General features: G+C 38.4%; 1 protein-coding gene and 1 non-coding gene across 11 annotated transcripts; both read left to right on the forward strand.

Annotated features, from left to right (window-relative positions):
• Positions 1–10,090: 10,090 nt before the first annotated feature.
• WDR19 (WD repeat domain 19) lies at positions 10,091–120,614 on the forward strand. Of its 10 annotated transcripts, none has more exons than XM_076001182.1 (38): positions 10,091–10,169; positions 12,572–12,663; positions 12,947–13,012; positions 14,363–14,476; positions 16,165–16,290; positions 20,554–20,669; positions 24,378–24,493; positions 29,780–29,860; positions 30,986–31,098; positions 31,388–31,561; positions 42,192–42,262; positions 43,006–43,178; positions 43,270–43,384; positions 44,473–44,579; positions 45,309–45,431; positions 59,243–59,392; positions 61,753–61,900; positions 62,029–62,233; positions 64,753–64,912; positions 65,113–65,223; positions 67,223–67,332; positions 70,626–70,683; positions 72,697–72,837; positions 72,918–73,000; positions 73,477–73,560; positions 74,781–74,927; positions 75,252–75,376; positions 78,386–78,498; positions 79,840–79,908; positions 84,506–84,583; positions 89,580–89,676; positions 91,470–91,594; positions 92,939–93,020; positions 95,128–95,278; positions 97,649–97,772; positions 98,520–98,596; positions 98,993–99,079; positions 118,723–120,614. In XM_076001182.1, the coding sequence occupies exons 1-38, from the start codon at positions 10,164–10,166 to the stop codon at positions 118,937–118,939; spliced, it is 4,335 nt and encodes a 1,444-aa protein (XP_075857297.1). In that variant the 5' UTR covers positions 10,091–10,163; the 3' UTR covers positions 118,940–120,614. The 10 variants fall into 10 exon arrangements, 8 of the variants coding, with proteins under 8 accessions (XP_075857297.1, XP_075857301.1, XP_075857298.1 ...); XM_076001186.1 differs by having other exon boundaries at positions 98,955–99,079; positions 118,723–118,850; XM_076001183.1 differs by lacking the exon at positions 84,506–84,583.
• LOC142870235 (small nucleolar RNA U3) lies at positions 49,753–49,968 on the forward strand. The gene has a single exon (XR_012918675.1). It is a non-coding gene; the product is annotated as a small nucleolar RNA U3 (small nucleolar RNA).
• Positions 120,615–121,896: the final 1,282 nt, after the last annotated feature.

Here is a 121,896-nt window from a genome sequence, read left to right on the forward strand (position 1 = left end):
AAAAAACAATACTGACAATTTTCTAGAATTGTAGTATACACGAAAAAGCTTTCTCTATATTTATTTTTTAAATGTGAATTCTACTTAAATTTCCCAGTTCTGCACTTAGTATTAAATGTCATTATTCCCTCTCCAATTTTACATTGTCTTCCTTTCCCTTCAGCTTGGAAACCTTGGAAACTCTTCCTCCTTCCATCTCCAAACCCATTTTTTCTGATTTGCAGCAAACTGTTACTAGTTTTTTCAGTATCTTTCTGTTGAGCTTTGTGAAATATTTACCGGTTTACACAGTAGATTCTGACAAATACTATTTTCTTATAATGTCATCCTTTCCCAAATAGATGTGAGGTTTCTGAAAATTGCTATAAGCAGATATTTATTTATATTTAACTAATTATAATTTGTATAACTATTTTTTAAAAGGTCCTGGGGTCTCTAGAATAGCCACCTCCACACATACACAGGTTGTATAATGGCTTGACTGACACTTCAGTGAACATCTCCCAAACCAGTGGGTGCCACCTCCTCTCCTGGAGGGACAGGCTTCACATGTTCCTGCTTCTTAACTTTTAGAATGGGAATATAGATTTCCCTTCTTTCCCAAAAATTATAATTACAAAAGACTATTCAGGTAAAGATACAAGCATTTGCAAAGGGTACAAGAATTTTCAAAAGAACCTAGAAATAAAAATATTTTTACTAATTAAGTTTCAAATAAATTACTTCTCAAATTATTTAATAATAAGGGCTTTTTTTAATTTGGCAAAAGTCTGAAGATATTTTCTGCAGTTAAAAAGAAACACTGGGCCGGGCGCGGTGGCTCACGCCTGTAATCCTAGCACTCTGGGAGGCCGAGGCGGGCGGATTGCTCAAGGTCAGGAGTTCGAAACCAGCCTGAGCAAGAGCAAGACCCTGTCTCTACTATAAACAGAAAGAAATTAATTGGCCAACTAATATATATATAGAAAAAATTAGCCGGACATGGTGGCGCATGCCTGTAGTCCCAGCTACTCGGGAGGCTGAGGCAGGAGGATTGCTTGAGCCCAGGAGTTTGAGGTTGCTGTGAGCTAGGCTGACGCCACGGCACTCACGCTAGCTTGGGCAACAAGCGAGACTCTGTCTCAAAAAAAAAAAAAAAAAAAAGAAAGACTGTATACTTATTTGTTGGAGTAATCTAAAATATATACACCAACAAAGACATTTTACTCCAGTGGATCATTGGAAAATACTGACTTCTAATATCTTACTATAGAGAGAATGTGAGCAGGAAATGGGAAGAGATAATGCTAGACCCAGATTAATCCAATATTTAATTTAATTTCACACAGCTGGGGCCACATTTGCTGAAATAAGGTTTCTGTCCATTCTGTAGCCTCCTCCCATTTTCTTCTGCATGATAAAAAGTTAACATAAAAAAATAAAGCATTCTAGCAGTATGAATAGATCTTTGTGACCTCATCAATTTGCTCTTATACCATACAGTCCTTAAGAAACCTATATCATTTTATAATAAAAAACATTTAAAATATAAACCCATATTATGAGGCAATGCAAAAAAATAGAATTTTTAAAAAATCTAAACATGATGTTTTAACATGCACATTTAAAGAGTAAATGTGCAGTGACCATCACCTACCAGCTTTGTTTAGTCACTATTAATAGGTTATGGCAATCTTGAAAAAATTGTATTCACAAGCCTGAAAAATTTCTCAGCCAATTTCTTGAAAACATATTAAATTGACTATATTACTATGTAATTTTTATCAAACTTAAGGTAACAGTAAAAATGAAAAGCTAAAATAACAGTAGAATTGTATGAGACAATAATGTTCCACAAAATTGTGAAATAATAAAATGGTTGGTGCTTTAGGCCATTAAATTTTGCTGTTCTGTAACAAGAGATTTAAACAAAACACTATTACACGATTTCATGTTAGTTGGCCCCATTGAACACTACCACTGCGGGCTGAAAATTTGTTGTTCCAGTGTTCCACAAATATAAGCTTATAACTTGCTTTTTGTTTGTTTGTTTCTTGAGACTGGGTGTCTCCCTCCCCCTCTCCCTGTAGAGTGCAGTGGCATCATCATAGCTCACTTGTAACCTCAAACTCCTGAGCTCAAACGATCCTCCTGCCTCAGCCTTCCGAGTAGCTGGGACTACAAGCAAATGCCATGATGCCGGGCTAATTTTTCTATTTTTATTAGAGACAGTCTTGCTTTTGCTCAGGCTGGTCTCGAACTCCTAAGCTCAAGCAATCCTCCTGTCTTGGCCTCCCAGAGTGCTAAGATCACAGGCATGAGCCACAGCACCTGGCTTTTTAAATGTCTATTTTATTTCTTCTTATTTCACACATGCCACCTCAGACTACACTGCCACAGACTTCTTTTATAACAACTGATATGGATATGATGTTTTCATGACCTTGTGAAATGAAAACACATTCTTTTATATTTAAAAAAAATTATTTGTTATGTAAGCACTCAGTTTCCCCACTACAGAAGAAACCTTCCATTTTCATGCCTTCTCTGAACATATGTACTTTTTTGTGGCACATTGCTGGTACACTTACTAGTAAATTAATAAGATTTGACACATGGTAAGGATAAATTTGTCAAAACAAAATTGTTTTGACATTTTGAAACTGCTTGTCATGAATATTTTTATTTTTATTTTTTTTACTTTTTTTTTATTTCAGCATATTATGGGGGTACAAATTTTAAGGTTTCAAAAAATGCCCGTTCTCCCCCTCCTCCCACAAGTCTGAGTTTCCAGCGTGACCATCCCCCAGATGGTGCACATCTCACTCATTATGTATGTATATACCCGCCCTCCCTCCCCCTCCCACCCACCCATACCCTATTACTGTAGTACCTATGTGTCCACTTAGGTGCTGCTCAGTTAATACCAGTTTGCTGGTGGGTATATGTGGTGCTTGTTTCTCCATTGTCATGAATATTTTTAAAAGTCACATGACATTACCCAAAGCATCCTACAGATCAATGCAATCCCTATCAAGGTACCAATGTCATTTTTCACAGAAGTAGAAAAAATAATTCTAAAATTCATATGGAACCAAAAAGCCCAAATAACCAAAGCAATCCTAAGCAAAAAGAACAAAGCTGGAGGTATCATACTACCTGACTTCAAAATATATTACAAGGCAATAGTAACCAAAACAGTATAACACTGTTATACCAAAGACACAACATAGACACAAAGATCAGTGGAACAGAATAGAGAACCCAGAAATAAATCCATGTATTCACAGCCAACTGATCTTCAACAAAGCTGTCAAGAACACATCTTGGCCGGGCGCTGTGGCTCACGCCTGTAATCCTAGCTCTTGGGAGGCCGAGGCGGGCGGATTGCTCAAGGTCAGGAGTTCAAAACCAGCCTGAGCAAGAGCGAGACCCCGTCTCTACTATAAATAGAAAGAAATTAATTGGCCAACTGATATATATATAAAAAATTAGCCGGGCATGGTGGCACATGCCTGTAGTCCCAGCTACTCGGGAGGCTGAGGCAGAAGGATCACTCAAGCCCAGGAGTTTGAGGTTGCTGTGAGCTAGGCTGACGCCACGGCACTCACTCTAGCCTGGGCAACAAAGTGAGACTCTGTCTCAAAAAAAAAAAAAAAGACATCTTGGGGAGAGGATACTCTTGTCAATAAATGGTGCTGGGAAAGCTGGGTAATCATATGCAGGAGAATGAAACTAGACTGCTGTCTCTCACTATATACAAAAAATAAACTCCAGGTGGATTAAAGACTTAAATGTAAGACCTGAAACTATAAAACTACTAGAAGAAAACATAGGGAAAACTCTTCAGATCTAGGCAAAGAGTTTATGGCTAAGACCCCCAACACAAGGAAGCCCAGGAACATGGACTATCTCTCCATCACAGTTTTGTAGTTTTCTTTACACAGATCTTGTGTATATTTTGTTAGACTTATAGCTATATATTTTATTTGGGGGGTTCCAATGTAAATGGCATTGTGTTTTTAAATTCAAATTCCACTTGTTTGTTAATATATAGGAAAGCACCTGGCTTTTGTGCATTAACGTTGTAAGCACATGTATTCTATAATCACTTCTTAGATCCAGAAGGGGTTTTTTGTCCATTTTTTCAGCTTTTTTACAAGGACAATCACATCATTTACAAACACAGACAGGATTTTTTTCTTCCTTTCCAATTAGTACACCTTTATTTCCTTTCTGGTCTTATTGCATTAGCTAGATCTCTCAGTATGATGTTCAAAAGGAGTGCCAAGAAGGGACATCTTTGTCTTTTTCCTGATCTTAAGGAAAAACTTCAAGGTTTTCACCATTAAGTATGAGGGTAGCTGTAGGTTTTTGGTAGATATGCTTTTTTTTTTTTTTTTTTTGAGACAGTGTCTCGCTTTGTTGCCCAGGCTAGAGTGGGTGCCATGGCGTCAGCCTCGCTCACAGCAACCTCAAACTCCTGGACTCAAGTGATCCTGCTGCTTCAGCCTCCTGAGTAGCTGGGACTACAGGCATGCACCACCATGCCCAGCTAATTTTTTCTATATATATTAGTTGGCCAATTAATTTATTTCTATTTATAGTAGAGACAGGGTCTCACTCTTCCTCAGACTTGTTTCAAACTCCTGACCTTGAGCAATCCACCCGCCTCAGCCTCCCAGGGTGCTAGGATTACAGGCGTGAGCCACCACGCCCGGCCGATATGCTTTCTCAATTAAGGAAGTTCACTTCTATTCCTAGTTCATGAAGAGTTTTTATCATAAATGGATGTTGGATTTTGTTGAATGCTTTTTATGCATCTATTGGTATAATGTAATTTTTCTTCCTTAACCTGTTGATGTGATGGATTACATTAATTGTTTTTCAAATGGGGACTCAGCTTTGTATACCTGAGATGAATCCCACTTAGTCATAGTGTATAATTCTTTTTAGATGATGTTGGATTTGATTTGCTAGCATTTTGTTCAGAATTTTTGTATCTATGTTCATGAGATATATTAGTCTGTAGTTTTATTTTCTTGTAATGTCTTTCTCTGGGTTTGATATTAGTATAAAGCTGTCCCGATAGATTGAGTTAGGAAGTATTCCCTCAGGTCCTATTTTCTGAAAAAGTCTATAGAGAATTGGTATAATTTCTCCCTTAAATGTTTGGTAGAATTCACCAGTGAACCCATCAGGGCCTGGTATTTTTATAACTGGGGCCAGCTCAAGCTGATTAACCATGGCTTGAGTTATTATAGATGGTGCAGAGCCGAAATTATAAGTCACGTATCCCAGGCATGCACAATGGGGAAAAGTGTTACCCTCCTAATTGTTTCCACCACCATCCTGGCAGACTGTTTGTACTGGAATCACCTGAGACTAGTTAGAAATGTCATAAAAGCTTGACCCACCTTCCCAGCTTGGAGAGACAGATTTGAATGTTGCCTCCAGTTTTCTTGTCAGTTCACTTGCAATAAAGCTTTTTCTTTTCTCAAATGCTTGTGCCAAAGTATTGGCCTGTATGTACATGGAGATGCAAGCCCATTGCTCAGTGACATTTTTTTGTTTCTAAAGTTATTAATAATGATTTAATTTCTTTCACATATATAGGCTATTCAGATTGCTAATATTAGTAATTTGTGCTTCTCTCTTTTTTCTTAATTAGCCTGGCCAGAGGCTTATCAATTTTATCAATACTTTCAAAGAAGCAGCTTCTGGTCTTATTGATTTTTCTCTATTAATTTCCCATTTTCAATTTTATTCACTTGTGCCCTAATTTTTATTATATCTTCTACTTACTCTCAATTTAAATTGCTTAAAGCTTCCTAAAGTGGATCTTAAATTATTGATTTTAGAGCTTGCTTTCTTTTCTTTTTTTTTTTTGAGACAGAGTCTCACTCTGTCACCCAGGCTGGAGTGTAGTAGCATCATCATAGCTTACTGCAGATTCCAATTCTTGGGCTCAAGTGATCCTCCTGCCTCAGCCTCCTGAGCAGCTGGGACTATAGAAGCATGCCACAACGCCCAGTTAATTTTTAAAATTTTTTGTAGAGATGGGCTCTCACTTTTGCCCATACTGGTCTTGAACTCCTGGCTTCAAGCAATCTTCCTGCCTTGGCCCCCGAAAGTGCTGGGATTCCATGCATGAGACACCATGCCTGGCCTCTTCTTCATTTTTGAAGGATGGTTTCACAGGGCATGGAATACCAGGTTGGTGTGTGGTTTTTCTGTTTGTTCTGTTTTTGTTTTTAAATCTCAACATTTTAAATATTTTACTCCACTCTCTTCTATTTTTTATGGTTTCTGAGAAGAATTCAATGTAATTCTTGTCTTAGCTCTTCTATATGTAAGTTTCCCATCCACTCCTACCTGGCTTCTTTCAAGATATTTTTATCTTTGATTTTTCTGAAGCTTAAATATGATATGCCCAGGTATAGTTTCTTGGGCATTTATCCTGTTTGGTGTTCTTAGCTTTGTGTCTTGGTGGGTTGTTTTCTAACATTAATTTGAGGGAATTCTCAGTCATTATTGCTTGAAATACTGCCTCTAGTCCTGTTGTTCTCACTTGCGCACCCCCATTGTGTGCATGCCGCACCTTTAGTGTAATAGTTGTCCCACAGTTCTTACATATTCTGTTTTTTGTGTTTTTCCTCTGCTTTTCACTTTTGGAAGTTTCCATTGTCATATCCTTAAGCTTAGACTCTTTCCTCAGTCATAGTCAGTCTACTAATGAACCCATCATAGGCATTCTTCATTTGTTAGTGTTTTTTTATCTTTATTATTTTTTGACTCTTACAATTTTCATCCCTCTGCTTACATTACCCACCTGTTCTTGCATGTTCTCTACTTTTTCCATTAAAGCCATTAGCCTTAATTAACCAGGTGTGTAACATCTTAGTTTTAAAACATTCCTGGTCTGATAATTCCAATCCTCCTGCCATATATGACTAGTTCTGAGGCTTGTTCAGTCTCTCCAAACTGTTTTTTTTTAACCTTTTAGTATGCCTTGTCATGTTTTTGTGAAAATCTAGATGCTATAGTTTGAATGTCTCCTCCCAAACTCATGTTGAAATTTAATCCCAATGTGACAATATTAAGAGGTGGCTTTTAAGAGGTGAATGGATTCTGCAGGCTCTCTGCCCTCATCAATAGATTAATCCTTTCATGGAGTCATGGCTTAAAGGGGCTAATGGATTAATGGGTTATCATGGGAGTGGAACCAGTAGCTAGTTCTAAGAAGAGGAAGACAGACCTGAGCTAGCACATTAGCATGCTCAGCCCCCTCACCACTTGTCAGAGAGTCCCCACTAGCAAAAAGGATCTTGTCAGATGCTTGACCTTGGACTCAGTCTCCATAACTGTAAAATATAAGTTCCTTTTCTTTCTAAATTGCAGAGTTTCAGGTAGTCTGTTACTAGCAGAAAATGAACTAAGATGCCAGACATGATGTATTATATAAAAGGGATGCTGGTAAGTGGGCTTTTAGTGGTGTGTAGCAAGGTGTGCAGGTAGGTCAAGCGTTATGTAGTCTTATAGTTAGGTCTCAGTCCTTTGAGCCTGGGTTCCTAGCTGGTGAACTTCATCAGTACTTCTCAGTCTCCCATGATAAAGTGGGCCAGGATGGTTAAGAGAAGGCTGGAGTTGGCTATTTTCCTTTCCCCAGGTTAGGCTCTGATAAAATCCCAGCAGACTAGGCTTTGGTAAAATACTTTCTCCTGAGGGCAGGCCTTGTTAAGAACTGAATGCTCTGGCACATTTCAAAATGGTTACTTTTCCAGCAGATGAATCTTTCAGTAAAAATTTAAGGAATTAACATAACTGAAAATCCAGTGCAAATGAATAGCACCCTATCTAAGAATCTGCAAACGTCCATCATTAGTTATTTAAAATCATTATTTTTCTCTAAGCCCATCACCAGATGTGGAGGATGAGGGGGAGAAAAGTGAAAGGTGGATTATCCAATACTTTCAGACACGTGGGCAAAAGATGCATTTTCTTTCTTTTTTTTTTTTACTTTTTATTTATTTTTTTAATTTTTATTTATTTATTTTTTATTTCAGCATATTATGGGGATACAAATGTTGAGGTTACGTATATTGCTCATGCCTCCCCTCCCACCCACCCAACACCCGATAAATTTTATTCCTGTATGTCCACTTAAGTGTTGATCTGTTAATACTAATTTGCTGGTGAGTACATGTGGTGCTTGTTTTTCCATTCTTGAGACACTTCACTTAGTAAAATGAATTCCAGCTGTATCCAGGAAAATATAAGAGGTGCTATATCACCATTGTTTCTTAAAGCTGAATAGTACTCCATGGTACACATATACCACATTTTATTAATCCACTCATGTATTGATGGGCACCTGGGTTGTTTCTACACCTTTGCGATTGTGAACTGTGCTGCTATAAACATTCGAGTGCAGGTGTCCCATTTGTAGAGTGTCATTTGATCTTTTGGGTAGATGCCCAGTAGAGGATTTGCTGGATAAAATGGTAGATCTACTTGTATCGCTTTGAGGTATCTCCATATTGCTTTCCACAGAGGCTGAACCAGTTTGCAGTCCCACCAACAGTGTAGGAGTGTTCCTGTCTCTCCGCATCCACGCCAACATTTATTGTTTGGGGACTTTTTGATAAAGGCCATTCTTACTGGAGATAAGTGATATCTCATTGCAGTTTTGTTTTGTTTTGTTTTTTTGAGACAGAGTCTCGCTTTGTTGCCCAGGCTAGAGTGAGTGCCATGGCGTCAGCCTAGCTCACAGCAACCTCAAATTCCTGGGCTCAAGCAATCCTACTGCCTCAGCCTCCCGAGTAGCTGGGACTACAGGCATGTGCCACCATGCCTGACTAATTTTTTTAATATATATCTTAGTTGGCCAATTAATTCTAGTTATAGTAGAGACGGGGGTCTCGCTCTTGCTCAGGCTGGTTTTGAACTCCTGACCTTGAGCAATCCACCCTCCTCGGCCTCCCAGAGTGCTAGGATTACAGGCGTGAGCCACCACACCTGGCCTCATTGCAGTTTTGATTGCATTTCCCTGATGATGAGATGTTGAGCATTTTTTCATGTTTGTTGGCCATTATTCTGTCTTCTTTTGAAAAATTTCTGTTCATGTCCTTTGCCCCCTTTTTGATAGGGTTGTTTGATTTTTTTCTTGCTGATTTTCCTGAGTTCTAAATAGATTCTACTCATCAGCCCATTATCGTATGTGTAGCTTGCGAAAATTTTCTCCCATTCTGTGGGTTGTCTGTTTGCTCTCTTGACAGTTTCTTTGGCTGTGCAGAAGCTTTTTAATTTGATCAGGTCCCATTTATTTTTTGTTGCTGCTGTGATTGCCTTTGGGGTCGTCTTCATAAATTCTTTGCCTAGGCCAATGTTTAGAAGAGTATTTCCAACATTTTGGAATTGATCTAGGATTCTAATAGTTTCACACCTAAGGATTCTAGAATTCACATCTAGGATTCTAATAGTTTCACACCTAAGGTTCAAGTCTGTTACCCAGCGTGAGTTGATTTTTGTGAGAGGCATTTTCATACTGTAAATAATAAAGAACAAAAACTAAATCGCAGGGCATAATACTAGGGGAAAAGTTACCAGGTTCAAACACTAAAGGGAAGCTATTAGGGCTCATTTCTCCTGCCCACAGTAGCTGGCCCTTTTTGTTAAAATTATCCCTTCTAGCCCAGAAATCTGGAGGAAAAAGTGATGTCACATGAGCTCATGCACGCTCTGTGTGATCTGTGTAGCAGCACCGGGCGCATGAGCCAATTCCTGCCTCTTTTTATCCAGCACGCTGCGACTTTTTGCCCCAGAACTTCTCAGCATCCCCTTTAGCCACCAAGACCTGCGGACCAAAATTTACGCATGCGCCTTTCAGGGCTTGCAGAGCCCACCTCTCCCTGACAAGTCTCCGCGTCTCACCCAATCAGAGGAAGCCAAGGCTCTCCAAGACTTCGTGACACCCGACTTCCCGTAGTTTATCACCGCCAGCGTCACGTGCTCCCACCACACTCTTCCCACCCTCCCTCGCCGAGGCACCACCCTTCAGCTGGCGCTCGCTGATTGGCCACCACTCGCGCGGTCTCCTGGGTGACGGGAACGCCGTAGCCTTCGTGGAGGAGACCGGGTGCGCCTGCGCATTTCCTAGATCGCACGGCTGCTCGCGCCTTGAGATGAAGGTAAATAACTTACAAATCCCCGGGGGCGGGAAGGTACGACCACTGTCCCTTCCCCCAGCCCGCGGAGGGTGGCTTTGAAAAGAGGGTCTGTGCCCCTCTCCTTCCTCCCGAGCGCGTGAGGGGCTGGCCAGAGAGCGGCCGAGCTGGAGAGCCGGGCGGAGCCGAGGGACACGGCGGAAGAAGACAGGAGAGGGCGGAGAGGCAGGCCTCAGGTTTCTGGGGCCGCCGGCGGGGGAAGAGGCGCCCCGCCACGGCCTCAAGGCACCGAACTTCGCACGCGCAAGGAACGGGTCGTGTGGCCCCTTTTCTTGGGTCGTGGTTAAGCTGACTGGGTCGGTGTCACGAGCTGCCTCCCGTCTCTGGGCTCCACCCTCGGCAAGCCGTGCACCTTGCCCACCGTCCTAAAAAGAATGAAAGACATCCGAAAGAACCATTTCAGATTGTATTGCCCGTGACTGGTCCAATTTACAGGTCACTGGTAGCGAGTGTACGTTATTCAGGGAGAAACCTGCACACGCAGGGGCGCCCACGCGCGTCCTGTGCGCGCTCGGTTTCTGGGCGCGGGCGTCTCCTGAGCCGCGCCGCCCCCTTGCGCGCCGCCGGCCGGGGATTCGAGGGCTCACTCCTACAGTTATTTTAGACGCACTAGTGCTTCTTTGTGGCTGTAAGTGTGAAAATTCGAATTGACAGACCGCTAGTCATAACTCACATTTGTAAAGCTCTTCACAATTTTTGAAGTATTAGAAGTGAGGAGATATTATTCTTGATTTACACTTGAGAATTTTATGCTTGGTGCAATTTAGGTGACTTAAAGCCCTACAAGTAATAAGCAGCAAACAAAATTTAAATCCTTGTAGGAGGGGATGGCTGGCTGTCTTCCTGCCTGGGTTGGATACTTTTTTTATAAAATAAAAATTTTAAAAGTTTAAATCTTGGTTTTATGGTTGTGACGCTAGCACTTTTTCCTCTGCACTGTATATATGTGAAGCATTTGTAGAGCTCTATTGAAGAAGAATATGTAAGATCGTGCCATAAAGGTAATGAAATTCAAGTTTAAGGACTTTTCATTTGCATGAAGTGGTTCCAGAGTGATGTGGTCGGAAAATTGCAAAAGTAAAATACTTTTAAATATTCATTCTTCTTGATGAGTGTCTTCATGCTCTACAAATCTGAATGCACCCATGATTATAGCATACACCTGTTTTCAGTAGAGATGACTTTCTTCCTTCGCATATGAAATGCTCATTGATTGGTGGTTAATTTTGAGCATTGGGAGAGTTTTGTGTTGCCACTCAGACCGTCAAGTCTCTTGTAATAGTATCTAAACTTCATACGTAGGTATTGGCATCATTGTTTAAAATTTAGCCTAATGTTAAAAACTAAATTTTTTTCTCAGAAGCTCATGTTCCTAGACGTTCTAGATCACCACTGTCTGATATAAATATGTGAGCCAATTTCCAATTTTTAGTAGCTATTAAAAATTTTTAAGAAACAGGTAAATTGATCTTAACATATTTTACCCAGTATGCCAAAAATGTTATTTCAACATGTAATCAACACAAAAATTATCAGTGAATTAGTTTAACTTTATTTTTTTCAATCTTTGAAATATAATGTGTATTTTATATTTACAGCACAACTGAATTGGGATTACTCATGTTTTAAGTCTTCATTAGCTACATGTAGTTTGTGGCTTCCATATTGGATACCACAGTTCTTGATTGTCTAAATGAAAAAGATGTTTCAGATGTTACACAGTTCACACAATAGCGAAGTTAAACCCTTAATGATGAAGTAAATGTAACTAATGGTTTAGTAAAAGAAGAAAATAATTTTGAAGGAAGTAAAGATATTTTATATTTTTATCGTGGTTAAGATAGCGATTTTGTTAAATTTAATCCCCCCAAATCCATGCTGCAGATAATTAACTAAATTTAAATTTAAGTTACTTTAATCTTTAGCATCTATAAAACACTAAAATTATACATCCTTATAAAATGAACATTCAGAGACATTCAAAAGCCATAAAGTTTTATAATAAAGGCTCTTGAATATCTTGAAGTCCGTATGTTACCAACCAGTTGTGTGTGTTTGGTTGATTTTTTTTTTTTTTCTTTTTGTAGTGACAGGGTTTCACTATGTTGCCCAGGCTGGTCTCAAACTCGTGGCTTCAAGCTATCCTCCCACCTTGGCCTTCCAAAGTACTGAGATTACAGGCATGAGCCACTATACCTGGCTGGTTCATTTTGTTTTGTTAATTGTTAACGTCTTTTGGATAAATTCTAACATAAGCCCTTCACCCTCTTGAATCCTCTTGTTTTCATGATCATGTTTAGATATCTTTTCTGACCAACCCTTGATAGTATGTTTTGAAAATATAAAAAATTGTGTTTATTTTTTAGCGTGTTTTCTCAGTGCTTGAAAAGACTTGGCTTGGCACACCAATACAGTTTACCTGGCAAAAAACATCAGGAAACTACCTTGCAATAACAGGGTAAGAAACCAGTGAATATTTTAAGTAATGGTTGTATGTCCATATAACCACACCATCTATTCAACAGAAGTTCTTGGATAATAGTTGCATGGTAGGAAAAGGAATGTATTCATCTCCATTAATATCAAAGTTTATATAGAACCTTTTCCCTGGTAATAAATTTTCAGATACAAATTATGAAACTATCAGGAGAGAATACTAAATTACTTGAGTGGTAGCTTTATATACGTAGATAAATAAAAGACACATTTAAATCATATCTTTATATTCTAATTGCTTTTAGAGCTGATTATATTGTGAAAATCTTTGATCGCCATGGTCAAAAAAGAAGTGAAATTAGCTTACCTGGGTAAGTAAAGTAGATCAAAAACTTTTCAAATTTTGTTGCTTAAAAGATAAAATAAAGTACTATCTTAAATTATAATCAAATAGAATTTTGTAACTTACATATAACACATATCTCCTCTTTTGCTTCTTATAATTTCAAAGGGATTTGTTTTATTATGCCACAAATAGTTATGAAATATGTAGATATATACCATATGAATTAGTTTATATCTATAAATACCCATATATTCACAGGGAAACTTTAAGGCAGAATTATAAATGAGTCCATATGAAAGAATTCTTATTTAATTATAAACAAGCCTTAGTGTACAGGCAGATAAGGAAAGCCTATATATATCTACTTTACTATTTCCTCTCTAATAACTTGTTGGAAAATACTTTCTACATCCTTCTTAAAGGATAAAGAGTTTATTTTTTTCCATTTTCATGAACTCATTCTAGATAACACGAAGCATAATTTAAACATTTTTTTTTTTTTTTTTTTGAGACAGTCTCACTTTGTTGCCCAGGCTAGAGTGAGTGCCATGGCGTCAGCCTAGCTCACAGCAACCTCAAACTCCTGGGCTCAAGCAATCCTGCTGCCTCAGCCTCCCGAGTAGCTGGGATTACAGGCATGCGCCACCGTGCCCGGCTAATTTTTTTTTTCTATATATATTAGTTGGCCAATTAACTTCTTTCTATTTATAGTAGAGATGGAGTCTCGCTCTTGATCAGGCTGGTTTTGAACTCCTGACCTCGAGCAATCCACCCTCTTCGGCCTCCCAGAGTGCTAGGATTACAGGCGTGAGCCACCGCGCCCGGCTGATTTAAACATTTTTAATAATTCAATATCATTACCTGTATTAGTTATTCTACTGATAGTCTTGGTGGTTATTATTAATAAGATGTGTAGACTCTGTCATCTAAATGGCCTTATGCTGCTGTGTATTTTAAATTCATGTTTGTTTTCTGTACTTCGTTGATCATTCTTGCAAATCAAGTTGTTTTACTTTCAGTCTCTAACAGCCTTTCCCAGCTCCATTAGGTGTACCACCCACCTAATGTCATGATTTTCCATTTTCTGTAGATCTTAATTGTTGCTTCTGGTTTCTATATTCTCAGAAACAGAAGTCAAAATAATTATACGTAAAATAAAACAAAAAGTTATTCAGTAAAAAACTTATTTGAGTAAATTGCACACACTTTATTGCATGATCTCTATGACATCTACTTCAGTTATGTAATGGCCTCATTTCTTCTGAATTCTTTTGCTATATTTACAATAGTTGAATTTTGACTGACAAAATGCTGTTATGTATTCAGTCTCTAATTGGCAGATGGTTGTGTTGTTTTGTTTTATTTTATGAGATAGGGTCTCTGTCACCTGGCTGGAGTGCAGTGATGCGATCATAGCTGGCTGCATACTCAAACTCCTGGGCTCAAGCAGTCCTTTGGCCTCAGGCCTCCCAAGTAGCTGGGACTACAGGTGCGGGCCATCTGACTAATTTTTCTTATGTTTTTGTAGAGATGGGGTCTAACTATGTTGCCCAGACTCATATCAAACTCCTGGCCTTAAGCGATTCTCCCAACTCCCAAAGTGCTAGGATTATAGGTATGAGCCATCACGCCTGGCCTGTAACTGGCAGATGATTTCATCAACAATTTGAAAGCTTCTCTCTTCTATACCCAAATCTCTGAGATCACATAACACATTGTAACAGTTTGAAAAATAAAATAATTGAGACTAACTCCTAATTATCTTAAGTGTAAGTCAAAGTATGGGTTGGCCAATACTCAAGAAGAAAGAGTCTCAAAATGAAAAATAGCATCACGAAGAAAAGTTCAATCTTTTAAGGATTTAAGAAATTTTAAAGTTTTTATAATAAACATTTTGGAATAAGGTTAAATAGTAAGAACCATGTTAAATAGAGCATTTCCTATTTATAGCTATGTTGTTACTTTAATTGACCACCCTTGTTCCATCAAAATATAAAATGAAAATAACATTGTTGGTTGGTTGGTTTGTTTTTTGAGACAAAGTCTCACTTTCTGGCCCTGGCTAGAGTACATTGGCATCATCATAACTCACAGCAACCTCAAACTTCTGGGCTCAAGCAATCCTGCCTCAGCCTCCCAAGTAGCTGGGACTACAGGTGTGCGCCACTGCACCCAGCTAATTTTTGTATTTTTTTTTTTTTAGTAGAGACAGGTCTCACTCTTGCTCAAGCTGGTCTTGAACTCCTAAGCTCAAGCTGTCCTGCTGCGGCCTCCCACGGTGCTAGAATTACAGGTGTGAGTTACCGCACCTGGCCAAAAATAACATTTTTTATTTACCAGTTTAGTATTCAGTCTTTCCATTGTTTTCTATCCTACATCTACCCAGCCTTCATCAGGTTTTTGTTTTGTTTTGTTCTGTTTTTTGAGACAGAGTCTTGTCTCCCTGGCTGGAGTGCAGTGGCATCATCATAGCTCACTGCAACCTCAAACTCCTGGACACAATCAATCCTCCTGCCTAGCCTCCCAAGTAGCTGGAACTACAGATGGGCACCACCAAGCTCAGCTAATTTTTCACTTTTTTGTAGAGACAAGATCTGGATATTGCCTAGGCTGGTCTCGAACTACTGGCCTCAAGTGATCCTCTCACCTGGGCCTCCCAAAGTGGTAGGATTATAGGCATGAACTATGTAGCCAGCCTTGTAATCAGTTTTTATAGTCAGTATAGTCAAAGATATCTAGCTATAATTTTGTTTCTTATGAGTACCTTCTTTTCCTCTCTGTAAGTCTGAAATAACCTTTCAAAACTTGATTGCACCAGTTACCTCTTGATTGTAGTTGTGATTTGGTTGTAGATGTTCTTGATGGGTTTGTTTTATCAAAAAGCTAGGTTCTTTATAGGATTCAAGAAAATATGCTAACAAGTATATATTTAATATAGCATATGAAAATGGTATTAAAAATAGAATTTAAAATTTCACCATCACCTCAACAACAAAAAATTGAAGTTAGTATTACCCAAGGGTGAATAGTGAATTGTATTTCTCATTTTGAGAGTTAATTATCCAAAATAGATTGAATAGTCTTGTTATATACAAAAACCACAAAGAGATGAATATTTAAGTTTCTCTCCTATTTTTAAAAACTGGTATAATGATGTTTTGCTCTCTTTTTAAAAAGTAACTGTGTTGCCATGGATTGGGATAAACATGGAGATATCCTAGCAGTGATTGCTGAGAAATCCAGTTGCGTTTATCTGTGGGATGCCAACACAAATAAAACCAGCCAGTTAGACAGTGGTATGAGGTAAGCATAACTTTGTTTTTTAGAACTTCACTTAGAAACATTATTTGTAGGTTAGATGCTAACAGTTCTTATACTACTTTCATTTTAAAGATATATCAATGAGTTATTATATATAAAAGAAAGTTTATTATACATAATCCTAATCTCTCATTAAAATGAAGTTGTTATAATTGTGAAATATCAATAGCTTCAAAAAGTTGCTTTCAATGGAACAGACTAAGAAGTTCAGTGATGAGACAATATACATGGGAAAATCTGGAAATGGGATTGATTGTAGGGCATGGCTGGATCTAAGAGTTCTAATGATACAATCAAGACTGTCTCCATCTCTTGACTCTTCTTTTCTCTGTATTGACTTCATTTTAAGACTCTCACCATGGCTACTGGCAGCTATTGGCTTATATCATTGTTCACAGCAAGTCATGCCTGAGGAAAGAACATGACCTTTTATATCATCAGTGCCCATTCAGTTCCTTAAAAAGTCTCCAAGTGGAGTATGTAGGACCATGGGATTGTTAGTCCCCGGTGAAGGGTGGAGCACTTCCCAAGTAGAAAAAAACATGGGCAGACAGAATAAATTACAGACCTCTGCTCAGATAGAAACCATTTTGCCTTATGGAAAAGAAAACCTTGTCAGTATTTACAACTAAAACATTGTCACTTTGACCTTAGACAAGTTGCTTAACTTTTCTTTAAGCCTCAATTTCTTCATCTATATGAAATGAATATAATAATGTCTGCATCATGGCTTCATGTGGCCTGCAGGTGGGCAGGAAGAGATCTCCTGCCCATAAGATCTCCTACACCATAAGATTATTTGCTAAGGCATAACTGAACCCAGATGTAGCAAGGTGGCCATGCAGACATAACCTAGTGCACTGTCGTTGACCCTCTAAAGTGACTCTCAGGCCACATAGCTGCAGAAGAAACTGCCCAACATAAAGTCTTCCTAGATATAAGAACCTTCATTTCTTGCTAGATCCTTTTACACTTTGGGTTTATGTCACTAGGCAGGAAGACTTTACACACTCTGTGCTTCCATTCAAGGCAGTATTTATAAATGTCAAATACTGATTCTTGAACCAAATTCAGCATCAGTGAGACCACATTCTCACTGAAAAAAAAAAAATGCATAGTTAATCCCCAGGTGTTTCTAACTGGTAATCTCTGCTTCCAGCTGTCTATCTTCCCACAGAGTCCATTTTCCCACATCATGTTAGGATTGTTGTGATGTTTAAATGCATGTCATGGTCAGTCATGAAATGTAACACTTGAGTAAATGATAGATGATGTTGTAATTGTCATTAAGATAAAATTAGTGATATTTTATTGATATTAATAATTAATGGCTAAAGGACAATTATGTATACAAAGGCATGCATACCTGCTACTGTTTAAGGGTCAATGTATTATGCTAAGATAGTTAATAAAACTTTGAATATCCGTTTTTTAAAAATATTTTTATTTTGCAAACTAAAATGCTCTTAAACAATTTAGATTTCATTTATAAATTTATCCTGAATTGATTGTTGAGCACTTCTAATACCTTAAATAGTGCACAAAAATCTAAATATGATTATTACAAAACTTACAATGGTGCCACTTAAATAAAAATATTAACTTAGTGAGTTTACTTCCTTTCTTCATTTTTACTGTAGGTTTTTCTACCATTTTTGGTTTATAGCAGTATTTGTTCTGATCCTGCCTATGATCACAGGAGTGATCATTTAGTTATGTAACTGGAAATCAGCAGTCTTTCCAGGGAACACCACATATATAACATCTGGTTCCTCAATCAGGTCATTCTTGGTTGAATCACAAGACATGGTTGCTTCTCCCAAGGCAATTCAGACCTGAGTATTAGTCATACTACTCAGCCTCTTTTTAAATTGACCTTCAGTTGTAGTATTAGACTCTTCTAAGCCCATGCCTTTCACATAGGTTGCAATTTTTTGTAGCCTGTACATCTCCCTAGAATGATGTATTCTGTACGTTTTGGTTGGCCAAAGATACATGTGATTATTTATTATACATTGGCCTGATCTGTTAGCTTTTTTGGAAACTTATGTATGCTTTAGTATCTTATTGTAATTTGTAGGGTCTTCTAGAGGCCTTATCTCCTAAGAGGGATGGAGTCTGTTGAGTTAGCTCTTCTTTTGAGGACATTTGGTTACTTGATCTTCTTGGAATGTACTGTTAACCCTCTTTCTGTTGGTTGGTGTGTGACTGTTAGTGATGATAAACTACTGAATGCTCTAATGCTACTCTTATTATATATGACCACTGTTGCTGGTCAGACATTGTTCTTGTTGTACAGTTCCTCTTTTCTTTGGTACTATTTAGCTCATGCACAATTCTTTTTATTGATATTTTCTGAGAAGCAGACTCCAAGAAAGGATTAAATGTATAAGAGATTTATTACCGGAAATGCCTGTGAAGGAAAACAGAAGGGGGAAGGAGAAGAGATTGGAAGAGCTGTCGGATCCCAGAGTGTATCTGTCCCTTAGGAAAGAGAGAAAGAAAGAGGAAAGATTGGGTAGAAACATCTTAAACCATAGCACAGTTCTAATTAAGATAGTTCAGCTAGGCCTGTGCGGAGGCTGTTAGCCAAAGTTACCTGTGTTCTGCCCAGGAATGGGCCTTCACAGTATCCTTGCCTTCCTCAGCCATTGGGAGTAGTCCCTGGAAGGGCCTGGCCCAGCTCATTGAGGTGATGGATTCTGATGCTTATCAGCTGGGCCTCTTGGTCAGTTACACTCTGTACAGATCTGAGAGGCACGTTATCATGGCTGCTACACCTACTTAAACAAGTAAAAAAGAAAACAATGCATATTTATCCTTTGTAAAATATGTACTTAATAGAAGAACCTAGAAGCCTGGTATGTTAATACTCCTTTACTAAAATTTTTAACTAAACATTTTATTATATTCACCTATTATTACAACTAAGCTTTCATATACTTTAAATTTCTCTTCCAATATCATCATGGTTTTACTGCCTTTCACAAACTTGTGTCAATTAAGTGTTATATTCGAGATTCACACGGCCACAGGACAGAGAGACAGAGTCACCGAGGCTGTAATTATCAAAAGGAGTTTTATTGTCTATCTTGAGCTAGGTTCCAAGCCCCCAGAGTGCCAGCGCAGTGGCCTCTTCTCTGGGCAGGGACCCTCCTATGTGTGTTAGTCCCCTTTTTATAACTTAGTTGTTTACACGCTGGTCATGCATCCGCCCCCACAGTGATTCTTACTTCAGCCTGCCCCTGATCGGCCCTAACCTGTTCCGGGTCCTAGCCCAGAGACTCAGAGGGTTTCCGCTCTCTTTGTCTTTTTCCTCTGCATCCCATAATATACTCATAATGCCTTGTGGTTAGCAAACAAGCAGTAAACAGAAGTTGGAAGGTGTCCATTGTCCTTATAGCCCAGTATCTTACAAAGTATGTAATTTTTAATCCTCAAATTCTTCTAATTTAAAGAGGAGGGCTCTTTAAGCTTACTCTTTTGTCCTTTTATTACTGCCCTCAACATTTTTGGAAGCAGTCTTTCTGAAAATAGTAGTATGGTCTGTCAGTGGTGCTCAAAGTTTAGCTGCATCACAACCACCTGGAGGGCTTATTATAACAAAGATAGCTGAGTGCCATCCCCAGAGTTTACTATCAGGTGGCTCACACCTGTAATCCCAGTGCTTTGGGAGGCTTAGGTGGGAGGTTGAGATTGCTCAAGATTGCTTGAGGCCAGGAGTTTGAGACCAGTCTGGGCAACATAGTGAGAACTCATCTGTAAAAAAAAAAAAACAATTAACTGGGTATGGTAGGTTGCCTGTAGTCCTAGCTACTCAGGAGGATCACTTGCATTCAGGAATTTGAGGCTGCAGTAAACTATGATCATACCACTCCATTCCAGCATGGGAGACAGAGTTAGACCCTGTCTCTGAGGGAGGAAAAGAAAAAAAAAACTATCATTAATAGACAAATTAATAAAGATCTCATAATCTCATGAGTCATCTCATGAAATTTGAGGTTTTATCATAAATGAATCGAAGTCTATATCCATTATACATTTGTATTTTGAGTCTAACTGGCCCTAAGATCATCTTATAGCATCTCTAAATGTCTTTAGCACTCAGTCTTTGTAGCATTAAGTTGTAATTTTGTGCTTCACCTTCCAAGTAGATGTTAAAGTTATTCATGAAGTACTTTTTTAAAGGACTATTTTGAGGTTATGATTGTAAATTGTTGAGTAATTTATATCTTAATGTTACAGGGATCAAATGTCTTTCCTTCTTTGGTCAAAAATTGGAAGTTTCCTGGCTGTTGGAACTATTAAAGGAAATTTGCTTATATATAATCGTCAGACATCTCGAAAGATTCCTGTCCTTGGTAGGTGATAGCTGGAAACACTGCTAAATATTTAAGATGCTTTACCTAAATGTAAATTCTGCTGTCTTGGATTTTCCTGATATTACAAGGGAACTTTTGTAGTATTACCACACCCCAACTGCCCCAAGTCTAACATCTAGCTAAACAAGAAGATCCCTCTTCATTGTTTGCTAAAAATTTACCAGGATAGGTAGAATAGATTGAGTTAAGGTAAGCCTATGCCTTTGGGCATCAGGACATTAATAGCATGGCTTCCATTTGTCCCTTTCTCACCCAGATTGTATTTCTGGAATAGCTCATTGATAATATGTGTTAATTTTACTTATTTTAGTTAATTTAGTTAATTTTAGTTTTAGTCTACGTAGTAGGTAGATCAAAATATTTGGTGACTGCTTGGATAGTATATATGCATATTCTTAATTTTAACCCCTCAGTCTTTTCAAACACTTGTTGAATCTAGATGTGGACTGTGAATTCTATTTGCCTAGGTATGCAGCTAGAGGGTGTATTGTTCCTTATGTAACTGTTTCAGCTCTTAGATTCCCTCAACCTCTGGTCAGTGGGCATCTGCCCTCTGAATACCCAAGAAGAAACATCAGTTCTTTTCAATCATTGCAACGTCATGCTTATGAATAGTGGAACTAGTGGGCTTAATTACATCCAGGTGGCCAGAAAAAATATAATTTACTGCTAATTAAACTCTCGAGATTGTGGCACCCACAGAATACTTGAGAAAGTGTCCTTCCATTAAGGACTTGTAAAAAATTGCAGATTATTTTTTACATATGTATATTTAATGTTAATTTTTATTGCTACAGCTAAACAGTGATGTCATTGAACTATTAATACTTGAAAAATTAGACTAAAATTTTTTAAATCTCAAAAATCAACTTCCCCCATATAAATTAGTTTGTCTGTTTGACTTCAGTAGGCGTTTTCTGTTTCCCATTTCATCTCCAAGTATATCCTACCAGTTAATTTAAAAGCCCAGAAGTTTTGACACTTGAAGTATAAGAGAATAATTTGATATTTATAGTTAATATGACTATTGATTCTGTTCATATTCTTATTTATTAACTATGTAAAAGGGGCCTGAAAAGATTCAAATTAATTATATATCCTAGGTCCCTTAGCTAAATATATAGCCACCTGAGTTAGTTGTGACTTGTGGCTCTGCTTTTTTTCCTCTTAACTTAAAGTCAAGCCATTCACTTTTGATAGCAGCTCATATTTGCATGATCTATCAGCACTTCATAGTAACTAAATATCTATTACTTTGTTTCTTTCATGTTACACTGATTTGTTTCCTTGAACTAGACTAGATACAGGCAGTTCTTACTTTGCGTGGTTCTGATGTGCAAGAATTTCAGTTATAACAGTTCAATTAAATAATGCCAGTCTCCCAGTAACACAGTTCAAATTTCAGTTACCATAGTAAATTATTAACTGTGGGTTAATATTTAATGAGTCAATATGCATTAAGTGCCCAGAACACTATATGTAGGCACATCATAGGTGTTAACTGTTACTATTGCTGATTAGGCTAACATGATTTCTGAGCACTGGAAGCAAAAGGGCTTTGTAGTATATGAGAAAAAAGAAGAGATTTTCTTCCTTTCTTGGGTAAGTTTGTCTTTGGCATCTTTCCACCTCTCTTGATAGTCTTTTTTCCCTTCCTAAAGTAGATTTCTTTGGACACCCAAATCCCTTAATCTATGATCAGCAAATCTCTATATTCCCAGTCTCTACTCTGAATATTCCTTTCACTTTTATACTTTTATAACTTTAATACTTACTCAACATCTTCAATGAGAGGTCTAATAAACACTTCAAATTTAATCTCTAAAACTCTCTTGACCAATAGCTTTCTCTTTTACCATTAATAACATCCCATACTTCCAAATCTTTAATGTCATACTTTAGTGTCATCCTTGACTCTTCTCTTTCTTATACTCTCCATATGTAGTTTGTCTGAAAATCATATACACTCTACCTCCAAATATCTCCAGAATCCAGCCTGTCTCATTACCTCAACTGCTACCACCATGGTGCATTCATTTTCACATTTTCCACTCGAATTTCTGCAGTCTCCTCTTAACTAGTCTCCCTGCTACAACTCTCATCCCACTATAGAATATTCTCAATCTACAGGCCAGAAAGAGCCCTCTGCTCAGAACTCTTCAATGACTTTCCATCTCACCAGAATCAACGCCAAAGGCCTTACAGTGGTCCACCAACCCTCCATGATCTGGCCTCTGTAACCTCTCTTATCCCTCCCCTCCCCCCCCTCCCCTCCCCTCCCTTCCCTTCCCTTCCCCTCCCACAGCCATACTGTCCTTGTTGAGCCTCTAACACCATGGAAACACTTGCCTCAAGGTCCACTCACATAACCATTTATTTAATACCTGCTTTCTGAATAGGTACTATATTAGGTTCTATAGATGGTACAAAGAATAAAATGAGCAAGAACAACTAAAATAGCTCACAGTTATATATCACTTCCTGTGTGTCTGGTACTCTTGTAAGTGTGTTCATTTATTTGATCCTCAACCCTATGAGATAGGTCCTACTATTATCCCTAGTTTATAGATGAAGTAAGGAATAGAAAGGTTAAGTAATTTACCCAAGGTTTGCTGTAAGTAGTAGAGCTAAGATTCAAAGTGAGGCGGTCTGGCTCTAGAATCTGTACACTTATCCATTCTTATTAATACAGATAACCTTGGGACTCTCAGATTTCTCTATCTCAATACCTTCACAAATGCCCAGTGTCAAGCATGTGATTTTCCCCCCAAAAATGTAGTTTTTGCACTAATTGGAATCCTCAGTGAAAAAGCTTTATGGCCATGTGTGGTGGTTCATACCTATAATCCCAGCACTTTGGGAGGCTGAGGCAGGAGGATCACTTGAGGCCAGGAGTTTGAGACCAGCATGGGCAACATAGCGACACCACATCTCTACAAAAAGTAGAAAAAATCACCTGGGCGTGGTGGTGTGCTCCTGTAGCCCCAGCTACTTGGGAGGCTGAGGCAGGAGGATTGCTTGAGCCTAGGAGTGCAAAATTGCAGTGAGCTATGATGACACCACTATACTATAGCCTGGGCAACAGAGCAAGACCCTGTCTCAAAAAAAAAAAGCTTCCTGATACTTAGTGGTTATCTAATATTACTCACTAAATTATTCAGTTCTTACCACAAGTCTCACTAGGGTACATTCATGCTTGCACATCAGTATTATCACAAATTATTATGTTTTTTATACATAAATAGTTGCGACTATGAATGTTAAATCTGCTATGTCAAAGGTCTGTCACACTGTGAAGCTGAATATAAATAAAGTTAACTTCATTGCTTTGGAATTTACTTCTCTTAAGACATTATGATTACAGATTTGGTTATAGTAAACAGACAAACCTTGTCAGAGAGCAGAACATCTTTTTATGTTAGGGCCTGTGCTTATATTCACATAAAAAATTGGAAAATAGTATTGCCCTTTTAAACCATTATCTTTATTGACAACTTGGTAATAAACTATTTTAAGTAAAGTTGTTTAGATGCTAACTGCTTTGATGAGATTCTCAATTAGTTATCTGTTTAATCCCATGATATGTTACCTAAACTTTCAGATTGGCATCACAAATTTTTTATTTTTATTTTTTAAAGAAATAAATTTTGAAATTTTGTGTCTGTGCAAAAATCATCTCTCTTTCAGGAAAACATACTAAGAGAATCACATGTGGATGTTGGAATGCAGAAAATCTGCTTGCTTTAGGTGGTGAAGATAAAATGATTACAGTTAGTAATCAAGAAGGTGACACGATAAGACAGGTAACATGGTAATATCTCTTTGGTCTGTTATATTCAAATTTTCCTCCAAAATAGTTTGTCTGTCAAACTAATCTATAAAATTTTAAAATCTCTATGTGAGATAAGTACACAATAACTTCATATTCCAAGCATCAGAAGCCTTTCTCTTTATGTATTAGAACATTTTTCTTTAATATGAAGACATTATCCATATACCCATCTTTGTATATATCTCTTTGGTATTAGCATGGATTATCAGCTCTATGATTATTTTTGGACAGTATATTTGTGAAATAACTCTTATATATGTATAACTTATTAACATATAGTTAATAATTTGTAAGTCCTGGACTCAGAGTCAGGTCTGCCTGATTCTAAAGCCCATACCTTTAACTGATTTGTTAAATTGGTTCCAAAATAATCCTAATTGGATGAATTTTAAGATTAAATTTTACTGATATTCAGATTGAATAGATTTTCAGAAGTTCCCTCCTGAAGGGAATTTGTTTTGCCATTAGCTGCATAAACTCACCAATGGGAAAATTTCACTTTGGATTACTGGTAATGATTTAGTATTGCTAGAGTAATATTGACTAACACATTCTTTGAGTACCTGCTGGGAACACAGCACTGTGCTATATACTGTAGGAGGAATATGAAATGTGGCTCTGTATTTGTCATCTATTGCTACATAACAAATTATCTCAAAATGTAGCAGCTTAAAATGACATTTACCATTTCATAGTTTTTGTGGATAAAGAATCCAGTTGCAGCTTATCTGAGTGCCTCTGCCTCAAGGTCTCTCTCAAGGCTGCAGTCATGTTGTTAGATAGGGCTGCAGTCTCATCTGAAGGCTTGACTGGGGGGAAATCTGCTTCTTCTAGGCTCAATCACATGGTTGTTGACAGGATTCAACTTCTTACAGGTTGTCAGACTTAGGGTTTTAGTTTCTCTGTAGGTATTCACCAGAAGCCTTCCTCATTTCCATGCCACATGGGTCTCTCCATAGAGTGCTTCACAACATACCATCTGGCAAGAGAATGAAAGCAGTCATTCAAGACTTAAGCCAAAGTCTCTTTATAACCTAAATTAGAATCCCTTTTGCCATATTTTGTCCTTTAGAAATGAGTTACTAGGTCCACCCCATACTCAGAGGGACAGAGAAGGAATTACACAGGCATAAAACCAGGTGGTAGGCTATCTTAGAGGCTACTGATCATAGGGCTCTACTCTTAAGAAGACATTACTGATCATTATAAAACACATGGCCTTATATGATTGGCAAATTTTGTGGTACAGCTTACAAATACTATAGCATAGGGAGATGGAGGATATCAGTGAAGGCTAAATTGTGAATCTTTAAAAGATAGAAGGCTGTCTGAATCAGTTGGTATAGGCTAAACTGTTGCAACAGAGAGACTCATAGGGGCTCTAAGAATACAATAGTTTGGGTGCCCCCGCTCCCCCCACCCCTGCTTTCTCTTGTAACAATAGTGAGGTAGACAGGTCATCAAGGTACCTCTGCTTCACAGAGTTGTACAGAGTCCTAGTTTCCTTCCATCTTACTACTCTGCCATTTCCTAGGGTATAGTGCTCTCACATCTGCATTTCAGCCCAGGAAAGGAAAAAAGAGAAGTGGAATGTAAGAAATTGGTAATGGTTGTGACTTGGAAGATGCATTTATTATTTCCATTCATATCATATGACTAGCATATAGTCATATGGTTACCCTAACTGCTGCAAATTTAGTCTACCTGGATGACCATGTGCTCTGCTAAAACTTATTTTAGTAGGTAATACAAAGCATTTAGCAGTCTCTGTCAGTCCAAGCAAAAGAGCATGAACAAAGATAAAAGGAAAAACTTATAGCTTGTTCATGGCTTGTTCAAGCCTGGCCTAATTGAAGGTATAGGCTTTGATCGAGAGTCTATAGAAAATAGTGCTGAAGAAGGAAGTTGGTTCCTGTATCTGGAAAGCTTTCAAAGTTAGGCAGAAGTAAGTCACTCTACCATTGTGAGCAGAACCCTAGCATGATTAAAGTGGTTCTTAAGGAAGATTAATCTGGCATCATAAAAAATTGTTGACTATGACAGTTTCTAGAAACCTTATACTTTCATGGGTTTTTTGGTTTGTTTTGGTTTTTTACCTAAGGAACTTGTAAAACATTAGAAATCCTATACTTTTAATCACTCTGTTTTCAATGTCTTTTAAAAATAGAATGATAGATATACAGTACAAATGGTATTACTCCCCACTCTTGTGTCTATATCAGATATCACCAATGATACTGAATTATTTCCCCCCCCCCCACTGAATCAAGATATGGCATTCGAATATTTTTTCCACATAGCATCCCAGAAAGTCACTACCAGTCTGCCATTTTTCACCTACAAAATAACTACCGTGTTTCCCCGAAAATAAAACCTACCCATAAAATAAGCCCTAGCAGGATTTCTAAGCATTTGCACAAGGTAAGCCCTACCCCTATAAGACCTAGTGATGGGCGTGGCTACGCAGGGCATCTGCACAACCCATGCATTTTGTTGCTGAGCGATAAAGAAGACGACCTTCTCATCTGCCCCATCGTGACAGCTACTACCCCAGAGGTGACTGGAAAGGTGCGGGCAGCCCCACCAACAAGGTTGGCTTCCCCTGTTAGGTCCCGGCCATTGTGCATGCTGCAAGCTGAGGCTTCCAGGAGAAAATAACATATCTCCTGAAAATAAGCCCTAGGGTGTCTGTCTTCTTAAGGAAAAATATAAGACCCTGTCTTATTTTCGGGAAAACACAGTATTAACATTTCCTATTTCTAATCCTTAAGAAGTCTGCTTCCAAAATTAGACATTCTACTTAAGTCTTCATGTAATAAGCAAAGTGTACATTATAAGCATTGCTTCATTTGCTATTTTCTCTCAGTTGTTTTAATTTTGGTATTCTACAGATCACTGCAATGTTACTTGTATGAATTTATTTTTATTTATCCTGCTCAGGATTTGTCTTGCTTCCTGAATCTGGAAATTGCTGCCTTCTGTCAATTCAGGAAAATTCTTAGTCATTATTATCTCTTTGAATATTACCTCTTGTCTTTTCTATTCTGTTTATCTAGAGTATCTATTAAATAAATGTTGGACCTTCTCATGTCTCCTTATCTCTCGGTCATAGATTCTATCTTTTGCCACTCTGCAACCTTTTGGATAATTTTCTCAGATTAGTTTATGTATACTATCTTCACATTTGTCTAATTGTCTGTCTTTCCTGTTGAGTTTTTAAATTTTTATTTTATTTTATTTTTTATTTATTTATTTTTGAGACAGATTCTCACTCTGTTGCCTAGGCTAGAGTGCCGTGGTGTCAGCCTAGCTCACAGCAACCTCAAACTCCTGGGCTCAAGCAATCCGTCTGCCTCAGCCTCCCAAGTAGCTGGGACTACAGGCATGTGCCACTATGCCCTGCTAATTTTTTTCTATTTTTTTTAGTAGAGACGGGTCTCGTTCTTGCTCAGCTGGTCTCGAACTCCTGAGCTCAAGCAGTCCTCCTGCCTCAGCCTCACAGAGTGCTAGGATTACAGGCATCAGCCACCGTACCCAACAATTTTTATTTTCATTTATTTATTTTTTAGAGATAGAGTCTTACTCTGTCACCCAGGCTGGAATGCAGTGGCACAAGCATAGCTCACTGCAGCCTTGAACTCCTAGGTTCAAGTGCTCCTACTGCCTCAACATCTTGAGTTAGCTGGGACTACAGGTACACTCCACTATGCCTGGCTTTTTTTTTTTTTTTTTTTGAGACAGGCTCTCACTATGGTTGCCCAGGCTTCTCTTAAATTCTTGGCCTCAAGCAGTCCTCCCACCTCAGCCTCCCAAAGTACTGGGAGAGTTTATTTTAATGACTCTATTTTTTATTTTTAGAAAGTACTTTGTAGTTCTTTTAAAAATCTACCTGAAATACTTGAATAGATAGATCTTACAAAAATATATAAAAATGGTGCTCATACATATGGGAAACAATATCAAACTTATTCATAATTAAGGAACTACAAATTAAAGCCACACTGAAGCACCATTTCTCACCTATCAGACTGGCAAAAATTATATACAATATGACAACATATTCTGCTGGTGAAACTAGGTAAAATTGACATGCCCCTTCTGGGGGGAAACTTGAAAGCAGCTAACCAAGCAATACTACTTTTTTAGGACTCTGCCCACCATATACACCTCTTACAATACAGCAGTACATATGCATTCAAAAAAATCTGCCTGGACTTTTTAAAAAAGTCTTTTCTCATATTTATGAATCATTTTATGTCTTTAGTCATTTTTAAAGTATTTATGTTATATTTCTCTTTTATATAATTCTCTTTAGATCTGCTGACTTCTGCTTTTAATGCATTATTTCTTTGTGAGTTTTGTATTTTGAATTCTAAGCCCACCTTGAGCAGGATTTATCTGTGGAAAATGTTTGCAACCTTGCTAGAAGCTCTGGATTTGTTTTTGCCAGATGCTGCAGAAATATTACAAGCCTGGATCTTTCTACGTTTTATGTTAATTCCTGACTTTGGGAGCTCCCAGACTATTCAAACATGTAAATTTGAACCTCATACCATATTGAGGATAGGAGGGAAGGTCTTTGATTAAATTCTTGAAATGAACTCTTTGTTTTTTTCTGACCTAGAGCTCAGGCTAAGACAAATGGGCTTCCTTATTGTCTCCCCTTACGAGCTACTCTGGATAGCTGTGTCATCAGTTACTGCACACACTGTGGTTTTAATTTTTATTTTTTTAGGGACAAGGTCTTGCTCTATCACCCAGGCTGGAATGCAGTGGCATCATCTTAGCTCACTGCAGCCTCAAACTCCTGGATTCAAGTGGTCCTCCTCCCTTAGCCTTCCAAGTGGCTAGGACTACAGGCACATGCCTGGCTAATTTTTCTTTTTATTTTATGTAGAGATGGGGTCTCACTATGTTGCCCAAGCTGGTCTCAATCTCCTGGCTTCAAGCAGTCCTACTGCCTTGGCCTTCCAAAGAGTTGGGATTACTGACATGAGCTACTACATCTGGCTTCACTCTATGTTTGATCTTTGCTGTGATAAACGCTGTAAATTTCCCTTTCCTTCTTTCAAGCTTTCTATTTCTTTAATAGGGTATGTGTTCTGTTTCATCCAGAATTGCTAGATATTTGTGGCAGGATTTTTTTGGTTTAGTCCAACATTAGTCAGAAATAAAAGCAAGTTACCTGTTTTATTAATATTTAGAATGAATTTGAATGTTGGTTTTGTTCACAGTGATGGTATTTTTACCCCCATAGATATCAGTGAGATCAGAGCCGAGTAACATGCAGTTTTCCATGATGAGGACAGAAGACCGAAGCTCTGCTGCTGAAAGCACAGTAAGAATTCTAAATCAAATCTGTGCCCAAATAATTTTGGTAATTTTGTAGAATATACTATTTCTTTTTCTCAGATGACTCAGGTAATGATAAATAAATTGTGTTTGTTGTTTATTAAACCAAGATAGGGCTCAGCCTTTTAGGCCTAAGATTTGTTTTCTTTGCTGCTGACTACTTGATACCACAGCAAATGAGAACAGCTTTCTGTTATAGTTGGTGTTGCTCTTTTTATTCTTGTGGGAGTAGAAAAAATTGGGGTACCTTTAAGAACAGAAGTATTGATTTCTATTATCATTTTTAAATTTTTACTGTATCAATGTGGTGAAAAGAGCTCTCTGGAAGTTGTAGTTTTTGTTTCTTTAATACTTAGATGCATTTTCCCTGCCACATTTTAACATCCTGAAATCCAGATGATTTTCACAATCAACGTGAATATATTTAATGAGGTAATATTTCTTTATCTCCTAAAAAGATATGATTAAATTAATAGTGATTTACAATTGATAGCATTTTAGAATCAAGGAAATATATCAAAGTATCACCCTTAACAATCCCAAATAAGTAATATACTCTTTTCTCTCCCCAACACAATTATACCCTATACTGAGAATTACATTTAAATATTGATTTGCACAATCAATAGGGATACTAATTTAGGCACACTGCAGGTGATGGAAACAGTGAGGGTATAAAAAACCAAGATAAATTATCTACAAGGGTATAACCCTATAATCCCAGATGGCTCAAAAGCAGAATGGCTTCTCAGAATGGAAGACTCTTTATGGTCTGAATAGAAATTCATTTGCAATGGAACTTTTGGATTTACAATCTCATATGTACAGTACTCTAATGAGAGGTATAGAGAGTTTAAAAGGTTATTCCACAAAGGAATTTTAGCATATTTCAAAGGATATATTGAAGATATGTAAAGCCAAGGACCCATACCAGAATATATATTAGTAAATGCATTTTTTAGTGAGTCACATTAGTATACTAATTATAGTATTTAGCATATCTAAACCAAACTTGTTTTCATAAATATGGTTCAGCTGTTGGAATTGCTTACTGGTCTTTTCATGAAGTACTATGTAATTCATTTCACAATCTCCTAATCTTTTCTGGCAGATAAGTATGGTGCTTGGCAAAAGAAATTTGTGTCTTTTTAATCTGTATGATCCAGATAAGCCAACTGACTTGGAATTTCAGCAGCACTATGGAAGCATTGTCTGCTATAGTTGGTATGTATAAAAAGCTCATTACAGAAAGACATCTGTGTGTTTTTACCTACTAATTAATATTTGTCTGTAACATTTAATTTTATATATAACATTTTCTGAATTAGTATATGAAATTGCTTAGCAGATTATCTGACACAGAGTAGGCCCTTGATAAATTATATTCTATCTTGAAAGAATATATTCTTTAATTTTAAAGTACCTATTTATTGATCTTATTGCCAATAATAGTTAAACTCCGTGTTCTTTTTTTTTCTTTTTTTTTACCATATTGTCACCTTTGTTGCTGTAGGTGTGGTGATGGCTACATCGCGATTGGTTTTTCACGTGGAATTTTTGTGGTCATTTCTACTCATGTTCCAGAGGTTGGTCATGAGGTACTTCAAGGTCGTAACCATAGAGATAATCTAACTGGTATTGCAGTTTCACACACTCTTAACAAAGTTGCTACATGTGGAGATAACAGGTAAGTTATAGTCACATATTTCTAGGAAAGTTTATATAAAGAACACTCAAGAGAATCAACCAAACTTTGGTGGCTAATATGAATCTGACATTCATACTTTCTTGTATCCTAGAACATATTTACAATTGAATTTTTTTTCTTTTTTCTTTTCTTTTTTTTTTTTTTTTTTTTTTTTTTAATGGGACAGGGTCTTGCTCTGTCATCTAGGCTGAAGTGCAATGGCATGATCATAGCTCACTACACCCTTAAACTCCTGAGCTCAAGCGATCCTCCTGCCTCAGCCTCCCATGTAACCAGGACTACAGGTGCATGCCACCACACCCACCTAATATTTAAATTTTTTGTAGAGGCAGCATCTCACTATACTGCCCAGGCTGGTCTCAAACTCCTGGCCTCAAGTGATCCTCTTGCCTTGACCTCCCAAAGTGCTGGCATTAACAGGTGTAAGCCACCACACCCTGCAATTGAAAATTTCTAAGACTCCTTTACCACTCAGGTTATTCCTTTAACACTCAGGGAAAAAATGGATTAATAAAATTGAATATGCTTGAAACTCAATCTTAAATATAAGCAGTTCCAGGTAACATGGAGTAAGCACACTCCACTCTGTGTCTCTCTCTGAATACAGCTATAAAACCTGGGCAGAATGCCTGGAGCAGCTAATTAAGGATTCTGAGAAGTAAACAGTAGCAGGAAGATTGGAGAAGACAGAATTCAAAGTGCCACCTAACTAGCAGGGATTCTCCCATTTGTACTCTGGTCTCAGCCAGGACTCAAGGCAGCCTGAAACCCAGAAGTAGGCACGAGAGCACAGAGGGAGCTCTAAGGGAAGCTCTCTAGTTCTTGCTCAAGTTGTGGGAAACAATTCCTGATGCTCAGAGGCAGTTGGGGAAATCCTCTCATTTTCTTCTTTTTTTGTCTTTGTTCTCTCATGCCCCAGCCACCAAGTAACCTGACCATGGCGGTGGCAGTAACAGCAGTGGTACCAGGGACCCACAGGCACCTAAAGCACTTAATGGATGGTAACCTTCTCTTAAATTAGAGGAGACGTGGTCCCAAGAAGGTTGGGCAAACCCGTTGCTTATTTTTCTCTGTCCCCCCACTGCTTGGCCATAGGTACTGGTGCAGTTAATGGAAATACAAAGTGGAACAGAGTAACTAGAGCCCCAGCATTCCTGGAGGACCAAAAAGAGGAGTCCTGAGGAAACAGAAAGTACCAGGTTGACAAAAGAAAGGAAGGAACTCAGGAAAGTGAGCCTGTAAAGATATTTATGAACTCCTGGATTCACCCATAAGCTCATTTGTATAGACTTACCCTAAACATGTACCAAAGACTTTGAGAACTGAACTAAAGATTAGATAACCTTAAGACCATAGTCCAGGTCTTATACTAGCCACTTAGTGGACCACACAGGGACACATCTGAATACCACCACAAAAGCTTTGAAAATGGAACTGACACTGAAACTGTAAGCCACAAAAGGCTGCTTGAAACTTGTGCCCTGAACCCAACTTGGTTGATTGCCTGTTGAAACAAAAATATTAACCTCTTTGGATTTAGATTAGACACAGTCTCATAACACAGTATCCAGAATATCACCCCAAATTACTTGACATATGAAGAATCAGGACCATTTTAACTCACTTAGGAAATGGCAATGAAATGGTCAAAAAACACCAACGCAAGATGATGCAAATAGTAGGTATTATAGAAATGCTCCAGGGGGAAAGGGCTTGAAACAAATGGAAAGATAAAAAGTCTCAGAAAAGAAACAGAACCAATAAAGAAGAACCAAATGAAATTTTAGAACTGAACAATGCAGTAACTACAGTGGATTTAATAGCAAAATGGAGATCACAGAGTAAAGAGTCAGTGAAGTTGAAGAAATCAATAGAAAATATCCAGTCTGAACACAGAGGAAAAAAAGATTGAAAAAAATTAAGTCTCAGAGACCTGTGGGGCAATAACAGTAAGTCTAACATTTGTGTCATCAGAATCCTAAAAATAATGGCTATAGAAACTTCTTTATGGCAAAAAATATAAACCTACATATTATGTAAGTTCAGCAAATCCCAAAAAGGATAAACCCAAAGAAATCTGTGCTCACACACATCACAATCAAACTGCTGAAAAACAAAGACAAGAAAACTTAAAAGCACCCAGAGAGCAACATTTGGAATGACAGTGGATTTCTCACCATAAGTATAGGGTAGAGGCCAGAAGGAAGTGTCATAACATTCTTGAAGTACAGAAATAAAAGCACTGTCAACTGAAATCCTATATCCAGTGAAAATATACATTCGTAATAAAGGTTAAATAAAAACATTCTCATACGAAGGAAAATTAAGAGAATTTCTTGCCAGCAGTCCTAGAATTGCTGAATGCAATTCTTCAGATAGAAGAGAACTAAGGACAGAAGGAAATTTGGGACATTAAGAATGAAGGAAGAGGAATAGAAATTCTAAATATGTGGCTATTTTTTCTTTTGATATCTCTAACATATATATGATGATTGAAAGCAAAAATTATATTGTCTGATAAGGTATTCAGTGCATGAAAATGCAATATACAAGACAACTGCAGTATGAAGGGGATAGGGTAAAAGGTTTTATATGTGATAAGACTTCTACATTCTACTCAAAATAGCAAAATATTCTAAGTAGACTGAAAAATATGTATATAGAGCAAACACTAAAAAACTATATAGGCCGGGCTCGTGGCTCACGCCTGTAATCCTAGCACTCTGGGAGGCTGAGGCGGGCGGATTGCTCAAGGTCAGGAGTTCGAAACCAGCCTGAGCAGGAGCGAGACCCTGTCTCTACTATAAATAGAAAGAAATTAATTGATCAACTAACATATATACAAAAAATTAGCCGGGCATGGTGGCGCATGCCTGTAGTCCCAGCTATTCGGGAGGCTGAGGTAGCAGGATTGCTTGAGCCAGGAATTTGAGGTTGCTGTGAGCTAGGCTGACGCCACAGCACTCACTCTAGCCTGGGCAACAAAGCGAGACTCTGTCTCAAACAAAACAAAACAAAACAACTATACAAAGTGATATATATAAAAGCCTGATAGGCCGGGGCGCGGTGGCTCACGCCTGTAATCCTAGCACTCTGGGAGGCCGAGGCGGGCGGATTGCTCGAGGTCAGGAGTTCAAAACCAGCCTGAGCAAGAGCGAGACCCCGTCTCTACTATAAATAGAAAGAAATTAATTGGCCAACTAATACATATATAGAAAAAATTAGTCAGGCATGGTGGCACATGCCTGTAGTCCCAGCTACTTGGGAGGCTGAGGCAGGAGGATTGCTTGAGCCCAGGAGTTTGAGGTTGCTGTGAGCTAGGCTGACGCCACAGCACTCACTCTATCTAGCCTGGGCAACAAAGTGAGACTCTGTCTCAAAAAAAAAAAAAAAAAGCCTAAAAAATTCCTTAAAATGGAATACTAAAAAAAATTCCTTAAAATGGAATACTAAAAAATGTTCAAATAATCCAAATGAAGAAAACAAAGGGAAAACAGACAAAGACAGGGAACAAATATAAACCAAATAATAAAACAGTAGACTTGGCTGGGCACGGTGGCTCACGCCTGTAATCCTAGCACTCTGGGAGTCCAAGGCAGGTGGATCGTTGGAGCTCAGGAGTTTGAGACCAGCCTGAGAAAGAGTGAAACCGTATCTCTACTAAAAAACATAGGAAGAAATTAGCTGGACAACTAAAAATATATAGAAAAAAATTAGCCAGGCATGGTGACATTAGCTGTAGTCCCAGCTACTTGGGAGGCTGAGGCAGGAGGATGGCTTGAGCCCAGGAGTTTGAGGTTGCTGTGAGCTAGGCCGATGCCACGGAACTCATTCTAGCCTTGGCAACAGAGTGAGACTCTGTCTCAAAAAAACAAAAACCAGTAGACTTAAATTCAAACATATCAATAACTACATTAAATATAAATGACAAAATTATCAGAAATAGACTGTTAGAATGGTTTTTTTTAAATGACCCTATTACATGCTGTCTGTAAGGAACTCACTTCAAATATGATGATATAACTTGGCCGGGTGCAGTGGCTTATGCCTGTAATACCAGCACTTGCTATTTCAAGTGGAATGTAGGCTGAGGAGGGGAAGATAATGAAGTCAGGAGTTCATGACCAGCCTGAGCAACATAGTGAGACCCCATGTCTACAAAAAAAGAAAAACAAATTACCCAGGCATGGTGGTGCACACCTGTAGTCCTTCCTAGCTACTTGGGAGGCTGAGGCAAGAGGATCACCTGAGCCCTGGGAGTTTGAGGACACAGTGGGCTATGATCACACCATTGCACTCCATCCTGAGCCACAGAGGAAACTGGCCCAGAAATTAAATAAATAAATAAAGATGTAACTAAAAGGATGGAAAAAGATAGACATACAAATGCTTATCAGAAGAAAGCTGGAGTGGCTTGATATCAGACAAAGTAGACTTCAGAGTAAAGAAAATTACCAAGGATAAAGAGGGATATTACATATTGACTAAAGGCTCAATTCACCAAGAAGATATACCAATTTTAAATGTGCACGCACCTAATGAGAGTCCCAAAATATACAGTAAAAACTGACAGAATTGAAAGGAGAAATAGACAATTTAATGTAAGTTGGAGACTTTGGCACCCTACTTTCCAATGCAGTTGGCCCTCTGCATCCATGGATTCAACCAACTGGTTCAGAAATATTTGGGGAAAAACCAATAAAGAATAACACAAGTTTAAAAATACAGTATAACCATTTATATAGCATTTGCCTTGTATTAGGTATTATAGGTAGAGATGACTTCATCTATACAGGAGGATGTGTATAGGTTATATGCAAATACTACGCCATTTTATATAAGGGATTTGAGCATCCATAGATTTTGGTATTTATGGGGGTGGGGAGAGTGCCCTGGAACCAACACCCTTCAGATACTTTGAGACAACTGTAATATATAGAACCAACTAGGCAGAAGATCAACAAGAATATAAAAGACTTGGATGATACTATAAACCAGGGGTCCTCAAACTTTTTAAACAGGGGGCCAGTTCACTGTCCCTCAGACTGTTGGAGGGCCGGACTATAGTTTTAAAAAAAAACTATGAACAAATTCCTATGCACACTGCACATATCTTATTTTGAATTAAAAAAAAACAAACAGGCAAAAACACCCACATGTGGCCCACGGGCCGTGGTTTGAGGACGTCTACTATAAACCAACTAAACCTACCAGACATCTATAGAACACTGCACCCAACAAAAACAAAACACATTTTTTAAGTGCCCATGGAAGATTCACCAAGATAGACTGTATCCTGGGCCATGAAAAACCTTTAACAATTTAAATTGAATCATACAAAATATGTTTTCTGACCATTATGTAATCAAACTAGATATCAATAACAGACAGGAGAATCTCTGAACACTTGAAAAGTAAACAATATATTTCTAAATAACTCATGTGTCGTAATCTCAAAGCAATTTTAAAACACATGGTACTAAATGAAAATGAAAATATATCAAAATGTGGAAGTCAGCTAAAGCAGTGCTGAGAAAATTTATAGCACTAAATGTTTACATTAGAAAAAAAGGCCTCAAATCAATTTAACTTCCTACCTCAAAAAACTAGAAAAAAGCAAAATAAACCCAAAGTAGAAGGAAGAAAATAATAAAAAGCAGAAATTGATGAAATTGAAATAAGAAAATAGAAAAATTTCAAACAAAAAACTGGTTTTTTGAAAAAAAAATAAAATTGATAAACCTCTAACAAGACTGACAAAAATAAAAAGGATATAAATCACCAATATCAGGAATGAGGCAGATGTATCACTATAGAATCGCATGTGTATCACTATTGATCTAGAAGCCATTAAGAGAATAAGGTAATACTACAAACAACCTTATACTCATAAATTTGACAACTTAGAAGAAATGAACAATTCTTTGAAAACCATAAACTATCAAAATTCAACCCAAATGATAGGTAATCTCAATTAGTGCAATTAACTCTATAACCATTAAAGAAATGGAATTAGTAATTTAAATGCTCCCCAAAATTAAATCTCCAGGCCCGTATGGTTTCATTGAAGAGTTCTATCAAACATTCAAACATTTAACAAATGATTAACACCAATTTTATAAAATCTGTTTCAGATTTTATAAATCTGAAAAAAAATAAAAGAGGGAATACTTCTCAACTTTTTTTTTATGGGTATGTCTATTACCTTGATTATAGTCTTAATTTATAAAGCTAGTATTATTCTTATACTGAAACCAAACAAGGACAGTATATAAAAGAAATATATAGATCAATCTCTCTCATGAACTTGGATACGAAAATTCCCAACAGAGTTTAGACAACTGATAAAGCAATATATGAATGTATATAATATATATATATCTAGCAATATATAAAAGGAATTACACCTCATGACCAAGTGTGATTTATTCCAGGTATGCAAGGTTAGTTTAACATTTAAAAATTAATGCAATTGATATCAAAAGCTAAAAAAGACAAACTGATCACATCAGTTGATATAGAAAAAGCATTTCACAAAATCCTTTATGATAAAAACTCAGCAAATTAGGAATAGGGGATAATTACCTCAACTTGATAAAGAACAACTACAAAAAACCTACAGCTCACATCATGCTTAACAGCGAAAGACTGAATACTTGCCCCCTAGTATCTGCTCTCACTAATCTTATTCAATCTAGTTTTAGAAGTTCTAGCTACCACAGTAAGGCAAGAAAAAGAAAAACATCACTCAGATTGGAAAGGAAGAATTAAAACTATCTCTATTTGCAGATGACATGATTTTTTATGTAGGAAATCCCAAGGAATCTTACAAAAAAACCTACCACTAATACTAATAAGTGAGTTGAGCATGGTTGCAAGAAATAAGATCAACACACAAAAATCACTCACATTATGCTAACAACAAACATGTGAAAACAAAGACAATCCCATTTCCAATCACTCCGAAGAAAATGAAATACTTAACTGTATGTCTAACAAAGTGTGTACAGAGTTTATGCTGAAAAATTATAAACTGCTAATGAAAAAGATCAAATTAGACCCAAATAAATGGACAAGCATGCTGTGTTCATAGATTGAAGGCTCAATACAGTAAACATGTCAGTTCCCCCAAGTTGTTCTATAGTTAAATGAAATTCATATCAAAATCCCAGCATGTTTTTTTGTAGACATAGATGAACTTATTTTAAAATATATGGATAGGTACAGATCCTAAAATAGCCAAAGCAATATTAAAAAGAATAAAATGGGAGGAATCATTCTACCCAATATTAAAGCTTATTATGTAGGTACAGTCATCAAGACCTATAGTATTGGCAGAGGGAGAGACATATAGTTCAATGGAACAGAATAGAGAAACCAGAAATAAACCCACATAAATATGCACAATTGGTTTTTGACAAAGGTGGAAAAGCAATTTAATGGTAGCAAGATAGCCTTTTAACAAATGGTGCTGGAGAAATTGGACATCCACAAGCAAAAAAAAAATGAACCTCAACACACACCTCACACCTTAATAAAAAATTAACTCAAAATGGATCAGGGACTTAAATGTAAAACATAAAACTGTAATTTTTTAGATAAAAACATAGGAGAAAGCCTTCTGGATGCAGAAGTAGGCAGAGTTCTTAGACTTAAAACCAAAAAATGTGAATTATAAAAAGAAAAATTGATAAATTAGATTTCATCAAAATTAAAAACGTTTGCTCTGTGAAAGACTCCATTAAAGAAGATGAAAAGCTACAAAATAAGAGAAGATATTTGCAAACCACATATCCAAAAAACAACCAGTATCTATAATAGAATATATAAAGAACTCTCAAAACCGAATAGTATGTTCAGACATTTTACTTCTATATGTTATCTGCTTAATACTATGTTGATTCAATGTTTAAATGTCAATTACCTATTTACATATCAGTTTAAGCAATACAACAATAATAAATTTATGCATAGTTAACCATTTTTTTCAAAAAAACCAATCGTAAAAAAAGCAAACCAATTAGAAAATGGGTGAAAGATATTTCACCAAGTAATATGTAAAGATGACAAATTACAAAAAGATGTTTAACATGAGTAGCCATCAGAGAAATGCAAATTAAAACCCCAATAAGATACCACTATAAATCTGTTAGAATGGCTAAAATGAAAAATAGTGATAACACCAAATACTGGTGAGAAGGAACTGGATTAGTATTAAATTGCTGGTAGGAATGTATTGTAGTACAGCTACCCTGGAAAACAGTTTGTCAGTTTCTTAAATATTAATTACCATATGACCCAACAGTTGTACTCTTGGCCATTTATCCCACAGAAATGAACACTTATGTTCACACAAAAACCTGTGTATGAATGTTTATAGCACCTTTATTTGTAATAGCCAAAAACTGGAAACAAATTCAGATGTCCTTCAAAGGATGAATGGTTTAAGCAAACTGAGATTAATCTATATCAGGGAATACTACTTAGCAATAAAAACTATTGATACATGCACAATTTTGAATTTCCAGAGGATGATTATGCTGAGGGAAAAAAAGCCAATCTCAAAATGGTGCATACTTTATGATTCCATTTATATAATCCTAAAATTATGACAAAATGACATAATGACAAAAATATAGAAACAATAGATTAGGAATTGCCAGGGGTTAGAGATGGGCCTAGGGTGGAGAGGAAGGAGGTGATTGTTTATACAGTAGGAGGCTGAAGCAGGAGGATCACTTGAGGCCAGGAGTTTGAGACCAGCCAGGCAACATAGCGAGACCACTATCTCTACAAAAAAAAAATTAGCGGGGTGTGGTGGTGTGCACCAGTAGTCCTAGCTACTCGGGAGGCTGAAACAGGATGATTGTTTGAGGCCAGGAGTTGAAGGTTACAATGAACTATGATCAGGCCACTGCACTCTAGCCTGGTCGACAGAGTGAGACCCTGTCTCTTAAAAAAAAAAAAAAAAGGCATCATGAGGGATCCTTGTGGTTATGAAACTGTGTGTTGTCTGCATCCTGACTGTGGTTGTAGGTCTAATGAATCTCATGTGTGAGAAAGTTTTGTAGATGGACACACTTGAAGCTCTGACTCAGTTGGGGCAAGGGCAATATACATAACCTAAACATTTATATCCGCGTAATATGCTAAAATAAAAAATTTTTAAAAAGTTGTGTAGAGTATCCCAAGAATGGAAAAACAAGCACCAGATATATTCTCCAGCAAACTGGTATTAACTGAGTAGCACCTAAGTGGACACATAGGTGCTACAGTAATAGGGTATTGGGCAGGTGGGAGGGGGGAGGGGGGCGGGTATATACATACATAATGAGTGAGATGTGCACCATCTGGGGGATGGTCATGATGGAGACTCAGACTTTTGGGGGGAGGGGGGAAATGGGCATTTATTGAAACCTTAAAATCTGTACCCCCATAATATGCCAAAAAAAAAAAAAAAAGTTGTGTAGAACTAAACATAAACACTGAGTACAAGTTAAACTGGGGACATCTGAATGAGGTTCATGGATCGTATCAATGTAATATCATACTAAAGTTTTTCAAGATGTTACCATTAGGGATAAAGAGTACACAGAGTCTCTCTGTATTGCTTCTTACAACTGCATGTGTATCTATAATTATCAGAAAGTTAAAAGTTTAATTCAGTGAAAACAGGGAAAAATGTAAGGGGAAAACACAAGGAGAGAATAAGAGGAGGGAGGCGACAAGGAGGGAGAAATGTTACAGCTGTCAGGTCCCGGCGTGTGCTGTACAGCTTTCATTTACACTAACTTACTCTTTCCAATAATCATATGAAGTAACAGTATGCCCCCATTTTTCAGAGCTTTCAACCTAGGCCTTCTGATTCTAATGCTCTTTCTGTATTATACCTTACTTCTTTTTAAGTGAAAGAACTCTGGGTAGGGGACAAGGGGAACACATAAAGAAAAACCTGCATCATACAATAATTAGTACTGCTCAGGAGAATATTTTCTGCTCAGACTTCTTCACAACAATTATTTATTTATTTATTTATTTTGAGACAGAGTCAGCCTGGCTCACAGCAACCTCAAACTCCTCGACTCAAGCGATCCTCCTGCCTCAGCCTCCTGAGTAGCTAGGACTACAGGCATGCACCACCATGTCCAGCTAATTTTTTCTATATATTTTAGTTGGCCAATTAATTTATTTCTGTTTTTAGTAGAGACTGGGTCTCGTTCTTGCTCAGGCTGGTTTCGAACTCTTGACCTTGAGCGATCCTCCTGCCTCGGCCTCCCAGAGTGCTAGGATTACAGGCGTGAGCCGCTGTGCCTGGCCATTCAGAACAATTTTAATCTCCTCATTCCCGAAGCTGTAGATCAAATAATTAAGCCAGGCATGACACTGTACTCTCCTGCAATCTGCACTGCACTAAAAAACCCAGGAAAATTTAAAAGATAAAATATAATCAAATATAGAAATTGTATTTTCTTACCATAACTCAGTGGATCATCCTTCATATCCTATTTTGGGAACCACTGACCTATTCCATAGTTTGTAATTTTTGTAAACTAAACCAATTTTATATAAACTTCACATATATTTAAAGGATATGTTTTTTATTTTTCAGCATTAAAATGTATGACTTGGCAGAATTAAAAGACGTATATGCTATAGTCAACCTGGATGATGAAAATAAAGGTATAGATTTTTCTGAAGCAGATTGACATTTTATCATTCCAGTTACAAAGAGTAATGTGTTTGTTATTATGTAATTTGCATTAATTGTAGGAGGAATAAAATTAACACCCTTCACTATAGTTCCCTAAATTAATCTCCTTATTTTTTAGTAATTATGTTAAGTCAGTCTACTTGACTAGAAGGTTGTAAGTCCACTTTGATCCAGAGGTTTATAGTGAATTTTATTCTAATTTAGTCGATGTTGGACTGCATATCAATAGTGATCCTGTGAGATTATACTATATTTTTACTGTACCTTTTCTACATTTTAATATGTTTAGGTACACAAATATATACATAATGCCTATAGTATTCAGTATAGTAACATGCTGTACAGGTCTGTAGTCTAGGAACAATAGGCTATACCATATAGCTTAGGTGTGTAGTAGGCTATACCATCTAGATTTGTGAAAGTACAACCATATGATGTTTGCACGATGAAATCTCCTAATGCCAGATTTCTCGTAACACATTCCCTTTATTGACAGATGACTACTTTCCCTTTGAGTTATATTCATTGGTCATATTCTTATGCCAGTCCATGTTGAGTTTCCTAGTTTAAATAAAAACTACTTAGACTATTAATAGTAAAGAAAATATTTAAAGATTTGTATGCCTGTGGTAGCTCAAGTGAAAATATTTGCTTGCTTGCCTCCAACAGTATATTGTTTTTAAACAGTCATTTATTTTGTGAATTATTTCAGGATTGGGTACCATGTCCTGGACAGATGATGGTCAGCTGCTGGCGTTGTCTACCCAAAGAGGCTCACTTCATGTTTTCCTGACCAAACTTCCCATTCTCGGGGACGCCTGCAGCACAAGGATTGCATATCTTACCTCCCTCCTTGAAGTTACTGTAGCCAACCCTGTTGAAGGAGTATGAAAATGGTGTTGTTGTTCTTTTATTTATTAATAAAATCAAAATAGGTTGGCAATTGATTCACTACTGTTACTTTTCTATTTTATAGGAGCAACCAATCACAGTTTCTGTTGATGTGGAACCCAGCTTTGTAGCAGTAGGTCTTTATCATCTGGCTGTAGGAATGAATAATCGAGCTTGGTTTTATGTTGTTGGAGAGAATGGCAAGTCTAAATTCAGTTGTTGTATTCTTATCTGTAATTTCTGTTATTATTTAGGAAGCCCTGGAAGTTTCTTTTAAGACCAAACCATTCACTCTTTTTTATTCAACCATATCTTTCTTAGCTTAAGTGGTTTTGTGACTCTTTTAAAAATCTGTATAATTTTTAGAAAGGTTATTCTTTACCTTGTAGTGAAGACAGTATAGTATAGTAGGTAGAGGGTGAGCTTCAGACAGCCTCTGGATTTAATTTCTCCTGCCTCTAAAAGCTAAGTGACTGTAGACAAATTATTTTACCCCTGTGAGCTTTACTGATCTGGCAAATGAGGATACTTTTAATGGGTCATGAGAGAGATTAAATGAAATATTAATAAAATGTGTGATCTCACTTTGCACAGTGGCTTTGTTCGGAACTCTGAAGCCTGGTAGGAACTTAATACATGTCAGTTCTGTTTCCCCTTTTTCCAATTCTAGGTCAGATAACCCTCAGAATAAAACTGAGAACTAACTTGTTTAACAGAAAACACCGACCCGGTGTGGTGGCTCATGCCTGTAATCCTAGCACTCTGGGAGGCCAAGGTGGGAGGATTGCTCGAGCTCAGGAGTTCAAGACCAGCCTGAGCAAGAGAAAGACCCCTTTTCTACTAAAAATATTAGCCAGGCATGCTGGCATGTACCTGTAGTCCCAGCTACTCAGGAGGCTGAGGCAGGAGGATCACCTGAGCCCAGGAGTTGGAGGTTGCAGTGAGTTTTGATTATGCCACTGCACTCTAGCCTGGGTGACAGAGCGAGACTCTGTCTCAAAAACAAAAACAAAAAAAAACAGAGAAAACACCGTTAAGCTTCTTGTCACTTAATTCTTAGTTGTTTTGCGTGTGATTTCATTTTCTATTACTTTGTTTCACACTAGCTATTCTGAAATGCCTGAAGGCAAATTTATTTGTCAACTAAGATTTTCCTTAGAATGGCTAAAATAAAATTTTAAGTTCAGAATATTTTTGCAAAGGCACAAATTTTAGAAATATTTGCAAATATTTATATGGGCTACTTTTACCTATATTTTAATGTGTTGGTTTTTAAAAATTGCTACAGCTGTGAAAAAATTAAAAGATACGGAGTATCTGGGAACAGTAGCCAGTATTTGCCTTCATTCTGACTATGCTGCTGCACTTTTTGAAGGCAAAGTCCAATTACATTTGGTAAGTATAATTTTGATGTCCTGGAAATCTGTTAAGTGATGATGATAAACAGTTTCATCTCTAATTATCAAGAACTTTGGTCAGGAAGCAAGTATGTACAGACTAGCTAGAAAGCCAAGTATGGGAAAAGGATTAACAAAACTCTTCCCTTTCTATATGAGAAGTTCAATTGACTTTCTAGCTCTGTTCTCTCAAAACCTGATAAATATTAACAGTGCTGCATACAACATTGTTTATAGTAAAAACAACCCTGTTGGTAAATCGCATCTAGAAGGAACTATAAATGAACTATAAAAACCTGATGGGAATGCCATACCTCTGGGATTCCTGGAGTGTATTGATTCATATTTGGGCATGTATTGTGTAGAGATCCTCAAAACTATGCCTGTTGAGTTGCTCAAGAGATTTTAGCACTTGTGAAAATGGGGCTTCTAAACTATGGCATCTCCCACATCTGTTTCTTGGCTCCTTGGATCTGGAAAGCCAAAGAGATTAGCAGCTAGACAGCTGCAGAGCCTCCAGTAAAGACTATTCACATTAAAGAGGGATATCTAATGCTGCCCTGCTGGCAAGCTGTGGTTACTTTCTGATATCTTTCTAACTAAACTGGCTCTGGTAGTCTTGTGAGTGTGAATGTTTAGTTGAACTTGAGAAAAAGACACCCTTCCCCAGATGTTGTATACCAAATTTACTCAAGTCTGTGAGCCATTATTATTCTTTACGTTTTAGATAGAAAGTGAAGTCTTGGATGCTCAAGAAGAACGTGAAACTCGACTTTTCCCAGCAATGGATGATAAGTGCCGTATTTTATGTCATGCCTTAACTAGTGATTTCCTCATCTATGGTACAGATGTACGTATTATCTTCTGCAATATAGAACATAGAGATTTTCTCATTTTTACTTTGTTATCTTGGTCTTATTCCTTTTCCTACCGGGTTTTTTTTTCTATATTGAATCCAATACAATTAATGAAGTTATCTGTGATTTTTTTATATACATTCATGTGTCACTTAACAACAGATGCATTCTGAGGAATGTGTTGTAAGGCAATTTTATCATTGTGTGAACATTATAGAGTATACCTATAGAAACCTGGACAGTCATAACCTGTACACCTACACTATGTGGTATAGCTTATTGCTCCTAATCTGCCAACCTGTACAGCATGTTATTGTACTGAATAACATAGGCAGTTGTAATACAATGAGAAGTATCTGTGTATCTAAACATAGAAAAGGCGCAGTAAAAATGCAATATAAAAGATAAAAAATGGTACACTTGTATAGGGCACTTACCATGAATGGAGTTTGTAGGACTAGAAATTGCTCTGTTGAGTCAGTGAGTGAATGGTAAGTGAATGTGAATTCCTGTCATGTTACTGCAGATTAAAAGGCTGTATACTGTACACTTAGGCTATACCGTGTACACTGTACACTTAGGCTACACTAAATTTGTAAAAAAATATTTTTCTTTCTTCCATAATAAATTACCCCCTGCTTCCTGGAACTTTTTTACTTTATAAACCTTTTGACTCTTTTTTAATGACACTTAAAACACAAACACATTGTACAGCCATACAAAAATATTTTCTTGGGGGGGAAATGGGCATTTATTGAAACCTTAAAATCTGTACCCCCATAATATGCCGAAATAAAAAATATATATATATATTTTCTTAAAAAATATTTTCTTCCTTTATACCCTTATTTTATAAGATTTTCTTTCTATTTTTAACTTTTAAAACTTTTTTGTTAGAAACTAAGACATAAACACCCACATTACCCTAGGCCTACTCAGGTCAGGATCACAATATCATTGTCTCCACCTCCACATTTTGTCCAACTGGGAAGATCTTTGGGGCAGCAACACACATGGAGATGTCATCTCCTTTGATAACAATGCTTTCTTCTAGAATACCTCCTGAAGGACCTGTCTGAGGGTGTTTTACAGTTAACTTTTTTTTTTAATGAATAGAAGGGAAACAATATCAAATAACAATAAAAAGTATAGTATAGTAAACAAACCAATAACCTAGTTATTTATTATCATCATGAAGTATTGTGCTGTATATGATTGTATATGCAGTACTTTTATATAGCTGGCAGCACAGTAGGTTTGTTTACACCAGCATCACCACAAACAACACAAGTAAGTATTGTGCTATGATGATATGACAGCTATGGTGTCGCTAGGCAATAGGAACTTTTCAGCTCCATTATAATCATATGACACCACCATCATACATGCTGTCTGTCATTGACTGAAATGTCATTACGTGGCAAATGACTGTAATTACATAGGATATATAGGTAGCACGATTTGCTAATATCAGCGCTTTTGTGATTTTAAACAATTTGATGGCATAGTGAAAAGGGCAGCCTTTGGAGTCTGGCAAATAGGGCTCAAATACCAGTTCTATTACTTGTTAGCTGCTGCTTACCCCTCCAAGCCTCACTTTCCTTATCCAGGTGCTTTAAGGATTTAATTTGATGATAAACAGATCTCCATTGCCTACATTTAGTAAGCATTCAGTAAATGTTAAAATTAATTGAATATTGGGAATCTCACTTCAATCTGTTGGTCCTTTGAACTATAAGTACCCTATATCTCCAAATATTGCATCAGCCACATGGACATAAAGCACGGTTATAGTAATAGCATCTTATATTTGTAAACAGTTTTCACAGATTTTTCAGAGCATATCATACCTGTTACTTTGTTTAATCTGTGAAAGAATTTGGTACAGTTGGTAGAAAAGGCATTGTTTTACACATTAAAAAAAGTTATTGGCTGGGCATGGTGGCTCATGCCTGTAATCCTAGCACTCTGGGAGGCCGAGGCAGGTGGATCACTCAAGATCAGAGTTCAAGGCCAGCCTGAGCAAGAGCAAGACCCCGTCTCTACTAAAAATAGAAAGAAATTAATTGGCCAACTAAAAATATATAGAAAAAATTAGCCGGGCATGGCAGCACTTGCCTGTAGTCCCAGCTACTCGGGAGGCTGAAGCAAAAGGATCGCTTGAGCCCAGGAGTTTGAGGTTGCTGTGACTGACCCTATGGCAGGCTATGCTAGGCTGACCCTATGGCACTCTAGCATAGGCAACAGAGTGAGACTGTGTCTCAAAAAAAAAAAACAAAAACAAAAAACAGTTATTTACTGTTTCAAAAGTTTCTACTTTTCTCAGATTATTTTTTAAAAGGGTATGTTTAAAAGCATGCTTATTGCCATGTAAGAGACTTTTTAAAACATAAGTTTGACCTAAAAAATTAGTCTTTGAAATAATATACATCAGTAGGGTTGGTCTCCTATATCAGGTAAATTGGTAAATAATATGGTAAAAAATAGGAAATACAGTGCATTGGTATGACACTAACAGTTTATGTAATCTGACCTCACCTATTTTATCTCATTATCTCTATAAATTAAGTAGAGATATTTTAGAGATGAGGACACTGAAGATTGAGAGGTTAGCAAGTTTGTAGCAGAGGTGGAACTTAAGCAAGATTTCCTGATGGAAAGCTCACTCTTTCTACTATGCCACAGGGCCTTTTTAAATAAGAAATAAGTATACACCTTTCACGATTTCATTGCTACTGGCTCTCCAGGCTTCTTCACTGCTGGCATGAACAAGCCACCGTTAAGATGGCAAAACTGTAGTGATAGGTTAGGTTAATTGTACTGCTTCTTGTTTGAGATATAATAAACTAAATGTTTGATTTTAAAAAAAAAAAGAAATAAGAATAGTAGTCTGCTAAAAAGTAACATCCCAATTTTTTTCTTGAGTGATTCTGAAAATATGTGTTTTTTAGCAGCTTTATTGAAGTACAATTGATATACAAGAAATTAAACTTTTTAAAGGTTATAAGTTGGTGTTTTTTGACATATGTATATACCCCATATATGTACATGGGTTTATATGTCATGAGTATATACATATATTATGGGAATATACATATGTATATATACCCATGAAACACCATCATTTCAGTGAAAATTGTGAACATATCCATCACCCCCAAAAGACTTCTCCTGCTCTTTTATGATTCCTCTCTCTCATCCTTCCTCACCCAATGATTTCTGTCACTATAAATGTAATAAATATTTGTATTTTCTAGAGTTTTATGTAAATGGAAACATAGTATGTACTGCTTTTTGTTTGGCTTCTTTTATTCGATAATTTTAAGATTCATTCATGTTGTTGTATATGTCAATAGTTGATTCCTTTTTATTGCTGAGTAGTAGTCTATATATGCATATATCATAATTTGCTTATCCAAGAACTTATGGATGAACATTTGGGTTATTTCTTGTTTGGGATATTTATGAATAAAGCTTATATGAACATTCATACTCAAGTCTTTGTATGGACATATGTTTTCTTTCCTCTTGGATAAATAATACCTAGAAGTGGAATTGCTACACCTGTGGTATATGTGTCTTTAACTTTTTGAGAAACTGGCAAACTGGTCTTTAAATTGGTTGTACCATTTTACATTCTCATCCACAGTGTATGAGTGCTCCAGTTCAGACTGACCAAGAAGACATGGTCAGTCTTGTTAATTTTAGCCACTCTAATGGGTGTGCAGTGATATCTCTTTGTTATTTTAATCTACATTCTTAACAGATGTGGATTGATGATGTGGAGTTTAGCATAAGCTTATTTCCTATCTGTATATCTTTGGTGAAATGTCTGTTCAAATTTTTTGACCATTTTATAATTGGGTGGTTTTATTGATTTTTTTAAGAGTTCTTTACATATTCTGATTCAACTCCTTTATCAGATACATTCTTTGCAAGTATTTTCTCCCAGTGTGTGGGTTGTTTCTTTATTCTTTTAACAGTGCCTTTCAAAGAGAATACCTTTTTAAATCTTCATGAAGTCCAGTTTATCAGTTTATTTTTTTATGGATTATGCTTTTGGTGTCATATCTAAGAAATCTTTCCCTAACCCAAGATCACAAAAATTTTCTCCTGTGTTTTTTTCTAGAAGTTTTATAGTTTTATGTTTAGGTCCATAATCCTTTTTGAGTTAATTTTTGATTATGCCATCAGGTATGTATCAAAGTTGATTTGTTTTTGCATATGATACCCAGTTGTTCCAATACCATTTGTTGAAAAGACTATCCTTCCTCTGTTGAATTACCTTTGTACTTTTGTTGAAAATCAGTTGTCAAGACTATACTTTCAGGGATCATTTCTATAATTTGTTACTAGAGAAGTTTCTCTGATCTTGTAGAGAACCATAAACCATGAGAAGGAAGCACAGGTTATTCTCCTGAGTGTAAAGCTGGCTCTTGGTGCTGCTTCACTGCAACTGTGATTTGTCCCTGATGATGTGTCTTCTCTTTCTTGAGGAGAGTAAGAGGGAGAAGACGCAGTGTGAGTGGTTCTTGTTTTAACATTGGTCTAAAAAAATCGGTTGTCTTTATATGTGTGAATCTTTTTCTAAACTCTGATCTGCTCTATTGATCTATTTGTCTAATATTTATACCAGTATTACATTGCTTTGATTATGTAGCTTTGTAAGTCTTGATGTCAGGTAGTGTTAGCTTTCCAACTTTGTGTTTCTTTTTCAAAGTTGCTTTGGCTTTGGTTATTTCTCAGCTCTTTTCATTCTCATTTGAATTTTACAGTAAGCTTGTCAGTTTTTATAAAAAGTAGTCTGGGATTTTTGTTGAAATCTTGTTGAATTTATAAATCAATTGCCATCGTAACAATAGTGAGTCTTCCCACCCATGAACAAGGTATATATCTCCACTTAGACTTGCTTTAATTTATCTTAGCAATGTTTTGGAGTTTTCTCTGTACAGGTCTTTCAAATCTTTTGCCAGATTTATATCAAAGTATTTTATATTTTTGATGGTATCGCTTTTTTATTTCAGTTTCTGATTGTTCATTTCTAACATGTAGAAATGCAACTGATTTTTGTATATTGATCTTGAATATTGCAACCTAGCTAAACTCACTTATTAGTTCTGGTAGCTATTTTGGTAGATTTCATTGGATTTTTTTTCTATGTAGGTGATCATGTCATTGGTGAATACAGATAGATCTATTTCTTTCTTTCCAGCCTAGAGGCCTTTTATTCTTTTCCATGCCTGATTGCACTGGCTAGAAGTTCCAGTTCAGTGTTAAATAGGTGTAGTGAAAGTGGATATCTTCATCTTGTTCTTGACAATTGTATGATGTTAGCTGTAGATTTCTTTTACAGATGCCTGTTGTCAGGTTAAGGAAGTTCCCTTCTAGTCCTCATTTTCCAAGAGTTTTCATGGATGTTGGATGTTATCAAATGCTTTTTATCCATCCATTGAAATGATCCCATGGTTTTTCTAGTTTGTTTATAAATTGTGAAATGCATTAAAATTTTTCAGATGTTAAACCAAACCTGCATTCCTTAGATAAACCCCCATTTGATCATGATGTATTTTCCTTTTTATATATTGTTAAGTTAATTGGCTAAAATTTTGATTAGAATTTTTACATCTATGTTTATAAGGGATACTGGTCTGTTTTCAACCCTCTATATCTGTGGGTTCCACATTTGCAGATTCAATTAACTGTGGATCAAAATATTTGGAAAAAAATAACAAATAAGAATACAACAATAAAAGATATAAATTTAGGGCCGGGCGCTGTGGCTCACGCCTGTAATCCTAGCTCTTGGGAGGCCGAGGCGGGCGGATTGCTCAAGGTCAGGAGTTCAAAACCAGCCTGAGCAAGAGCGAGACCCCGTCTCTACTATAAATAGAAAGAAATTAATTGGCCAACTGATATATATATAAAAAATTAGCCGGGCATGGTGGCGCATGCCTGTAGTCCCAGCTACCCGGGAGGCTGAGGCAGAAGGATCACTCGAGCCCAGGAGTTTGAGGTTGCTGTGAGCTAGGATGCCACGGCACTCACTCTAGCCTGGGCAACAAAGGGAGACTCTGTCTCAAAAAAAAAAAAAAAAAAAAAAAGATATAAATTTAAAAATACAGTGTAACAACTATTTACATAGCATTTAGATTTTATTAGGTATTAATCTAGAGATGATTTAAAGTATATGGGAGGAGATATGTAGGTTACATGGAAATACAGCCCCATTTACATAAGAAACTTGAATATCCTCAGATTTTGGTATGTGAGGGGAAGGAGGAGAAGGGAAATTCTGGAACCAGTCTCCCAAGGATATCAAGAGATAACCAGTTAATACCTATGTCTGGTTTTGGTATTTGGGTAATACTAGCCTCATAGAATGAGTTAGTCATTATCAATTTTCTGGGGAAATTGATTAGAATTAGTATTATTTTTTCCTTAAATATTTGTAGAATGCACCAGTGGAACCTGTGAAGTAGTCAAGCAATTCCTAAGCAGCCAGTACTGCAGCAGTGGTACTGCTAGGCTGACTTTGCTGCACTTCCCACAGATGCAGCCAGTAAGGAAACAACAAACCAATGTATATAGACAGCAAGAGCAAGATCAGCATTCTGTCAGCTCCCCACAACCCTGGCCCCACAGGATGACACTAATCTGGAGGGGCCAGATACCTCTTTGGCCAATAGATCACTCTCTCGTGGAGAACCCAGCTCTAAACTATGGCCAGGCTGTTTTTTTGTATTTTTTCTTTTCTTTTCTTTTTCTTTCTTTCTTTCTTTTGGGTTTTTTTTTTTTTTATGTTTTACAATTAATCTTTATTTCTTTTTATTTCAAAATACTAAGGGGTTACAAATGTTTTTGGTCACATGGATTGCTAAGTGTGCCAGTCACCCAAATAGTGTTCATTGTACCTGTTAGGTAGGTTTTTAGCCATTTTCTCCTCCTCACTCGCCCCTGCTTGATTTCCACTGAGTTTTACTTCCCTCTGTGCACATGTGTGCTCACCAGTTAGTTCAAATTTAATAGTGGAACATGTGGTGTTTTTCCATTCTTCAGATACTTCACTTAGAATAATGGTCTCTAGTTCCATCCAAATTGTTGCAAAAAGCATTAATTCATCGTTTTCTATGGCTGAGTACTACTCTGTGGCATATATACCACATTTTGTTAATCTGTTCATGAATTGATGGGCACTTTGGTTGATTCTACATCTTCGCAATTGTGAATTGTGCTGCAATAAACATTCTGATGCAGGTGTGTTTTTGATGAAATGACTTATTTTCCTTTGGGTGGATACCCAGTAGTGAGATGCTGGATTGAATGGTAGGTCTACTTTTTGTTCTTCGAGGAATCTCCATACTGTTTTCCATAGAGGTTGTACTAATTTGCAGTCCCACCAACAGTGTGTAAACATTTCTTTCCTTCTGCATCCATACCAGCATCTATTGTTTTTAGATGTTTTAATAAAAGCCATTCTAACAGGGGTAAGGTGATATCTCACTGTGGTTTTAATTTGCATTTCCCTGATGATTAGTGATGTTGAACATATTTTCATATGTTTATTTTCCATTTGTCTATCTTCTCTTGAAAAGCTTCTATTCATGTCTTTTGCCCACTTTTTAATGGAGGAGTTCAGTTTTTCTTGCTGATTTGTTTAAGTTCTTTGTAGATTCTGGATATCTGCCCTTAATCACATGAATAGTTTGCAAATATTTTCTCCCATTCTGTAGGTTGTGTATTTGTTCTGTTGATTATTTCTTTAGCTGTGCAGAAGCATTTTTAATTTAATCAAGTCCCATATATGTGCTTTTGTTGTTGTTATAATCACCATTGGGGTCTTAGTTATAAATTCTTTGCCTAGGCCAATATCTAGAAGAGTTTTTTTTCTACATTGTCTTCAAGAATTCTTGTAGTTTCATACCTTACACTTAAATCTTTTATCCGTCTGGAATTAATTTTTGTGAGTAATGAGAGAGATGGTTACAGTTACAAAATCAATGTACACAAATCAGTAACATTTCTACACACCAATGACAGTCAGTCTGAGAGTCAAATCAAAGCCTCAGTACCATTCACAATAGCTACAGTGAAAATAAATACTTAGGAATATACTTAACCAAGGAGGTAAAAGATCTCTGCAAAGAGAATTATGGGACACTGAGGAAAGAAATTGCCAACGACACAAACAAGTGGAAAAACATATCTTGCTCATGGATTGGTAGCATCAACATTGTTAACTGTCCATACTACCCAAAGTGATTTACAGATTCGATGCAATCCCCATCCAAATAACAACATCATATCTCACAGATCTAAAATATATAATTCTACACTTTGTTTGGATCCAGAAAAGAGCCTGAATAGCCAAAGCAATCTTAAGCAAAAAGAACAAATCTAAAGGTGTCACATTACCAGACTTCAAACCATACTATAAAGCTGTGGTAACCAAAATAGCATGGTATTGCCACGAAAATGGAGACATAGACCAGTGGAACAGAACAGAGAACCCAGATATAAAACCATCCACATAAAGCCAACTGATTTTTGCCAAAGCTGACAACAGTATACATTGAGAAAAAGAAGCCCTATTCAATAAATGGTGGTAGAAAAATTGGATAGCCACATGCAGAAGAATGAAACAAGATCCATCTTTCTCACCACTCACAACAATATTTTTTCTTTTTTAAACAACAAACATTTATTTCTGACAGTTCTGGAGGCTGGAAGTCTGAGATTGGGTGCCAGCATGGTCTGGTTCTGGTGAGAACTCTCTTCTGGCTTGCAGATGGCTAGCCAGGCAATTTTTACTCTGCAGCTGTACCCTAAAGAGGGCAAACTGGATAGTCCCATGCATTATTGGAAGCAGGGAAGCAAATGAGAAACTGTTTCTTGAAAGTGTCACATAAGATAGATGAATGAGAAATGACTTGTGACAGCTTTTTACAAGACAGCCTGTCTTGCCACATTCCTGCCAGGATGTGGGTCACACTATATTTGAACCTTGCCTCTGTGGCCTGTGTGGATATTGCAAGGAGCTCTTCCACCACAAAGCCATCTGAGCCTGGAGTTTTATTTATACAAAGATTTTAAACTCCAAATTAAATTTTTTAAATAGATATCAAGCTATTCAGGTTATCTGTTTCTTCATTAGTGAGCTGTGGCTATTTGTGTCTTTCAAGGAATTTATCCATTCATCTAAGTTATCAAATATATAGGCATAAAATTATTCATAATACTCTTTATTCTTTTAATATTTATAGAATCTGTAGTAATCTTACCTATCTCATTCCTTTTTTTTTTATTAATTTTTTCTTCTTTAATTTACCTTTTTTTTTTTTTCTTGTCGCTGTGACAGCATCCAGTTTGCAGTCCTATCTCATTCCTGATATTGGTGATTGTGTCGTTTTTTCCTGATTGGTCTGCCTAGAAATTTATCTATTTTGTTAATGTCTTCAAAGAGCCAGCTTTTTGTTTCATGTTTTTTCTCCATTGTTTTACTTTTTTTCTATTTCATTGATTTCTACTCTAATCATTATTTTCTTTTTCCTGCTTATTTTGGTTTTGAGTTCGTGCATAACTATATTTTCTTGACAGATTAACTCCTTTATCATTTTGAAACGACTTTTTAAAATCACTGGTAATACTTTTTGGTCTGAAATCTATTTTGTCTGATATTAATATAGCCATTCCAGTTTTCTACAATGTTATTTTGGTTTATCTTTTTCCATTCTTTTGTTTTTAACTTATGTCTTTATGTGCAAATGGTTTTTTTTTTGTAAGTAGCATAAACGTGGCTCTCACAATCTGATAATCTCTCTGCCTTTTAATGGGGGAGGTTATACCTTTAAATATAATTTAATTATCTGTATGTTTTAGGTTCAAGTATATCATCTTGCTATTTGTTTTTTCTATTTTTCTTATCTGTTGTTTGATACCTTTTTCTACTTCTTCGCCTTCTTTTGGACTGTGTATTTTTTGTTATTTGATTTTTATCTCATTTGTTGACTTATTAACTATAACTCTGTTATTTTAATGTTTTTTTAGGTTCAGCTTATCACAGTGTACCTTTAAGCGATAGTATACCACTTAATGTATAGTATAAGAACCTTAGAATAGTACATGTCCACTTCTCCCCTCACAATCTTAGTGCTATTGTCACACATTTTACTTTTACAGATTTATAAACTCCATAAAATTTATAAACCTCATAAAAATTAATTAGTTTTGTTTAATAATCAGTTATCTTTTGTTTGTTTTGTTTTTGAGACAGGGTCTCACTCTGTCGCCCAGTGCAATGGTGTCATTATAGCTCATTGCAACCTCAAACTCCTGGGCTCCAGTGATCCTCCTAAGTAGCTGGGACTACAGGCACAGGCCACCACACCCAACTACAACTTTGTTGTAGAAATAGGGGCTTACTCTTGCTCAGGCTGGTCTCAAACTCCTGGCCTCAAGCAATCCTCCAACTTCAGCCTCCCAGAGTACAAGGATTATAGACGTTAGCCACTATACCCAGCCATTTATCTCTTAATGAGACTTAAATAATAAGAAAAAATCTTATTAATGAATACTTATCTATGTATTTGCCATTTTTGGTACCCCTTCATTCTATTGTGTAGGTTCATATTTCCCTCTGATATCTTTTCCTTCTACCTAAAGGACGACCTTTATCATTATTTATAGTCTGGTCTGCTGGAAATGAATTCTTTTAGCTTTTGTGTCTGAAAATATCTTTATTTTACCTTCATTTTTGAAAGATATTTTTGCTAGGTATAGAATTTTAGGTTAACTATATTTTTCTTTCAGTACTTTAAAGATGTTGATCCACTGTCACCTTGCTTGCATTATTTCAAACAAGAAATCTGTCATCCTTATTCCTCTGTGTGTAATCTGTATTTTCCTCTGTCTGCTTTTAAGATTTCTTTATCACTGTTTTTGATCAATTTGATTCTAATTTGTCTTGATGTAGTTTTTCTACATTTCTTGGAGTTGAGCTATTTTGATCTGAGGTTTATCATTCTAATCAAATTTGGAACATTTTCAGCTATTATTTCTTCAATATTCTCCTTCCTTTCTCTCCTTAATTTCAGGGACTCCAATACACTGCGTAAAGCTATCACACAGCTGATGCTCCTTAAGTGTTTTATTCTTTTTTCTGTTTCATTTTGAATAGTTTCTACTGTTGTATTTTCAAACTCACTAGTCTTTTTTTCTATCATGTCTAATCTGCCATTAATCTTATCCAAGGTATTTTTATTTTAGATATGGTAGGTTTCATGTGTAGAAGATTTTTTTAAATATTTTCCATGTCTCCAGTGATCTTTTTAAACATATGAATATGGTTGTTATAACCTTTAATGATCTTATCTGCTAATTATAATATCTGGATCAATTCTGGGTCAGTTTTGATTGGATAATTATTCTCCTTATTATGGTCTTGTTTTCCTGCATGTCTGGTAGTTTTACCTTTTGGGGTGCTGGATATTTTTGTATTCCTAAAATATTTTTGAACTTTCTTCTGGGATGCAGTTAACTTATTTGGAAACAGTGTGACTCTTTGGAGTCTTTTATGAATTGTTTGGCAGGTATGAAATAGTGCTCAATTATAGCCATTTATTTCCCATTCCTGAGGCAAGACTTTCCTGAGTATTCTACTCAATGCCTTGTGAGTTATAAGTTTTTCCAGTCTGGCTCACCCTGTTTGTTTCCCAACAGAGAAACAATCAGTGTCCTTTGTTGCCTGATTCCAATATCATAAAAACTATTATTTCATGCATTTTGTCCATGATTTTTGGTTGTTTGGGGTAGGAAAGTAAATCTAGTGTCTTATTCCATCTTGACCTAAATAGAAATCCAAGATGTTATCATGTGTTTTATTTTAATCTTTTTATTTTGAGATCCTTGTAAATTCACATGCAGTTGTAAAAAAAAAAAAAAAAAAACACAATGCAAAGAGAAGTCCTATATACCCTTAATGTACTTTCCCCCCATGGTAACATTATAGTACATTATCACAACCAGGATATTGACATTGATAGGAATCAAAATACAGCACAATTGTATCACCACAAGGATCCCTCATGTTGCTGTTTTATAGCCATACCTACTTTGCTCCTGTCTCTTAATGGGTATTTTAATAACACATAATCTGTTTTCCATTTCTATAATTTTGCCATTTCAGTAATGGTATATAAATGGAATCATACAATATGCAACCTTTTGGGATGGTTTTTTTTCACTCAACACACCTCTCTGGAGACTCATCCAAGTTGTGTCTATCAATAGTTTGTTCCTTTTTATTGCTGAGTAGCATTCCATGGTATGGATGTAGCAAGTTAACAATTCACCCATTGAAGGGCATCTGGATTGACTGCTAGGTGGAGTTTTTTGAGGTGATGAAATGTATTAAAATTGTTTAAAATTGATTGTGATAAAGTGTTGCATACTCTATGAATATACTAAAAGCCATGAAGTTGTATAGTATGTAAATTATATCAATGAAGCTATTAATTAAAAATAAAAGTGCAGGCATCTTAAAAACAGGGAAAAAATCATTTGGGCATATCTGTGTCTATTTCTGGCTTCTCTGTTGCACCTGTGTGTCTGTCCCTCCACCAGTATCATAGCCTTGAGTACTTTGCTATAAAAAGAAACCCTTGAAATTGGGCAGACTAATTTCCCACTTTACTCTTTGTATTCAAAATTGTTTTGGCTCTTCTAGTTCCTTTACCATTCCATATAAATTTTAGAATAATCTAGGCCAGGCACGTTGGTTCACGCCTGTAATCCCAGCACTCTGGGAAGCCAAAGCAGGAAAATCACCTGAGGTCAGGAGTTCGGGATCAACCTGAGCAAGAGACAGACCCTGTCTCTGCTAAAACTAGAAAAATTAGCCAGATGTCATGGCACGTGCCTGTAGTCTCACCTACTCAGGAGACTGAGTCAGGAGGATCGCTTGAGCCCAGGAGTTTGAGGTTGCTGTGAGCTAGGCTGATGCCATGGCACTCTAGCCAGGGCAACAGAGTGAGACTCTGTATCAAAAAATAAAATAAAATTTAGAATAATCTTGTTTGTACCTATAAAAAAAATCTTTTTGAGATTTTTATTGAATTGTTAAACTTTTATATTATTTGGAAAGAATGTAACATGTTTACTATGTTTAGTCTACCAATCCATTAACACAGTATATACCTCTCCATTTATTTAAATCCTGGATTTAAAAGAAATTAGTGTTTTGTAGTTTTCAACATACAAATCCTGTGCATGTTTGGTTAAATTTATACCCAAGTATTTCATTTTGGAGTTGATTATAGATGGTATTGTATTTTTAATTTTGGTGTCTACATGTTCATTGCTAATGTATAGAAATACAAGTGATTGTATCAGGTGAGTTTTTTGTTCTTAAAATCAATTTTCTGATTCATCTATTTATTAACAGCAAAAAATATTTGAAGGTAGCACATTTGAAAGTTAATCCTTCTCAATAAAAAGAAAAAAAAGTTAATCTTAAAAAATAAGAGTATTCCCAGCAAGTAGAAAATATAAAAATAAATTATGCTTTAATAGCACTAAAAATATTAGAATTAATAGACTGTTTAATCCCATGTATATTCCCGTTTTACTTATTTTGTTGGGACTATATCTTTCAACATATATTAAATATTATTCTTAAACTCTTCATCAAAAATATGACATTTTTCTCTTAAAATTAGGAAGAATGTTTAACTTAAATGCTAAAAGTCAGTATTTTCTTGATGCTCATGACTGGATTTTTATATGCTCAAGACTGGATTTTTTTTTTTAGACTGGTGTCATTCAGTATTTCTACATTGAAGATTGGCAATTTGTTAATGATTATCGACATCCTGTTGGTGTGAAAAAGATTTTTCCTGACCCAAATGGGACCAGATTAGTTTTCATTGATGAAAAAAGTGATGGATTTGTCTACTGTCCAGTAAGTCTAGAAAATTTATAAATGCTTATTTTTTTAAAATGCAATATAAGAAGAAAATATTTCTCATATAAAATTTTCTTTTCTTTTATTTTTTTTTTTGAGACAGAGTCTCATTCTGTTGCCCCGGCTAGAGTGCCATGGTGTCAGCCTAACTCACAGCAACCTCAAACTCCTGGGCTCAAGCAATCCTCCTGCTTCAGCCTCCCAAGTCTGGGGCTACAGGCATGCTACCACCATGCCTGGATAATTTTTGTCTGTCTGTCTGTCTGTCTGTCTGTCTGTCTATCTATCTATCTATCTATCTATCTATCTATCTATCTATCTATCTATCTATCTATCTATCTATATGTGTGTGTGTATTTCTTAGTTGTCCAGCTGATTTCTTTCTATTTTTTAGTAGACACGGGGTCTCCCTCTTGCTCAGGCCGGTCTCGAACTCCTGAGCTCAAACGATCCGCCTGCCTCGGCCTCCCAGAGTGCTAAGATTACAGGCATGAGACACCGTGCCTGGCCAAAGTTTCCTTTTAAACAATGCTAAAAATTGTCATACTTTGCTATCATCTGCATGATACCATGTTTGTGATAGATTTTCATGACTATTTTATGTCAAAACTTTTTCCATTCTGCAATTTTTCATCGTGGCAGTCCCAGAGAGATTTTTAATGGGAAAAATAATTATTATATTCTATACCAGTTTTAACCTGATCATGTACTGCATAATAATACAGTTATTACAGTGTGTCGTCCTCTACATGACTTTTCTCTCCAAATATGCAGTAAGTATCAGAGGCAGGGGATTTACTCTGTCTTTTCTGCCTACAGTTGCTTTTCCTCTTTCCTTAAAAATCCTGAACACAAGGAGAAGGTATTTTTGTACTGGATGAGTAAAAATGGATGGACCCATTTTAAAAGTCAGTCACTCCTATTTTTAAACATCCTTAACTTTTTAAAAATAGATTTAGAAAAAAGGGTATGTGCTTTTAGATCGTTTACTATACTTGGACATTGTACTAGGAACTACTGTATTAGACAACACAGCTCCATAGTATTAGTTGTTAATTGCAGGAATTTTGTATTCATTCTTATTTTGAAAGGAAGACAGTAGGAAGAAAGCAGGTATTTCTTAGTTCTTTATTCAATATATATGTCTGTCTATCTGAGTTCATAGGAATTATATGGATTGATTTTCTAATAGTGTAAATTACTATAATAGTACTGTTAGCCCTCTGTATCTGTGGGGTCCGCATCCATAGATTAAACAAACTACAGAATATTTAGGGGAAAAAAATGGATGGTTGCATCTGTACTAAACACGAACAGACTTTTGTGTCTGTGTCTTTCCTAAACAATACAATTATTTACATTGTATTAGGTGTTATAAGTAATCTAGAGATGATTTAAAGAGGATGTGCATAGGTTATATATAAATACAAATATTTTATATAAAGAACTTGAGCATCTGTGGATTCTGTTGTCTGTGGGGTGGGTCCTAGAACAAATCCCTCATGGATACAGAGGGACAATTATATATTTATGTTTGTTGTAATGCATTTTAGAGAAGTTTTTTGAAATAAAACATCCCTCAGTGCAATTTTTTTTTTTTTTTTTTAAGACAGAGTCTCGCTTTGTTGCCCAGGCTAGAGTGAGTGCCGTAGCGTCAGCCTGGCTCACAGCAACCTCAATTTCCTGGGCTCAAGTGATCCTACTGCCTCAGCCTCCCGAGTAGCTGGGACTACAGGCATGTGCCACCATGCCCGGCTAATTTTTTTTGTATATATTAGTTAGCCAATTAATTTCTTTCTATTTATAGTAGAGACGGGGGTCTCACTCTTGCTCAGGCTGGTTTCAAACTCCTGACCTCGAGCAATCCACCCACCTCGGCCTCCCAGAGTGCTAGGATTACAGGCGTGAGTCACCGCACCCGGCCTCCCCAGTGCAATTTATTTAAATGTCAAATCATGTATGAATGAATTTTTGTCTCTTAATACCAAATCTTACTGAATACTTATGGAATATTGAAAAATTTCTAAACACAAGTATGTTCTTAGTTCTGTCATCTTGAGCAGCTTCAACTTTTTTTCTTAACCTGAAGCTTTGTGTCTAGACTTGTAGGTTTTCCTACAAATTTACCAAATTTTAGATCAAACTTTTGATTTGCCAAATACCTATAGTTTTTTTTCAAGCCAGACTTAGTATAGGAATGGGAAAAGAAACTTTCTTCCCTTGGTGGTTAGAGTGATGTTAGGTTACATATGAATTGGCATGCTATACCAGCTAAGGCTGCAAACAGGCTCCTACCAAGGCAAATGATAATGATTTAAGTACAGACTTGGGGCAAATCTATAAATTTTATTTTGTAGGTTAATGATGCTACCTATGAGATTCCAGATTTTTCACCAACCATTAAAGGTGTTCTTTGGGAAAACTGGCCAATGGATAAAGGTGTATTTATCGCTTACGATGATGATAAGGTGTATACTTATGTCTTTCACAAGGATACTATACAAGGTACTTAATCACTTTTTTGTATGTTTGTTGATAAATGAATTTCCATTGAAACGAAATTAAAACATTCCTTTTTGATGCTTATGTTAAGTATTAGCTTTCAGCATTAAGATGTCTGTTTTATAACATAGGATCCAAGGTTATTTTGGCCGGTGGCACCAAAGTCCCCTTCTCTCACAAACCTCTGCTGCTATATAATGGAGAGCTGACCTGCCAGACACAAAGTGGAAAAATAAACAGCATCTACCTTAGCACCCATAGCTTTCTCAACAGCTTGAAAGATAAGGGGCCTAATGAACTGAGACAAATGCTGGCACAGACTTTAATGCTAAAAAGGTAGGATTTAAAACAGTTCTCTTAAAACTTCTCATTTGCTTTTGTGATTTTTAAAGGTCAAATCCTATTAAATAAATGGAAATAATGGTACTTACCTTGTTTACTTCACTGAGTGATTGTGAGGCTCAAATAAGATAAAAGAAGTGCTATTATCAGGTGTTATTGTTATGGGTACCTTATTACAGGAAAAGTCATTTAGAACAAGGAGGTTTCTAAGTACCCGAATAGCCCAGTTATTACGAAATTCTAATAAAGCTAATTATTTCAACAACAATCTTTATTTCGTCATAATGAAGTTTGATTTTTACTTTGCTTGAGATTTCCCTTTCCTGCTTTTTTCTCTTACCTGTAGGGCCACTATGAATTCCTTTGCAATTCTAATTATTTTTGCCATGTCTTAAATGTTGCTATTTATCAGGGTCCCATGAGCTCTATTCTCTTCTCGCTCTAATTATTATTTCTGAGTGAATCTTTTCTACTTACATGGTTTTAATACCACCTATATGAAGCGGACTCCAAAATCTGGGTCTTCAGTTTAAATCTGTATTTACAGCTGCCTTCCTCTATGTACTTGGATGTCTTTGAGCTCCTCAAACTTCCCCTAAGACTGGATGCATTGTCTTCTCCAGACCTCCATTCCCCTCCCTTCTAATCACACACACACACGCCCCCCTCCCACGCGCGGGCACACACATACATCTGACCCCTTTCTACTCCTGTATTCCCCGTCTTGACTCAGGCTCCACTTAGAATAATATATAATGTAATCTCTTCCTAACTGCGCTCTCTCCCGAAAGCCTCTTGACAATCTAATCTGGTCTCCCACACACTTTTGAAAATGTGATCTTGATGTTCTCATTCTCCTGCTCAGAATCTTTCAGTGACTTCCTATTGCCTTTATGAAAAAATCCAAAGTCCTCAGGGACCTCAGCATGACATCCTAGGTGCTTGATTTAATACCAGCTCAACTCTCTCCCCTCAACTTCCTCTCTGTTCCACTGGCCGTTGAATTGTATATTTTGTGATTCTTCCTGGAGTGCCCTTTCCTTATCTCTGAATGATCGCGGGAGCCATCATCTCCTGCTCCAGAAAGCCTTCTCTGACTGCCTCCCGCCCCACGCACACACACAGGCAGTCCTGGTTGGGGTCTTTCTGGTGTGTTGCCTCAGGGCCAGGATGCAGTAGGTACACTGAGCATTTTACCACTTACTTTGGTGTGACTTGTCTAGTCATTAAAGTCTTCAAGACTCACTTCCCTAATCTATATAGGAGAAATAATAAGTAATACTTAGTGCATAGAGTAATAGGGTAATCCAATGAGAAAATTTATACAGAAGTCTTAGCACAGAGATTCACATATCAAGCACTCAGTTACCTTTATCATACCATGTTATTGTCATTTGTTTACTTATCTGTCTCTTCCACTTTCCCCAGTTAAGACTGCCTTAAGAACAATGAGTGTGTGTTTGATTTTTGTCTCTTGGTTCCAAGCATGCTCAGTAAATGTGTGTTGGATGAAAAATGAATAGGATAAATGGATGGATATATTCACAGATGTAGAAGTTTCACAAAAAGTTCAATTGGCACCTATCTTCATGTTTTGTTGTTTTTTGGGTTTTTTTGAGACAGTCTCACTTTGTTGCCCAAGCTAGAGTGAGTGCCTTGGTGTCTGCTTAGCTCACAGCAACCTCAAACTTCCTGGGCTCAAGCCATTTTCCTGCCTCAGCCTCCCGAGTAGCTGGGACTACAGGCATGCGCCACCATGCCTGGCTAATTTTTTCTATATATATTAGTTGGCCAATTAATTTCTTTCTATTTATAGTAGAGATGGGGTCTCGCTCTTGCTCAGGCTGGTTTTGAACTCCTGACCTCGAGCAATCCGCCCGTCTCAGCCTCCCAGAGTGCTAGGATTACAGGCGTGAGCCACCGCGCCCAGCCTATCTTCATGTTTTAAACCAGAGGTCAGCAGACTTTTTCTGTTATGGGTCAAATGGAAGATATTTGAGGCTTTAAGGGCCACAGGGTCTCTGCAACTACTTAGGCTTGCTGTTGCAGCACGAAAACAGCTATAGACAACCCATAAATGAGTGAGCTAGTAAGTGGCTGTGTTCCACTCAGACTTTATTACAAAAACAGGCAGCTGACTGGAATTGGCCCACAGGTCATAGTTGGCTGACCTGTGTTTTAAACTTCCAAATTTATGAAACAGAGTACTAATTTTATTAGACTTATATGAGAACAAAAATAATTTTCATCTATCTTTGAAATAAAATGTAAATAAATAGGATTGTTATTAATTGAGAGGGCTGGTTACAAAGTATAGACTCAAGAAATGCAAGAAAAAGCATCTGTATGAAAAAAGAAAGTTTAAATATTTTTTAATTACTTGCAAATGACAAAGCTTAAAAACGCTTTGCAAAATATATTTAGGGCATGATATTAGATTAAATGTAGTCTGAAAGTTGCCTAATATGTGGCAGGTAGAGCTCTCTGATTAAATTCATGTACTCAAATCTCAGGTTCTCTGATGCTTGGGAAATGTGCAGGATTCTGAATGATGGGGCTGCCTGGAATGAATTGGCCAGAGCTTGTCTACACCACATGGAAGTGGATTTTGCAGTCCGTGTTTATCGGACAATTAGAGAGGTTGGCATAGTGATGTCCTTGGAACAAATAAAGGTAAACAGCATTTTATAAGAAGCAACAGATTAAGATTTAAATGCTATTTGTTCAAACATTTTAAATTTCTGCAGTTAATCTTACATAACTCATAAATAAGTAAATTCATAGAACATTGCCACTTCCTACTGAGCAAAGTGTTTAGAAAAAAAAAGTTAAACTCTTGTATTTCTTCTCATCAAAACTGCTTTTATTTATAGGGAATAGAGGACTACAATCTTTTGGCAGGGCATCTTGCCATGTTTACGAATGATTTCAACCTGGCTCAGGACCTGTACCTTGCATCCAGCTGTCCTGTTGCTGCCCTGGAGGTATGGCAGCAAGTAAGAGTTGGAAGAACATGAAAAGGAGGATCACCCTTTCTGTACAGTTAAATTTTCTTAGCACTAGGCATTGCATGCCTTTCTCTTCCTCACTTTGAAACATTTCAGTTCTGAGTACTCATTAACTTCAAAATTGTTTTCATTATGTATTCTGTACATAAAAAATGCATGGTATTGTATCATTGTCAAGTAACTTAAAGTCTACATGTGTCCAAAGAGAACAGATTGTGTAATTTACAAGAACATATACAAAGAAAAATAGCCACCATTTTTTGAGTGCTCACATGTGCCAGGTACTTTTCTAAGCACTTGACATATATTGACTCACTTAACTCTCACAACAATCCTATAAGAGAATACTATTATTTTCTCTGTTTTCCAGATGGAAAAACTGAGGCTCATTTACCTTTTGCTTACTATATAAAATTCTCATGTGTATTAAGAGATATACTAAGGAGTAGTGTACCATGACTAGTTTCCCAGAGGTGAGCATTGCAGGAGAGGGACTAGAACAAAGCAGAGGACCTTGTTCAAGGGCAGGGAGGAAGGGAGAGGTGGCAACATAGAAAAATGATTAAGAGCATGGGCTTTAGGGTCAGACACATCTGGGTCCAAGTCCAGCTCTCTGTGACCTTGGACAAGTTATTTAACCTTTCTGAGACCTAGATACCACTTCTTTAAAGCAGAAATAACAAATATATAGGCCACAGAACAGTTGTGAAGATTGAAAAATGAGAATTAGATCATTTAGCACAGTGTCTGATCAATAGTAAAGACACAAGAATGGTACCTATTGTAATTATTGATGTTATTCCACCTGAAATGAGCATTTCTACAACTGTATAAAAGACGTTTTAAAAATGTCTGTTATTCTGCAGGTACAGGTCTGAAAAAAAAAAATGTCTGTTATTAATTTCACAATTTTCCTTTTTCAGATTGTTCTATAGCAAATTTTCATTTTTAAATTACAAGTGAATAATTTTAAGAAAAATTTAGATAATTTTACAGTATTATTTGAGATACTTGGGGACACCCTGAGCAGTTTTTAAAGCTTGGACTGGCACTCACTGAAGTAGGATTATGACTGTAATATGTGAGGGCAAAGATGCCATCTTAGCTCTTCCTCATTTAGTTGTGGGTGCTTGTTATGTGCTGCTCGAATTGGAAATAATTGGAGTTAATGGCTTGAGAAAGGAGATTGATAAGTTATTTAGGTAAAGAGGTCAGAGACAGAGCCCTACTGCCCACCTCTGCCACATACTAGCTATGTGACCTTATGTACAAAACTAGCCTCTCTTTGCCTCAATTTCTGAGTTTCTAAAATGAGTACAAGAAAAGTTCATTGCAAAAGGAGAGTTGTGAAAAAGAAATAAGCTTGTGCCCTGGAACAGCACCTGGCAAAGAATAGCATTTGAAAAATATTAGCTATTATTAATTCTGTATACACTGTGAATAAAATAAGAAGTGAACTTTAAAAGATTATTAGTGATTAGTTTATATTTGGAATTATGGGCCAGACACAGATAAAACACCACAGGAGCCACAGAGAAAAAGACATTTACATTTTATGTTTGCTATTATTCGTGTTGTGGCATAGCTTCAGATTTTCTAAGAAAATAACTTCAATTCTTATAGCAAAGTGTTTCTCAACCTTTCTTTATTATCACCCCTCTAAAAGGAAAAATTAATTTTAATTTAATTAATTTAACTTTAATTTCTTCCTACTGAGAAAAACCTAAATACTAAGAAATAAGATATTATGAGTAGGTTTGACTTTTGGAGGGCCACAAGCCATTGTAATAGCTAAGATTGTTTTGCCCCCCAAGAATCAATTTTTGTTCCCTTCAGGACTTTATCACCCCTCACCAAGAATGTGTGCTATAGTAGTGTATCCTTGTAAAGATCAAGTTTATTAAAACTACCACTGTATGGTAACTTTGCAAAATAGTTCGCTCATTTGAAATTAAGACTTTTCCCTTCTTAACAGATGAGAAGGGATTTACAGCACTGGGACAGTGCTTTACAGCTGGCAAAGCGTTTGGCCCCAGACCAAACACCATTTATATCAAAAGAATATGCTATTCAGCTTGAATTCACGTAAGTCCTCATTTTGTATGTTTCAAGCACTAGCTATACGGCATATCTTCAATTCTAAACTTCCTAATTAATGATAAGGCCCTCCACAGATTTAACAATTGCTTTCTTTTTTTTTTGAGACAGTCTTACTCTGTTGCCCCCGCCTAGAGGACTGTGGCGTCAGCCTAGCTCACAGCAATGTCTAACTCCAAGGCTCAAGCGAGCCTCCTGCCTCAGCCTCCCTAGTAGCTGGGACTACCGGCACGCGCCACCATGCCCAGCTATTTTTTTCTATATATTTTTAGTTGGCCAATTAATTTCTTTCTATTTTTAGTAGAGACAGGGTCTCGCTCTTGCTCAGGCTGGTTTCAAACTCCTGACCTAGAGCAATCCTCCTGCCTTGGCCTCCTAGAGTACTAGGATTACAGGCGTGAGCCACTGCACCCGGACAATAGTTGCTTTTTTTAGGGCAAAAAAACTATATTGGAAAAACAAGCACCACATGTACTCACCATTAAATTGGAACTAATCATTCAACACTTACATGTGCATATGGAAGTAGAATTCATTGGCAGTCAAGCAGGTGGGAGGGGCAAGGAGGGAATGGGGAAATTCACACCTAACAGGTACAGTGCACAGTATCTGGGTGATGGGCACACTTACAACTCTGACTCAAATGGTACAAAAGCAACTCATGTAACCAAAATGTTTGTACCCCTGTAATATTATGAAACAAAATTGTTTTAAAAAAATTTTTAAAAACTATATTAATTATACATCTAAAAAATGTATAGTTATTTCTAACTAATTAGTTTTTTCTAACTAATAATGTCTTACCCTTGCATTTATCTGCTTTAAGTTTTCAACATCAAAATCTAATTCTGGGCCTAAGCCTTTTCTATATTTAGTGTCTAAATATTGTTTTGAATCATATTTGGACATCAACAATTACTCATAGCATCAGGGTGACTCACTGCTTTTCATAACCTGTGCTTACGGTCCTGACATCTTTTAACACTTTGCTATGTAATTTCAAGGCATACTAAAAAAACACCAAGATTTGGTCTACATCATTTAGTTGCTTAAAATTGTAGGTTTTTTTTTTTTCTTTTTTAAGCTCAGTTGCATATGGATGAAAATTAGTTAGCGTTGAAAATCAAGCCAGAAGCTTTTCACAGGAGGATATTCAATGCTTGTGTAATAATTCTTTGTAATGCATGAATAGGGTTCACACATCTCTCCTATCTTTGGAAATTCCATAATCTATTCTGAAAAATTCAGAATTTTCTAGTCCTCTTAATTGCTAGACCATCTTAATTCTCAACAGTCTTGACAGACCATACATTTTTATTTCAATTCTGCATAAAAGTATAATTTTAGAGGCACTCAGGATCCCATTTTAAGTTAACATTCAGCCATGATTAGTGCTACCAATGCAAATACCTACAGAGAAAATAAATGAAGATTTATTTGCAAATATAAATTAATACATGTTATGCAATGGCAACTATATCACAACCAATTTTTTATATTTATTATAAGATATATTCCAATTTCAAAAATATTAAAATGTGGGGAAATATTAGTCTTTGTACAAAGGAAATATAGTTCTAACATTTGATTTAAAAAAAAAAATTTACATAGTTCTTCATTTTCTTTCTTTCTTTCTGTCTTTTCTTTTTTTTCTGAGATAAGGTCTCACTCTGTTGCCTGGGCTAGAGTGCAGTGGCATCATCATAGCTCACTGTAGCCTCAAGCTCCTGGGCTCAAGTGGTCCTCCTGCCTCAGCCTCCTAAGTAGTTGGGACTACAAGTGTTGTACCACCACACTCAGCTAATTTTTCTCAAGTGTGGGAGAGATTTAACTCTCCAGTCTGGCATTAGACTAACGCACTAGATCCATATGAGAGTTTTAAAACAGTAACAAAATGAGAGTTAAAATAACAACATAAAAATAATGAGAGTTCCAGGCGGGTGCTGTGGTTCACGCCAGTAATCCTAGCACTCTGGGAGGCTGAAGCAGAAGGATCGATTGAGGTCAGGAGTTTGAGACCAGGCTGAGAAAGAGAGAGACCGTCTCTTCTAAAAATAGAAAAAATTAGCTGGGTGTGGTGGCACATACCTGTAGTCCCAGCTACTTGGGAGACTGAGGCAGGAGGATCACTTGAGCCCAGGAGTTTGAGGTTGCTGTGGGCTAGGCTGACACCATAGCACTCTAGCCCAGAAAACAGAGCAAGATTGTCTCAAAATAAAAAAAAAATAAAAAAAATCTTAATTTAGCACCTCCTAGTTGAGCTTGCCCAAGGAAACCCTCAGGCCCCTGAAGGAGGAACCATCGTTCCTATTGTCAGGAGACATCCTTAGCTTGGTTGATGTAATTGGGGGCAACTATTAGAAATTTCCATTCAGGAACATTACTGACTGTGAAGCCTTGGGCTGACCAAAACAAAGTTATCAATCAGCAGAACAGCTTCTTTTCCAAAAATTTCCTTGTGCATCAATAGATGAGGAAACTGAATGAGGCTTAGAAAGGTCGAATAACTTGCCTATGCTAACAAAGTAGAGACAAGGTAGATCTCAGTGCCATTTTCAGAGCTGATTAAATTTATTCTGGAGGAGATGGTTTCTTAGAGGAAGATGGATTTCAAAAAGGATCTTAGGCCACTGAAGGAAAAGAGATGAAAGCTTTTATTAGTGCTGAGAGAGAAAAGAAAAAAAAGGCCTTAGGGAAATCATTGACTCATTCTGTCCCAATAATGAAAGTAAATTGAAATAATAAGTATGTCTTACTGATATGCAGATCCACGTTAGCATCAGTCATGGGAATAGGGAACGTTATTATTTATACCATAATACTTTTCCTCATAGCAAGAACCAGGGCCCTTAATACTCTAATCCCCAGTATGTTCCTCCATTTCTATCCTTTAATAAATTGACAGCCACACAGTTCTCTCAACATATATTCTTATAAATATCAAGTCTTTGGAAAAAAAGAAAAACTTTGGTTTTTATGGTCATATGATTGTCATTTAGTGCCCCAAAGGAAATAATTAACCAAAAGTGTCTCATAAAATTTAACATAGCTCCCCAAAATGGCTAACCTATCACATAGTACCTTACAGTGTAGCATAATCCTGTTTAATAATTATTTTTAAAGTAGCAAAGTAATGATGGACTACACTTTGAAAGAATGCATCTGTTGGTTAGCACATCTTTTGTCAGCATAAGCAACTCAGTGACAAAGAGTACCTTTTAAGTCTTGTATATGTAAATAAAATTCTAATATATTAAAATTTACTCTGATTTTTCTTTTAGGGGTGATTATGTAAATGCTTTGGCTCATTATGAGAAAGGAATGACAGGTGATAATAAGGTAACCTTGAATAAAGATAAAATATGCATAATTATCTTTGAGTTTGTTTTCAGTTTCATTTTTAAAAATCATGGTCTTATTTGTATTGTATTTATTCAGCATCTAGCAGGTGAGCCTTTTTCAGTTTATTAACAGCTTTGTAAGGATACACTTAAATCATTTCAAAACACTTTAAACTTCTTCAAAACTGAAGATGACAATATTTTTATCAACCTGAAAGAGGTTTTCCATTACATCCTAAATATGAGCTTCCAAAGTTGGAAATAAGATTTTTATCCCTTCTAACTTATAGGCTATGATTTTACTTTTTAAGTTTCAAAAACCATTTTGAAAGTAAATTCCCAGTCCATAAAAGTTCATTCTGCCATTTCATCTCTCATACTGTAACTTTTAGGATGAACCTAGAAAGCGTGTACTCACTGTGCCACCTCATTCTGCCATCCCAGAATTTTAGCTCAAAAAGCTAAGATTTGTAATAAATGCTGTTTTTAAGTTAGGTGATATTTTTTTTAAAGATTGAAAATACTTTTATTTTCTGTTTTGTATCTAGCATTTTTTATTATGTAAGTAATGCAACCTAATTATAGCAATTTTTAAAAATTACCAAAGTATATTAACATGAGAAGTGAGAGTCCAATATTCTCAGCTCCATCCATACCCTTTAATGGTAACAACTATTAGTGATTTTATATATTTCTATCCAGAATCTCTTCTAAGCATGTATGTAATATGGATTTTTTACTAAAAATGAAATGATTCATTTCCATTTATTTAGCAAAGATCAACTGAGTATCTACTCTGTGCAAAGTAGTATTTTGCTTTCTTCATGGCCTTTCCAAGTCAATACATATGAACCTGTCTTAATCTTTTAAGAGCTTCTAATATCCCATTGCTTAGATATACCATAATTGTTTTGTCTACTCCCTTATTGAATTATAGTTGTTGAGGTTTTTTCTATTAACCAAAAACACTACAATGAATATTCTACCTAGTACATGTATCTTTAGCTACCTAAGATGGTATTTCTGAAGAATATTTTCTCATAAGTGTGATTTCTAGGTCATAAAATATGATTTTCATTTTTATATTGCTAAGTTGCTCTCCAGAAGAAGTTGTAGTAATTCATACCATTGCGTGCATGAGTATCCACATTCTCAACAACACTTAATGTTAACAGCTGTTTATCTCTACCAATTTGATTAGCACAAAAAATTTTATTTTGTGTATATTTGATTATTAGTGAAGTTGAGCATGTTTTTATTTAGTTATTGGCCAATTATATTTTTTTTTTCTGAATTGCCTAATCATATCCTTTGCTCATTTTTCTCTTGGGTTTTTGACATTTTCTTTGTTTGGCTATATCTATTTTGGTTCATTGTTTATCTGTACTTTCCCATACAGTAACCATGTGTGGCTATGTAGGTTATTTAAAATTAAATAAAATTTAAAATTCAATTTGTCACACTAGCCATATTTCAAATGCCCAGTACAATATAGTGGCAGATATTTGTTTCACAGAAAATTCTAGACATGCTTTAAATAAAGTATCCAACGTTACATTTTACTAGTACAGATGAGTTATTTGAAAGGTTCTTTTTAGGTGTCTTTGTTATCTTTAATTCATTGAACAATTCTAAATAAAGTTTTTTTGTTTATTCATGCCTGGTAGAGAAATATTTGATTTGATTGGTTGCTTTTAACCAATTGGTTGGTTACTTCGATTTGATTGGTTACTTTACAGCCAGTATATGCTGCTTATATAGAATTTTATACCAAGAAGACATATAAGATATCATGACAAGGGGAGACATCTGAAGAACAAAATATAACTTTGTAATAGCTGGTTTTAAAAAAAGACTCAATGTTACTTCAAAATCATGAGACGTCTCTGAAAAGATAAATGAAATTAAACCATAACCATTGGACTCATTTTAGATTTAAATTCATTGTTCTGACTGAAATATGTCATGTTAAGTGGGGTCTGATTTGTTAGTATTTGCCTTATAATTGCAGGAACACGATGAACTGTGTCTGGCTGGAGTGGCCCAGATGTCCATAAGAATGGGGGACATACGCCGAGGAGTTAACCAAGCCCTCAAGCATCCTAGCAGGGTCCTTAAAAGAGACTGTGGAGCCATACTGGAGAATATGAAGGTCTTCTTTTCTCTGTCTAAATATTCATGTGGTCTTATACATAATAAATTTAGTATTTTAATAATCCCATATTATTTTAGCAATTTTCAGAAGCAGCCCAACTATATGAAAAAGGTCTCTACTATGATAAAGCAGCATCTGTTTACATCCGCTGTAAGAATTGGTAAGAGTTGGCTATGTTTTATTTCTGAGCAGGTTTAGAAAGGAATGTGTCCCCAGGGTCCTCCCACTTGTCCACTTGCCATGCTTCCTTCATGTCCATTATGTTCCCTTGTCTGTGCCTGGCCTCCATCTCTTTATTCTCCTTAAATGAGTTTATATTAATAGTTCTTTTTCCAAAGAACAGCATATGCTATTGGTTTGGTGTGGGCAAATCCCAGATTGGATACATTACTAGGAAAAAACAAACAATGACCCTGTTGTCTTAGAAGAATTAATAGATTAACCTTCATTTTCCCATACTTGGGTGGTGGGTGTAAGAGAAAAAGCAACTAAATCTTCTCTTACCTATGGGAGCCAAGAATTTTGAAAGATCTTGATAACTATTTTTTGAATCCTAAAAAGTAATATTTTATTGTAGGAAGCTACTTTTGGAGTGAATGTAGTGCTGATATTATTCTCTTGAACCTACATCTCTAGGGCAAAAGTTGGTGAGCTTCTGCCTCATGTTTCTTCTCCTAAGATCCACTTGCAGTATGCCAAAGCTAAAGAAGCAGATGGAAGGTTTGTACAATTTCTCAAATTTATAAAAATTTTAAGTAATGTAAGTTTTATAAATTAAATTGATATTTGCAACCCTCTAAGAAAGGCAAAACAGAGAAAGACAGAAAACATCTTTCTATACCCTTCTATGGCCTCAAGTGTCAGACTATTAAAATCTTCCTATATCTCATATACCTCATTCCTTCCTTCACATACTGAAACAAAGACTACTGTCTTTTTTTTCTTTTTTTGAGGATTAAATAGTAGAAGTTAAATTATTATACAATGTGGCATGAAAATGAAGTTAAGGGATCGTTTTATTAAGGAGGATAACTTAGGGATACAGATGTAAAGAAAAGTGAAGAAACATGAATTCCACATATATGGCATCACTGTTCAAACCACAAAACAGTATTAAAATATAGCAATGGATAGTTAATATCCTAAATATACAAAGAGCTCCTACAACTAAATATAAGAAACTCAAAGACACTAACAGGAAAATGGGCTAAAGACAAGTCCCAGAGGTGGAAATACAATATGAAATTATACTTCATGTAAACATGAAAAAGTTCTACCTCACTCATAGTAATTAAAGCAACCTGTCATATTTGGAAACACTTATTGTTAATCTAATAACCATACTGTCAAGATGAACTTGTACATGACTGACAAGTATAAATTTCTATAGCCTCTAGAACATAACTTGGAAATGTTTATTAAGATAGTTAAAAGTCTAATAACCCTCCACTTTTGGGAAAGTAACCTTAGGAAATAGAAATGTGCACTAAATGTCTTATTGAAATGGAATGAGTGAAGAGCTGGTCAGAACTGAAGGGAAGCTCTGAGCTCCATCTAGAGGTTGACACACAGATTTTATATATCACCGTTAAACTATATTATTGGGGAAAATTCTGTATTTTCTATGTTATCTAAAAGAATCCCATGTTATTATCATAATCCTCTCAAAAAGAAAAAAAGTAAAAAATTATATAGCTTTGATTCAGATTAGAAAATATAATTCAATATTGGCATTTTACTGTTAATTTATTGAACTCCTAAAAAGAACATATTTTAGTGGTATGGTTTCTGGTATTTTTTTTCTGATGAAGGAAAAAGAAATCCAAGAAAAATAAGCAGCCACCATCAGTAAAACAGGAAGGTGTCCCAAACATTTGTTGACATTTTCCCCCAAATTGACAGTGTTAAGCAAGTTTGTCTGAATTAAGTGTTTTTTACAGATACAAAGAAGCTGTTGTGGCTTATGAGAATGCAAAACAGTGGAACAGTGTGATCCGCATCTATCTGGATCACCTCAATAATCCCGAAAAAGCTGTCAGTATTGTCAGAGAGACCCAGTCTCTGGATGGAGCCAAAATGGTAGCCAGGTAACATAATGCATTAAAATTTTTGGACTTTCAAAAACTAACCTTAAAAGAAAGCCGTCGCCTCCCCTTATCAAATGAATTCAAAAGGAATATTAATCTTTTAAATGTTTTTATTAGGGCGAGGTATTTAATCAAAGGCTATTGCATTCACTGTAAGAGTATGTTTTTCAAGTATAAGCATGTAATGTAGAACTACAGTTTACTAATAAGTTTTTATTTTTAAATGGTTTCTCCTGGTTGAAAACGATTTTATTTTGTAAATCACAAACTTATTTTATATAAGAGTCAAGCTAATCAAGTACTAAGTCAAGTACTTTGTTATAGGTTCTTTCTACAGCTAGGTGACTATGGGTCCGCCATCCAGTTTCTTGTCATGTCCAAGTGTAACAATGAAGCTTTCACACTGGCTCAGCAACACAACAAAATGGAAATCTATGCAGACATTATTGGTAAATATTGTTTCCCCTGATTTATGTTAAAGGTTTTTATCATAAAACACTTTGACTCTCGAGATCTAATTATCAGATTGATACACACGCAAGCACCCTGGGTGTGAATGTTACGATGTAAACATAGACACACACAGCCCTGGATGCTACTTGATAGATTTCAAGATCCCTACTTACTTAAAGATGAGATGGTATTAGAAAAAGGGCTATTTTTAAAAATTAAGGGTTTTGGGGGTGAATTCTAGATTTCCAAAACTCTACTTAATTTATCAACCAGTAGAGGTAAAGATTTCAAAATGAAGGTGATAGGAAATGGAGGATGATTTTTTTTTTTTTTTTTTTGAGACAGAGTCTCACTTTGTTGCCCAGGCTAGAGTGAGTGCCGTGGCGTCAGCCTAGCTCACAGCAACCTCAAACTCCTAGGCTCAAGCGATCCTCCTGCCTCAGCCTCCCGAGTAGCTGGGACTACAGGCATGTGCCACCATGCCCAGCTAATTTTTTCTATATATATTAATTGGCCAATTAATTTCTTTCTATTTATAGTAGAGACGGGGTCTCGCTCTTGCTCAGGGTAGTTTCGAACCCCTGACCTTGAGCAATCTGCCCGCCTTGGCCTCCCAGAGAGCTAGGATTACAGGCGTGAGCCACCGTGCCCGGCCAGGAGGATGATTTTTGGAGATGTAAATATTTTCATAAATTTTAAAAATTGAGTTACAAATTAAGAATATATGACTGCTTTGATTAAGAGTGATATATACAGAATGTGATTTTTAAAGATTTTGAAGGTCTAAAAGAGAATTCTATATGCTGAGAATACCTGCTTATAGGTTTTCTTCCCATTTTTTTTTACAAGTACTAGAAGCAGCACCATGTTTTTAATTATTCTTAGAAATTACTGAAATGATTTTCAGATTTTCATTTTGTGGACTATAATATAATGTTATTTGTGTTGTTTTGCTTTGGTTTTTAAGATTGTGCTAAAATATACATAACATAAAATTTCCATTTAAAAGTGTGCAGTTGGCCGGGCGCTGTGGCTCACGCCTGTAATCCTAGCTCTTGGGAGGCCGAGGCGGGCGGATTGCTCAAGGTCAGGAGTTCAAAACCAGCCTGAGCAAGAGCGAGACCCCGTCTCTACTATAAATAGAAAGAAATTAATTGGCCAACTGATATATACATAAAAAATTAGCCGGGCATGGTGGCGCATGCCTGTAGTCCCAGCTACCCGGGAGGCTGAGGCAGAAGGATCACTCAAGCCCAGGAGTTTGAGGTTGCTGTGAGCTAGGCTGACGCCACGGCACTCACTCTAGCCTGGGCAACAAAGCGAGACTCTGTCTCAAAAAAAAAAAAAAAAAAAAAGTGTGCAGTAGTTAGGTTACATTAAATCTCTTCACACTGTCGTGCAGCAGTCACCACTGCCAATCTCTAGAGCATTTCCATCTCAGACTAAGTCTCTGTACCCGTTAAAGAATAACTCCCTATTCTCCTCTTCCTCCTAGCCCCTGGTAACCACTATTTTACTTTCTGTCTCTCTGAATTTGACTATTCATGGTACCTCATCTAAGTGAAATCATAAAATATTTGTCCTCTTGTGTTTTGTTTTTTAAAATTCACAAAATGACCATAAGAATCGATGATAAGATTCATGAGAAAATTTTTGTTTTAGTGTTCAAGGGAACAAACAGGTAAAAGCATTTCTAGTATCTTGGGAAATCATTACAGTAATTGAAGAAAGTAAAGAGCTAAAGAAAAAAGGAAGTACAGATACAAGCAACTTTAGAATTGCCAATGTTTAATTCGACATTTCTGTTCTAACATTACACATTAACATTGTACTGAAGCATTTAAGTTTTTCTAAGTTCTTATGGATCTGGCTTGTCCTCTATAAAATATATATATGTCTCCTCCTACCCCCACAACACACACACACTTTTCATCACCTTGCTTTACTCCTTTCTCTTATAAATTCCACTATCTTTCTTGGGCTGGGGTGCTGAGCAGTTGTTATACTTTAGTATCTTATTGGACCTCTAACTTCCATAGGTAAATGTAAACAATTAGAACTCCAGCAGCTTTGGGATCCTTTTCCTCTATGCTTAATATATTTAAGCTCCGGGCTGGGCGCGGTGGCTCACGCCTGTAATCCTAGCTCTCTGGGAGGCCGAGGCAGGCGGATTGCTCGAGGTCAGGAGTTCAAAACCAGCCTGAGCAAGAGCAAGACCCCGTCTCTACTATAAATAGAAAGAAATTAATTGGCCAACTGATATATATATAAAAAAATTAGCCGGGCATGGTGGCACATGCCTGTAGTCCCAGCTACTCGGGAGGCTTGAGCCTAGGAGTTTGAGGTTGCTGTGAGCTAGGCTGACGCCACGGCACTCACTCTAGCCTGGACAACAAAGTGAGACTCTGTCTCAAAAAAAAAAAAAAAAAAAAAAAAAATATATATATATATATATATATATATTTAAGCCCCAAAGCAAAGGAAAAACAGTAATATCTTTAGTACTGAAGCCACTTGAATATTATCTTCACTACTTGTCTAATAAATATACACAGACTATTTAAATCAGGCATTGCTAAAAAAGGGAGGTTGATTATGTGTATGTGATGATTAACTTTGCTTCTGATTGTTCTGAAACTAGGCAAATGATGATTGGGGTTATAGTCACAGTTATTGTTTTAGGAAATGAGACTAAGATTCAAAAAAAATAATAAAGATCTCAAAGGTTGATGGCAAACCCTAACCTAGATTCTCAAAAACTTTATAATTTCCTCTGCTGATTCCTGTTTAGAATGAAAAGAGGGAATAGAGTTAATATTTGGGATGATTATGATGAATTTTTTGTTTTGTGATGAAAACAGACACTAATAATAGCATTGATGTTTGCTGTTAAGAATTTTTAATCACATATTTTTAGATCACGTTTTTAGATCTTATTTTTAGTTTAGCAGTAAAAGGTAAACAAATTTTGCTCAGATATTTTACTCAGTGAACTTCTGTTGTAGGTTCTGGAGACACTACTAATGAAGACTATCAAAGCATTGCCTTATACTTTGAAGGAGAAAAAAGACATTTTCAGGCTGGAAAATTCTTCTTGCTGTGTGGCCAGTATTCACGAGTTAGTATTTGCCAAGAAAGCATCTACTGGACTCCATAGGAATGATTATAGGAAATATTTGTAAATGCCAGTATGTTCCCAGACAAAACCAATTTGAAATCTCAGAGCCAACTTTGAAACCTTCCTCTCCAATTACAATCTTCCTTCATAATCTCTCTCACCTCTGTCACTTTTCATTCTAACTACCATCATGTCATTCCAAGGTTGTCTTGCTTCTGATTACTGTGATGGTTTCCTGTTTTCAGTTTCTCTGCCTGTAACTCATCCTTCATTTTGTCCCCACAGTGTAGTTGCTTTTATTGTTAAAGAGCCCCTTCACCTAAGGCAAGAGTTAAGGTGTCCAAACAAGGGACTTAATAGTAGTAGTTGTGGGTAAGTTGTGCATTGATCACGTGCAACGCAGGGACTGCTGGATGGCACATGTCTAGTCTGACAGGGACAGCTACTCTTCCAGCAATTGTTGACATTCGGGAGTTTGGCTGAATAATGAGAGATCATAGGATTTTTAAAAAGACAAACAGAAGTCTGGGTCTCCTAGTTTTAAAATACAGACCCAGCTCCTTAGCTGATACTCGAGAGAATTTCCACATTTTGACCAACCAGCCTGAACTTCCCAATCTGGCATCCACCTGTTTCCATAGAAGAATCCTATACTAAACTCATACAGGTAGGCCTTTCCCTATCCTCCTCCTCCATCCAGACTCCTTTCTGCATCACCTACCACAGACCTGTTCATCCTTCCAGTCCTTTTTCCTCTACGACGCTGTCAGGGTCACCCCCATGCATGACCATCTTTTCTTCTTCAGAGCACCCATAAAACCAACTGGCTACACTGAGCATTTGTCTTTTAAGCTTTATAATCTTAAATTTCTTTCTAGGTGTAGTGGTGTGGTGTTGAGGACTTAAAATAATTGGTTCCTTATATTATCATCACATCACACAGATCTCCCCAATTAGATTGTGCATAACACAGAAAGAGGGGACGTATCATACCCTTTCTGGTATTTTTCACAGTATCTGGCACAGTCCCTATGTATGGTAACAGGTTGTCAATAAATATTGTCAAAAGAATAAAAGAGTGAAAGGGCACATTTTGCATTTTCATTTCATTAGAAATCAGAACTAGATTCTTCAGAGGGTTAACTGGATCATTCCATTGTTTTCAGACTATACCCAGCTTTTAAGTATTTATTTAAGACCCAGCGCTTTACAACTACAAGCCCCTGGTTGAGATGAAGATACTTTCATAAACTACTATTACTTTGTATGTGTGAAAGCTTTGTTTTTCCCTGTGTGAAAACAGTCTGAAAATTTTTAATTGCCATACAATTCTTATTTCAGGCACTTAAACACTTCCTGAAATGCCCCAGCTCAGAAGATAATGCAGCAATAGAAATGGCAATTGAAACTGTAAGTAAACTCTATAATGAAACTTTCAAGAATGCCAAGTTTTAAAAACCTTTTAAAAGAAATTTCCAAATATATGCAAAAGTAAACCAAACAGTATGACAAACTCCCACAGACATATCATCTAACTTCAACAGCTGTCACTACATAGACAATCTTATGTTGTTCATACCCCCCACTCTCTTTCCCTAAATTATTTTGAAGCAAATCATAGCCATCGTATCATTCCATTTGTGGATACAATATCTATGTCTAAATGACAAGAACCTTTGGGTTTTATTTTAGTGTAACTTGTACACAGTAAAGTTCACAAATCCTAAGTGTACAGTTTGATTAATTTTTCATCTATGTATATCTGTGTAGCCCCCACCCAGATCAAGATAAAGAACATTCTCAGCTCCCCAGAAAGCCCCCTCATGTCATCTCCTCCCAGTGAGTAGCCCCTACCAAGGGAAATCAAAATTCAGACTTCTGTCCATTTAGATTGGTTTTGCCTGTTTCTGAACTTCATATCAGTGGAATTATGCCTGTGTACTCTTTTGTGTCCAGTTTCTTTCATTGTTTGCAGATGCATCTGTGTTATTGCATGTAGCAATAGGTCATGCTTATTCATTGATGTGTAGTATTCTATATGACTATGTCACAATTTATTTACCCTTTTCTCTGTTAATGGACATTTGACTTGTCTCCAGTTTGGACATACTATGAATAAAGCTGTTCATGTCTTTTGGTGGACATAAGCACTCAGTTTTATTGGATACATATCTAGGAGTAGAATTATTAGGTCATAGGGTAAACATTTTTAGCAATAGTAGATACTGCCACATACTTTTTTCAAGGTGGCTATATCAATTTAGCTGCTACCCGCAATGGAAGAGTTTTAGTCTCTCCCCATCTTTACCAACACTTATCAGTCTATTTCAGTTTAACTATTCTGATAGAAGTGTAATGGTATCTCATTGTAGTTGTCATTCATTTTTTTAATGACTAATGATATTGAGCACTTTTTCATATGTTTATTGCCCATATGAAATTCCTCTTTTGTGGAGTGATATTCAAGTCTTTTGTTTTTTTTTGTTTGTTTGTTTTGTTTTTTGTTTTTTTTGAGACAGAGTCTCGCTTTGTTGCCCAGGCTAGAGTGAGTGCCGTGGCGTCAGCCTAGCTCACAGCAACCTCAAACTCCTGGGCTCGAGTGATCCTTCTGCCTCAGCCTCCTGGGTAGCTGGGACTACAGGCATGCGCCACCATGCCCGGCTAATTTTTTATATATATATATCAGTTGGCCAATTAATTTCTTTCTATTTATAGTAGAGACGGGGTCTCGCTCTTGCTCAGGCTGGTTTCGAACTCCTGACCTTGAGCAATCCGCCCGCCTCGGCCTCCCAAGAGCTAGGATTACAGGCGTGAGCCACAGCGCCCGGCCTGGTATTCAAGTCTTTTTTTGAACTTTTTTTAAAAAATATATTCTGGATACAAATCTTTTTGTTATGTTACATGTATTATGAAAATCTCTTGAGATGTGGCTTGCCTTTTTATTCTCAAGTGATGTCTTGAACAGAAATCTGAATTTTTAATAAAGTCCAATTTATGAATCTTTTATAGTGTTTTTTAGTCCAATTTAAGAAATATTTGCCTATCTCATGATCATAAAGATATTTCACCTGTGTTTTCTTCTACCAGTTTGATTGTTTTAGCTTTCTCATTCATGCCCATCCCAAATTAATTTTTGTGTATGCTATGAAGTAGGGAACAAGGATCTTCCTTTTCCATACCAATATCCAATTAACCTTCTTGGTATGTGACGGGGGTGGCAGGAGGGCAGGCCCCTCATTGGGAATCATGACCTGAGTGAGCCATGATGTGATGGGACGGGTGGGACCAAAGTGTCCCCCAGGTGCATGGGGGCCTTTGCTACCTCCTGCACACAGCTTCTGCCCACCCCACTCCATAAACTTTCTCTAACAGTTCCACACTCGTCTCTCACTTGCTAAATACAGGTCTCTTCTTGGTCTTCCCCGCTCCATGTCATGGTAGCGCCTTTCACTATCATGCTACATCTTTCTAGTCATTTTCACTCCCTTGCAGCTCTGCTCTGGTTCTCCAGTTACTTTTCAAAGGGCCCTTTCTCAGCCTCCTCCACTGGCTCCTCTACCCCCAGAATGTACTGTGTTCCTCAGCATCCTAGCTGTGTCCTCTGTTTGGTTTTTTGTAAGTTTATTGTCACATAAAAAAGTAAATACAGATCTCAGTCTGGGAGATTCCAAAACTGAAAGTGGTTAGCAGCTCAGAGGTGGGCTGTCACTGGCTGGCTTACACATTGAAAATGGAGCAGCTGTTTAATCTTTACAGGGATTGGTTATTCAGGAAGCTTCCAATCCTGGTGGAAGGCAAAGTCCGTGGAGTAGACGTAACACATGGAAAGAGAAGGAGCAGGAGACAGAGAGGGGTGCCAGGCTCTTTAACAACCAGCTCTGGCTGAAACTAATAGAGTGAGAACTCATGCACTGCCCTGAAGAGGGCACCAAGCCATTCATGAGGGATCTGCCCTATCACCCAAACCCTGCCAAGCCTCACCTCCAACATTGGGATCAAATTTCAACACAAGGTTTTGAGGGTAAAATATCCAATCTATAGCACTTTCCAAAAATGGTAAAAATAATTATTTTTAACCAATCCCCTGCTATCTGTTCATTTGAATTTTGAGTGGTCACATCTGTTCCCTGCTGGCTCTCCATAAAACATAAAACTGACACTTTGGGTGTGCTGAGCTCTCCCTGGTGGCAGCTGCTATTATTGCTGGTAATGAAAATAATAGTGAACACCTGTTGAGTACCAACTTTGCTGGTAGGTTTGCTAAGTTTTGTAGGAGGCATACTTAATGAAAATTATTCACTGCTTCTCTGAAATTCAAATTTAACTGGACGCCCTGTATATGTATTTGCTATATTTGGCAGCACTATCTACTTGGCACCCATCCAGGCCCCTCATGTTTATTACCTTATGTACTCCTCACACCAATTCTGTGAGTTAGGTACTATTGTTAACCGCATGGTTAGGCCCCAAGAGTAACCTGCCCAAGATCACCCAGGTCACAAATGATGTCACTAAGTTGAACTCCAGCAGGCTGACTCCAGAGCCCTTGCTTTGAACCATCTCTCAGTACTGGCTCATTCACCACAATAGCTATCGAGAAAATGAGCCCTACCCTTTCTGTCCCAGTGTCCTTTCCTTGCCACAGTGGCAAGAGCAGAGGCAACGCAGATTTGTAAAAGCTTATTAGCTTTCTTCTCCGACAACTTCCACAGCTAGTGAAGTGTGTGGAAATCCTGCAGCCCAAGAGCCTTTCCACCCCCCAGGCTCAGTATGATCTCTTTCTACGCAAGTCTACTGATTGCATCCTTCCTGCTGCGCAGATAACTTCCAGACTCGTGGGGATAGCAAGCTCGGCCATGCATTGCTGCATCACTAATGACCACTTCCTTCCTTTTTCAGTGGCTTGTCTTGCTATAAGGTCGCTACTGTAACAAGAGGGCAATGCCACACTGTTCAGCGTTCCATCCCCTCGGTTGAGCTCCAAATGTGTTTCTCTCTCACCATTTTTTAATAGATACAAAACTCTTAAGCCTCTTAATTTTGTCAGTAAGTCCCTAATGTTTCTCCCCTTAGTTCCTGACCTCACACATTCTGTTCTTACTAACTAAATCTGACACATTTCCATCCTCCAACAGAGTCCATTATTCCTGATCAACAGCACCCAACACCTCAGTGGTTCAACTCTCACCTTCATAGAGACGACTTAAATTAAGATTTCTAAGCCAGCATCTCCTCCAGAACCTCATCCCACATTTCCAGCTGCCTGCCCTCTTCTGCCGCCCTACAGCTGAACACTCATTTCTTTTGACTTTCAATCACATGTAGCAAGTACAAGTGCATTTCCTCAGGGAGCTATTGCAGATGAGAGCACTCAGTAGGATGATGTTGTATAAGGCCCAGTTCATGTACTCAAGATGCTATTCCCAAGGTATCATTGTCATTTATCTTAAGAAAGTTTTTATTAAAATATCCAAGAAGTATATTTTCTCTCAATATAAAAGAAAATACAGCATTTTGGTACAGCAGCTGAGAAAAGCTACAGTTTTTCTAAGGATAGATTTTTATTGATGGACACTTTATAAACAAATGAAGGAAGATCCTGATCCTATATTATATTTCAGGCACTGTACTATACTGAGACAGGGTCTCACTCTGTTGCCCGGGCTGGAGTGCAGTGGTATCACATAGCTCACTGCATCCTCCAACTCCTAGGCTCAAGGCATCCTCCTGCCTCAGCATCCTGAGTAGCTGGAACTACAGGTGTGCCACCATGCTCAGCTTATTTTCTTTTTTAATTTTTGTAGAGATGGAGTCTCACTATGTTGCTTAGGCTGGTCTCAAACTCCTAGCCTCAAGCAGTACTGCCTCAGCCTCCCAAAGTGCCAGGATTACAGGCATGAGCCACTGCACCTGGCTATTTCATCTCCTTCAGGAGAAGATTATTTGTGTTTTCCCCCTCTTTCTGGGTTTAAGAGGACAAATTTGCTGGGTTTTTTCCTCTTAACAGGTTGGTCAGGCCAAAGATGAACTGCTGACCAGTCAGCTGATAGACCACCTCATGGGAGAGAGTGACGGCATGCCCAAGGTACCGCAGATGTTTGCTGCACTCAGACCTTCATATCTTAGTTGTGATTTTAGTTTATTCTTCCCTGCTTTTTCCTATCACACTGTTAGTTACAAAAGACTTATAAAATTTTCTCTCTGAAAGTAGCTGTAGATCATCTGGGGTGGGGAGGAACCTGTAGCCTTGGGGCCACATGCAGCCTTCTGAATGGATCCTTGAGTGTGGGCTTTTGACTGAATCCAAATTTTACACAACAAATCATTTTTGCATTTAAAAGATAACATGTATATTCACTCTTTCAAGTGGGCATTGCCACCCATAGGATAGCCATGCCTTTCCAGATGACAGTTCACCAGCAATTTTTCTCAAGTGTGATGGTTTTGTTTATTCTAAGAATTATGAAAAATCATTGGAACTGTGACTTACCACTAATCCCCTAAAATTCAGAGTATGCTTTGTTTATATCTCTAAAATTATGAAAATTAACAGAAATCATATTAAACATAAAACTAACTCACTTTAAATATAAAGTAGAAATACATTGTTAAGAGCATATTTTCAAAATATGTGACTCTTCTGTGGCTTGCTACAGAAGTCAGCCTTCTCTCAGTCCTGATAAGGAGAGACCCACAACTTTTGAGAAGCTGCCCAGAGCTGTTCCTTCCCTTTCGTGCTCGGGTCAGAGATTTGAAGAGAGAGTGATAGAACGATGATAGAACATCAGAGCTGGCAAGGATTGGAGCAGTCCCTGAACCCATTTCCTTTATCTATCAGATAAAGCCACTGGGACCTCCAGAAGCTAATTTAACTTGCCGAAGGACACAGGCCCTTGAGCTGTTCCAAACCACCTCCCATTATATCCACTTACTCTAATAACCTGGAAGCCAGCATCAAATACATGAAATTGTCTAGAGTTGGAATAGAAATGGATAATGATCAAAGGCCAAAGAAAATTTTATAGACCAGAGAAAATTTATATAGATATAAAAATTTTTGAAATTTTGCAAAGTCAGTACATTGTATAGGAATACATTTTATTTCCAAGCACATGAGAGATACTCTATGGAGCAGGATCAAGAACACAGACTCACATCCTGTGGTTCAAATCTTGGCTCTTCCCCTCTCCTGTTGTGTTTTAGTTTCTCATCTATGAATTTGGGATAATAATAGTGCCTGCCTTCTATGGTGGGTATGAGGATTTAAATGAATTACTATTTCTTAAGTACTTAGAATACTACCTGGCCACCATATTAAACTCTGAATAAATATCTGATACATGAACTAATTCTTTATTCATTGGCTTTTTAAAAAAAAAAAAGGACAAGGTCTTGCTCTGTTACCTGGGCTGGAGTACAATGGTACAATCACAGCTCACTACAACCTCAAACTCTTGGGCTCAAGTGATCATCCTGCCTCAGCCTTCCTAGTAGCTGGGACTACAGGTACTCGCCACCAAACCTGTCTGATTTTTCTATTTTTTGTAGAGACAGGGTCTCACTATGTTGCCCGGCTGGTCTCAAACTCCAACAAGCTCAAGTGATCCTCCTGCCTCAACCTTCTAAAGTACTGGGATTGCAGGCATGAGCCACTGCACCTGGCCCCTCATTGGCTTTTTTTTTTTTTCCGGCATATTATGGGGGTACAGATTTTAAGGTTTCAATAAATGCCCTTTCCCCCCTTCTCACACAAGTCCGAGTTTCCAGCATGACCATCCCCCAGATGGTGCACATCTCACTCATTATGTATGTATATACCCGCCCCCCTCCCACCTGCCCAATACCCTATTACTGTAGTACCTATGTGTCCACTTAGGTGCTGCTCAGTTAATACCAGTTTGCTGGTGAATGTATGTGGTATTTGTTTTTCCATTCTTGGGATACTTCACTTAGTAGCATGGGTTCCAGCTCTAACCAGGAAAATATGAGATGTGCTATATCACCATTGTTTCTTAGAGCTGAATAGTACTCTATGAAATACATATACCACATTTTATTAACTCATCCTCGGATTGATGGGCACTTGGGCTGTTTCCACAGCCTTGCAATTATGAATTGTGCTGCTATAAACATTCGAGTGCAGGTGTCTTTTTTGTAGAGTGTCATTGGATCTTTTTGGTAGATGTCCAGTAATGGGATTGCTGGATCAAATGGTAGATTCACTTGTATCGCTTTAAGGTATCTCCATATTGCTTTCCACAGAAGTTGAACTAGTTTGCAGTCCCACCAGCGGTGTAGGAGTGTTCTTCTCTCTCTGCATCCACGCCAGCATTAATTGTTTGGAGACTTTTTGATAAAGGCCATTCTCACTGGAGTTAAGTGATATCTCATTGTGGTTTTGATTTGCATTTCCCTGATGATTAGAGATGTTGAGCATTTTTTCATATGTTTGTTGGCCATTCTTCTGTCTTCTTTAGAAAAGTTTCTGTTCAAGTCCTTTGCCCACTTTTTAATAGGGTTATTGGATTTTTTTCTTGCTGATTTTCGTGAGTTCTAATATATTCTAGTTATCAGCCCCTTATCAGATGCGTAGGCTGCAAAAATTTTCTCCCATTCTGTAGGTTGTCTGTTTACTTTCATGACTATTTCTTTGGCTGTGCAGAAGCTTTGTAGTTTGATCATGTCCCATTTATTTATTTTTGTTGCTGCTGTGATTGCCTTGGGGGACTTCTTCATAAACTCTTTGCCCAGGCCGATGTCTAGGAGAGTGTTTCCAACATTTTCCTCTAGAATTCTAATAGTTTTATACCGTTTAAGTCTGTTATCCAGCATAAGTTGATTTTTGTGAGAGGTGAAAGGTGTTAGTCCTGTTTTAGCCTTCTACAGGTGGCTATCCAGTTTTCCCAGCACCATTTATTGAAAAGGGATTCTTTTCCCCAGCGTATGTTTTTGTCTGCTTTGTCAAAGATTAGATGGCTATATGAGGATGGTTTTATATCAGGATTCTCAGATCTGTTCCACTGGTCAATATTCCTATTTTTGTCCCAATACCATATTGATTTAATTACTACAACTTTGTAGTATAGTTTGATATCTGGCATATTAATACCTCCCATTTTGTTTTTGTTGCCTAGAATGGCTTTTGATATTTGGGGTCTTCTTTGCTTCCATACGAAGCGTAAAATTATTTTTTCTATATCTGTGAAGAATGCTGATGGGATTTTAATAGGTATTGCATTGAATCTGTAGATCAGTTTGGGTAGTATAGACATTTTGATGATATTGAGTCTGCCGATCCACGAGCATGGTATGGATTTCCATCTGTTTACATCCTCCGCTGCTTCCTTCCTCAGTGTTTCATAGTTCTCCCTGTAGAGGTCTTTTACCTCCTTGGTTAAGTATATTCCTAGGTACTTTAATTTCTTTGTTGCTATTGTGAAGGGAATTGAGTCTTTGATTTGGTTCTCAATTTGATTGTTGTTGGCATATATGAATGCCTCTGATTTCTGTGTATTGATTTTGTATCCTGAGACTTTACTAAATTCATTTATCAGTTCTAGGAGTTTCTTGGTTGAATCTTTGGGATTTTCTAAATATAATATCATATCATCAGCAAACAGTGAAAGTTTGATCTCTTCTGCCCCTATTTGGATACCTTTAATTCTACTTTCCTGTCTGATTTCTATAGCCAGGACTTCCAGCACTATGTTGAATAGAAGTGGAGATAGTGGGCAGCCTTGTCTGGTTCGAGTGCTAAGTGGGAATGATTTCAGTTTTTCCTCATTCAGTATGATGTTGGCTATGGGTCTGTCATATATGGCTTGTATCATTTTTAGATATGTTCCTTCTATGCCTATTTTATTAAGTATTCGTATCATGAAAGGGTGTTGAATTTTGTCAAAAGGTTTTTCTGCATTTATTGAAAGAATCATGTGGTCTTTGTTTTTGCTTCTGTTTATGTGGTGAATTGCATTTATAGATTTACGTATGTTGAACCATCCCTGCATCCCTGGGATGAAGCCCAGTTGGTCATGATGGATTATTTTTTTGATAAGCGTCTGGATTCGGTTAGCTAGGATTTTGTTGAAAATTTTTGCATCTATATTCATTAGGGATATTGGTCTGTACTTTTCTTTTCTTGATGCATCCTTTCCTGGTTTTGGTATCAGAGTAATATTCGCTTCATAAAAGGTGTCAGGGAGGTTTCCGTTCTTCTCGATGTTGTGGAATAGTTTCTGCAAGATAGGTACTAGTTCTTCTTTGTAAGTGTGGTAAAATTTGGGTGTGAAACCATCTGGACCAGGACTTTTCTTTTTAGGGAGATTTTTAATTGCTGTTTCTATTTCAGCTCTTGAGATTGGTCTGTTCAGGAAATCTATTTCTTCCTGGTTGAGCCTAGGGAGGCTGTGAGTTTCTAGAAATTTGTCCATTTCCTCCACATTTCCCAGTTTGTGTGCATAAAGATTTTTGTAGTATTCATAAATTATATCATGTATTTCTTTGGGATTAGTTGTGATATCTCCTTTTTTGTTCCTGATGGAGCTTATTAGCGATTTCTCTTTTCTGCCTTTCATTAGCTTAGCCAATGGCATGTCAATTTTGTTTATTTTTTCAAAGAACGAACTTTTTGTTTTATTAATCTCCTGAATAGCTTCCCTGTTTTCAATTTCGTTTAGTTCTGATTTGATCTTGTTGATTTCACTTCTTCTGCTGGGTTTGGGGTTGGTCTGTTCTTCTTTTTCCAGTTCTTTGAGTCGTTTCATTAGATTGTCTATTTGTGATCTTTTTGACTTTTGGTTATAGGCGTTTATGGAGATAAACTTTCCTCTCAGTACTGTTTTAGCTATGTCCCAGAGGATTTTATAACTTGTCTCTCCATTGTCATTTTGTTCATAGAATTTTTTTATTTCCATCTTGATTTCTTCATTTATGAAGTAATCATTCAGTAGGATGTTGTTTTCAGTCTCATTGGCTTTTTAAAATCAGTATCAGTTCTCAATTACTGTCAGATGAGTGTGGTTCTAACTGAAATGTCTCAGCTAATGAAGAAAGTGATGTTTCTCTAATGGTTTGTATGTCAGGATGCCAAGTACCTGTTCCGCCTGTACATGGCTCTGAAACAGTACCGAGAAGCTGCCCGGACTGCTATCATCATTGCCAGAGAAGAGCAGTCTTCAGGTAGGTCCATGATAGTTTATGTTTTCCACCCCCTATGAGTAGTAGGGTCAAGCCCCAGCCCCATTCCTGCCCAGGAAAGAGAAGCCAGTTTCTAATGTAGGCTTGCTTTGAACCTAAAAGACTAAAGAGATGACCATTCCGAGAAGTAAAATAATTTACCATCACAGGAGGCTAGTGATTGACCAGCACTACTCCCTCTCCTCTGCACAGCCTCAGGGTTTCCGGCTCCTGGACCACTATTCTCTGACCTCTCAGCCTGCAGTCCCCTCCTACAAACTCACAGTGTTTTCTTTTCATTCCATGTTTTTGGGCCTACAAATATAAAGAGAATTAGAAGAGGGAAGATAATCTTAGACAAGCAAGAGGAAAAAAGAAAAAAAATATTAAAAAAAAAGATGAAAGATAATTATGGGGTGTCATTATGGACCCAGTTCTTCATAATATACAGGGATTATTAGAGTACCTTCAGAATGGTTCTGCTCAAGTGGATGCTCTGGAAATACTTATTTTTGAGACAGGGTCTTGCTTTGTTGCCCAGGCTAGAGTGCAGTGGCATCCTCATAGCTCACAGCAACCTCAAACTCCTGGACTCAAGCGATCCTCCTGCCTCAGCCTCTGAATAGCTGGGACTACTGGTTGGCTAATTTTTCTATCTTTAGTGGAGATGCAGTCTCACTCAGGCTGGTTTCAAACTCTTGACCTCAAGCAATCTTCCCACCTCAGCCTTGCAGAGTGCTTGGGATTAGGGGCATGAACCACCGTGCCCAGCCTGTAAATATTTATTGAGTATTGAATTAGAGAACTAGTCTGATTTCTTCACTAAGTTTTGCAAGTCATTTCTCTTAGATGTTCATAAGTATGGAACACAGTTTTAGGAAATATGCAGTTGAATAAGGCATTACTTTATTCAGCTCAGGTTGATCTAACAACAGCCACTGCCTGTCAGAGGTGTGCTAGGAGCTCAGGACACAGAGAAGACTGAGACACAGTTTGGCCCTCAAGGGTCACGATTTGATGGGAGAGTCAGAAAATAAATTCAGAGTTGTTATATACAGGGTGACAGGTACTAGAATAGAAAGAAATATGCTAAAAAGGCCCCAGGGAAGGGGACCCAGGGCATCCTGAGGGCGGGGTGAGGAGATGGCCTATGGAAACGAGAGAAGGCAGCAAAAGCTTCAGCTGAGCTTTAAAAGGAGGAGGGGGTAAGGGGTGGGGGCGTGCTGGGAGGGGAAAACAAAGACTAGGCTGCAAAGCTGGTAGAGGGGGTGGCAGATCTTGAAGGGCACAGTAAGAGGCCTCTGGTCAGGATTTACATTTGCAGGCACCCACAGTGCCTAATGCCTTGCAGGGTTTTATGCTAGGGCGTGCCCTTGAGGTGTTTGGGCTTGGAGCGAGGTCTGAGGTTTGTAAAGGCCTGTTCTGACATCTGAACAAGGGCTCGGAGAGAAGATGCGTGCACTGGGCGACAGAGTGATGAGGAGCGGTCACAGTGGGCAGGAGGAAGAGAGGCTGGATTTGGGAGGCTGGGAAGGTAGATTCAGAACTCCATGACCCAGGGAACTTGGAGCCAGGTGGGTGCCCTGAGGAAGAGTAAGACATCGGGAGGACACCACCATTTTGTACTGGCAGGACTAGCTTTATGTTTATAATGTCAATTAAAATAGGAAACACTGCTGAGTTACTTTATGTAAGAAATGATGGCAGTATTGCCAATAACATAATCAACAAAATCCACTTTCAAAATGAGAACATCCTTGGATTTCATCCTTTGCGATATGTCATTTTTTTTCAAGGAAACTATCGGAATGCACATGATGTTCTCTTCAGCATGTATGCAGAACTTAAATCCCAGAAGATCAAAATTCCCTCTGAGATGGCCACCAACCTGATGATCCTGCACAGCTATGTGCTAGTGAAGGTGAGGCCGCAGGAGTGATCGGGATGTAACCTGCCTGACGTGTTTATCCCGCGCTGGGATGTCTCCGTTAGATAAGAGCGATTTCCTAGATCTCTGTATGGGTCGATGACAAAAGTAAGAAACAGAACAATTCCACACTGCTGCCTTTTGTGTACAAAAAGGCAAAAACGTAAGAATGAATATCTGTTTATTGCAGATAAAACTACTGAAGAGACTAGCAAAAGCAGATTCCGAAAGGGAAGGAAGAGTGGGCAGGGAGACAGCGCCAACCCGATGGTGGGGTGTGGGCAAACTCCACTTTATGTATTTTTCCAAATTTTCATTTATGTCAAAGTGTGTCTGTCCATGTTAATGCTAAATTGGTTCTCTGGCCAGTCTATAAAGCTTATCATATTATGAATGATTTAAATCCCAGTTATTGTGTATATGGGCACCGTCCAATAGAAATTTCTACAGTGATAGAACTGTGCTGTGTCTGTGCTGCCCAACATGGTAGCCACACGCCTGGCTGTGGAGAGCACTTGAAAGGCAGCCAGTGTGATGCATATACTAAGTTTTTAATTTCATATAATTTTAATTTTTAAATTTAAATAGCCACATATGACTAGTGACTACCATATTGGACCGCAGGTCTGTGACACTGATGTGAGGGAAACACATTGGGAACCCTGACTTGCAACCCTGAGGAGTACATTTTCCTTCAAAGAAGCAGGAGGGTCCTTCTTTCATAAAGGGGCTGAAAGGAGGTGGGAGGCCTTTCCCAGCTTCAGGCATGAGTGACAACGTCAGCATCCCAGACTGAAGCACAGAACCCAGCACGTGGAGCCTGCCACAGTGGAGGGAGGGAGAGAAACTAGCTGGCAGAAGATGAGGAGAAAACAAGAGCTTCCCATGAGCAGCCTTCCTGGAACAGGGCTTCCACCGCTGCAGGCCACAGGGCTGCTTCTCGGCCCCGTCCCTTCCTTTGGCCCCAGGAGTTGGCCCCACTGCTTTTCCATCCAGACACCCTCCTCCCCTCCTGCTGAAGGGCATGTACCCTCGTGACTGCTTTCTTACGCAAGAGACTACCAAGATTTTCTAAGATTTTTAACTGCTTGTAGTTTCAAAAGGGAAACTGTCAGACTCTATTAAATCAGAAAAAAAGTTGATGCAAAAATGTCACAGGCATCCTTGACACAAAGGACTGAAGAAAGATTCGTTCACATTTTAGAGAAAGTCAGACTAGGCTCTGGGGGTTGCTGAAAAAGCCGGGACGGGGGATGGGCTGAAGGACAGGCCAGGACCTTTGGGCATGGACAGCTGGGCTGGGCAGTACTGATGAGTAAAATGTGTCATTTATTTCAGATTCATGTTAAAAATGGAGATCACATGAAAGGGGCGCGCATGCTCATTCGGGTGGCCAACAACATTAGCAAATTTCCATCACGTAAGTACTATGTGAGGAGAGCTCATGACCTGCAGTCCACGCCAGCACAGCATTGGGAGATCTGTGCTCACTAACTCCACTAGCCCCTGTTCTAAGCTCTCTGCGTATATTAACCCGTTTAATCCTCACAACAACCCCATGAAGTAATATGTTGGGGGCCCCAAGACTACCCCCAGGTTCGATGATCCTTTACTAGGAGTCACGAGACTCAACACAAGCACGCAAGGCTAAGATTTACCACAGCCAAAGGATACCCAGCAAAGTCAGCAAAAGGAAAAGGCACGTGGGGTGAAGTCCAAAGGAGCCCAGGCGCAGGCGTGCACTTCCAAGACCCCTTTCCTGGTGGAGTCACATAGGACACGTTCAGCAGCTCCTCCAGGAATGACTTGACAACATGGGAAGCTTGTTAAAAACTCATCACCTAGGGCTTTTATTAGGGGCTGGTCACGTAGGCACCCTCTGCCTGGCACGTCCCCGGTTCTCTAGACTCCCAGAGAGCCAGTGTGCAGCATAACCACATTGTTTGTGCAAAGATCTTAGGCACAGTAAGCCACTCTCATCAGTTCTGAAAATAGCAGGAACCTTCCCCAAATCCAAGTTCCTAGATGCAAGCCAGGGTCCAACTGTTCAAGCAGGCCTTCCAAGGACAATAGTCTCAAGCCTGCACACATGGGGACTGTTATTTTCCCTATTTTACAGATAAGCCAACTGGGGCAAAAGAAGTGAAGTAACCTTTGCCCAAGATTACGTCAGCTTACAAAAGTCTGGCTCCATATTCTCAACTACAGTAGAATATTATACCAGAAAAAACCCCATTATTCTAAAAAGCAAGTAATTGTAACATTCTCAGATGATTTGTCACATTCTATGACAGCCTCAGCAAACTTTTTCTGTAAAGTGCCAGAGGTGTTAAGTATTTTGTTTGACTCTGCCACTTTGTCATGAATAATACATAAACGAATGAACGTGACTGTGTTCCAATAGAACTTTATTTCTGGACACAGAAATTTGAGCCTCATATAATTTTAACATGTCACAAAGTATTCTTTTGATTTTCTTTCAACCATTTAAAAATGTAAAAACCATTCTTCTTTTTGTTTTTTTTCTTTAATTTTCTTTCTTTTTTTTTTTTTTTGAGACAGAGTCTCGCTCTGTTGCCTGGGCTAGAGTGCTGTGGCGTCAGCCTAGCTCACAGCAACCTCAAACTCCTGGGCTCAAGCAATTCTCCTGCCTCAGCCTCCCGAGTAGCTGGGAGTACAGGCATGCGCCACCATGCCCGGCTAATTTTTTCTATATATATTTTTAGTTGTCCAGCTAATTTCTTTCTATTTTTAGTAGAGACGGGGGTCTCACTCTTCCTCGGGCTGGTTTCGAACTCCTGACCTTGAGCGATCCTCCCACCTCGGCCTCCCAGAGTGCTAGGATTATAGGCGTAAGCCACCACGCCCAGCCAAAAATGTAAACCCCTTCTTAACTCACAGGCCATACAGAAAGTCAAAGGACCAGATTTGGCCCATCGGTTATAATTTGCTAATCCCTGTTCTCTAAACTTACTCTTTTTTGTTACATGAAAAACACTTTAAAACAATTGTATACCATGCTGGCAAAGGGTGGGATAGGACAAGCACTCTCAGGGTTGCTGGTGGGAATGGAAATTGGTATGGCCTCGCTAGAAAGCAGCTTTTGTTGGTGGGGGCAGGTAAAAGTACTTTTTACAGGTTATGTTCTTTGAACCAGTAATTCTGAGTATCTGTCCTGAAGAATGACTTAGATGCATGAGGAGAGGTTGGTGCATAAAATAATTAATCTCCCTAACCCATTTGTCAGTTCTGTCAGATGCAAAAATGCGTCTCAGGTGTGGGAAGATACTACTACAGTGTTGCCTCCAAGGGTGCAGGCCCTGGTGTTCGAAGGCAAAATGTGGTATAATCAAGGGAAAGACATCAGATGGAGTCAGTTAGCCTGACTCCACTGCCTTGCCATTTCCTCATTCTACAGCATGCATTGGTTCTTTACAGAAAAAGCAGATTTTGGAGAGATGTAACCCTGTGTTCCTGCTGAGCCAGGCGTTCTGTCGTGCCGTACCACTCTCCCCTTTGTCTTGCAGACATTGTACCAATCCTCACATCCACTGTGATCGAGTGTCACAGGGCAGGCCTGAAGAACTCTGCTTTCAGCTTTGCAGCTATGTTGATGAGGCCTGAATACCGCAACAAAATAGATGCCAAATACAAAAAGAAGATTGAGGCAATGGTCAGGTAGGCACAGCGAGTCCTGCCTGCTGTCTAAGCACATTTCTCAAAGGTGTTTTTAAAAGTGTAGCTGCTGGCCGGGCGCGGTGGCTCATGCCTGTAATCCTAGCACTCTGGGAGGCCGAGGCGGGCGGATTGCTCGAGGTCAGGAGTTCAAAACCAGCCTGAGCAAGAGCGAGACCCAGTCTCTACTACAAATAGAAAGAAATTCATTGGCCAACTAATATATATAGAAAAAATCAGCCCGGCATGGTGGTACATGCCTGTAGTCCCAGCTACTCGGGAGGCTGAGGCAGCAGGATTGCTTGAGCCCAGGAGTTTGAGGTTGCTGTGAGCTAGGCTGACGCCATGGCACTCAATCTAGCCTGGGCAACAAAGTGAGACTCTGTCTCAAAAAAAAGTGTAGCTGTTAATGTGCAGGCTCGATAAAAAAATGGACGGGGCAACAGTTAGGATCGGGTTCAGCTACATGCAGCATAAAACCTAACAGTTTCTTGGCCAAGTCAGTGTTTATTCAACTCATACACAAGGTGTCACAGTCCAGGGCTATGTGTCATGATGCCACAAAGTATAGATCCCTTTGTCTTCCAGCTTTGCCATCCATTGCATAGAGTGCTACTCCTCATAGTTGCAAGACATCTGCTGTACCTCCAGACATCACGTCCCCATTCAAGGCAGGAAGAAAGAGGGAAATTAAAGGTTGAAAGAGTCTTTGCCTTTTTATTTAGGAAGGCACAATCCCCAGGACTTCATTTTCACCTCTGTGGCCAGTACTGCCACACGGTACTTCTAGCTGCAAAGTGGAAGCAAAGTTCTGTTGGCAAGGAAGGAGGAGAGAAATGGCTGTTATGTAGGTAGCAAACAGTGTCTGCCACAAAGGGATGAATAAAACAGTGAATATTCTCAGTGTAAGAACCTTCATATTAGCACAGCCCAGTGGCAGCAGAGTTCATTTCCAAATCTTGTGCAGCTCCAAAGGCACATAAGAAGCTTGCCCTCACCTCAGAAAGCAGTAAATGGCCTGCTTTTCTAAAGGAAAACTACAAAAAATTAGTACTAGCATTTACAAAAGGAAAAATTAATTGCAATCATGTAGTAATTTTAAACTATCACTTATTCAGAGTAGTGATGACATTTGGGTTTATAACCAGGAGACCCAGCTCTACCTGAATCTTGGTCTAGACCTTAGCCAAGAGAGATGATTGAATTGGCAGTGGGAGATGAAAGCAAGTTAACACATTGCTAGCTGGGCTCTGGGCTAGCTCTCATGGCAGAGAACTCTAAGCTGGAGAGGGCTATGTGGAACACTCCTTTCCTTATTTTTTTGTTTTAAGAGGGCTGACTCTGTGGCCCAGGCTAAAGTACAGTGGCATGATCACAGCTCACTGCAACCTGAACTCCTGGGCTCAAGCAATCCCCCTGGCTCAGCCTTCTGAATAGCTAGGACTACAGGCACAAGCCACCATGCCCAGCTAATTTTATTTTATTTTTGTAGAGACGGGATCTCACTATGTGAACAGGGACTGGCCTTAAACTGCTGGCCTCAAGCAATCCTCCCACCTCAGCCTCTGAAAGTGCTAGGATTACAGGCGTGAGCCACCACACCCAACCAGAACATCCCATTTTTTAAACCTAAGTAGCTTCAGACTAAGTCAGTCTGACCCAACATATTTGCTATCATGGAGAATGAGGTAGGCAGAAAGTAACTACAAAATGCAAGATAATATTTACAGCTTAGTACCACGCTGGCCTCGGCTCTGGCTTGAAAGAGCTGCCAGTCATTCTCTCCCCCTGCATGAGTAATTTATAGCTATGTGGTCCAATATGGTACCTGTTAGCAACATGTGGCTATTTCAGTTAATTAAAATGGAATAAAATGCAAAACTTAGTTCCTCACATGACCCATATTTCAAGGGCTCACATGTAGCTCCTGGCTACCACAGCACAGTAGAAATTAGAACATTTCTGCTGTCACAGAAGGTTCTGCTGGACAGCACTTTGCTGTGCTGTGGTTAGCCTTTTCCACTTCACCTACACAAAAGGGAGAGACTGAGGAAAAACAGCAAGCTCAGCACTCCAATGGCGCAGGAAGAGAGAAGACAGAATTCTCACTTCTTCTGCCATTTAGTTGCTGAGAACTCCAAGTCCCAAACGTGGCCCGTGTAATCCCCTAGACGCTGACCAATCCTCAGTCTTCCTCTTTCCTGGAGCTGGATCAAGGGCTGACAGGGAGCTTGTAAGCATCTTCAGTCCCAGGGTCTGAGCATGAAGAAGTAGGTGTGCTATGTGTTCCTAGTTTTCCAAATAAGCTTTCTCTTTGCCCTCCATGGTACATGAAGTAAAGTGTTTTTTAAATAACGTGATTCTTCCTCACAGGAGACCCGATACATCTGAGACAGAAGAGGCCACGACTCCGTGTCCATTCTGTGAATTTCTTCTCCCAGAGTGTGAACTCCTCTGTCCTGGATGTAAAAACAACATCCCTTACTGCATTGCAACAGTAAGTTTCTTTATAACAGTTTCCCTTTCTTTGCATACATATTTGTGACCCTTTTTAATACTTTTGATGTATGTCAGTATTGTCTTCACTTTTGAAATAATCTTACCCTTCAAATTTCCTGTAACATTTAGCATGTCATTTCATTTCATGGTCAACAAAATTGAAAGTTATATTCAAAGCATATAATAATCTAAGTGAAAGCACTGTCAAATGTAGCACAGACTTGGGCTCAGACAGTCTTAAGCTCAAATTCTTTTTCTGGCACCCATTGGCTACATAACCAGGTGCAATTTGCCCTACCTTGCTACGTTCATCTGTAGTAATACCTTACTACTGAGATCACCTACAGATTGGTGACCTAACACATATGAAGCCTTAGTATAATACCTGGCATGCTGTCATACTTAATAAGTGGTAGTTTTTATTATAATATCAAGACCAATTACCAGAAAACTTTAAAATGTCAGATTGTTACTGGGCTAATATAAGCTTTATTTTAAAGGAAAATAAATTGAGGTAATGATGTTACAAAATTGAAGATTATTCTTCCTTTAAATATGAATCTGATAAGTAAAATCTAGCTTTAGTCCTTTTAATGCCATCATCTTTCTAGTCAATTACTCATGTCAAATATCATTAATTTTACAATTTAGAGGCCTGACTTTTAACTGTAATTCAGTTGTTATAATTGAATAATGGAGTTTTTGAAATGAAGATGAATTTCACTCCTAAATGTACTATTTCTAGGGTCGACATATGTTGAAAGATGATTGGACAGTGTGTCCACATTGTGACTTCCCTGCTCTCTACTCAGAATTGAAGATGTGAGTGTGTTTCAGTCCCCTTAGTCACACAGGTTTATCTAAAAATGGGCCCTTCCATTCTACCACCCTTTTATTCTGAAGTATACTTATATTTGTTCATGTTCCCAAAGATCTGCAAAGACCCAAATCATTGTCTTGAAAGAACTTTCTATGACCTTTGAGACCATTATCCTTAAAAAGGATCTTGCATGAGACTAAATATTTCTAATTCTTAAATTGCATGATGAACACGAGAGAGGTGTGAACATGTTGAAAGGTGTGAATAGAAAGTAACTTGTTTTTCACATTAACCCAAAGGTAAAAGAAATAGGATATATTTAATTTACTCTACATTCTCTAACCCACCCCCCCCCAACAGCATGTTAAACACTGAAAGCACATGTCCTATGTGTTCAGAAAGATTAAACTTCACTCAAGTGGAAAAGCTGTTGGACTGTTCCCAGTACCTGCGAACAGAGGTGGAGCAGTGAGCAGCACATTCAGGTAGGTGCCGGACCAGCCTCTCACCTTCCATTCTGTGTATTCCACCACAGAATGAATACAGCCCTTTATATCAGCATTGACTCCTTTTTGTGCATCACGTAACTTGCCAGACTTGAATAATCTGACAACAAACCTTTGGTGTATTTTTTTTTTATTTCGGCATATTATGGGGGTACAGATTTTAAGGTTTCAATAAATGCCCATTTCCCCCCAAAAGTCTGAGTCTCCATCATGACCATCCCCCAGATGGTGCACATCTCACTCATTATGTATCTATATACCCGCCCCCCGCCCACCTGCCCAATACCCTATTACTGTAGTACCTATGTGTCCACTTAGGTGCTACTCAGTTAATACCAGTTTGCTGGAGAATATATCTGGTGCTTGTTTTTCCATTCTTGGGATACTTCACTTAGTAGTATGGGTTCCAGCTCTAACCAGGAAAATATGAGATGTGCTATGTCACCATTGTTTCTTAGAGCTGAATAGTACTCCATGGTATACATGTACCACATTTTATTAATCCATTCGTGGATTGATGGGCACTTGGGCTGTTTCCACAGCCTTGCAATTATGAATTGTGCTGCTATAAACATTCGAGTGCAGGTGTCTTTTTTGTAGAGTGTCATTGGATCTTTTGGGTAGATGCCCAGCAACGGGATTGCTGGATCAAATGGTAGATTCACTTGTATCGCTTTAAGGTATCTCCATATTGCTTTCCACAGAGGTTGAACTAGTTTGCAGTCCCACTAGCAGTGTAGGAGTGTTCCTCTCTCTCCGCAACCACGCCAGCATTTATTGTTTGGAGATTTTTTGATAAAGGCCATTCTCACTGGGGTTAAGTGATATCTCATTGTGGTTTAGATTTGCATTTCCCTGATGATTAGAGATGTTGAGCATTTTTTCATATGTTTGTTGGCCATTCTTCTGTCTTCTTTAGAAAAGTTTCTGTTCAAGTCCTTTGCCCACTTTTTAATGGGGTCATTTGATTTTTTTCTTCCTGATTTTCATGAGTTCTAAGTGTATTCTAGTTATTAGTCCCTTATTGGATGCGTAGGATGCAAAAATTTTCTCCCATTCTGTAGGTTGTCTGTTTACTTTCATGACTATTTCTTTGGCTGTGCAGAAGCTTTGTAGTTTGATCATGTCCCATTTATTTATTTTTGTTGCTGCTGTGACTGCCTTTGGGGACTTCTTCATAAACTCTTTGCCTAGGCTGATGTCTAGGAGAGTGTTTCCAACATTTTCCTCTAGAGTTCTAATAGTTTCATACCTTAGGTTTAAGTTTGTTATCCAGCGTGAGTTGGTTTTTGTGAGAGGTGAAAGGTGTGGGTCCTATTTTAGCCTTCTACAGGTGGCTATCCAGTTTTCCCAGCACCATTTATTGAAAAGGGATTCTTTTCCCCAGCATATGTTTTTGTCTGCTTTGTCCAAGATTAGATGGCTATATGAGGATGGTTTTATATCAGGATTCTCAGATCTGTTCCACTGGTCAATATTCCTATTTTTGTCCCAATACCATATTGATTTAATTACTACAACTTTATAGTATAGTTTGATATCTGGCATATTAATACCTCCCATTTTGTTTTTGTTGCCTAGAATTGCTCTTGATATTCGGGGTCTTCTTTGATTCGATATGAAGCATAAAATTATTTTTTCTATATCTGTGAAGAATGCTGATGGCATTTTAATAGGTATTGTAGAATCTGTAGATCAGTTTGGGTAGTATACACATTTCGATGATGTTGAGTCTGCTGATCCACGAGCATGGTATGGATTTCCATCTGTTTACATCCTCTGCTATTTCCTTCCTCAGTGTTTCATAGTTCTCCCTGTAGAGGTCTTTTACCTCCTTGGTTAAGTATATTCCTAGGTACTTTAATTTCTTAGTTGCTATTGTGAAGGGAATTGAGTCTTTGATTTGGTTCCCAATTAGATTGTTGTTGGCATATATGAATGCCTCTGATTTCTGTGTATTGGTTTTGTATCCTGAGACTTTACTAAATTCATTGATCAGTTCCAGGATTTTCTTGGTTGAATCTTTGGGGTTTTCTAGATACAGTATCATATCATCAGCAAACAGTGAAAGTTTGATCTCTTCTGCCCCTATTTGGATACCTTTGATTTCATTTTCCTGTCTGATTGCTGTAGCTAAGACTTCCAGCACTATGTTGAACAGAAGTGGAGATAGTGGGCAGCCTTGTCTGGTTCAAGTGCTAAGTGGGAATGATTTCAATTTTTCCCCATTCAGTATGATGTTGGCCATGGGTCTGTCATATATGGCTTGTATCATTTTTAGGTATGGCCCTTCTATGCCTATTAAGTGTTCGTATCATGAAAGAGTGTTGAATTTTGTCAAAAGCTTTTTCTGCATCTATTGAAAGAATCATGTGGTCTTTGTTTTTGCTTCTGTTTATGTGGTGAATTGCATTTATAGATTTACATATGTTGAACCATCCCTGCATCCCTGGGATGAAGCCCACTTGGTCGTGGTGGATTATTTTTTTGATAAGTGTCTGGATTCGGTTAGCTAAGATTTTGTTGAAAATTTTTGCATCTATATTCATTAGGGATATTGTCTGTAGTTTTCTTTTTTTGTTGCATCCTTTCCTGGTTTTGGTATCAGAGTAATACTCGCTTCATAAAAAGTGTCAGGGAGGTTTCCGTTCTTCTCGATGTTGTGGAATAGTTTCTGCAAGATAGGTACTAGTTCTTCTTTGTAAGTGTGGTAAAATTCAGGTGTGAAGCCATCTGGACCGGGACTTTTCTTTTTAGGGAGATTTTTAATTGCTGTTTCTATTTCAGCTCTTGAGATTGGTCTGTTCAGGGAATCTATTTCTTCCTGGTTGAGCCTACGGAGGCTGTGTGTTTCTAGAAATTTGTCCATTTCCTCCACATTCTCCAGTTTGTGTGCATAAAGATTTTTGTAGTATTCATAAATTGTATCTTGTATCTCTTTGGGATCAGTTGTGATATCTCCTTTTTTGTTCCTGATGGAGCTTATTAGAGATTTCTCTTTTCTGCTTTTCGTTAGCTTAGCCAATGGTGTGCCAATTTTGTTTATTTTTTCAAAGAACGAACTTTTTGTTTTATTAATCTCCTGAATAGCTTCCCTGTTTTCAATTTCGTTTAGTTCTGATTTGATCTTGTTGATTTCACTTCTTCTGCTGGGTTTGGGGTTGGTCTGCTCTTCTTTTTCCAGCTCTTTGAGTCGTTTCATTAGATTGTCTATTTGTGATCTTCTTGTCTTTTGGTTATAGGCATTTATGGAGATAAACTTTCCTCTCAGAACTGCTTTAGCTGTGTCCCAGAAGAGCTGATAACTTGTCTCTCCATTGTCGTTTTCTTCATAGAATTTTTTTATTTCTGTCTTGATTTCTTCATTTATGAAGTAATCATTTAGTAGGAGGTTGTTTAATTTCCACGTTTTTGTGTAGAAATGTGAGTTTCTGTTAGGGTTGATTTCTACTTTTATTCCACTGTGATCTGAGGAGGTACATGGTATGATTTCTATTTTTTTAAATTTCTTGAGATTTTCTTTGTGTCCTAGGATATGGTCAGTCTTAGAGAATGTCCCGTGAGCTGATGAGAAGAACGTATATTCAGTGGATTTTGGGTAGAATGTTCTGTAAATGTCAGTCAGACCCAATTGTTCTAGAGTTTTGTTTAAGTCCATTATTTCTTTGTTAATTTTCTGTTTGGAGGATCTGTCTCGTGCCGTCAGTGGGGTGTTGAAATCTCCGGTGATTATGGAGTTGCTATTAATCCATTTGCTTAGCTCCAGTAAGGTTTGCTTTATGAATCTGGGTGCACCTAAGTTGGGTGCATATATATTTAAAATTGTTATCTGTTCTTGTTGAACTGTGCCCTTCACCATTATATAATGACCCTGTTTGTCTTTGACTACTTTTGTTGCTTTAAAAACTAAATCGTCTGAAATTAGAACTGCCACACCAGCCTTCTTTTGGATTCTATTTGCTTGGAATATTGATCTCCACTCTTTTATTTTTAGTCTATATGCATCCTTGCAGGTTAGATGTGTTTCCTGAAGACAGCATATAGTTGGCCTGTATTTTCTTATCCATTCAGCCAGCCTATGTCTCTTGAGTGGAGAGTTTAAGCCATTCACATTTATTGAGAGAACTGATAGGTAAGGTAGATTACTGTTCATTCTGTTGGGTTGGATGTTGTTGCTATGATTTCTGTCTTTAGCCATTGTAATATCTGGCCTTTAATATCTTTGGGTTTTGGTTGTTTTTATATTCGTGGGTTATTATGACGTTCCGTGCGTAACGCTGTTTTAAGTACTTCTTGTAGGGCTGGTCTTGTCTTGGTGAATTCTCTGAGCCTTTGCTTGTCTGAGAATGTTTTTATTTCTCCTTCATATACGAAGCTTAGTTTTGCAGGGAATAATATTCTAGGCTGGGCATTGTTTTGTTTCAAAAGAGTGAGAATGGGGCCCCAGTCTCTCCTTGCTTGTAAAGTCTCATTAGAGAAGTCTGATGTTATTCGAATTGGCTTTCCCTTGTATGTTACTTGCTTCTTTTGTCTTACAGCTCTTAGAAGGGCCTCTTTAGTTGATACTTTGGTCAGTCTGATGACTGCATGTCGTGATGTCTTCCTGTTTGCATTGAATCTCCCAGGGGTCCTCTGAGCTTCTTGAACTTGTATATCAAGATTTTGAGCAAGGCCTGGGAAATTTTCCTTTATTATATCTTCAAACAGCTTGTCCAACCCTTGAGTGTTGTCTTCTTCCCCTTCTGGTAAGCCTATGACCCTCACATTAGGTTTCTTCACATAATCCCACAGCTCTTGTAGGCTTTGCTCTTTTCTCTTGTTTCTCTGCTCTATTTCTGTGACTGATTTATTTAATTGGAGGGTGTTATCTTCAAGCTCTGAGATTCTTTCTTCTGTTTGATCTACCCTGTTCTTGAGACTTTCCACTGTATTTTGTAGTTCCTTGAATTGATTCTTCATTTCCAGGAGTTCGGTTACACTTTTCTTCATTGTGTCTATTTCTTTTCCCATATCCTGGAGGCTTTTTGTGGTTTCTTTGTGTTGGTTATTGAGTTGTTGTTTCAGCTCGGTGAGTGTTCTTATGATCCACATATGAAATTCCTCTTCTGTCATATTAGTTGCCTGATTTTGGTTGGTGTCCGTTTCTAGGGGGCTGGTGCTCCTCTTTGGGGGTGTGTTTTCCGTTTGGTTCTTCATATTTCCTGAGTTCTTTCGCTGATTTCTTCCCATGTCGATCAGATGTTGTTTCTTTCCTTTAGGTTATTGTTTGGGTATTCACACACCTTGTTTAGTTTTTGAGGCATTAGGTGGTGTCTGTGGGTGAGATTGGACCACTCCCTGTATATTGAGTCAGAGGGTGCCGTGGAAAGGCTGTGCAAGATGCTGTCCCTGTCAGTAGGTGGCGTTTGCTTGGAGGAACAGGCTATGGTGTTGATTTTGTGTCCTGTTATCAGCTCTTGTTCTGGGCGGAGCTGGGTTGGGTAAGCCTGCCCTCAGGCAGTTAGCAGGGGTCAAAGTTCTGTTCTCTGCTTCCAGGGAAAGCTGTCGGGGCGGGGTTGGAATGGCCTGGTTCAGCCAGAAAGTCTGGGTGTGGGGGTGGGGCTGTCTGAGACCCGTCGTCTGGAGCGGGCCTCGCTTCTTTCTACCCTCCCCAACTCTGCAGCTACTCTTGGGCGTCTGCCAGCAGGCCAGACCACAAGCCACCAGGCCTCCCCGGACTGTGATGCCGGTGAGGAGGTTCCCTGCACAGGAACGCCACCTGGGCTGGGCGCACGGCCTCCTCCTGAGAGGAAGTTCGCCCTCTAGGATGCTGATCCGCCCCTGGAGGCACACACACCTCAGTAGGCTGTTCACGTATAACCCTTCTGTGCCCCGGGCAATGCTAGCCCTCGGTGTAGGGATCTGGTCTGCAGGTCCGACCTCTGGGTCCCAGAGTTCAAACTGTATCCCCACCAGGGAGAGGAGTTCCAGTCCCAGTTCACCCACAGGGAGCCCAAGCTGTGTCTGTGTCTCTCAGCCTCTGAGTCGGCACCGTTCTCCTGGGATCACCGTGCCAGCAGCACCTGGGAGGGCTGGCGGCTAGGGAGCTCACAGTCTGAGTTCCCCTTAGTCAGCTGTAGGGTCCCAAAAGGGAAGGTTCCGTTCCCTGGAGGTGCCTCTGGCTGGTGGCTGTATTGTCTCTCTGGGCAGCCGTGGGGAGGAGGAGGCAATATGGCGCCTGCCGTGCGGCTCGGGTCTGTGCACACGGGGGTGCCCGGAGTAAGTTTGGAACCTGGTGCCACGTCTGCTACAGGCTCACCACTGGCTGGCGGCGGCCGTCTCTGGGCTGGTGTCCGCAGGTCTCTTCACCTGCTGGGGAGCCCACCAGCAGTCCCAAATGCAGGGGAGGGGAAACAGCAAATCCACCTACCCTTGCCGCTGGTCTCCGGGCTGCTCCGGCGGTCTCAGCCTCCAGTTCTCCTCCGCAGCCTCCTCCCGTGGAGTGTCCCGGGGTCTCAGGTACCCCTCCTTCCGGCCCTTGTTCGCTGTATGCTCGTCTTCTTGCTTCTTTCCTCTAATTTCTGCTAGAATCTGTCTTTTCTGCAGAGACACTCTGTCTGGCGGTGTTATTCGTCTGCCATCTTGCTCCACCCCCTCGGGTTTTCTGGTGTATTTTTTTAAATGCTAAAATGCAGGTATATACTCTCCATAGTGATAAAAGTTGTTTGGCCGGCCGGGCATGGTGGGTCACGCCTGTAACCCTAGCACTCTGGGAGGCCAAGGCGGGTGGATTGCTCAAGGTCAGGAGTTTGAGACCAGCCTGAGCAAGAGAGAGACCCCGTCTCTACTATAAATAGAAATTAGCGGGACAACTAAAAATATATAGAAAAAATTAGCCGGGCATAGTGGCGTATGCCTGTAGTCCCAGCTACTCAGAAGGTTGAGTCAGGATGATTGCTTAAGCCCAGGAGTTTGAGGTTGCTGTGAGCTAGGCTGACATCTCGGCACTCTAGCCCGGGCAACAGAGTGAGATTCTGTTTTAAAAAAAAAAAAAAAAAAAAAAAAAAAAGTTGTTTGGCCAAGCACCATCATGGATTCTAACTAGAACCTATTTTGTCAAATCACATGGAGTTCTTTTTAATCAGGCTACTAAAACTAGAGCCAGCTAATGAAGTGGAGTGGGGTTTTTTTTAGATTCTATGATATAATTCAGGGAAAAATACATTGTAAAAATTTGGCTTCCAAAGATTTACCAAAAAAATCTCCATTTCTTTTTCTTTTGAAATCTCATTTTTGTCATATGTAAGCAATACATACCCTTTCCACTTCATTCCATTGGCAAGAATTTACTCACGTGGCCATACATTATGCAAAGGGAGGCAGAGAAATATAGTCTCTGGTTGGGAAGCCAAAAAGCCCTCCAAAACTCAGGATATTCTTTTACAAAGGGAAAAGTAAGACTAATTACTCCCTGACACAGCATCTCAAACTTAACCTGGTTAAACGAAGTCTAGGTACCTGCCCAACACACATCCTGCTCTCGCAATCTTGCCTCCCCCAGGAAATGGCAGCTGCATCCAACCAGTTGGACAGGACAGAAAGAAACCCTAGATGTTATCTTGATCCACCTCACACTCACCCCTGTCCTAGTCTGTTTTGCATTGCTATCAAGGAATACCTGAGGCTGAGCAATTTATTAAAAAGAGGCTTATTTGGCTGACTGTTCTGCGGGCTGTACAAGAAGGGGGCAGTGGCACCTGCTCTGGTAAGGGCTTTAGGAAGCTTCCATTCGTGGCAGAAGGTGAAGAGGAGCAGGCATCACGTGGAGAGAGGAGCAAGGGTCTGGGAGAGGTGCCAGGTCTTTTAAACAACCAGCTCTCATGTGAACTAATATCCCAGGGAGGGCACCAAGTCACCTATTAGGGATCTACCTGCATGACCTAAATACCTCCTACTAAGTCCCACCTCCACCTTGGAGATCCAGTTCAACATGAGATTTAGAGGGGACAAATATCCCCGTAACACCGCCCCTCATCAGCAAGTCTTTTGTCTCCAGTATATCTGGTTCTCTCGGTGGCTTTTTGTTGCACCTGCAAAAGCAAAGAACCAACGAGACTCTCTAGGAACTGTAACCAGCTCCTGCCTAGCTCAGATTACTATGTTGCAGCCCCCCTGGCCTTTTTGCTGGTCTTTGACCAAACTGCAAACTACTCTCCACAGCAGCTGCACCTTCTTACATTCCCACCAGCATTCTATGAGGGTTCCAATTTCTCCACAGCCTCGCCAACACCTGCTATCTGCCTTTTTGAGTATAGTCATCCTAGTGCTGTGAAGTGGTGTTTTATTTTGGTTTTGATTTGTATGTCTCTCAGACTAATGATGATGAGCATCTTTCATGTGCTTCTTGGCCATTTGTGTATCTGAAGATATGCAAGTCCTTTCCCATTTCTTTTTTTTTATTATTTCATTTCAGCATATTATGGGGGTACAAATGTTTAGGTTACATATGTTGCCCTTGCACCCCCCCAAGTCAGAGCTTCAAGCGTGTCCATCCCCCAGATGGTTCACATTGCACTCATTATGTATATATATACCCATGCCCTCCTCGCCCACCTGCCCAACACCCAATGAATGTTATTCCTATATGTGCACTTGAGTGTTGATCAGTGAAAACAATTTGCTGGTGAGTACATGTGGTGCTTATTTTTCCATTCTTGAGATACTTCACTTAGTAGAATGGGGTCCAGCCCTATCCAGGAAAATACAAGAGGTGCTATATCACCATTGTTTTTTACAGCTGAATAGTACTCCATGGTATACATATACCACATTTTATTAATCCACTCATGTATTGATTGGAATATAGGTTATTTCCACATCTTTGCAATTGTGAATCATGCTGTTATAAACATTTGAGTGCAGGTGTCTTTTTTATAGAATGTCTTTTGTTCTTTTGGATAGATGCCCAGTGATGGGATTGCTGGATCCAATGATAGATCTACTTGTATCACTTTAAGGTCTCTCCATATTGCTTTCCACAGAGGTAGCACTAGTTTCCAGTCCCATCAGCAGTGTAGGACTCTTCCTCTCTGCATCCACGCCAGCTTTTATTGTTTTGGGACTTTTTGATGAAGGCCATTCTCACTGGAGATAAGTGATATCTCATTGTGGTTTTGATTTGCATTTCCCTAATGATTAGAGATGTTGATCATTTTTTCATGTTTTTTGGCCATTATTCTGTCTTCTTTGAAAGTTTCTCTTCATGTCTTTTGCCTACTTTTTGATAGGGTTGTTTGATTTTTTTTCTTGCTGATTTTCCTGAGTTCTATATAGATTCTAGTTATCAGCCCTTTATCAGATGTGTAGCATGTGAAAATTTTCTCCCATTCTGAAGATTGTCTGTTTGCTCTCTTGACAGTTTCTTTGACTGTGCAGAAGCTTTTTAATTTGATCATTTATTTATTTTTGTTGTTGCCGTGATTGCCTATGGGGTCTTCTTCATAAATTCTTTGACTAAGCCAATATCTATAAGAGTTTTTCCAGCATTTTCTTCTAAAATTCTAATAGTTTCAAACCTTAGGTTTAAGTCTGTTACCCACCGTGAGTTGATTTTTGTGAGAGGTAAAAGGTGTGGATCCTATTTCAGTCTTCTACATGTAGCTATCTAGTTTTCCCCGCACCATTTATTTCTTTTCCCCAGTGTATGTTTTTGTCTGCTTTGTCAAAGATTAGATGGCTGTATGCGGATGGTTTTATATCTCGGTTCTCAGTTCTGTTCCACTGGTCAATGTCCCTATTCTTGTGCCAAAACTAAGCTGTTTTAATAACGATAGCCTTGTAGTATACTTTGAAGTCTGATAAATTGATACCTCCCATTTTGTTTTTGCCTAGGATTGCTTTTGCTATTTGGGGTCTTCTCTGGTTCCATACAAAGCACAAAATTATTTTTTCTATATCTGCAAAAAATGATGTTGGTATTTTCATAGGGATTGCATTGAATCTATAGATTACTTTGGGTAATATAGACATTTTAACAATGTTGATTCTGCCAACCCATGAGCATGGTATATTCTTCCATCTGTTTACATCCTCTTCTATTTCCTTCTTCAGTGTTTCACAGTTCTCCCTCTAGAGGTCTTTTACCTCCTTAGTTAAGTATATTCCAAGGTACTTTATTTTCTTTGTTGCTATTTTGAAGGGAATTGAGTCTTTGATTTGGTTCTCACTTGTACTGTTGTTGGCGTATATGAATGCCTCTGATTTCTGTGTATTGATTTTGTATCCTGAGACTTTACCAAATTCATTTATCAGATCAAGGAGTCTCATGGTTGAATCCTTGGGTTTTTCTAGGTATAATGTCATCAGCAAAGAGTGAGAGTTTGATCTCTTCTGCTCCCATTTGGATGCCCTTAATTCCACTCCCTTGTCTGATTGCTGTAGCGAGGACTTCCAGCACTATGTTGAACAGAAGTGGAGATAGTGGGCAACCTTGTCTTGTTCCAGTTCTAAGTGGGAATGCTTTCAGTTTTTCCCCATTCATTATGATATTGGCTGTGGGTTTGTCATATGTGGCTTATATCATTTTTAGGTAAGCCCCATCTGTGCCTATTTTGTGCTGCGTTCTTATCATAAAAGGGTGTTGAATTTTGTCAAATGTTTTTTCTGCATCTATTGAGAAGATCATATGGTCTTTGTTTTCGCTTCTATTTATGTGGTGTATTACATTTATAGATTTGCATATGTCGAACCATCCCTGCATCTCTGGGATGAAGCCCACTTGGTCGTGATGGATTATTTTATTGATAAGCACCTGGATTTGGTTTTCTAGGATTTTCTTGAGAATTTTTGCATCTATATTCATAAGGGATATTGGTCTGTAGTTTTCTTTTTTTGTTGCGTCCTTTCCTGGGTTTCGTATCAGGGTTATGTTGGCTTTATAAAATGTGTTAGGGAGAATTCCATCCTTCTCAATGTTGTGGAGTACTATCTGCAGGATAGGCACCAGTTCTGTGTAGGTGTGATAAAATTCAGGTGTGAAGGCATCCGGTCCAAGACTTTTCTTTTTAGGAAGGTTTTTGTTATTTTTTTTTTTTTTTTTTTTTTTTTTTGAGACAGAGTCTCGCTTGTTGCCCAGGCTATAGTGAGTGCCGTGGCATCAGCCTAGCTCACAGCAACCTCAAACTCCTGGGCTCGAGTAATCCTCCTGCCTCAGCCTCCCGAGTAGCTGGGACTACAGGCATGTGCCACCATGCCCGGCTAATTTATATATATATATATTAGTTGGCCAATTAATTTCTTTCTATTTTTATAGTAGAGACGGGGTCTCGCTCTTGCTCAGGCTGGTTTCGAACTCCTGACCTCAAGCAATCCGCCCACCTCGGCCTCCCAGAGTGCTAGGATTACAGGCGTGAGCCACCGCGCCCGGCCTTTAGGAAGGTTTTTTATTGCTGTTTCTATTTCAGTACTTGATATTGATCTGTTCAGGAATTCTATTTCTTCCTGGTTGAGCCTAGGGAGTCTGTGTGTTTCTAAAAATTTGTCCATTTCCTCCACATTTTCCAGTTTGTGTGCATAAAGGTTTTTGTAGTATTCATAGATATATCTTGTATCTCCGTGGAGTCAGTTGTAATTTCACCTTTTTTTTTTTCCTGATGGAGCTTATTGGAGATTTTTCTTTTCTGCTTTTTGTTAGTCTAGCCAAAGGCGTGTCAATTTTGTTTATATTTCAAAGAACCAACTGTTTGTTGTATTAATCTTCCATATAGTTTTCTTATTGTCAATTTCATTTATTTCTAACTTGATCTTATTTTTTTCACTTTTTCTGCTGGATTTGGGGTCAGTTCTTCTTTTTTCAGCTCTTTGAGTCGATTCATTAGGTTGTCTATTTGTGATCTTTCTGTCTTTTGGATATAGACATTTATGGAAATAAACTTTCTTCTCAGGACTGCTTTAGCTGTGTCCCACATATTTTGATAACTTCTCTCCTTTGTCATTTAGTTCAAAAAATCTTTTGATTTCCATCTTTATTTCCTCATTTATGAAAAAATCATTCAGCAGAAGGTTGGTTAGTTTCCATGACTTTGTATAGAAATGAGAGTTTCTGTTAGGGTTGATTTCTACTTTTATTCCATTATGATCTTAGAAGATACATGGTATAAATTTTAAATTTTTTGAGATATTCTTTGTGTCCTTTTGAGATATCTTTTGTGTCCTTTTTTTAATTTTTTGAGATATCCTTTGTTATAGATATGGTCAATCTTAGAGAATGTCCCATGAACTGATTAGAAGAATGTATATTCAGTGGTTTTGGGGTAGAATGTCCTGTAAATATCAGTCAGGCCCATTTGTTCTAGAGTTCTGTTTAAGTCCATTATTTCTGTGTCAATTATCTGTTTGGAGGATCTGGCCTATACTGCCAGTGGGGTGTTGAAGTCTCCAGCTATTATGGTGTTGCTGTTTATCAATTTGTTTAGATCAAGTAGAGTTTGCTTTATGAATCTGGGTGCACCTAAGTTGGATGCATCCATATTTAGAATTGTACATCTTCTTGTTGAACTGTACCTTCACCATTATATAGTGACCGTTTGTGTCTTTCATTATTTTTATTGATTTAAAAACTAAGTTATCTGAAATCAAAACAGCCATGCCAGCCTTCTTTTGGCTTCTGTTTGCTTGAAATATTGATTTCCACCCCTTTACTTTGAGTCTAAATGCATCCTTGCAGGTTAGATGTGATTCCTGAAGACAGCAGATAACTTAGCTTCTATTTTGTTATCCATTCGGCCAGCCTATGTTTCTTTTCTTTTTTTTTTTTATTCAGACAGAGTGTCACTCTGTTGCCTGGGCTACAGTGCCATAGCGTCAACCTAGCTCACAGCAACCTCAAACTCTTGGGCTCAAGCAATCCTCCTGCCTCAGCCTCCTGAGTAGGTGGGATTACAGGCATGTCCACCATGCCTGGCTAATTTTTTCTATATATTTTTAGTTGTCCCACTAATTTCTTTCTATTTATAGTAGAGACGGGGTCTCGCTCTTGCTCAGGCTGGTCTCGAACTCCTGACCTTGAACGATCCTCCTGCCTCGGCCTCCCAGAGTGCTAGGATTACAGGCATGAGCCACCGCACCCAACCTTTATTAAGAGAACTAATAGGTGGGGGAAATTTCTATTCATCCTATTGGGTTGATCTTTTTTGCTTTGTTTTCTCTCTTGAGCCATTGTGGTATCTGGCCTTTGATGTTTAGCTTTTGTGTGGTTTTATATTCGTAAGTGTTTATTGTGCTGATCCGTGTGTAACTCTGTTTTGAGTACTTCTTGAAGGGCTGGTCTTGGTGAATTCCCTCAGTCTTTGCTTATCTAAGAATGTCTTTATTACTTCTTCATACACAAAATGTAATTTTGCAGGGAATAAGATTCTAGGCTGCGCATTATTCTGTTTCAGAAGAGTGAGAATGGGGCCCCAGTCTCTCCTTGCTTGTAAGGCTTCAGTTGAGAAGTCTGGCTATATTTGGATGGGCTTTCCTTTGTATGTTACTTGTTTCTTTCACCTTACAGCTCATAGAAGGGCCTCTTTAGTGGATATTTTGGTCAGTCCAGTTACTGCATGTTCTGGTGTCTTCCTGTTTGCATTGAATCTCCCAGGAGTCCTTTGAGTTTCTTGTACCTGGACATCTAGATATTTAGCAAGGCCTGGGAAATTTTCCTCTATTATATCTTCAAATAGCTTATCCAACCCTTATGTGTTTTCTTTATCACCCTCAGGGATGCCCATAACTCTCATGTTAGGCTTCTTCACATAATCCCACATTTTTTGTAGGCTTTGCTCTTTTCTCTTATTTCTCTGTTCTGTCTCTGTGACTGACTTAATTGGAAGGTGTTATCTTCAATCCCTGAGATTCTTTCTTCTGTTTGATCTACCCTGTTCTTGAGGCTTTCCACTGTGTTTTGTAGTTCCCTGAATAAATTTTTCATTTCCAGGAGTTTGGTTTGATTTTTCATTAATATTTCAATTTCTTTAGTGAATTTTTCTTCCAAGTCCTGGATCTTTTTTGTGGTTTCTTTGTATTGGTTATTTATTTTTTCTTGCATATCATTGAGTTTTCTTACAATCCATGTTTGAAATTTTTCTTCTGTCATTTTAGTGTTCTGAATTTGGTTAATGTCCATTGCTAGAGAGCTGGTGTTCCTCTTGGGGGTTTGCTTTCCGTTTGATTCTTAGTACTTCCTGAGTTCTTTCACTGAGTCCTTCCCATCTGGATCAGTTACTGCTTCCCACCTTTCAGTTTTTGCTTGGGAAGTAACACACCCTGTGTAGGCTCTATTCCAGTAGATGCTATAGGAGCAAGGCAGATTGCAGCTACTGTGTACCAGCCTGGATATGCACACTTCTATGGTTGCTTGATCTTCCGCTAGGGGGTGCCGCTAATATGTTGTTCAGGAGTCTTCTACCACAGTTGGGAGCCTGCTCCTGATGGGAGGGGTTACTAGGGGAGCCTGTTTTGGCCTCTTGCTGGGATTTTTGTTCCCTGTCCACAGACTCCAATGTTTGTAGCCCACCGGATGGGGAAATCCAGCCCCAGAGTATGATCCTACTGGGTGACCTAAACCAGTCTGATGAGTAGAGTCACTGGGCTGTCAACTATTGATCTGCACCAAGGCCCCACGATTCACACTAGTTGCAGAGTGAAAGTGGCTTTTCTTGTCTCACCCTACCTCCAGGGGTGGAGCCTACCACTTTTGGCACGAAAGATGCTGGCTAGGGAGAGGGGTGGTGGCCCAGTCCACCCAGTGCCCCAGCGCCTATAAGTCACACAGGCGTTAGCCTCCCACATCTAAGGAAGTGTTCAGAGTTCACCCATCAAGACAGGCCTGGCTAGTCGACTATAGGTCATGTAAGGGCGGAACTTGTCATGAGAGTCCCCAGGCTGGGGGAAGGGAGCTGACAGACACCATGTCACACCACAGTGGCTGAGCTGTAGACCCCGAAAATGGCAACTGCCCACCTGCAGAGCACTAGCACTGGGGGTGACTATTCAGGAGTTGGCAGGTGCTGGATTGGGGAACTGGGTCATCAGGATATCCTGTTGTCTCTTTTATGTCGCCCTCCCACAGTCTCACACCTGTCCAGCCAGAGCTCTCGCTCTTTCTGACCCACTCTGAGCGGGCCTGTTCGCCCACAGTGGTTTCCAGGATAGAGTCCCCTAATTAGTGATCACCTCCCTTGATCTGGACCCGCTAGGTGCCAGAGGCAAGTTACCTGTCTCCTAACTCCGTCCAGAGGTAGCTCAGACCAGTCCCTATCCCGCCCAGTGCAGTCCTGGCACAGAGCTCCGGGGAGTTCAAGATGCCTCCTGCCATTGTCTCCTCTCCACAGAGCCCCACACCTCCTGCTGTGATTTTGCATCTACTTCAGGCAGGTCCGTGTCTGAGTGGGTGTGAAGGTCAGTGGAGAAGCAGGACGTTCTCCCACTTCACTTGCTGGCCAGGCCAGTCCAGCCGTCCCATGCTCTATTCTCTATCTGTCTCACACTCCTCAGAGTTCGCAATCGTATCTCCCGTTTACCTTTTTTATTTTCTGTTTTGTGTGTTCCACACTGATTCTCTGCCAATTGACAATGCTGTTCTGTGGGAGAGTGATCCACTCATGTGTAGCAGGCCGAGATCTACGCCTCTTTCTCTGGGAGCAGGAATCCAGAAGGTCACCTTTACTTTGCCATTTCTTTAACGGGGTTGTCTTTTCATTGTTGAGTTTTAAGAGTTCTTTAACATATTCTAGAAAAAACTTCTTTACCAGGTACATGATTTGTAAATATTTTCTTTCTGTGGGTTTTTTCACTGTCTTGGTAACAGTATCTTTTGACACACAAAAGTATCTTATTTTGATGAAGTTCAGTTTATCTGCTTTTTTCTTTGGTTGCTTGTGTTTTTGGTGTCTTATATAAAAAACCATTGAACCAAGATAATGAAGATTTATACCTATGTTTCCTTCTGGGAGTTCTATAGTTATCGCTCTTACATTTATTTCTTTGATCTATTTAATTTTTGTGTATGCGCTGTTTGTTGAATAGACTATTCTTTCCCCATTGGCATTGGGTGGTTGTCTTTTTGAGCTATAAAAGTTCTTTATTTATATATTCCAGTTATAAGTTGTCAGATACATTTTGAAAATATTTTCTCCCACTCCATGGCTTCCCTTTTCTTGTTCTGAATGGTGTATTTTGAAGATCAGATTTTTATTTTGATGAATTATAATTTATCAATGTTTAAATTTTATGATTATTGCTTTCTGCATCCCAGCTTAAAACATTTTTTTCCCTTTTTTTGCCTACTCAAGTCAGAACGTATTTTTCTGTTTTCTTCTAGCAGGTCTAAGTCTGTGATCCATGTTGAAATAATTTTTGTTTACAGTGTAAGGAAGAGGTGTTTTTGTTTTGTTTTCCCCCCTCAAATGGCTATCTAGTCTTCCAGCACCATCTGGTGAAAAGTCTTTCCTTTCACCAACTGCTTGAGTGCCTTTGTCAAAAATCAATTGCATTTTAAGTGTGGGTCTATTTCTGGACCCTCTCTTCCTTGTCAATGATGTATCTTTCCCTTATTTTAGTATTATACTGTCTTGATTACTGTGGCTTTTTAGTATGTCTTAAAGTCAGGCATCATGGGCCGTCCAACTTGCCACTTTTTCCAAGATGATTTGAGATACTTTTAAATCTTTTTCATCTCTTTATAAAATTTTAGAATCAGCTTGTCAAATTCTATTTAAAAGCCAGCTCAAATTATGATTGGGACTCATTAGTTGCTATGTAACAAATTATCACAACTTCAGCATCTTAAAACAACACACATGTATCATCTCAGTTTCTATGGGTCAGTAGTCTAGGCATGGCTCAGCTGGGTCTTCTCAGGGTCTCAGAAGGCTACAGTTATAATGTTGGTGGGAGCTGCAATCTCATCTGAGGCTTGAAGTCCTCCTTCCAGGCTTACTGTTTCTTGGTGGAATTGTTCTTTATGGCCAGGGGACTGAAAGCCTCAGATTCTAAAAGCAATTTCCAAACATATGGCCCTCCCCACAACATGAAACTGTGTTTCAAGTCCAGCATAAGAGTATCTCTCAAACTAACAAGCTCTACCTTCAGGGAAAGTCTGGACCCTCTTAAAAAGGGTTCATCTGATTAGGTCAGACCCCCAACCCTACCCCCAGGATAAATTCTTTTGATTAAATTGAAGCCAATTGATTAGGGCCTTAACTATATCTGTAAAATCCCTTCATCTTTGTCACATAATAAAACCTAATATGACAGTTATCACATCATATTCACAAGCCCTGCCCAAACTCGAGGAAAAGTATCACAGAGGTTGTGTCTATGTTTATGAGGGATATTGGTCTGTAATGTTCATTATAATTTTTTTCATGTTAATCAGGTTTAGTTACTTGTTTTCTGTTTCTCTTATCTGCTTTTGTTCTTTTCCTCTTTCTTGCCTTCTATTTGGCTAATCACATTTTTTAGTATTTCATTTGATTCTTCTATTAATTTTTTACCTATGTATCTTTGCAAAATTTTTTACTTGGTTAATGTCACATACATACATACATATGGCCATATATACACATTATAACTCCTACAATACAATGGTGCAATTCTTCTTTAGTCACATCTTCTAAAGAAATTGCAAGAAAAAAAATGTAGCTTTATATTTACCTACATAACTTATAATTCCCATATTCGTCTTGCTTTCCTGAATCTAAGTTTCCATATGGTATTATTTCCCTTCAATTTGAAGAACTTCCTTTAATACATCTTACAACTGCAGCTTTGCTGGTGACTATTTCTGTCTTTATTTTCCTTCATTTTTGAAGGATATTTTCACTTGATATGGAATTCTGGTAAAAATTGATAATTTTTCTTAAAGCACTTTCAATACAATCTCCTAATATCAATACCATTGTCTCTAGATATCATCTCTCAAACATCATTGTTCCCTGATATATACTGTTTTCCCTGTGGCTGCATTTGAGACATTCTCTTGATTGTCACTTCTCAGATTTTTAATATATTTGGCCAGGTGTGGTGGCTCACACCTATAATCCTAGCACTCTGGGAGGCCGAGGCAGGAGGATCACATGGGCTCAGGATTTCAAGAGTGAGACCCCGTCTCTACTACAAATAGAAAAAAATTAGCTGGACATGGTCTTACAGGCCTGTAATCCGATATTTGGGAGGCTGAGGCAGGAGAATCACTTGAGCCCAGGAATTGGAGGTTGCAGTGAGCTATGATGATGCCACTGCACTCTAGCCCGGGCAACAGAGCAACTGTGTCTCCAAAAACATAAAAAATAAATACATAGAGACAGGCCTTGCTCTGTTGCCCAGGCTGAAGCACAGTGGCATGATCATAGCTCACTGTATCCTCCAACTCCTGAGCTCAAGGGATGCTCCCACCTCAGCCTCTCAAGTAGCTGGGACTGCAGGCCTGTGACCACATCTGGCTAATCTTTTAAATTTTTTATACAATGTTGTCCAGCCTGGTCTCAAACTCCTGGCCATAAGTGATCCTCCTACCTCCACCTCCCAAAGCACTAAGACTACAGGTATGAGCCATCACAACCAGCCTGTTTATTTTTCCTTCATTTTGGACATTTTGAACACTGTATATTCTTCAAATACTTTTTCTGTCCCTTTCTAACTTCTCCTTCTTGAACTCTAGTAATGTCTGTATTTGACTATTTGATATCCATAGGTCACTAAAGTTCTTTCATTTTCATCTATTTTTCTTCATATTGGGTTAATTTATCTATATTCAAGTTCACTGACCTTTCTTCTAAGTAGATTTCAGATTTTGTCCCAAGCTTATAACTATTATCTAGATAATAGTTGTATCGCTGCCACTTTCAAAAGTAGAACCTTGTGTTTTTAATAAACCTCCACAGAATCTCTCCAGACACCATCCCTGCATTAAAGTAGACAGTACCTTATAGAAACCTCAAGTGTCTAAGACCATGGCACATCACAGCTCCTTGCAGGTGTGTCTTCAGTGAGTTACGATTAAGCAATATCTTTTGAAAAAGTCACCATAGCTGGGCGCAGTGGCACATACTTGTAGTCCCAGATACTCAGAGGATCACTTGAGCCCCAGTTTGGGGCTGCAGTGTGCTACGATCATGCGATCATGCCTGTGAACAACCACTGCACTCTAGTCTGGGTAGTATGGTGAGACCCTGTCTCTTAAAAAAAAAAAAAACAAAAAACTTACTATGTTGTCTTATATAGTGAATATTGGTTGAAGCTATTGTTCACTGACTCCTTTTAAACAAAAAGCCCTTAATTTCAGGAAACTTTTCTTCTCTACAGATTGCTGAGCACTTAACTTAGCATGTTCTCATTCTTCCTAGTGAGGTGGCTGTTGTCAGAGTCCTCACTGTATAATAAAGCCTCGGCTTGCCCACACAGCTTTTGTCAGTTGCAAGGCCAGTATGGAAACCTAATACAGACTGGAGATTTCTAACTTGAATGTAGTGTTGCCAGAATGCTCCACATTCCAGAAATGAGTAAAAAGTCCTTTTTAGTATGCTTGGCTTTATTACTATAAAGAAATGCCAGTCATTATTTGAAACCCTTGTAAAGGCATGTGTTTTGTTTGTCCTTTTTAGGTATAATGCTCCTAAGAGCATTTTTTCCACAGGAGAGAGAAGAAATGGTCCTTCCTGGATACAGAAAAATGAAACAAACGTGACCTTCCCAGATCGGCACCCCCAGCTCTATAGAGGGGGAAACGGTGCCGTAGAACTTTGCTGTTTATTGTACTTTGTACATTTCCTCTTCAAACTCTTATATTCAATGCTCTACACTGTTAATTGTAACCTATGACATAATTGTAAATATTTGGCTTTTTGATAACTTTTATATTTTGAAATATTGCCTTTAAAATAAAATTGTTGTCTAGACATGTATAATGTCTTCCTAGAATTAGAGACAAAAGAGGACAGGCGGAGTGCCTCATGCCTGTAATTGTAGCACTTTGGGAGGCCAAGGCGAGAGGATCGCTTGAGGTCAAGAGTCCTAGACCAGCCTGAGCAACTTAACAAGACCCTCATGTCTCTAGAAAAAATAGAAAAATTAGTCCACAGTGGTCCCAACTTCTTAGTAGACTGAGGCAGAAGGATCACCTGAGCTCAGGAATTTGAGGTTGCAGTGAGCTATGATGACACCCCTGCACTGTAGTCCTGGCAACAAAAAAATGGAGACAAAAGAGATAAAGGAGGGTAGCTTTGAGGCACTTTCAAGTTTAGGCAATACTGTTGACAGTTTAAAAAACTCCAAATGAGAAGTTTACACAAATCAAGTCTCGACAGCAGAATCAGTCCCAGAATCGAAACATAGTATGGTTTTTTAATCTAATCATTTGCAAATTAATAAGGAAAGTAATATACCAACATAATCTTTAGCTGTACAAGATGAAAATCTTAAAAATTTAAAGAATCAGTAAATTAAAAAAAATTTAAAAATCAGTAAAACCAATCTTTGAAGGAATGAGTGAAACTATAAGCTTGTATCTGCTGAGTCATTCTACTGCATATTATGGAATTCTGTCACAAAATTAAACCCTTTGACTTCCCCTGAAAACATACATTATTTGAAATCTTCCCCAAGGCTGTATGAAGTTTCCTTCCCCATATCACACATATAATACACCCCACACGCACACTCTCCAAGGGAGCTCTCGTACTTTTCCTACATCAGCAGTATACACTTCCTTGCCATTCATGGCCAGTGTCACCAAATGAGCAATGTCTGAAAATGTCACCAGCATCTGAACAGCTGACAGAATGAGTCATGCACTCAACATTTGATTTTACAGGATGGCCCCAGTGACAAGATGAAGGATAAAGTTGAATGACTTGTGATAAATAACAAAATGGCCAGACTCAATGGATCTCGAAAGAGCAAATATGAGTTTTATGCTACAAAGATGTGTGGCACCAAGCGGCTACAAAAGGATACTTTAGTGGTGGCTCCAATAAAGATATCGATTCTGGGACTGAGTCTGCTGTCGAGCCTTGATTTGTGTAAACTTCTCATTTTCGAGTTTTTTAAACTGTCAACAGTATTGCCTAAACTTGAAAGTGCCTCAAAGCTACCATCCTTTATCTCTTTTGTCTCCATTTTTTTGTTGCCAGGGCTACAGTGCAGGGGTGTCATCATAGCTCACTGCAACCTCAAATTCCTGGGCTCAGGTGATCCTTCTGCCTCAGCCTCCTAAGAAGTTGGGACCACTGTGGGCTAATTCACTCCCAATAGAGAGCGTTTAGATTCACATCCAAACTGCTGAGGAAACCCCGCCCATCTCCCATCAACCTCCGTCTTTCACCTCAGTAACAAGGCTTCACAGAAGAATCAAACAGACCTGTGTTATCACCCTCATGTACTAAAGAGCATATTTAAAATTTCTAATTCTATAACAAAATGTTATTTTATACACATATTATGCCAATCTTGTGTTCTGAGCTTTTAAAATTAAAAACAAAATCATAATGAACAAGTAAAGGGCAATATTCATTGTGAGGAGATTAAGTCCCTTTCCTGGTGTGTACAGAGCAACTAGGGACACATGACCTGCACATCCAAAAGTAACAGAAATGGAAGAATATGCATAAAGAATAATCCTGACCCCACTGGTGAGGAAATCTTCACTGAAGCACAAAAATTTCAAGCCAGGCTTTAACAAAAGACAAGGGGGTAGGTGGAGCAAGATGGCGGATGAGAAGCACTGCCAGCCAGAGTGTCTCTGCAGAAAAGACAGATTCTAGCAGAAATTAGAAAAAAGAAGCAAGAAAACGCGGGCGAGGGCTGGAAGGAGGGGTACCTGAGACCCCGGGACACTCCACGGGAGGAGGCTGCGGAGGAGAACTGGAGGCTGAGACCGCCGGAGCAGCCCGGAGACCAGCGGCAAGGGTAGGTGGATTTGCTGTTTCCCCTCCCCTGCATTTGGGACTGCTGGTGGGCTCCCCAGCAGGTGAAGAGACCTGCGGACACCAGCCCAGAGACGGCCGCCGCCAGCCAGTGGTGAGCCTGTAGCAGACGTGGCACCAGGTTCCAAACTTACTCCGGGCACCCCCGTGTGCACAGACCCGAGCCGCACGGCAGGCGCCATATTGCCTCCTCCTCCCCACGGCTGCCCAGAGAGACAATACAGCCACCAGCCAGAGGCACCTCCAGGGAACGGAACCTTCCCTTTTGGGACCCTACAGCTGACTAAGGGGAACTCAGACTGTGAGCTCCCTAGCCGCCAGCCCTCCCAGGTGCTGCTGGCACGGTGATCCCAGGAGAACGGTGCCGACTCAGAGGCTGAGAGACACAGACACAGCTTGGGCTCCCTGTGGGTGAACTGGGACTGGAACTCCTCTCCCTGGTGGGGATACAGTTTGAACTCTGGGACCCAGAGGTCGGACCTGCAGACCAGATCCCTACACCGAGGGCTAGCATTGCCCGGGGCACAGAAGGGTTATACGTGAACAGCCTACTGAGGTGTGTGTGCCTCCAGGGGCGGATCAGCATCCTAGAGGGCGAACTTCCTCTCAGGAGGAGGCCGTGCGCCCAGCCCAGGTGGCGTTCCTGTGCAGGGAACCTCCTCACCGGCATCACAGTCCGGGGAGGCCTGGTGGCTTGTGGTCTGGCCTGCTGGCAGACGCCCAAGAGTAGCTGCAGAGTTGGGGAGGGTAGAAAGAAGCGAGGCCCGCTCCAGACGACGGGTCTCAGACAGCCCCACCCCCACACCCAGACTTTCTGGCTGAACCAGGCCATTCCAACCCCGCCCCGACAGCTTT

The sequence above is a fragment of the Microcebus murinus genome, chromosome 3 (genome assembly GCF_040939455.1).
Source record: "Microcebus murinus isolate Inina chromosome 3, M.murinus_Inina_mat1.0, whole genome shotgun sequence".
Taxonomy (NCBI): domain Eukaryota; kingdom Metazoa; phylum Chordata; class Mammalia; order Primates; family Cheirogaleidae; genus Microcebus; species Microcebus murinus.

Bases quoted from the DNA above. Each gene is read 5' to 3' on its own strand.
- WDR19 (XM_076001182.1), top strand. The intron at 78,499-79,839 runs GTTAGTATTTGC...TTCTTATTTCAG, and splicing joins TGTGTGGCCAGTATTCACGA to GCACTTAAACACTTCCTGAA. The intron at 97,773-98,519 runs GTAAGTTTCTTT...TACTATTTCTAG, and splicing joins TCCCTTACTGCATTGCAACA to GGTCGACATATGTTGAAAGA.